Below are 144,179 nucleotides of genomic sequence, written 5' to 3'. Positions count from 1 at the left end.
CCAGAAGGTGAAACCTCACCTGGAGGCATGGCCAATGTATCTCCTAGAGAGCAGGAAAAGAGAACAAATTACAGGGGGAGAGATCTGTCTGGGCCATTTTTAAGACTTAAAAGGGGAAATGAATTTTAGTAGCTAATGTGCTCTACTGAAGGGTGGGATGCTTCCTGAGGACGGTGTTCTGTAATGAAGAGGTTTTCTGTAATGAATGTAACATGACACATAAAAACATGTACTAAGAAGAGGATTCAGAAAGTTATCAGGTAAGGAGCAAGCTAGCTTGTTCAAGGAGTGATTTAATATAAGTAGGTTTAAAGTGCAGGTTTTCTGTCATTTCTTACATCTTTTAGAAATATTTGTACTATGTTATATATTTTATGTTGCATTTATTGGCATTTCATCTCAACTGATATTAAGTTCAGTATAATTTTAAAGTTGCCAGATATTAACAAGCCATCGCTCATCCAGTTTTTGGATAGTCTATAAACTGGGGTAACTTAGCAAGTACCTTACTTACTCTTTCGACTGTCTGGAGGACGTGCTAACAATGCTGCAGAGGTCGCATGGAGGATTTTGTGGTAACAGTCAGGCACTCTGGCATACAGCAGGGTCCTATGGAAGATATTTCCATGTGGAAGTGTTGTAACAAGCTTTAAGATTCCTAGTGCAGCTTTAAGATTCTGTCTCGCAAAATATTAATCTGTTTGTTTAATTTAATTTACAAAATTTTAACAGGTTAACTTTATATTGGCAACTTTTTCTGCAAATAATGAGTATTTTGGGCTCTGGCAGAATGTGATAATGTTCCTGTATCTGGCTCAGGCCAGGTTTATTGCTGAGTGACCTGATAGTGCAAAAATCTGGTATCAGTTATGAAACTGAGATTTTTGTGGATATGTCTCATCCTGAGCATGGTAGTCATGATAGATGTCAAAGGAAAAAAAAAAGAAAATAGAGATTCTAAGACCTTGTCGTTCAAGAAATGCAAAATTTGTAACAGTGAGAAAGTCTAGAGTGAACTACATTGCTGAAATGTAGTTATGCCTACTGCTAGTTTAACGATCAGTAGCCAATGGTGTAAGAATATTCTTTTGCTATCTAGTCAAATAGAAGGAAAGTAGGTTTCAGAAGCAAAGTTAATAATTTCAGTACAGTGAATGGTATTTACAGTTCTTAGGACTAATAATGTAAAAAAAAATCAGTCACATTTTCAAGAAAAAACGTGAGAAGGCTTCTGATTGTAAAGTGAGATTCTTCACAGAATTTTGGTCAATTATTTTTGAATTACTATTTAAAATTTTAGCTTAGAATTGTGATTCAAAATGCATCTAAGCTGTGTATCTTCCTATATTGTAGATGTCTTTACGATTGGGATTTTTGCTTTTCAATTTTTGTCCTGTATCATATGTTTACAGAGCAGTAATTCATCTCTTCCATATAGCTCTGTTCAGGCCATGCTTTATTTCACTCACCTCAAAATGATCACAACAGGCCTTTTGTTTAGTTTAATTTTTTTATATGTTTGCCATCCTTTAATAGAAAACTTCAGTAAAGCTTGCTGAGACCCTTTTCTTCACACCGAAACCCATTATATATCTAGTGTAATTAGCACTGGAGATGTACCACTTTTTCTGATTACTTATTTTTTTGGTAATAATATATTTTCTTTTATACCACATTGTTTTAAAGTCTCTGAACCTTAACCTTTACTGCACTAAAACCGGAATGAATCTTTGATGATGTCAGTTTGCTATCTTTTACAGAGATCTTTTGCTGAAATCAAGGAATTGGGCCAATTTGAATTTTACATAGTACTTTGACATGAACTTCCTGAGTTACTTGTTGGACAAGTCATGTAACCTTTTATTGGTTTTACCTGCTATGTCCTTACCTATATGTTGTATTTGGATTAGTCTTTAGTAAAGAATGGAGAGGTGCTTAACATCATAAACCAAGAAGTACTAAGTATTGTTATACATTACTGTTGCTTACAGACCGTACTGTGTATGGTCTATTCCTTTTGCACATCGATGGCATCTGATGATGGTAATGAGTGTTGGACGTGGGACAAATTTAAAACTGTTTTCTGATCACTTTGTCTGAGCTCTGTGCCCAACTCTCCTCCCTTCCACTCCTGCAAATGACGACTAAGAGCAGTCACTGCAGTGTTGATGTAGCTGTGAAACAGCCAGACTTTTTTGCAGACTTACTGCTGTTAGTGTAGACTGGAAAAAGGGGAGTAAATTTTGAAGAGGAGAGAGCTTGGGCAGAGAGTGGGGTCACAAGAAACAAGCATGCCAGTAAGGCTAAGAAAGAATCCTCTGTAAGGGGGAGAGAGAAATTTAAAGGAGAGGGAGAAAAGAGACTGTGAGTATAAAGAGCAGAGACGTGACTGGAAGAAAAATGAGACATGAGGAGAGGGACCTTTTTAAAGAGGCCAGGCATTTTCGTTCCGTTTCAATGATACCTAATCCTCATACTGTATGTCAACCTTCCTCTCCTTTTACTCTCTCTACCATTAACGTGAATTTATCATGGTAATCTATTGTCTCTTTTTAATGTCATGCTCTATTAAAAATTCTCAACCTCAGCCGTTATCTTATCACTTTCCTTTCATTCATCTCCAAGAAATAAAGGTGAGTTGTTGTTGTTGTAGTTGTTATTATTATTATTAGACACCAAATAGCACCAATTCACATATGTACTAGGTATTAATTTATGTCAGAATTCTGATTGCCAGTAGAGAATGAGCTGTTCTGTTTTCTGTTTTGCATTACATCATTATTGGTAGTAGGTGCATCAGACAAAGTTAAGTAGATCTGGTGTACTACAGTGTTGTAAAAGATGTTGCCCTCCTCTGGAGCTTTTCAAAAAGCTTTTCCAGTTTTTGCTAATTGTGTGTGGTCAGGTTTCCATATACAAAGTCATTGCAGAATCTTTTTTCCACCTTCTGGTAGATACCATTGGAAGGCTGAGTTTTGCTACCAGGAAGGCAGAAATTTAAGATCACTGTTTTCATCCCATTTTTTCAGGTATCCAACTGCCAAAGGAAGATGAGATTTCAGTACCTGTGACTTCAAGCTCCCCCGTTAAGGACATTGGAGAGAATGTTGATCTTGCCATTGAACACGAAGAGAAGATGAAAGAGGAACCTTTAACCATCTCAGAACTGGTATACAATCCTAGTGCCAGCTTGCTGCCCACCCCTGTTGATGATGAGATTGACATGCTCTTTGATACCTGTCCAAGAGTAGAGAATGAGAAAGATGATACAGATTCATTTGAGGAACTGGAAGCAGATGAAAATGCATTTTTGATTGCAGAGGAGGAAGAACTAAAAGAAGCTCGGAGAGCACTTAGGTGGAGCTATGACTTTCTAATGGGCAACATAGAGGTGAATGCCTTTGTGAAGAGTTTCTCCAGACTTCTGCTTGTAGGCCTTGGACTGTTGTTGTTTGTGTTCCCTCTTCTCCTTGTTCTCTTGGAGTCGGACCTTCAAATCTCTTTTCTCCATGAAATCCGTCAAACACCGGAGTTTCAGCAGTTTCATATTGAATATTACTGCCCCCTTAGGCAGTGGGTGGCTTGCAAAATAAACTTCATTCGCGACATGCTGGGCAGCTTTTAATTTTTAAATAAATATGATACAACTAAGGGCTATATTCAAAATTTCAGTTAGTGCCAGCTTTCCATAATGCCCTGGGGCCATCAGTCAGTAGCTGTCTTCATAACCAGTTCATTACAGACTCTTCGGGTTGTTAAGTTCCCTTTACGTACTTAAATTGCCCCTTTAGTTACAGGCTGATACAGTCACCTTTCAATAACCAAAAAGAAGCTTTATTTTAATTGCATTTCAGACTTCCTGCTCATCTATTACATCATATAAGATGGGGTCACAATAAGTTTCATTGTCCTTAACCTTTCAATCCATGACACTAAATCCAATGACACTGGAAGAAAAACTTTTTTGAATATATTCCTTAGTGCAGCAATCTCTTCTAACCAATGCCTATACAAGCAATGTTTATGCTGGGTTTTTGTTTGTGGTTTGGTTTTCTGTTTGTTTGGTTTTTTACATTTTTATGTGTTTAAAATATTTTGGTAAATTTTTAGCAAAAGACAACTTCTGATGTTATTTAAATGTACAAAATGGTAAGAATAATGCACAAGGGCATGTAGGGTGTTTTTAGTGTTTTAGCAATGATTTGTTTTTAAACTACTGGCTGGAGAATGAATGAGTTTAATATAGCTCTATACAGAGGGACCGTGGTTTGGGAAATACATAGAAAGTTCACTCAGGTTCAGTAGGGGCTGCCTGGGGGAGGTGAAAGGACACGAAGTATGCAGAAGAATTTCTGAAAGACACAGTTGTAAAGCTTGGGGAGGTAAGCAGAACTGAACGTAATGATCCTTCCTCTAACCTGTCAGGTTGTCTTATACTTTATTAGTGCTGTAGAAAGTCCCTACAAGATAGTCCAAGTACGTTTGGGAAGAGAATGAGTCTTCAGTCTAAATGTAGATTATTGTACATAACATGGAAAAAGATAATAGTAAGTAGCAAAAAAAAAAAAAAAAAAAAAGGCAAAAAAAAAAGCTAAAACCCTAGCTAAATCAGTAGGTGAGTGACCTACTTTTAAAAATGATAGAGAAGAAAAATTTATTCCTTTTTAAAAGCAAAGCATTAGGCTGTACAGTTGACATAAAAGTATTCTACCGACTCACAGTTAAAGGCTTAAACACTTTAAGAGATGCATCTTCATCTTTGATGCCCGTTATTAATAATCTGTAAGACAACATATTTTTTGTGCATACTAATATGCTTCTTTTCACATGTAGCAGCATACTTACCCTTTTTCCCTGTTATTACAAGCCCAGTTACATGATCTAATGCTGTTTCATGTAACATGGATTTATATATCTAAAGTTATTCCAATATAGCTTAGACAATATGCTTAAGTAAAATCTTGTCTATGATGAGAACATTTGAAGTCCCTCAAATGTACCACAGAGGTTGTATTTGAGAGGAGAAAGTTTTTATTCTTCGCCCTGCCCCAATCTTAGTGCAGATGTGTTTTGTATTTAAACTAGGGTACTCTGATTTTGGCCTCAAGAGTCTTTCTCCTGCTTAGACATTTATGAATTGGAGTCATATTTGAGGCTGTTTTATTAGATGTGCATTTAACACATTGTAAACACATCTCTAATTCCTACTGAATAAATTTGTTTAGTTTCAATACCAGAGAATTGGTTTTGCTTGGTTTTCTCATGTAAGCCTTTGCAAATGTCTAGTTTGAAAACAGCAATTTCCTTAGAGGATTTCTCCTTCCCTTCTAATCTTCTCCAGTTTTTAAAGGAAAAAATAGTTACAGGGCTTAGGAGTTCCTTTTCTCAGTTGAAAACTTTTGGATTGCTATTCATTTCCCAACCAACAAATGCTAAATTAAACAACTACCTTTTTTCTCTTGTCTTTGTTTTTCATTGCCAATCTGTTCCTCAGAAGAATCATTACTGATTAGTTACTTGATGTGTATTTCTTCTTGTGCTACTTGCAGCTAAATGATCCTTTCCCATGAGGTAATAATCATTCAGCCTAATAGAAATGGAGAGTGAACTGAACTAGACATTTGGCCTTAACAGGAAATTATTCACTTGTATTGTTTCTTAACAAAGGTGTCAGAAAAGGTGTTTTGAGTGGTGAAGACTGTGAGACCTGGCATCCTGCTGGACTATGGAGACATGGTTCCGTACAGGCTCCTATATAAGTCTGATAATTATTTAAAAAAAAAAAGTTAGATCCCATGCTCTAAAATGTAGTCTTGTCCCTGTAAATTACAGCACTCCAGAACTAGGAGTATTGTTATGCTTGATTTAACTCTATTGGAAAATAGCTGAGTTGCATGAGAACATAATCTCAGAAAATGTGCAGTGCAGTGAGGTTTTATGTAGGGTTAAATGCAAGTGTGTGTGTGTGCACATGTGCCTGCCTTTACTAACCATGTGCATATATTCAGGCCTGGCCTTTTAAAATTCTTCCCTTCCTTCCTGATATTCTCTGGTCTATCAAAGTAATTTAACTGAAAGTCGTGAGAGTCCTGTAACTTAAAGGCCAGGGCCACATAATACACACAGAAGGATATGGTTGGGCATATTCAGAGAGAGTAGCAGTCTAGTATATTATTGGTGAGGATGACAGACTTGGATTATGAAGCATCTATAGGTACAATATTTTGTATTTCTGTCTGTGCTTGGATTATATTGTAAAATGTTATGTACTTGAAATCTATTTTGTGGTTTGTCTAACATTTATAAACACAACTCTGGGAAGAATTAAAAATGGTTTTATTTCATGGAGACTAAGGGGAAAATATACCTGTAACTCGAGCCTTATCTTTGTACAGTGAATTTCACATTTCTATATGTCAACATCCTGATTGTTTTGTATGTTGATATGATGGCAGGAATCCCTAATAAAAATACACTGGAGAAAAGCTTTCTGCAGTTATGACAGTTCTTATGGTGAAAGATGTTTTGTAAATAATAGTTTTTGTTGAGAATTAGTTGGTACATGATATAGTACAGATTACTTAGGATTCTTACAATTGTTTTTACATACTTTTTTTTTTTTATTCACCAGCTGGAGAGACACTAAGAAAGTGCTTTAAAATAAGATGTTATTAACATGGCTTCAGATGCACTAACCAAGGGCCTAATGGTTTGCCCAGTTACCATATAAGAATTAGTGACTTGAATTTGCCCCAAAATAAAACTACTACACACAATACAATTTGAGAAGTCTGATTTTAAAGTCAGGCCCTGGCTGTAGACATATGGCTGCAACTTTTTGGTAGGCAGATCTGGCTAGAGTGTTATGCAAGCAAAGCCGTGCAGCTTTTGGATGAAGCTTGCTTACATTAAGTTGGTTTAGAGCTCAGACAGTACAAAAGCATCTGGTAAGAAACATGCAGTCTGCAAAGAGGCAATCGAACATCATTTGGGGAAGTTAAGTCAGAGAAACTGAGGCTACTTCTTGAGCACATCATAAAACATTTAGATGCAGACATGTCTGTACTGTATAGAAAGTACCAAAATCTAAATGGACTCTGCCAATCTGAAATGTGAAGGGCCAGGATTATATAATAGAAGTAGACATATTTATTCAGTTAAAATCATATAGGTTATAATGCTGCCTTCTTGCATTCCTTCTTTAACATAAGAATACAGTATATCCTCCTCAACATTGTTTTCATTCTAAGTACTTACCACAACTTATGAAAATAGTATATGTACTTTTGGTAGAAATTCAACATTTGTCATAGACTCTTTCTGAACAATGGCACGTAAAAGTCTCTAAAATTACAGCTCACTGAAATGTATGCCAAATGTGCATTTGAAGAAATCATGCTGCATTAATCGGTGCTAATGGTTGTTGTAGGTAACTGTTAGAACTTGACAACAGCCATGTTGGCCAAACTGGAGATGACAAGCACTGGAAGGCAAGAAACTTCATCTGGTAATCAAAGTACGTCTCTCAACTTTTTGTTTTACTGTTTTTTGGCTTGTTTAAATCCCAAAGGAAGCAATTGTCTCTTCTGTTTGTATGGATTTGCTGTAGGTTTTCTTACAGCTGTGTTTTATGTGGAAAAATGTCTCTGAGACACCTTGTGAAGTTCTCTACCATTACAGCTGTTACATGCCATGCTACAAGACTTTGATCCCATAGTCTTATGTCTTTCATTCTGCCCCTCTACAAAGGTGAATCCTTCACCAGCCTTACTTTCAGAAATTTGTAGGAGCTGCTCTGATGTTTTGAAGCTGTCTTGCTTGCCGTTGCTTTCTTTTAAGGCAGGTTATTGTTGTTCATCTCAGCTAGATGAACTCCCTGGATTGATTCCATCTTACACTGTTACAAAGGTTCACAGCTTGCCGTTTACAAGTCTTGTAGCTCCCTCCTAGAAAACATGGGCACTATCTGTCCCTGTGAAGTGATGCTTAATGATGCAGTGGGAATTTAAAGCTGTGGCATAACTATTATCATAAAAGTTTTCCTGCTATAACCAACCACAGCTCAGTGCTTCTGCATTACAATGAAGAACAATAAGGCATTAATTTCTACTTTGCAAGCACATAGTGGAGGAGTGCAAAAAATGGTTATAAAAATGAAACATGAGCATGAAAAATTACCTGCTCTATTTATTTCATTCTGACTTTCCCCATGTTAGCTTGCTTTTAATTTCAATGCAGATATGATTGTTGAACTCATGAAATGGCAGATACTTCAGAGAAGCAAAGTGGCTCCTAGAATCTTCATCAGTGTCCTGAAGAATAAATACCACCTACGAGTTGCTAGCCACAGAAAAAGAAGAGATTAATTGGTTTAAATGGACTAGAAATTGAGGTGAAATATGTAACATTTCTTTGATTAAAGATTAATTAAATATATTGATTGAATAGGGCATGTATTACTGGAAAGAGTTGTAGACAGAAGAACATGGAAAGCTGCTCAGTTGCAGTTGTATATATCCTAATTAGAATCTGTAATAAAAACATCTCCTGCATGTAATGTCTTCTGAAACGTCTGTTTTTAAAACTACTTTAAAATATTTTCTGGTTTTCAGTATTAATGCACAGGAATAGTTTACTAGGGAGAAGTCTTGAAAGGGCTGCAGGTATTTTTAAATTAACTCCTAGTGCAATGAACCCAGCAATAAAAACTGAAGTGTCACCTAATGTGTCCCCTATTTTTCTCAGATCAAATCTTCAGATTCCTCTTCCCACAGATAGAGCTGGCTGGACATAATGAGATACACTTTAAGTGTGGGAAAAAATGACTTCCGCAAAGCCAAATCCCAAAAGCATCTTAGCACAAAGTTTGCTTAATTGTTGTTCTTGGAATCTAAGTCAACAGCCCTAATCCTCACTGGAAATGCCAAACTTAGTAGCACAGCTTCTCATGATCTCCTCATGAGCACCACCATTCCTTTATTGGTTTTGCCTAGCTGATGGCATGTGCCATTTCAGTCTGAGATTCTGGTACATTCACAGGGAACTGTAACAACAAAGGTGATGTAAGGAGATGTCGGTTCTGTGCTAAACTGGCATAAAAACAAAATAAATGTCAACTGCTGGTGAAAAATAGATTGAGACAGCTTTGCTTCATAGCTGCCTATCTGTTCTTGTTATTTCACCCTACTGTTTTTTTTTTAATAAACCTACTGTTAAGCCAGAATAGCTGAGCTGTATTTTCTTTGAACAGCCCACCAAAAATATTACTAACTCTACTACCTTTGACACTATTATTCTATCCCCACAATTTTCTCCATCTCAGATAAGTGGGAAGTCCTCTTCCTTTTTTCCCCCTTGCCCTCTCCTCCCCATTGCTTTCCCCAAGTTATTCTGGAACCTCAGAAACAAGATAAAACATCATGTCTCTAAAGAGCATGAGATGGTATGGGTACAGAGAGAAAGGACTGATCTCTTCTTTTAATATGTGAGCAGTGCCTTTGTCATTACAATAGCATAGCTGGCATGTTTGTGTGGGAAGGGAGCTCAGAGGCTGGAAACAAAGCATTTCTATTGCCAGCCATGGACTCATGACTTCCTCCTTCATTTTTATTGTCCTTCTGATTAAAGTCTCCTTTGCTGTTCTGATTTAGGCAACTATACTCCACAAAGCACGAAGTTCCTTCTGTTAAACTCCTCATTTCCTAAGCCCCTTTTCCTCCTTTGTCTCTCTTGGGCAAACTTAATACACACCACGGCCCTCCAAACCATTGCACTGAACTTCAGCATAGCCCACGGCTCTCTCCACCCTCTCTGTCCCCAATACACTCTCCATCCCCAGCTCCTTGCTGCTTCCCTTACACTGCACAGGACTGCACAGACCCCTGAACACTCAGTACCCAAAATACTTCGAGATCAGGTGGAGCCTGATCTGCCTCTGCAGCAATGGCTGCGCTTCCTAAAAGGCATGCGCTGGTGCACCGGGGAGCTGTGCAGATATGTGCTGGGGCCAGGCCAAGAGCAGGGGCTTGCCAGGAATGCGAGTCACTGGCTGCAACCTCACCCCGCAGCCCCTTGCATTGGCCGCATACACCAAGGGCTGCAATGGCCACCTTTAAGCTGCTTGCGAACTGTGGTGTGGGCCTCCTGGATTATAGGAAAATGCAGCTGTAGCAGTGTTTGTCAACAACCAGGCAGGCTAAATCTTTGGTGATGCACTAAAAAGGCTATTTCCTTTTCATTCATCTGGTTATTTACAAAAAGCGCAGGTAATAACATTATAGTGAGAAGCAGTTCTCAGTTTCTTTCCCATCCTTTTTAATTCAGTACTACTTTGACTTGTAGTTCTCCTGAGCTGTAAAACATGTACAACTGATTCCTGTTTATTGTGTGCTGAACAGTTATTTCTTGTGACTTGCACTACAGCACTCACTGTCCTTACGTATTTGATAAAAATCTACAATTGTAGCAAATTACGCTATGATCCAGCACTCTCATGATCTTTATAAAGGACAATAGCATCTGTTTCAAAGATTCTGTCTCTGTGGGTGTCTCTCCTCTCCTGCCTGTGAATAACACCTCTGAATTTATGGTTGTAAGTTGCATATTGACTTCTGGAGTTATCAGGACTCCCTTGGCAGGACACTGAGAAGAGCATTTAGCAAAAAGCAATCAGTGCAACTCTGAAATCAAAAGACATTTCCTCCCTCTAGAGGCTGGAGCTATTCATCACAAAATAACAACTTAGAAAAAGGAATACAGCAAATTTGAAATTTTGTAATAATTACTGAGCATTAATAAAGCAGACCTCACATCTAGCTAAACCATTTTACAACTGCAAATGTATGCCATGAAGCCTTGCTAATTATGAGGGTTTGACTCTCTCCAAAGATATACAAACCAAGGAGTGTAATTCTATCTGCAGCTGCATTTAGCTAAGTGTTCAGGTCCCATATAGATTATAAGAGAAAAAGAAGAAAAGAGAAAAACCGCAGTAGTTCATATTATTATCAGCTATAAACTGGGTATGCTTCAGAAGTGTAAGCACCTCTGGTTGTTTTATTATGAGTTTCTTCATGTTTTCTTTATCCAGATCCTTCCTGGAAATGGTGACCGTGTGGTAGATTTAGCCTGTTGGAAATGGTGAGGTGGATCAGATAGGACATAGTAATATGGGAAAAGGTGTTTGGATAGTACCACATCAGACTGAACAAAAATCAGCAAACAGATGTAAAAGACCTAAGTAAGACTTGTCAGAATATTCCAGAGCTGGCCACACTGGTCAAGACAAAGGTAATCATTGTCTCCTTCATCCACTTAATTGCTGCTATGATGAACGCCAAATCTTAAAGTGTAGTTCCTCTCCTCCCCGCCCCAAACAACTAACCATTGTAATAAAGCTGTTAAAGTCCTATTCAGCTTGGGTAACAGTATCATTTAACTCCATAACAACTTTAAAATGAAGCTATGTATGAAACACATATATCCCAAATATTACTAACATCACTGGCTATCTTAAATTCTGTTGTTCCTAATCAGTTTGTTTTTAAGCTGTATGTATAAAGAAACGAATTCATCATTTAGCTAACTTTTTGTTGTTGTTCTTCTTCTTCAGGCCACAGAACTTACTGCAAGTCATATAATAAGAAAAATGGAGGAAGATTCTACATCTGTTTGTTGTAAACACTTGTTCCACCAGAATGTACTATAAAGAAGCAAGGTATTTTTTGTATTTGTGTTCCTTTTGTTCCAAACTGATGACTGGGTTACATCAACTCAGGTGTTTTTAATGTATAATTCACATATTCTAATTACTTGCTTGTCTCTCTCTAGAAAACTTGCACCCAATGTCTCTACAATAATGATAAGGCAATGACATTGTAGTTACTTCAGTATTTTTAATACCACCACTAATTTTAAGAACCTAGTTTTATGTTTCTAGAAACATAATTCCTAAGTAATTTTTTAAAAATATTATACATGCCTAGTTGCTTTGAGCAATTAAAGACGAGGTACATGGGTACTGGTACACTACACCTTTACAGATATGGAAGTAGCGAGTTTGTAACAATGTTGTAACTAAAGTGTAAAATATGTTACATGCTTTCAGAGAAAAAGTACGAGCACAGTATTAGAATAAGCTGCAAGAACCAAAGTTTACGCAATTTGTATAAAGGACCACAGCTGGCAGTTGAGCTAAAATTTTTAAAGCAGATGTAATAACAAATTGTATTAGTTATTTACTACCTAAATTCTGAGCTTAAGCAAGATTTGGTGAATATGAAAAACTGTCCTTATCTTCTGTGTTGCTGGGGATCAGAAATCTGTATTTACCACTGAATACAGAATGACTTGTAAAGCGCTGGTCCTCATCTAAAAAAGTGATTTAAGAGTGTCCTCTTGTGGCACTACAGAATAATCCATCAGAAGTTGTCTTGCACAGAAACACTTTTTAAAGAATTGGATTCTGGTATTGGTTGCTTTTTTTTCTTTTGTTAGTTTTTTTGTTTTGTTTGGGTTTTGGGTTTTTTTTGGTGTGTGTGGGTGGTTTGGTTGGTTGGTTTTTTAAATGGCACTAAAGAAATATTTGCAAACAGGTTTGAATTAGGCATTTATAGTTTTAAGCATAAGTATTTCAAATTTTGTTGTTCCGGGAATAAGCTTTTCCATTGGTTCAGGAAAACACAGTGCCAAAGGTGTCCAGTGGCACCCCTCCTCGCCACTCCGAGGGGCTGGGGCATTGGTGCAGCTGTGAGTGTGCAGCCATCCTGCTCAGAACGCTGCCATTGCCGGCGGCACCCCTGCAGGTGCATAAACACGTATATCTCCCTACATATGCACTATATATATAGTATACCCATAGTGTTGTGTCTGTGAGGGTTAGTGAAAGCAAGCCCTGTTTGAGTCCTTGGCTGGGCTTCTGTGGCTGTAATGACCCTCTCACTGGCACTGTTCATCCCTCGGCACGCCAAGCTTGCCTCTCAACCCCGCTTGGAAATGACAAGCATTTATGATACGATTGTGTTTGGCTGATGGTACCATGAATACATGCGGCTAACCACAGCTTACACATTTCCAGTTTAGTCAAACAGGAGACCTTTAGTCACTTTCTCCCGGGCCCATCCTGTGCTTTTGAAATTACTTTGCACCAAACACAAAGTAATCACAGGAGATTTTCAATTTACTGGAGCATTGCTGTAGCTCAGGAGTCCCAGAAGTTAATGGAGACATTTGTGATGTTGTGCAGCATCGCAGAAGGGAAAGCTGTTCATGCAGGATTGATGGCCTTTGCTGTCCATTCACCTCCTTAATTCCTCTAAAAGGTCCTAATGACACACAGTGCTGCATTTCTGTGTAGGCAGCTGCTCCTGAGCAGCATGTAGTAAGAAGAGAGACCGCAAGTATTTGGCAATTTGACTGTAGGTTAAGATGGTGCCAGAGAGTAGACATGTGGAAAAAGGTAACAGAAATGAAGACAATACAGCTATGTAGGTGATGGGGAGTAATGCCAAGCTGAAACATTTAATTTATACAGGATTTTTTTTTTCCCTGAACAATCAATTATTTAAAAGAGAACAAGGTCTTGCAGTATTCTAGTGGAGCACTGTTTTCCACTGACAAGTTTGGTATGAAAAGTTCCTGTCAGTCCTGCTGATCTTCACATGGATGGTGCAAGTAATTTTCTCTGCTGCATTTTACCAAATGATCAAAACTGGAAATTATCACCTGCATCAATTTATGTGGCTGCTCTCTTGAATTTTATGGTAAAACTGTAGATGATAAAATTGTCTCGGTGTCCTGTTATTCTGTGAAAAACCTTTAGATGATACAAAAGAAACAGTTCACTGAGAGAAAGTTGCCCAAAGGGCAGATAAGAGCAGAATACTGTAGAAACTGTCCCTGGGAACAATAAAGGGTACTGTTCCATACAACCTATACATGTGTACTAACACACAGTTCACAGTTTTGAGCTCCAGATAGTCTCCAAGTCTAAAAGCACTGTATTGTTTGGATAACTGCTTTTCTCTCATTACCTATGTAGATCAGACTTGATTTTTTCCTTTTTCTTTTAAAGGAGAAAAGAACAGGGCAAGAATAGGATGCACTGGTAAAAAATAAGTGAGTTTGATCTGAGTCAGAGGGCTTTGGTTTTAAACTTCATTTTAGGAGGAAAAAAAAAGATCAAAAAATATTTGAGAATTATCCTTAGAGAAGGCAGGCAAGCAAAAGCATGTGGGAGAGTCTTGCTTTGAAAATTGCTGTGGGTTGATAACCTGAAAACCAGGTTTCTGAGAACAGTTATTATAAAACCATAGTATAATTTTCTTACCTGTTCAGATAGTGTTTGCAAGATGGTTAGCTTCCATGTTCCTGGGTTTTGTTTCTGTGCCTATATTATTTGTAAAATATTTGTGAATGCTAGTTATTTGTTTTATTTTGCTTTTTTTCAAACCTAGAAGAGTCTGGGTTGCATTTCTTGCTAGTGCCAGTTAAGATTTTGAGTTGTTTTTCTTACCTCTAGCAACTGAGAAAATGAGCCCGAAAGGTAATGTTTAAAAGGTAGAAATACACAAAGTTATTATTACCCTTGTGGTCTAAATTAGAAGTGAAGAGTAGTGAGCAGTTGAAGACTTTAGAAATAAAAAGAGTTAGAAATAAGCCCTTGATATGTACAGGTTATGTCAAGTTTTTGGGTCTTAAAAAGGCTATGTGGGAAGGAAACTTAGGCTGTGAAATAATAAGTATTTTCTTGGAAGGAACTTCAAGTAAGTTTTTGAACAAGAAGACTGGTTCTTCTGCACTGTCTTCCGTCTCTTATTTCATGCTGTATCTTACTTACATAGCTTACTTATGGCTAGAGGTATCAATCATCAACACTGCTGTGTTTTACAAAATCATATGACAACATTTATTTTATTAAGCAGTTCATTTGGTGCCTATTTTGTTATAGATGTCATTCACTCCACATCAGTATTAGAGGAATTTTGCATGTGTAACAGATGGGTGCCATTTTGATTTGACTGTCCTTCTGTCTTTCTTGTAGTGCCTCATGCTGCCTGCTCTGCTAGAATCAGATGGGCTGTGTAGACTGCTTGGATACACTCCAGCGGCTTTGCTGATGTGGATGTTGTTCCTGAGGCCAGCAGGTATGAAAGAACCCTTTGTTAGAGCAGAGACTGGATGGATTTATTTTTTTTTCTTGATTGCTTTGATACCTGAGCCCATGTGTCCTCTGCTCCATGAGCAGAGTAGCCAAAGGGGGAGGAGGTGGAAAATCTATGTCAGTAGTAAAGTCAATCTAAACTGTCCTGAAACTGAGGAATGATATCATACAATGACTGAGTTCTGACTTATTTGTTATTTGCTTAATATGAGTCAGCCTGCCTAGGTGAGTTACTTGAGCAAGGGACTAAGATCAGGGTGGGAACAGAAGTCCAAGAATATGCAGTGTTTCACTTAAATTCTTGATTGTCTGTATCAGTTCACCTTAGTGGCTTTAAGCCTAGTGGAATCTTCAGATTTTAAGGAACCTGTCCTGCCTTGAAAGTATCTGTTATCAGTTTTGCTTGGGACAATTTATCCTAACAGCAGCCTGTGAATGAATTTATTATATTAACTTGGAGAATTGATCTTTGGAAACACAAAGTCAGTCTTAGCTGTGGTCTCATTTCAATTACTTCACTGCTCCCTTTTTACTTATCATTAAAAGTGTGATTGATTATCTTGTAGTGTATTTTATTACCTTGTTTCCTAAAATAAAAGTAGCCATATGAATCTGAGGGCTCAAATACTGAAGGAAAATACTTAAAAATAGCCAGTGTCTACTCTCAAATGAATTCTTCAGCCTGAAAGAGACATTACTGAAGTTCCTTCATATTAATGGAAATTCATGACTATGGAGGTGACTCCTGAAAAAATGCTATTGAGAGTAAGCCTTACCCAGGTCTTATTAATATACTTAGTCACATGCAGGATCATGTGGTCAACATTTCCCTGTTTGCATGGTCACTCTGGAAGACAAATGTTGGTGTTAAGTTGTAAGAGAGAGAAAAGGACATTTTCATGTAAACTAGGATACCTATATGCTTGAAGTTAATGTCGTGGTTTAACCCCAGCCACTAACTAAGCACCACGCAACCGCTCACTCACTCCCCTCACCTCCCCCAATGGGATGGGGGACAAAATCGGGAAAAGAAGTAAAACTCGTGGGTTGAGATAAGAATGGTTTAATAGAACAGAAAAGAAGAAACTAATAATGATAATGATAACACTAATAAAATGACAACAGCAATAATGAAAGGATTGGAATGCCCAAATGATGCGCAGGGCAATTGCTCACCACCCGCCGACCGACCACCAGCTCACCACCAGCCAGTCCCCGAGCAGTGATTCCCCTCCCCCACTCCCCCCAGTTCCTATACTGGATGTGACGTCCCATGGTATGGAATACCCCATTGGCCAGTTTGGTCAGCTGCCCTGGCTGTGTCCTGTGCCAACTTCTTGTGCCCCTCCAGCTTTCTCGCTGGCTGGGCATGAGAAGCTGAAAAATCCTTGACTTTAGTCTAAACACTGCTGAGTAACAACTGAAAACATCAGTGTTATCAACATTCTTTGGGTACTGAACTCAAAACATAGCACGGTACCAGCTACTAGGAGGACAATTAACTCTATCCCAGCTGAAACCAGGACAGTTAAGCATGTAAAATGCTTCCTGTAAGGTTAAGGTCTATATCTGTAGCTGGATGGAGTAGATTTCCTGCTATTTAATCACTGCTTCTTTTCCTCCAGTAAGATCCAGACAGATCTAGATTAATTGGGGGGGGGGGGGGGGGGGGATGATAAAATTGTAATATCGACCTTATTGTGGCTTTTGAATTTAAAAGTAAAAATAAAATTCAAATATATTATAATCCTTTTTTGAATGACATTTTATTGCTAAATTTAATCCTAAATGGAATTGTGTATTCTATATGAATTGGGGGTATCTTGGGGCACTGCAGTGTTCATTCAGGGGAGTTTGCTTGTGTTCCCCAAATCTGAGCTAGTTTAATTTTTTCTGAGCCTTCAAGACTCAGCTGGACCTTGGAAACAAAGCTATGGACTTCACATTAATATCACTGGAAATATTTTCACTGATTTCAATGAAGTCAGGATTTCACCTTCAAGACAGTTGGGGTTTCATGTGACTTTAGCAGATCACAAATTAAAAAGAATTTTGCAGAGGCATATGTGCATATATCTCTGAGTTTGTCGACTATCTGACAGTATAAAAAACTTCCGTACTATAATTCTTGATAAGGAACTTCACTTGTCCTACCCTTCAAATAGTGAGCTATGATTTAGGACTTTATTTTAAAATTAGGTTTTATTGATTTTTATTAATCTTCACAGTTGCTTTGCTGGCTAAATATCAGTGTTATTTAATACCCTATATTATGCTTCTACTCCAGAATATTATTTTAGAAATAGTGTGTTTCATAGTTTTGTTTCTGTTATACCATCTAAATTTCTGATTGAGTTTCAATTCAATCAATATAATCCTGTTTGACAAGTGGAAAATATATGGGTTTGATAGCAAGGTGGAGTTCTGCTTGTCGTATCGAGATTAAAGGTAACTGTGAACATAGTTGTGGTTTGATTTGTAACATATCAAAGTAGCAATAGAATACCATGTAAAAGGCCTGTTGCCTTTTAACCTGTTAAATTAAGTATCACCTAGTTTTTAATTTTCATATATTCATACATCAAGAGCCTGTTTATCTGGATTAAAAGTAAATAAATAAAAATTGTTCCAGATGCTTATGAAAATAAAGGAACACTTGAAAGAGCTGTCTTACTTGCTATGAATAGTTCAAACTCTGAGAACTTTTAAAAGGCAGTGGAAAGATCCCAGTTGTGCATACAGCCAATTCTAATCACATTAAAGTTTTCACTGAAAACACTTCAATCTTCTCACCTATTTCATGTCAGGCAGATAGCAAAGCTTCAATAAAGGAATACTGCTCTTATGTCTTAATTTGGCATCCACTGAGCTATTAATCTTGAGGTTCTTCTTTATTATCAGTAAAGAATTTCCTTTATTGGGGTCAGGATCAAATCTATAGTCATTGTTATTACTAAATAGTAAGATATAATGGTATCTTCAGTTAAGCATAAATAATTTAAAATGGATTTGCAAGTTTGGAGATTTTTACCCCACTATCTTATTGTTTTCTGCCAATAAAATAATGCAGCTTTGAATGTATTAAGGGAAGATTTTAGTTTATTTTAGCATGCTTTCTTTTCCTTTCAGATGGAACACGTTTCTGAAAAGGCAACTGAACAGCTGCATGCCAAAATCCCTAGTGAAACAAACACACCTCATGCTCAAGATCTCAAGTTCATACAGGCCCAGCATGTATCTTACTATGAAAAGAGGAAGTTTACCCATCCTAATGCTAACAACAAACCAGAATTAGCAGTTTTAGGGGAAAACCTTTGCATTCCATAGCAAAGGCAGAAATGAATTTTCTGTGTCAAACAGCACTCAGCCATCCAATGACACAGTGAGAAATGACCTGGAATATCACATTCAGGAAAAGATCAGAACACAATTTTAGGTTCAGAAATATCTAGAAAATGTATAGGACAGATTCATAGTAAAACTCGCAAGGGAAATGATCTGTCAAGAAATCCACACTTGTATCAGGAATGTATCTTTTCTTAAGATGGTGAAAATAAGAAAGCATCAGTTAGGAAGATAGGGAAAGAGCTTTTGCTCTTGTGGGCAGACAGCGTCTGTTACATGCTGATGTGTGCAAGAGCTCTAGACTTTGTACCATTTCATTTATCAGCATGGAGTGCACAAAAGAATCCATTCATATTAATTTCTTAAGAGACAATTCATTACCTTCCCCAAACAAGTGCTTCTGTAAGTTTCAGTCTAATTCTAATCAACAAAGAACAGTAAATGGGAAGGAATGGATCTTGAGTTCTTCAAAGTTACCTTGGGCCAGCCTCCAGCTGCTGACCAACCACAAAACCTCAAGGAAAAATATTTTGAAAGCTTGGATGAGGGAGAAACAAGGGCATACATATCTCAAGTCCAACCTCATCCTTCTGTGTCTAATGAGGATGATTATTCAAATACAGTTATAAAGACACTGCATGAAAATTCTGATACCTATTTTTGGGCTCCCCTAATTGACAATTCTGATGAGAACTGTGCAGAAAGAATTGCTCTGACAGACATTAAAAGTAGATCTGACAGGGAGACCATACCAAAAAACTCTCCAGAAAAGGTCTCTTCATTCAAAAGAGAAAATATAAAACATTTTTATTCTACTTGGTTGGAAGACAATGTTTTCTTCAGAAAAAAAGACTGGCAGCAGTGGTGAAGGCAGCATGGGAGAAAGCACATGCTAGATAATAAATATGATGAAATGAAAAATTCCACTTTTACCATGAAGACTGACATTTCCTGTTGTTACAGATAGCATCAAGAGACAGGCTTCTGCCTCTAAGGCAAAGGAAAAAGTAGATGATTTGACGATTTGATCTTAAATTTTGAAGTTTTTAAAGTACAGACAGGTCAGAGAAACAAAGAAATAAAGAAAGATTTGAAGATACAGAAGAGGAGGACAATATGTCAGAAGTGAGAAAGCAGATAGCACAATGCAAATGGATAGTGCCGTTACTGAATCAAGTACTGGCAAAATTTTTGGTAGTAAAATAGTGCTACAATCACCTGCAGAAGGTTCTGCTGTGGAAAGCAGTGGTTCGATGCTGAACTGAGGAGACAGTCCTTCAGGAAGCTGCCTGTCCTTTAAAGTTTTTTTCTGATTATAAATCTCAACTCTCCTAACAAATTCAGGCCTCTCTCTCTGAAGAGAATACATTTGCCAGATATCTTGAAAATAAAGTTGTTGAACAAGTCAAGATAGAAGAAACTGGCAATGATTATAGATCATCCAGACTAAGTTTTATTAGTAATTGAAAGACTGGTGTTGTGGAACAAAAGACCACCTGTTGAAGATGAGAGCTCTTATGTAGAATCTGCTGTAGAATGTGTTTTTTCAGAGCCTTTGGATAGTCCTGAGTCAAATAATAAAATAAACCAGAACAAATGTCAAGTTCAGATAGGTAAAGAATTTCTAGCATATGCTTAGCTGTTGATATTGTGTAAATAATCATTGTTAATGACTCTGTTAAATACAAGTCATGCTTTTGATATGACTATGATTAATTTTGTTATAAATAGACTTTGTTATTGTCTTTAATGTTGTAGCAGGACTAATTGCATTACCCTGAAAAGTAGTACCCTTATTCATTGAAATACATAATAGATTGATCCATTCCAGGATGGTCAATTTCTCCATTAGAAAAATGTTGTCAAACCGCACCTAAAAGTTGCTTGTATAACTAATTGCTAATATTAGTGATTTTCTGTAGCCTGGCTGTACACAAAAAATCCCAAATAAAGCTGTTCTTGGGTGTTGTTCACAAGAGATGACACCAAAAACCGGTTTTAATGCAGCACAACGTAGTGGAGAACTGAAACTATGCTTAAACAATGCAGGTGTCTTACAGTGGAAGAGGTTTTGCTCTCTCCTTGTTAAAAGCAACACCCATCATGTTTTGCATTAAATAAATGTGTTTGGTAACATTCAGTTGTGATGTAGTTTAGACAAGAAACTGTCTGAAACAGAAATCCTTAGAACAAAAGTGACTGGTGCAGGGAGGCAGTGGGAGAAGTCCAGACTTGCATAGTCATCTTACATACATGGGTAGCTGAAGCCAAGGTTTGCTTACTTTTTTAGTTTATATTTCTTATATGGTATTTCTTATCTTTAGTGAATATTCTAGTGAGGGCTTTAATACTGATTTTTAACACTGCAGTGTTCTTAATTCTTATCTTCAGCTTTAATATTTTTCTCAATTTTTAGTGTATTGACTTAAGGTTCTAATTGTCCTGAGACTGATTTAATTTAACTCAAAGAAATCAAATTATCATTGTCAGAGCTTTGTTTTAATACACTGTCCAGTAAGGTCGCAAATTACAATGAATACATTCTTTTAATTAATGTTTCTGCCTCTTTGACAAGTCCTGTACTGTTAATGTCCTGTAAGGCCTCCCTAGTGTCTGTAGTAAATTTTTATTCAAAGGCCTCAGAACTTCATTACTTTTGTTTAGTAGGCAGCCGAATATTTAAGATAGGGAATAGAAAAAAATAACTATTAGAAATAGAAAGCTTGTAGACTTAAATAGAAGAAATTATTTAGCATCGATCAGATAAGCATTTACACTAGATGTAAATCTAATACAAAATGAGTTTAAAATGAGAAAAAATTTGTAATAGCTGACCTAGTGAGGAACGAAAATCAAGCCCACTGGAGAAAAACAGTGGGATAAAAAATTTGGAAAACAGGTGAGGAAAAGGGCATTGAAAAAACTATTTACATAACAACTACTTTTTTAAAATTTTATTTCTGCCTTCATTATACACCTTCTTCTAAGGTTACTTACAGCACCAGGAAACTGAATGCAAGTAAACTGGCAGAACCCTTCTGGGCTGGTGTGTTTTGAATGTTCCTGTTTTCAGAGTGCATGGGAATTGTTGGAGTAGGTCTTGTCCTGTCCTGTCATTGTGATGTGCTTGTCAGCATCCTCAACAAATTATTGCCCATGGAGTCCCACAAAGGAGGCAGGTCTCTGGACCAAGTTCAAATGGGAAAATGGTTTCCCTGCAGTCTCCCATTCCAGTTGTGCATCTGCATACTTGATGAATCTCCCAGCCTGAAACTGGGAACAACAATGTGGTGGATGACTGAAGTACTGCAAATAGTCCTTTTCAATCTTATTTTATTCTCAAGCAGTATTTGGTCTTAGTGGGAAATCTGTCCCATTCACTGATTTGCAGGGGCTACTGTCCCAGTTTCTTGCCATAGGCAAGACATGCCACCTTTATTTTTCTTCAGAATCTTTTCCTGCCTTTTGTCCTAGTTTTACATGAGATTTAGCTGAAAAATCTTTGGTTTTCCATAAAAGAGAAATAAAGAATTCCGTGTTATTGTTAGAAACTTATGACAATATTATGTTTTGAAAAGAAAACTTCAATGTAAAATTATATAGGGAGATAATAAAAAAAGTGATGTAACAAAATAAATTTGAAAGACAAATATATTTTATTTTTGAGACACTTAGAATTTTTTCCTTGAGAGTTTTGTCAAAATGGTGCATTTCTGCAAAAGCTTATGTTTGCAGTTAAGTAACAGCTTCCAGTGGAAAACTCCTTCACCAAATTAACTACTTCCTCTAAACTTACTTAGATCATCTGTGCAGTGTCTGCACTCAGATTGTTCTCAAACTATTATGTGCATATATTGCTAGAACATAAGCATACATGCATCTTTTTTCAACTACCATGTTGGAGACTTTCATAAAGAAAGAAAAAGGAAAATGAAAGGTTATTCTGTGTGCTGAGACTATTTTTTGATGCTCTTTTCTTTGACAAGAGTCCTTAGGCTAAATGTTTGGCTAAGGCAATGTTACTTTCTTGCCACACAGAATTTGGAGCGTATGGGTCTGTCTTGATTACTACCCTTCCCGCATCTCCAGTTACCTCTGCCATCTGGTAGACAAGGTTACTGAAAACTTGACACTGAGCCACGAAATGCACAATACTCACGTTTGAAAACTAATTCAGAAGGTTATTAATTCAAATGTACCTGATTTCAACACATCATCTATGAGATAATTTTGTTCTTCTTTTGCACATGCTCCTACTTTTTCATTCTCCTTCCTTTTGGAGAGGCATCCCTCTACTACCTACATAACCCTGATGAACAACTTTCACAAAGAGTTGTTCTTTGTGTTTTGCTTCCTGGTTTGAACACACAAAGCAGTGTCATTCCATTTGTTACAAGATTACTTAGAGTAAGCATTTTATTGTTCACATTGCTAAGATAAGCCTTAATAAAGAGTGAAAATCAGAGCACTTTTTGAAAAACTGGGAGAGTAAATAGTCCTCTGGCTGAATGTAGAATAGCAGTTATTGAAGTACAGGGTAACATCTCAGACTGCCTCATGCAGTGTCCCTGATGAAAGAAGGGCCAACTAGGGCAGATTGCTCAGGGCTGTCTCCAGTTGTGTATTGAATATCTCTGAGGGCAGAGACTCCACAGTCGGTCTCCTTCTTGGCTGTTTGCTAGGCATGGTCCAGTATGACTGTGTCTTTCTTATAGTGGGGAACCCAGAACTGGAGCCAGTTTTCCAGGTGTGTCTCACCAGTGCTGAGTAGAGAGGAAGGATCACTTCCCTCAACCTGTTGGTGATAGTCTTCCTCATGTAGCCCAGGTGGTTCTTGGCCTTCTTTGCAGGAAGCGTGCAGTGCTGGTTCATGTTCAACTTCTTGTCTGTAGGACCCCCCAAGTCTTTTTCTGCCAAACTCGTTCCCAGCTGGTTGGCTCCTAGCTTGTTCTGGTGCATCTGGTTATTCCTCCCCAGATACAGGACTTTGCCTTCCCTTTTGTTGAACTCTGTGAGATTCCTATTTACCCATTTCTCCAGCCTTCTGAGACAGCACAACCAACTGGAGTATCAACCAGATAGATCAGGATTATTTGTGTAGCGTTGTGGTATATAAGTTAACTATGTATCCTGTGTAAAATGCAATGTAATACTGTCCCTGCAAAAGTTTTGTTGATATTTCATATAGGAAGAGTAACTGATTTTTACTGAGCCTATGCTGAATTATTTGCCTAAGCAAGCAGCTTTTAGTCTTATCTTATAAAATATTCCAGTTTTGGTTTGTGTTCTGTATTTTCAGCTTCTGGTTCATGCTTACACTTAAGCTTGCTGTGTTTCTTCCATTTCCCTTTTACATTAGTGTCCTGCACAAATTATACAGTGACAATGACAATTATTTACACTTTCTATAACAGGAAAATGCTTATTTAGCTGAATTTTTATCATACTGTGCCAATAGCTACTAGCTAAGAATTTGACAATTCTTAAATGGTATAGCAGTATTAGAGGGTTTTACGTGCATTCTAAAGCATGCTGCTTTATATCTCCTGTGTCTGATCAATTAGATGGAATTTTTCAGTGGCAAATAGTTCTGATTTCTATAGATTACAGAACTTGCTTTTGACCTTTTTTTTATACCTTTTTTAATGTTACAAGGCAGCTAATTTATAATGAGTTCCAGTAAATAATTTCATGCATGAACATTTCCACAGTATACAGAAAATGTACTCTTATACTAAATGAAGAAATTGCATTTCAGTCTTTCAGATCTCAAGTTCACAATGTCAGAACACTGCAAGAGATCTTGAAAAGGCCTTAACATCTCATTGCTTAATAGGCTTTTGTGCTAATACTACATGCATTCTTACTGGCAGTAATGAGGGGTCATTCAAAGATGGAAGGCCCCAAATCAGCAATCATGTGTCAGATAATTTTATTTAACTCTGCATGACTCAACCATAATGGTTACATAAAGGCAGCCTTGTTCACCAGCAATGCAACTAGAATCCATATTATTCTTTTGCCATTGATCTAGTCATACATTCAAGCACAGCACAACTGAAAACTTCAGGCAAGAAAATAAAAATAGCTGGTTTTTTTTTCTTCCTTTCTGTTCTTCTCTTATTGGTTTCTATCCCTGAGATCATCAAGCTGATGGATCCCAAGCCACATATCATGAGAAGCAGCCCATGACTTCTGAGATATTATGTGTTTAAAATGATTAAAATTCTTAACATAAGGCTTGCAGTGTTTAAAGAGATTAAAAAACTTGGGAACCAAAGTGTTAGGATAGAATGTTTGGTCCACAAAATGCCTCCCAGGTAAATTTAAGACTGAGTGAAGAGGTTTTTTGTGAAGACCAAATCATTATAGTTCAGCACCACAGAACTACTGAATTACTACAGGTAGGTTATGAATAAAGACTGAGTTGAGTTGTGACATGGATTCTTTCCAACCTTTGAAATAATTTTGTTCTGTGTTCCATTACTTATCACATCCTGAGAAACTGAGAATACTGAAAAATCATGGATTTGCTGATTAAGTAATTAGCTGCTTTTATTATGTTATGAAAACATTTTTCCATAGTTTTTGTCAATTCCAGACAAGGGAAAACACTTTCTTCCTGGAAATTTGCCATGTCTGAGAATGTAAAACAGAAAATGCCTGATGAAGACAGAGTAGTAGCTCTTCAGAAGACTGTAAATGCACATAAATAAAAATCTTTATATACGTGTCACCTAATTTCTGTGCTTGCTACATTCACTGCTTTCCCTTGCTTGTTTTAAATTCTGCTCAGAACTGGTGTCATGAATTCATTCAGTGATGTGCTGAGCAGCTGAACATTGAGCAGTTGAAGCTGCTCCATCTTTTACAGTCAAGTTTAAGAAGCTTACAGGAGGTGACATAAAAGCATAACCAAATAATTGCTCTTAGAAACAGTTTGAAGTTATTCTTAGATTAGTGGCTGAAGTGTTATTAACAGGACTTTAAGATCTGAATGGGATACTATTGATAAGCCCAGTTCTTTGAAGAGATAATCAAGTAATCTCTAGCTTTCGTATCGTAAGTTCTAATACGAACTAGTGCTGGCAATAAGTAGTGTATTAAGTTTTAGAATCTGTAAACTACAGGGAAATTATATATATTTATATAATGTAAACATAAATATATATATATGTTATTTTAATAGCTGATTGTAGTTACTTACGTAGTTTGTGTCTGTAATTGGAAATAGTGTAGACATTTGCACTTTTTTTTAATTTGCATTGTTTTGCAATGAATGCTAGCAATTATGGTCCGTCTGAGTTTATGACACTGTTCTCTTCCATCCACAAAGATAGTCAGTGACTCTACTTCAGTAGGCACATGATAATGTCAGCATGGATAGCTCAGCATGCTAACTATTTTGCTTTCCAAAAGAGACTCTGTGAATGCACATGGGATCACATATGGCTTTGCATCATTGCAAAAGCTATCTGGATAAGATATGGTTGCCCTGTAATCACAGGTGCAGACTCAGCGTGTTAATTTAATTTTTTTTTAAAGTTTACGAGTCATTCAGTTTTTGTTGGAAATGCACTTCTGGTGTTCTGCAAAGAATCACATCAATAGAAGCAGTAGGATGATTTTCACGCATAGCAATCCTGTTAGCAAGTCAGCTGTCAACTGAAGTACGGAAGCTGCAGTGAAGGGCACATAGCATGGCACTCCATGTTCTCACTTGCCATGTTCACAGCCTTTTAAGTACCAGTTTTCTATGTCCAAAATTACTGGACCCTCAATTCTCTACTCTGCCCAGCCATTTAGCTTCATGTGTAAGTGTAGCAATGGAGTGGAACTTGTCAGGCCAATGGTGAACCAGTGGTCTTCTCCAACCCACCATGCTGCTGAACTTGAGCAGTGTTGTGTTCAGTCTAGAAAGCAGTGTCAGTTTTTTATGATTGTGTGTAAAAGTCTGATTTGCTTCATGCTGGAGTAATGCATTGGCTATTAACTGTTGACCATGTAGCAATTGCAGTGACAGAAATGAATATGTAATCACATAATACCAGTGAGACAGATAAAATACTAATTGAATGAAAGACTGGCAAATACGTGGTTCATCTGGTGAGGTCTGATTTCTTAGAAATGCAGAAAACATATTAAAACCATGTAATCCATCTGCCTCATACTGTGAGAGACTGAAAGAGTTAATGTCTCAAACATTGTGGTGGGGCAAGTTCTGCTTAAAGACAAACCCTGCACAGCAAGGAACCCAGGTGAAAAGCCCATCAGCTCAGACATCAGCAACAGGAGGGGGAGGGCGTGCTGGAGGGTGCGCAGCTCCCTGTTCTGAGACAAAGATCAAACAATGGCCGTGTCTGCAGGGAAGGAGAAGTTACTCCACAAATGACCCCCAAGCCCAAAGGCTCACAAACTGCTCATTAACCTGAGGAGTTTGGGTGCCCGCCCGAAGGAGGGTCAAGGATGATGAAAGGACACAAACTGAAGCCCCGGGCGCGCAAGCCCACCAGAACTGGACCTGTCGGCTGACCAGACGCCCTGGCTGACTGAACCAATGCTGGACCCAGGACCGGTGAAATCTTTCTCTCTTCCTTTGTCTCTCTCCGTCGTCTTCTCTCTTTCCTTTTCCACAATCCCTACCCCTCATCCGTTTCAAGATATAAACCGTTGACCAAGTCTGAGACTAACAGTAGATCCAGCCAGCCCTGGGCCCTTCTCTGAGGAGGAATCTGGAAATCAAGGGGGTCTGCTCTGAACCTCGTGACTCAACGGGAGGGAGCTCCTTATTCCCTGAATTGATGTATATGGTTACACAGTTTACAGAAGTAGTCTTATGCCAATTCCTGGTGTGAGAAACCCTGCCACCTACTACCACACCTCCCCAGTTCAGTTTGCTTCTGTCATGAATAAAATCTTTAACTGATCGTTTGGTGTCATTTCACCTTAATTTAGCCCGAGGGAATTTCAAATTAAACATGACTTTCTGGTCTGTCCAGTCTGGGTCATGACACATACTCTAGGATAATTCCCTACAACGGAGTGTCTTACTAGTTGTTAGAGCTGGATTGTAGAAAATGGTCCTCTGCATGCTCAGACATCTATAAGCCAGCAATTGTGCCCAAGTAAGTACAAACACAAGGTACTGGGTAAATACATACATCTATGCTTATCTATGTGTTCAAAATACTACATATGACCTTAATTTTTGCAAGGCCACAAATTAGCCTTCAGATTTATGGGTTTTTTTTGGATCTATCCTAAAGATTCTCACTTTGGGATTGCAGATGCATGAGTATCAGACTTGACTTGAAAATGACAGCAGCATGGTCTTTATTTGCAAAGCTGTTCTCTAGCTTATTTTTACAAAATGGCTATCTTCCAGGGTGTGGCACTAGCGATCTTACTTCCAGGAGTGTCTGGTTCATGCTTTAGACCATGTTTCTTATTCAGGAAAGTCAGATGTCATTAAAATAGACCTGAAGAACAACTGAAGATCTACTCCCCTCTTCAGTATCTGACTTTGCATGCTTATTTGCTTGGACAAGAATTGATTGTCAGAGACTGTACTGTCTTTGTTTGTCATCCCTTGCAATTACATGTAGCTTTAATCTATTTCAAGAGCAATAAAGTCAAAAGTGACTTCTCAGTGTGGCTTCTTCTCCCTGATGAGGTGTGGCTATGCATCTTCTCACTACTGACACATAAAGAACTTTCGCAGGTTGCTCAAGTCTGCCGCTGATTACATGGGCTTGCAACGGATGAATTGTTTTGTAAGTACATTACAGTATCTGGATTAAGATCAGTAAGCAGAAGGGGAAGAAGTCCCCTCTGGTGGGATACAACAGATGAAGACTCTAAGAAACACCCTAGTAACCACTGATAGATATGGAAAAATTCTAATGACATTTCTATGTTTCAATCAAGTAGTTATTTAGGATCTAAATAACTTAGTGTCCACAAATGTTCAGACCTAAATTCTAATTTGGCAATGCAGGCCCAATTCTAATTGAGTTATAAGCTTTTGTAGAATAAAAGTCTGTGAATATTGTATTTGCTTAAACAGTAACTCCTGTTAATGTTATACAGTCATTGTTGTAAATAACAGTTATCCAATTAGGACTGGTGCAAATATTTTCATTTTAGGAAATTTCTGAAGAGGAAGAATCGGCTTAGTTTTGGAGCAAATAAATGTAATCTTTTATAGGCTATTAAACCCATCTCTGAAGTTATAAACTGTAGATTTCCTTTGTGTCTAAAGAGTTATGTGATAGAAAGGTGATATTTGGAAAAAAATTTCTCTGTATTGATAATTATGCAGATCATGGTTACAAAGAAATGTACATCTGTCTGGAGGGGAGACGGAAAAGAACTTAATTTCCATGGTCTTGAAATTTGTCATGTGCACTGTGATATGTAATGTACCCCTTTTTGCTCCAGTATGTTATTTAAGTCTTTTTAGATATGCCCTATCTTTCTTTAAATGTGAATCTCAATATTATTGACAATTGAATTCAGTCTAGGCTTGTCCATGTGTTCAGCTTCTGCATTAAGGAGGATAATATTCCATAGTGTTCAATTTTTCCTGGAACATAAAAAGACTGTTTTAACTTACTAAACCGCTTGCACTACAAAAAGGACTTGGGAAGTCTTTTATTTTTGTTATAGATTGTAAATCAAGACAATGATAACATGTAATGGCTAAGTAACTGCATTATATGAAGCAACAACAGATATTACTATACTTGTTCCATGTAATGTATTTACTAAAAAAAAACCAAAAAAACCTCCTGAACATATTTATATTTAAGTTCTTTAAATATTACATAAAATCACAGCCATTATAAATTTAGGAGTATTGCAAATTATAGTTAATAATCCTTGATAAAATGTGACTTATAAATTACTTAAACTGGACTTTTTTCAGTAAATGAAGTATTTCCACTAAGGAAATTCTCACTCACTAATCTCTTGTAAGTGATTTCATTCCAAGGTGCCCTCTCCCTTTTTTTATTTTTGTTTTTATTTTTAAGTTCACCTTGATATGGCAGCTGTGGATTTTCTCCAGGTACTTTAAGTACTCCTACATTCGGTACCCAGCTAAATGTATACATGAGTATAAACCAAGAATGAAAAAAAAAAAAAGTTTTTATTGTTTACAATAGAACACATAGGTATGTGCCATCTTATTAGGTCTGAGCTACATACTAAATTTGACAGATGCTACTTGAACAAGTTTTCTGTAATGAAAAAGTCTTCCTGCTCTCCTCCTTCAACAGAGATTTTGACCACCTGGGCTCACATGCACAGGTAGGTAGCAAAGTTGTAGGTTTTTGATCAGTGGCATCTGGATTCAGATCTTCGACACAAATTTTTGTTCATGACTGAGACATGTCACTGAACCGAAGTTTCCTCAGTTTGTTTGTAAAGTTTTCCAGAATCTTTCACCCATGGGAAAGTTTAACTTATTGCAGAGAAATAAAAAAAAAAAAAAAGAAGATTTTCTGTTGTCAAACAGTGTTTCTTTTTCATTGTTCTCAGGAATTTATGTCAAAATTTAATCAAATAAAAGCACAAGCAAACTTTTATGCAAAGGCCAGAGAGGAACAGTTCAGAAACAAAGCAAAAGAAAACTAACATGCACTGAATGACATGAATGGTTAGTAGGGGAGGTGGCTTCTAAAAAAAGGAGAAACTCAAGGCTGTGACTAAGGAAGCAAACAAAACTGTAGGTCATCTGCTGCAGGTAGCTCTGTCATGGCTTATGTCACGTTCTCACGGTGAATTCCTGAGCAAACACTTACACCTTGCCCAAACAAGTGTCAGGTGTTGCATTTCAGTGCTGCTGAACAAGTGTTCTAGCAACAAGGTAAGCTATTCCTTTGGAGAGACAGTGGCGGCAGTAGGAGAAAGAGGAAGAAAAAAAGGGAGGAGGAGGTGGTGGCCACAGTGGTGGTGGTGCCAGGGGCCCTGCAGGTGGGCATGAAGGTCCTGGCCTACCCCAGGCGTATGCTTTGAGGAGCTTGCGACAGAGAAAGCCAGCAGGCCTCTGTGCAGGATCTTTACAATGTGTTGTAGACTATTATATGTGAAGTAAAGCAAACTCATCAGGCAGGCACGGAAAAACCCAGGCCAGAGTCTGGGATTTTTCCTTTGGTGCTTTCATTTTATTTGGCTTTGGTCATTGTGCATGTTGCAAAGAATCAAAGCTTCAAAATTCAGTGAGTTTTTTCAGTTGTATGTGGTCAGTTAAATAAGAAAATGGCTGTCAACTTCTGTGTAGTGAGGATAGGTATGTAGTACTTCCAAAGACAGCATGTATATTCATTTTACAAGATTGATTAAGGCATACTATTATGATTGACAGAAGATACTTCTGTATGTATATTTCTATGCTATCAGTATTCTGCTACTAACAATGCACAAAGCTTGCGAAAATGAAGGTAATGCTGTTCTTTGTTAGCCTGCTAGGAAGCCTCTAACAACTGAAGCTAGCTTTTTTCTGAGCTGAAAGCACTTTGTTTAAAGGGTTAGACTGTCTTTACCTTGCCCTAACATTTCAGACTAACATAATAAAATGATCAGCCCATGATGTCGATATAATTATGTGCTTTATATGTGTATTTTTAAAATTTTCATAAATTCCTGTATTCATAGGTTCAATAACGGTAGCTACTTTCCACTTTAACAGTTCCAGTTTCTTAACTGGCGTAATTAAGAGTAGGGAAATACAAGGGTGAAGCCAATCCAGAGACAGCTTTTTAAAGATCTGCCTACTAGTGTCAAGCTGGTGTTGACAGAAAGATTCATAGCAGCATAAAAAGTGATCTTAACAAAACTCCCATCCAGCTGCTGGAACAGAAAGTACAGCAGGATAGGAGAGATAGTATTCTGAATCTACTAAGGTATGAAGATCCTGGGCTTCTCCTGTAACCAGCTGCTGTAAGCTATTCCAGCCATTAGGGTTATTAACGTGTATTTTATGTTAAGAATATCTTATTTTTAAGCAAAAATACAGCTCTGTATTAGCCTATCATATGTATTCTATAAGCAGCCAAACATATTACCTCATCAGGCTCAATTAGAAATAATTAAATCATTTAGCTCCACTGTAGTCATAAGTGCAGACAGCTGCTTTGGGCTCACTGGTAGTCTGTCAGCTGGTTGTGCAATACTCACACAGCGAGTGGAGTGGGAGGTATCTCTGTAATTTCTGCTCTTTGGTGTTTAGAGTTTATGTCCCTGAAAATCATGTCTTGTTCTGCTTCTAATGCTCAGATCATATTCTTAATTTCTGTTCTCAACCAGTTATTTAGATATATGTTTTATTAGTCTGTAGTAATGGTCAATGTTGTTTTCCAGAGTGATTGTCAGGCAAGGATTTGGGGACTGAGCATGGGGCAATCTCATGTAGCCAGGCAGTTGTCTTTAGGAAATGGTTTCACTCTGATAGGCTGAATTATATTTGACTATTTAAAACAGCAGGCTTGTTTAACTCACCTATATTGTTCCCTGTCTTCTCTTTGAGTAAACAGCTGAAAATGGGTCTTAACCAAAGTTATGGATTTTTTCTTAAGTTTTACATGAAGCTCTCCTAAATACAACCCACAGAGGCATGAGTATACATGTATATATGTAACTGCCATAGAGGCAGTGATTTTAAAAGAAACAAATCTTTGACTTCCAAGCTCTGGAAAACAAAGTGCTTTTTAATATATACACTATTTACATAAAAGAGGCTGTGTGTTTCCTAGACTTATTAAGTCATAGTTACTTAAGTCTTTCAGTAGATGTTAGGTTGGCTACCACAGCAAATTATACACACGACAACCTTAGAAAGAGCATTCCATATTTTTCTGTCTATAAAGCTACCTTTCATCATTAATATTACATTTGTAAAATATTTGAATTATTATTAAATTTGCTTCTTGCATTTTGAGGTGCTCTGGGCCCAGTCTTGGAGTACCAGCAGTTTCTGTACACATGACTGCAGCCTGGGAGAGTTTACGATCGTCTCCAAACAAAGCCCTAGCTTGACAATATACTACATATGACTAGGTCATTTCTATGTACAGTTTGAACTGGTGTACATTGTGTACAAAAGGGAAGAAAGATATTAAAGCAGTGTATTGAAAAGGCTAATGTTTGCCAAGGCACCTAGCATAGAATCTGTTTTATACTTTCCTTTCTTCTTTTTGGAACTACAATTTAAGTTAATGGAGGTAAGTACTGTGATTGCTTTAAGTTTTGCTGTCAAATCCTACAGTGAATTCGGCACACAGAAAAAGACACTAAGGTGAGTAACTTAAAGTAAGATAGCACACATGGTGAGAACTAGCAGATTTTAGGTCTTTTGTGAATTAAGTTTGTTACTACTATTGTGATCATAGCTATTTATACAGCACCTGATGTGCACATGGTACCCTTTGGACAAGTAAGCAAAGCATTTTAGCTTTGTTTTAGATTAAACTTAATGGTACTTGAAGCAAAGGGCAGTGAATAAATGGAAATAAGTGATAATAGGATCTTAATATAGTTTTGTGACATTATGAAATCCTCAGCTGTAGGTGCTTAAAAAAGGGAAAATGGAGACTTGTAAATGGCTGCAACCAGGTGTTTAAACAGCGCCCTCTAACATTTCTAATTAGTAGAACAGGCTGTAGAAGATTTTGGATGAGAGAATGCTGTACATTGAAGATCTATTCAGTAATGAGGATATGAAAAGCCATATGAAATATGGTAACGGCTATTATCCTGTATTGCTTCAGTCTGGGTGCAGAATACAGGTTGGTGTACATTAGCAGAGCTGTCCTACCTTCTTGTTGAAGAATTAAGTAACTTCTTTAAAATAATTTTAACAACTGTTAGGGATTTTTTATGGTACTCCTTGAGGTGAATTAAACACGTTTGTCCTTAAAATACAAAAGAAAAGTTTAATGAACAACGTATTGGGCAGACTCCCACTGGAATACATGGTTGTACATGGAGTCTACAAAGGCACAAGCCGATTCCTCACACGCACTTGCACCAGCACCAATCCCTTGAGTGGTTACGTGGGACACCTCAGCCTGGCGGTGGGTCCATGCCCCAGCCCAACTCTGCTGCCCAAAACTGCCCCCTGAGCTTGGGCCCATGAGAGCTCCCATTCCAGGATGGTCTACAAGGCAGTGCTGAGGCTGTTTCTTATCTCATCACCAAGGGAAACTTCACTCCCTTGCAAGGACTCTTTGGCATTCCTGCTTCCAGACAGTTTAACCCCTTCTTGCAGTCGGGCCTCCTTGCTCTCCATGCCAGATCACTCCTTCATCACAAATTACTACCGCTGAGCTGTTACAATTAGCATTTCCCTTTGCAACTGAAATATGACTTCTTCTTGGTATCCTCGATCTGTTTTCTTCTGCATACTCTTGTGCACTGAGCCTAGCAAAGTGCAATTATTTAATCTTTTATTTGTCTCTCCGGAAGATTTGGTTTTCTTTTCTTTCTTGCTATGCATTTTACATATCTCTTGATATTAAGCAGCTAATTCAAAGGCTGTTTCAGGTATTTACCTGCTGTTGGATCATAAACCAAAATAACACATTTACAACAAAGAAGCAGCAGAGGTAATTGGGGTGACCTTTGTGAGTGTCTTGCCACACCCGCTGCTTTGGGCTAGGCTGTGTGAAAATTGACCTGGAGCAGGGTTTCATTATGAGGTTGCTATGGGCACTGGTATACAATGTGTTGCAAACACAGACAAGGACCGAACTTCCCAGGGGACCCTATTTTTAGAGATAAGTTTCAGTTGCTTGAGAAATGTTGAACCTTTAAGGTTATTTTTTTTCAGTGGTAACAGTCAAATTAACCTTTGCTATAACAAAGCATTAGCATCTGAACATGTATTACAAGTCTTTTGGTTACTTTGTTTAGATATACAGTAGAAGTAACTCAGGTTGCTTTCTGCTCAGATTTTGCCTTGGTGATGTCCCATGCATTTGTCCTAAGTCAGTTAGCTGCAGAGTCAGACAGGGTAGTGTGCTTTCACACAGTGAGCAACTCGAAGTAAAGAGTCACAGCTGGAAAGAAATAAAGTAATACCCTGGGAGTTAAGATCATTTAAAGATCAAAATTAAGAAAAGATTTTTCAAGCCAAGAAAGGCCCTGCCTAGGTGAACACCTTTGACAGATCAAGACCATGTTGAGGGAGTAATTCAGAACATAAATTTGGAATTTGGAATCCATTCTCAAATACGACCCAAGAAGTGTGCTTTAGATCATGAGTTTACTTGAAAGGTTTTATTATACTTCTTGCATTAGCCCAGATACACAGAGCCTTGTTCAACAGGCTCAAGCAGTGCAGAACTAATTAGCTGACATCAAAGACATTACTTATTTGGAAGTGGATGAAGTTGACATGAACTAGTTGAGCAGCATGATTGTTTTCTGGGAAGTAAGCAGAGCGTGACTGAGATTGAGCTGTTCTTTACGCAAAGCCTGACATATATCCTAGAGGAAATTGCTAACGTACCTTCAGCTTTTAGCAAGCACAAGGTAGTCTAAGATTTATCATAACATTTTGAAACAAATAATCTACCAAATACCAGAAAGTTGTTTTTTTTTTTTTTTTCCCTCATGCAGCTAAAAATTAGGAGTAACTCTTTTAAGAAAGTGATGTATAAAACCAGATAAACAAGAAAAGTGTCTGGTGGTTTTATTCCAATGGTATTAAAAGAAACAGAGCTTTGTGAACACTCTATGTGAAGAAACAAAATTGCATCAGTGAAATTACTGCCTTTTCATAGATTCTTCTTCTAAGAGAAATAACCTGAGAAGAATCCAAGAGATGTTAAAATCTACTTTAGCAGCTAATAATCTTGCAGAATAACCAGTATTCAGCAGAAGTAAATTTTTAAAATTCTTGAAATATTTTTTGTAATAGCCTCAAATGTACCTCATACTAAAAATGTCTGTTTTAAAAAGCAAGAAAAAATGTTTTTCTAAAAGTTTTACACATACTTATAGAATGGGCAGAATTACAGGACTTTTCACCCCTAAATATTCTCAAGTGATACCTCTTGTTTGGTGTACACAGTGTAGTGTAGTGCTGTGATTAGTAGCTCAGGAGCTAGAATCAGTATAGCCACATCAGCATGGCTCTGCCCTGTGCTAATTAGGCTGATTGGCAGAGCTAATTAGCCTGGATGCAGCATTGTGCTGATGCAATTATACAGCTTTTTGGAACCTAAGCTAATATTGTTGCATGGTAATGTGGTGTTCCGGTTCATTAACAGCTAGATCAGCTGTTTCCCTAGCATGGTATTGCATTCCCTGGTGTATATGTGTTCACAAGGACTTTGCACAAGGGACAATTTCTGAAAATTTTCCATAAAACATGAGGCTGGAAACACTTGGAGACTTAAGATAAATCAGGTTGCTTTTGCTGCAGCTGATCTTCAATCCTGCATTAGTTAAGACTTGCACTAAACAGGTAGATTTGTAAAAGACTTTAGTCATATTCATTGAGACTAAACTTTAAAGGGAGAGAGAAGAGTTTTTAGAAAGTGATTCCATAATAGACACAGCCTATCAATACCTTTGGGTTTCTTCATTTCACAGAGTCACAGAATGGCTGAGGTAGGAGACACCTCTGGAAATCCACTAGTCCAATGCCCCAGCTCAAAGTGGGTCAGCTAGAGCAGGTTGCTTAGGACTGTGTCCACTTGGGTGTTGAATATTTCCAAGGGTGGAGACTCCACAGCCTACAGGGGCAACATGTTCCAGTGTTCTATAATCCTTAGAGTTAAGAAGATTTTTCTATGTTTAAATGTAACTTCTTGCATTTCAGTTTGTAAATTGCCTCTTGTCCTATCACTGGATACCACTGAGAGAAGTCTGGCTCTGTCTTCTTTACACCCTCCCATCAGGTAATTATACACACTGATAAGATCTCCCTGAACCTTTCTTCTCCCAATTCTCTCAGCCTTTCCTTCTGTTAACAGATGCTTGAGTCCCTTTATCATGGGACATCAGTCTCCTTCATGGCTGCTTGCTAGAGTCGGTCCAGTATGACCATGTCTCTCTTGTACTGGGGACCCCAGAGCTGGACCCAGGTGTGTCTCATCAGTGCTGAGTAGAGAGGAATGATCACATCCCTTGACCTGCTGGTGATGCTTCTCCTAATGCAGTCCAGGCAGCTGTTGGCCACCTTCTGTTGGCAAGCTGCTGGCTCATGTTCAATTTTTCCACAGGACTCCCAGGTCTTTTTATGTCAAGCTGGTTGGCTCCCAACCTGTTCTGGTGCATGTGGCTATCCCTCTCCAGATGCAGGACTTTGCCTTCCCCTTTGTTGAACTCCACAAGATTCCCATTTGCTAATTTCTCCATCCTGCTGAGGTCCCTCTAGATGGCAGCACAACCATCTGGTGAATGAGCCATGCCTCCTACTTTTGTATCATCTGCAAACTTGCTGAGGGTTCACTCTGTCTCATCGTCTAGATTGTTAATGAAGATGTTAAATTACGTTGGCCCCTGGATCGACCCCTAGTACTGCATCAGTGACTAGGCTCCAACTGAACTTTGTGCCACTGATCCATAACCCTCCAAGACCATCATTTTTGCCTGATCCTCTTCCACCAAAGATAAGTCTTCCATGTTCCAGAATTTCCCCCGGGGGCTGAGATTCCTGGAGGCAAATCCTAACAGTAAAGACTTAGGTGAAGAACACATTGAGCATCTCAGCCTTTCCATGTCCATTGTCACCAGGTCTCCCACCCCATTCAGCTGTACACCTGTATTTTTGCTGCTGATGTACCTGTGGAAATTCTTGCCTGTCATATCCCTCACCACATTTAGCTCCAGGTGGGCTTTGGCTTTCCTAACCCCATCCCTGTATGCTTGGACAGTGTCCCTCTATTCCTGCTGGCCCTGCCTCCAGCTCTTGAATGCTTGCTTTTCATGTCTGACTTTGGTCATGAGTGTTTTGTTCATCCATGTAGGCCTCCTGCAGCCTTTACTTGATTTCCTGCTTGTTGGGGTGGATCATTCTTGAGTTTTGAGAATGTGAACCTTGAAAATCAACAACCTTTCCTTGACTTCTCTCTCTCCAGGGCTGTTACCCATAGGATTCTTCTAAGCAGGTCCCTGAAGAGGCCAAAGTCTGCTTTCCTGAAGTCCAGCATAGTGATCCCACTTTTTGCTGTGTTTTCTCCACTTGGGCTCCTAAAATCCACCATCTCATTGTCACCACAGCCAAGGCTGCTTCTGACCTGTACATCCCTGATAAGTCCTTCCTTATTTGTAAGTGTGAAGCCCAGCAGAGCATCTCCTCTCATTAGCTGCTCAATTGCCTGCCAGAAGGTTGTCATTGGTGCAGTCCAGAAACCTCCTGACTGCTTGTGCCATGCTGGATTGCACTGCTCCAGCAGGTATTGGAGTGGTTGAAGTCTACCCTGAGAATCAGGACCTGTAAATCTGAGGCTTTTGCCAGTTGTCTGAAGAACAGACAACTGCTGCAGGCTTTACTTTATTTCATTTCTTAAGTTTTAAACTTATTTGGGTTATGGGTACTAGTAATAGTCCTAGATGCTTCCACAATGTTGATTGGTTGGTTTGGCTTTTTACTAACAAATATTTTTCTCCCACTTTCCCTCTGAGGAGTTTGTTATGATTTGTTAGCTGTGATGATATTTTCCCTGTGATTTTGTTGTGGTGCTATTAATTCTGGCATTTACATACCTAAATTACCTTAACTTCTAATGGAAAAAATTAACATAGTTATGGCAAATTAACTGTAAATTTATGCTGTGCTTCCTGGAGTCCCCCTAAAGACTCGGTGTCTGTTGCAGATTCTGCTGTTGTTAGCTGTCTTCTGTATGCTGTTCTGCAGGTGGCAGAGTATGTCGGCCTTGAAATCCTAGTGGTAGTGTTTCAGGATTTACAGTGTCACACTTTAATAAAAGCAAGACCTGAAGGGATTTCTCCTGCAGTTTCTCCTTTATGACAGAGAATTTTCATCTCAAGTTAAAACAAGGGCAATAGGAGTAAATGGAAACTGAGTGACAAATTGTGTCTTGGTACAGACCTATAGAAGATGCAGTGAAGGGCAATGATTCAATAGTTTGCTTATTTTCCCTCGATAATTGTAGATTATTTCATTATTTCCTCTCATTTGTTTGCTGCACTGGCAGGCTGGTGAGAACTGCCTTGTTTTCAGCCATTTTGTCAGATAGAACAAGCCTCCATCATTTCCATGTACGCCTTAGCCTTACCTTCCCTTGCCATGTCTCCTGCGCAGACCCCTCAGAGTATGCTGTTTCCCAGTTTTGTGTTTGTAAATTAGGACTTATGTGGCAAAACCCAAGATGGAATCCAGAGTACTTCCTACAATATGGTATTGATTTGATTTCAAGATTTATAGCTTTTACTAACTTAATAATGAGGTACTTTTTGCCTTTATTTTGACTAGGACTGGTATCTGACTACCTGTTGTACCATTACCTGGTCTACCTGTATGACCTTTCTTACAACATTTTCTCAACAATTCAAGTTTTTTAAAAATTAGTTGTCTTCTGCCATATGATCTATGTAGCCAGCTCTTTTAGGATGGAAGTCTCAGGTTTGATTTTAAATGGGTTATATCCAGTGAATGTTTTCAAATATAATCCTCAGTTATTAATGACATGGAAATCTTCTGTTGTACAAGTAAACCATCTGGATTCTTTTCAAATACAGAACAGAAATATGTGTTGAACAATTCTGCCTTTCATGCAATATTACTAGTTTACCACCTCTCTCCAGGAGTGGGATTATACCATTGCCATTATTTCTTTTGTTGCTCATTTACATCAAACGTGTTTGTCTTGCTGGCGTTACGTCTGACAATACAGAATTATTTCACCAGTCTTTAGTTTCCCTTATCCTTTTCCTGCACTTCATAATTTCAGTTTTTTACCACCTATTTCCTCCTTTTAATATTAATTAAATTATTTTTGTTATTTCTAATTGTTGCTTCTCAATTCAGTTCTCCATTGTTTAGACAAAACATGAATGGAATTAAGGAGTTCTGCCAAATGCAACATTTGTTTTAATTTCTAATTTTAGTTATATAGTTTTCTCTGAACATTTTTCTTCCCAGTAATTCTTCTTATGACTTTTTGCATTGGGAAATTTAGCTCTTTTGAATAACAAATTATGTATAATTACTTGTTGGGATTGTGTTTTCTATTTCCACATTGAATACAAGCGTGTCACAATAATTTGTCTTTAAGCCACCACTAGTTTCCCATCCAGTAATTCATTAATTTTTATTCATTATAGTGAGACAAAAAGTAGAGGCATTTACTGTTTTGTGCTACACCTTTGCTTTAGTCAATGAACTTCTATAATATTAACAAAAGTCATGATTTGGTGCTCATTGCATGACAGGTCCTGTATGTCACCTAATTTGAAGTCTACTCAAAGTCCTCAATTTTAATTCTAACCCATTACAGAGAAAGTTTTGAAGAATGAGTTATTTTGTTGTCCAGTTTGATCCGGAGCTAATATGATCCCTGCCCCCCCCCCCCCCCCCAATGCATATTGTTGCATTCTGTAAAGGAGAATGTGGAGAATTCTGCACATTTAATACCAAATTTGAATAGGAGTTGCATTGCTTGCTGGTATTAGTATCCTGTGTTTCTAGTTTTGGCACATTAGAAATTCTTCAGTTTTAAGTGGAGTGAAATAAAGATTGAGAACCAAGACCAAATTGAAGCAATTTATGTATGCAGAGAAGAAAATGAATAGTCCTGCTAGAGGAATAAATCTTGCAATTGTAGGTCAACAGTTAGATCAGAACTATTGATCTTCACTAATTATTGTGTATTTTTTGACCTAAATCACCACAGTTCCTATATTTTGCGAGATGAACTCTTGAATGCCAAAAACAGCTGACCTGAAACTAGGATTCTGTTTTGACTAGCATGTTCTGATTTTCATTCTCGACAACAGGTAAAACCTATTGGTGTCCTTAGAAATTGCTCTTCTTTTTCTATTCACAGTAAACAGGTTATGACACTTTTAGGTAAAGTGATGTTTATACTTTGGCTTAAATGAGTGTCTGAAACTTTTGGGTGTGACAACACCAGTATTATGCCTGCTTTAAATAAATTATTTGTGTTTTCATAGGGAAAAGTGAGCATGAGAATGGAATAAATACGCAGAGGCAAAAAATATTCTTTCATCAATAATAGTTTATAAAGGTTATTTCCAAATGGCACTGTGTAGCTATGGAATAATGTTTTTTGTCAACTGATACTACTATACCAAGTAGTAATAAAATTTTAAAGGATTTTTTGCTAGTAGGAGACACACAGGAAATGTATGTGATTGAATTTTCCTCTTTGTTTGGGAAGCCACTGGCCTTTGCTTATGAAGTAATCAACGTTTATCTTTAGTTCATACTGTATGGTAATGATGCATTTATTAGTAGAAAAACACACTGTGCACATATAATCTGGATCTAATTCTTTAAATGAAGTATTTACATTTATTTTCAACCTATGATGTCATCCAAACAATGTAATAGAAATATGTGTTTGTACTTCTTTGTGTATCATGGTAACGTGAGTTTCTTTTTGCACTAAGGCAGATTCAGTTTGCAGATTATCATTACTTGAATGATGAGTGGCTGATCAGTTTAGGGCTCCATCATCCTTAGTGTTTCACTCTTTACCTTTGCCATGATGAAAAACAGCAGTTTACTGGTAAGGGGTTAGTTCTTTAATCATTGCAAAGGTTGTGTTAATGTAACGCAAGTTTTTGTGAGGCAAAAGTCTTCTTTTTTTCAGAAATGTAGTATGGCTTACGTGCTGATATATTTTGGATCTTTAAAAATGGCTATTTTTCCACTACAAATACATTCCAGGATGGATTTATTGCACATAAAGTTTTTCTTCTTTTTTTAATCCAAATTTTTAATATGTTTAAAAAATACATGTATAGCATGTGATGAGAATTTTCTCTTTGTTTCCTTGTGCTCCTCCATTTGTTGTATTTACTTGTTGCCTCACATCTTAGTACTTAAATTTATGCTGTTTATGGTAGGCATGTTCTTTTGTATTTTGTACATTATCTGAAAAATTGATGGTTAAGTCTAGGAATTAGTGATAGACATTGCAATGCAATAAAATGCTTGATGATAGTTATAAATACTACTCGGATACAAAAAAGATGTATTTTATTTTAAGTATGTTATATAATGATAATGAACAACTGTACAGCAGTTTATCTTTTCAAAGTAGTGTCCTAATGTCAATCAATTACTGCCACTCCTATTTTAGAGAAAATGAGAATACCAAAGTAAAGAAGCTCTAGCTTTGTCAGGCATATGTGAGTAAAAGTAAGGACTTATATTACACATTTGTTCTATTAATTTCTTGTACTTCACATCTAAATATTTTGCCAATATATGATACATTTTAACTTGCCTGGTCAAAAATGGCATATTGATATATACACACTTTCTAATTGTATTTTGATTTTGTCAGTAACTACACTTCCTAATTTATGTAGGCCTAAGGAGTGAATTTACTCTAGTTGTTCATACGAAGATCCATATATGTTTTAAAAGAAATAAAGTTTTTAAAACACTGATTATCTATGGCAAGAAGAGTTTTCATTAGACTAGTATCTCAAATCAGCCTTTCTTAGCAATAAAAGATGGCAGAAAGGACCTGTTGCTTTATTAAAGCTCTATTTTACTGAACTGAAGAGTGACATTTCCTTGTGTTTGTATCATAAATTAGGCTTTCAGAGAAAAATGCAGACATTGATTAACTAACTTTGCAGCACTCCTGTTAAGGTACATAATTCTTATCTTGGTTTCACAGCTGAGGCAAAGAACAATTAACTTAGATGCATGAAACTAACCACTGGGACAGCTTTTTCTCTTACTTGCACTTTTTTTATAGCAAAGTAACTGAGAGTGTTCCCGGTTCATACTCTTATAAATGTAAGGATATTCAGTTCCAAATAATTAACGATAACGCAGCAATTTTAATGCTTATAAAAACTACCTCCTCATCTGAAGAACATTCAGAAAGCCCAGAGTCAGGGAGTGGGACTGATAAATCTTTCTCACTAATGCAAGGGACAGTGCACTAAAGAACCTGTAATAAATCTTAGAGGTGTGGTTTTAAAAACCCATTATCCTTCCAGCAAATGCAACCAGTGTAAGTGCAATTAACTTTAGGTGCCTTTAACAGGGTGCAGATGTCTAGCTACATGCAGATGTCTAGCTCAATTAGCTATGCATCCTAAAAATAATTCTGCATAAGACTCTGTCAGTGCAGTAAGATGGACTCCTCTAAACTCCATTTTGCAACAGTTCTGTATTCATATGCCTGTGAACTCTTTTAAATGGCAGGGTTATTTGCATGTTATAATGCTGTGGCTTCAGTGTATAACATGTATTTGTGATTGATTACACTCACAAAGTGAGAGAAAGGATTAATGTTTCCTTTAAACTTGTACATTCAATTTTACAAATTTGGTTAAGAAGTATTGCCTATGTTGCTCTCCAACTGTCTGCTTGGCCATGTGTCGAAGACACATCCACTGAAGTTCCAATACTGTGAAAAGTTTGCCATACAATTAGTAAAATAAAAATCCCCACATCCTGCAGCTAAAGTTGGTGAGATAACTAGTAAGCAAAGTCCTACCTTATGCTGTGTTTTACTAGAATGATTGCATTTCACAGTGTGATAAAGCTTACAGAGTTTCTATTTGCTTTTGTTAGTCACTGGTTATTTATGTTAAAACTTCCTTTTTTTTTTTTTTTCCTTTCCTGCAAAATGAAGTACACTAATTTATATTTCATTCCCATTCACTTTCTAAATAAATTGGGACAATTCTGACAGTTTTCTTGCTTTTCTTTTACAGACAATCGTGATTACAAATCTAGGCCGTTTTAGTGAAAGCTGTGCAAAAGTGTGTTTACCTATATATGACATTGCACTCTGGAAGAAATCCTTAAGCCTGGACTAGGTGAACTAGGTGGTGGTCTCTGGAATGACTAATGCATGCCATTACAGGCAGGAAGATGCAGGCAACAGCCTTCACCATGACAAATCCAGTTTAACCCCGGGGAAATTCAAACTGGGTGGTATGCGGGTGCAACCTGTGCAGTAAGGGAAGGGACTGGGCATTGATTTGATATGAACTGTTATGCCTCTAGGATTACAAGTCTATATCACACATTTACCAGCAATAAAATTCATATAATTTGTCAGTCCCAGGCAAGTACTGTACATCTGTACCTAACAGGTGATGCAAGACACATTACTGCGCAGAGGGTGTTGCTGTTATTAACAGAATACTGGACATGGAGAGTGAACTGCAGGAGACCTTGCATCCACATTGTGAGTTAGGTACCTTAACTGATGTCCTTGCCCATGATTTCAGCCTTGGTTGCTCCACTTTGAAAACACCTGTGATGTGCATGAGTGCTTACTGCATAGCTACAAGTATAGAGACAAAGAAGATCTGCATCTATGAGGAACCTTTCCTGTGCACTAAATTGCTAAAGTACATTCACTCAGTCACGCAATAGTATGACACTGTAATTGCAGACTGTAAATTCTTACCAGATCCATACCTCAATTTCTCATATATAAAATGGGAATAATATCAACTGTTACCTGTCCTGTATGTTGAGGACAATTTCTCTTTGTGAGAGGTTCTGTGGCTGTAGTGAATGCCTCATCTTAGACCTGGCTTTGAATAGAGGGCAGTAGGTGGTACATGGAACCAGGCATTAAACAGTTCAGATAAAACAAACTGTTCTGCAGCTGCCCATTAGGTAAACACTGCTGTGCCAAGCAAAGCAATTTCTGTTGAAAAGAATACTATGTGATAATATAATTATATGTTAAGGCACTGGAATTAGATTTCCACAAACACACATTTCTGACATCTTATTAGAAACTCCTTTACCAAAGCTGTCTCCAACTTTTATTTAGTATACACAAATTATATTGGTATAAAATTCTTATAAGGTGTAAAATTTATACATGGAATTACTTGATTCTGGGTTGCTTTTGATCAGTATTAAATGGTGATTCAAGAACCCTTTGATTTTGATCCCTTACAGATGACTGAGAAAAATGTTTTTACACAGAATACATTTCATTTGAAAATATTCCCCTACTTGGATTTCTGTCTGTTATTAGTCCTAGCAAATTTAAGTTTTTTTTTTAATGTGGAAAATTAAAATATTTTATAACAAATAACCACGAGGGGGAGCCCATGTCACCACAGGTTTTTTTTTTAATATACTCAGTAGGCGATCCTGTGTTGTTTAAAGGGTTAAACATGAACATTTTTCTTTAGTAGTTAAAGATGTTCAGATTTCTGTTCAACAGGACCTAGTGAAAATTAACCTGATGCAGTATATTTATGAATGTTACCTTTATATCAGGGAAGGATGAAACAGCTAAGATTCTTATTTTGAATAAAAACAGAACCAGAGAAACTGCTGAAACTCATTTGACTCAGTTGGTCTCTACTGAATTCAGAAGTCTTCCTATCAGCTTTAATGAGAACAGAGTTTCGTCCTCAGCCTCTTAAGGATAACACACACAAACCTACACAATCTTTAGCTTCTTTTGCTTTTTTAAAATTCATTTAAGAATTTTCAAGGATTAACATAGAGAATGATGTCACTTCTGTTTGATTTTAAAATATTTAAAAGATTGGTGGGGGAAGTGAGCTGCTCCTGACAGGAAATTCTCAGACATATCCATCTGCTTTATGGTCTTGTGGCTACAGACAAGTATATACACTGAAGACAAAAATTTTATTTGAAATCCAAAAGAATAGTACTAATATATTTGACTGAGTAGTATGAGTTTACTTGCCAGAGTGAAAAACTCACTAGCAGAATGTCTAATTGTTTTTATCTTTCTTTTAATGCATGCAAGTGTAAGTAACAGGAGGGTAATCTTGCCTAGTGGCCTCTTGAGCTGTTGTTAATAATGGCCACAAACCTTACACTTTTATATCACCACAATTTTTAGAAAAAGCCTGAGATATCATGGTGAAGACAGAAAACAACATGAAAATACGGACTAGAAAATATGGGCTTCCATTCACACTATAGGTTTGGTTTACATTCTGTGCTGCCACACTGAAGAGGAAAATGTTCACAGGCAACAACTGTCATAGATATGCTTTTACAAGGTCAGTATCTTGCATATATGTTTGCAGGCAGGCAAGTGTTTTCAATATAACAGATGCCATATCATTAATAGAATTAGGTATACATTTAGGTCTGTAAACTGTTACAGATTTATTCCTCTCCTTTTATTAGGTGAAAGAGAAAGTTCTTCCTCACTAGAGGATATTACTCTAGCTGAGGGTATTGAATGAACTAGAGCTTTGCTTTTCTTAAAAAATTTCGCTAAGTTCCTGCTGTCCTTTAGGTTTCTGCTCAGAACAAGATTTTAACTTGGCAACAATTCTTGCCATCACATCTGGCTAGGCCCTAGACATCTCAGCTGTGAAAAGTCATGAATCTTTTCCCTCAAAAGCCATCATATCTGGCGCAGTATGTTTCTGAATATTACCTTTATACCGGGGAGGGGTTAAGTAGCTAAGATTCTTATTTTTGATAAAACCAGAACCAAACAAGGTACTGAAACTCATTTGACTCAGTTGGTCTCTCTACTGAATTCAGAACTTTAATGAAATCAGAGTTTCATCTTCAGCCCCTTAAGGATAACACTCACAAACCTGTACAATCCCTAGTTTCTGTTGGTTTTTTAAATTAATTTCAGAATTTTCAAGGATTAACATAGATTAACATGGTGGTCACAGCCTACCATATAGCTTTCATCAACCATTGATTAAAAAAACTCCTTGAAGCCCATTGTACAGTGATGAAATTGATATAGTGCTCATCAGTATGTCAAGATTTTTCAACAGGAAGATATAGAATAGTAAAAGAAATCTATTGCTAAGGCTTCATATTACTAAGAAAATACATTTCAGTGGCTGCTTTATTGAAATTAATTAAATAAACATGAGCATAATGTAAAACTGGGGGGCTTAGATCTGTAATGGCTTCCCAGAGAACTGTTGCAGATCTAGAAGACAGAGAATTTGGTATTTTGAAACATGTAGTATTAGGGGCTGTTTTGTGCAATTTGAGTATGTTTATTAAGAAGATAAGCACATACTTCCAGAGGAGATGTATCTAGAGAGTTTTATTAATAGTTACAGGAAGTCATTCTACATAAGCAGTAATAAAAGAAAGATTAAAGAAAAATGATGTTATATTATGGGACCAGGAAAGTGATTGACATACAGTGTGGGAGAAATATTTACATCAACTTTTGTATAAGGTAACTGCAGTCAATTGGATAAAATCATTGATAACAGAGATAAATGGGTAAGCGCTCAGCATCTTGTAGGGAAGAAACAGGTTAGATAATATTTGGATAACTTAGATGTTTGCAATTGATCGGGCCTTCTGTGCTTCCTCCTGGGCGCCTGCTCTTAAAGAGCAGGCAGATGTAACCTCAGCCATAAGCATGAGCATTTATCATTGCAGTATAAGAGGTACTGGAAGACTCTAAAAGCCCTTAAGTAGTGCTTATCTTTGAAAGGAGGAAAAATAAGGAAGCCAGGAATTTTAGGGTGCTAAGAATAACTTTCATTCCTGGAGAAATTTTCAGGTAGACAATCAAATTTCACTACTAATGGTGAAGAAAAAAATGAAAAAGGTAATAGCTACACATTTCCAATCAATCTAACCCCTTTCTGCAATATGCTAACAGGCCTTGCAGAGAAAGAGCAGTAGATACCAAATAGGCTTTTGGCACTGTATTACTGGTGTTCTCACAAGCGATGGAGGGAAACATGCTAGGTGTAAATATCTGCAAATGAATGAAAGAATGTTTGTAATCTGTTTCAAGAGTAGATGGAAGTGATTTGTTTTCAGTATAGAGAGAATGTTTTAAGACCTTTACCGTCTTTGTTCTTGGTCCTCCACTTTTGACAGTTTTCACTCATGACCCTTGTGATGCTGTAGGCCGTTTGCTCCTCACGATTACACTTGGCACTAAACTGAGGGGCTGTGCCAGGGCTTTGCCAGTCAGGATTAGATAACAAACCCAAGCATGTAACAGCAATGTCATCCTACTGCACAAAAGGTGAAGAGCAAAGAAACCAGATAGCTTCTGACTGTTGAAATATCAGAGCTGCTACTGTTTATCATTGTGGTGGAAGATGTCTCAAAAAACAGGATAAAAAGTAGTGCTATAGCCTGATACTTCATGTGCAAATGTGTAAATATGCAGTTGCACATACACAGGTGTAGATATGATTTATCATGCTTCGTATTATACCCCAAATAGGTACTCTGTCCTAGGTACTAGCCAAGGAAAGTAAACCAATCCTTTAGCAGCAAACCCAAAGTGTATGGTAAAGCAAGTATCTTGTAAATAGATTGTCAGTTATATAAATTAACTAGTTTTCATCAGGGCATTGGCTGTGGCTGAATACTCCCTAATGAGAGCCTTGGGCTGAATAGTAAAATTATTTTAAGACATAGAGGATTACTAGGAATAATTCAATTAATTTCTGCAGTAGTTCATCTTTTTTGCAATAACCATTTCATTATAAGCCCTTTTCTGTAAGTTTCAGATCAATGAATTGAAAAAAATCTATTCTGCTAAAGCAGTTATTGGATATATTTACTAGTATTTAGTAGGTTTTTATTTAACAGCAATATCAATTCTTAACTTTGGTGCTGGAAAATTGATGTTTTATGAAATTTGGACTACATACTCTTTCAGGTTTTTCTGTTCGTTGCCCATTTAATATAACTACATTTCAGACCAAACACAGCTCCCATTACCGGCAATAGAAAGGATCCTAGTGGCTTCTGTGGGAGACAAGTTCTTCCTTTCCTCTTCATTCGTAGACTTTGAGGCTCATCTTAAGTTTATATGCGGTCTTCTTCCTAGTGTTTTACAGCAAACCTGAAAAAATCTGACTGGTTGCACATGTGTAATGACTTGTGTAGGAACTGTGTGGTGAGCTGTTCCTGCACGTGCAGCAGAAACTGTGACCTGGCTGTGAGGCCCCTTTTGAAAGGACTCCAGGCCTGGGCTATTTGGATCTCTTTCTGTCAACATTGCTCTTTCAACATTGTATATTCAATGGCTTCTCATGTTCTTAGATGGCAGTGAAAAGAAGAGAGAACAAGAATATATATGGAAGAATAAGGAAAGTATTGATCAGCAGCACACAGTCCATTGTGCATGTCTTTAGCCTACTTTCAGTGGCAAAAGGTATCGATGGAGGAGAGAGGGCCTGCAGCTAAAACTAACCAGGAGATGACAGGAAACGCCGTAAGGCAGTATTTTTCAGTCAAGGCACTGAAACTGTGGTACAGGAATGGCTGAGTCTGTCACAGACTCCTTATGCTATCTTCATGAAACTTTCCAAGAAGAAGACTCAAGAATTCCCATATTCATCTCTTCAGATTCTATTTATTAACTGATGATGGGGCTGATAATGACACTTTTGCTCTCAGAGGTCACTAGGAAGATATGTTCCTTACCTGTCAAGTGTTCTGATAACATGGTCATAGAAAATACAAAATTATCTTGGTAGATGGGTACAGGAAGAACGATAATTAAAAATTATGTATCATTTTAGATCTTGTTAATATATCTATCATTTGATCTGTGGGAACAAGAGAAAGATGCCTAAAATATTTAACTGGAGTCCAACGAGCCAATTCATTAGAATTGTAGGACCTAGTGATTTGAAGATTGCATAGGTGAACCATTAATTGGTAATTGATTTTAAAATTATACAAAATGCAATGGAAATCTGTTTCAGCACTTTCTTCAATATGAGAATAACAGTAAATCTTTTATTGTTGAGCAGTTTCCTGCCAAAATGAAAGTTTCTTCTTCTCTTTGGAAATTCATGTTCATACCCTGTCTTAGAGAGATATGATATGTGGCACCACAGTAAAGTTCTTGGCATTTATAATGGCTTTTGTGCTATGGGAGTGAATAGGCTTCAGAGTGGGGGTAGAGATGAATGTCAAGTAGAAAAATACCACAGGGTATATCTGGGTGGGGCAGCCCATAATACCTGGCTGCAGTTCTCAGATGCTGGCATTCAGCAGGCTGTAACCAGGCAAAAAAAAATGGACTTATGAAGGACTTCAGGTTGCTTTGTGAGGAGCGATGAGGGGCAGCCTTGTTATATGATTGTCAGCTGTGACCCTACCATCTGTTCAGAGCACACAGTGCAGCTCAGGTCCCAAAAGCTTCACTGCGCCAAAGGCGGTTGGGATGGGGGGTTTAATGGGCTGAACAGGAGGCAAAGGAGGAGTCAAACCCAGCTGCTGGCTTTCTTCACACACTGTAAATACACACTGGTTGTCCATACGAGTGAGTGTGGTGAGGGCTGTCACCGTAAGAACTAACTAAAGATAACCTGCCAGTGGACTGGGAGAGTAATTGCTCACCATTGTTAGCCCATTGCTCACACCTGATAACTCCTGAGTATCAGGAGATAGCAGTGTAGGAGCTACACAGTTCAATCCACAGTCTGTAAACTGATGTTGGTAGCTGCTGTAATACCTACACCTCACCCCTGAAAACAGCAATTCTGCAGGCTCAGGAGAGGCAAATAAAAGGAATATAAAATTAATTACAATTAATTTATTTTAAGTTTAATTACAACTGCTTTAAACTTATCTCCAGATTTTTGAAGTCTTAGAAATTGGTAGAACCAAATATAGAATCCACAAGCTTCTTCCAGTTTATCATTTGATTTGTAGCAGTACACCAGGGAAACAAATATGATCTTTACTGTCCATTATTTTCTTGTCAACAACAGTGATTTAATTAATGAATGCTAACGGATGCCAGATTACCAATGATGCTTTAAATATCTTGGTTGAAAAGCATGGTAAAAGGTAACTGCCATTCAAAAGACCTTGTGCAGTGATATTATCAGTTTGTTGTGACAATGCAGTTCTTTTGGCTTAACGGCAGCTAAGTTTTATCATCTGTGTTGAGCTATCTCAGTAAAGGTGTACACAACTGTGTTTACATTGGAAGCTATGTATTAATATAAATTCCAAGGAAAAGTTTTCATAACTGTTCCCAAAATGGGGATGTAGCTGCTTCAACACTGTGCTTGCTTAGCAGAATGATAAAGCAGTATCCTATGTAGAATAACACCTGCTGATAACCTAGTTGTTTTGACAGCAGGGTTTTGTCTACCTGAGGGCCTTAATCATTGCAGTTGTTTGAAGGTATGTTTTTCAACTCCAGGCACACATGGCTATGCCAGAACTTTTAAGTGTAGATTGAGCCTTGAGATATGACTGAATGACTTTGCCTAGGGTTTGAGCTAAGTCAAAAGATAAGGCAAAAACCTATTAATTTCCCTACTCTCTGGTGCCTCTGGTAGCCCATGTACCTCCCTTGCCCTGTCCTTACATCCACTTCTGAGAGACCAGATTTTGTTCCAGCCGTGTGTATGAGTTACACATTCAAACTACATGAACGTAGTCATAACATGAATCAGTTCTGCTTGGGTATGTCACCATCAAGCTGTTCAGATTTAAGACTGCACACATTTTTCTCTAAGAGCATTCTGTGCTGTAACAGAGCTAATAAAAACTGGAAGAGTAGAACTGAATGTATGAATGGCTTATTTCCCGGCTCTATACAATTTCGATTGGTTGATATGCTGTGTAACATCCTCAGTACCAACCTAACTGAATTTTGTGTTTGTGAGTATATAACAGGTATTAGATTTGAATGACTAGCTAGAAAAAAAATAATCAAACCCCATGAAACATAAAGAGTTTCTTAACAGTAAGAGCTATGTTAACATGATATTTGGGGAAATAAAGCAAAAAGATGAATGAGAATGAGAGAAGACGAGCTAATTTTGACAATAATTTGTTTTTTATATATTTTTTATAATACACAAGTCTAGGAAGTGGAAGGAGTATACTATGAATATGTGTTACACATATATTGCTAATTAAAAAACAAAATTTTTTTTTACATAAGGTATTTTGGAAGTAAGGTATAAGAACATGTGTGTTACCCTGTGAAAAAAGGAAATCTTGGCTGTGTGGTAGCTAGACAATAAATGGAAAAATCAAGGGCATGAATTGTGACTTTTTTTAACTGCCCAGACAAAGGAGTACTCTGAAGCCATCTCACTGGCTTGTCATTGAATTTCCTTCTAATACATGGAATCAGAAAACATGTAAATCTGTTTTTGTGTGTGTGTCTGTGTGTTTCTGACATTCCATTTGTTATTGCTAACAAGTGTGACACAGAGGATGGAGAAGCTCAGCCAGATGAGACCCATTTTTCTTTCGTTTATAGTCAGTGGCCAGTTCTTCTCCTCAGTTGTTTACTTAGGATGGGGGGGGGGGGATAAAAAAATAATTGTGAATGAAGTTAAGGGTTATGTAGATGTTGATGTAGGTTTCTTCTAAAATGTAGTGGAGCTGAGTTTTAGGCAGAAACCTTGTTTGGCTGGACAGGAGGCAGACGTTCTAATAGCTCAGACAGTCACTTAATCATTTTTGTCCAGCAGCACATTTCTTACTGTGATTTGTTGGGAGGAATATCAGAAATGCTGCTCTCCAACCTTCTTCCTAATACGGAATTCGTTGACTACCTCAGAACGTCCTCAGCGTACAACAAGGAAGGATGAATTAGAATTTGGTCATGAAATCCAGCCTTGAATCCTGCACCTGCCTGACCTCCGGGGACAGGAAAGTTCTCTGATGGTGTTTGGGCAAGGTGTGAAAATACTGGTGAGGGTCAGACTTGTGAGTTGCCTGAATGCATACTTTGGACTGAGGACAGTCTAAACTGATCACTTCTGCTTATTTGCATGCTTGGGATCTGAACAGGAGCATGGGCTATATCAGTCCTCCTTCTTTAGACTGATTTTTCCACCTGAAGGGGTAAGCCAGCCTATTTGTGTTCAAACTGACTATAGCCATCCATTTTTAAACTCACACATTGGCCAAACAGCTGTCCTCTCTAGATTCACATTTTGCCCCATATGACTTAGACATGTAAGTCTTTTTGTTCATATGTTCTTAGCAGGATCTTTAAAATTTTGTTTGCTTTCCAGGATTGTGGGAAGCGCTTTATTTTTGGTTGCTTTTTGAGGTGTCTGTGTGGGTACATTAAATATAGAGCAGTTCTGTGCTTATTAACTACTCAAAAGATACTATTAACATACATATTTTTAAGCAAAGGAAATTTCTTTCTTACTTTTTCAAGCATGTGAACTCTTACACTTTTGTCAAGCTTAGGTGTAAAATTAATTTTTTTTAATTCAATGTATACAGATATATATGTATTTACATATAAATGAATGCACATTAAAAGATCTGCATTACCTTAAGTGGAAAAGGTAGCAAATAATGAAATTATTATTTTAAACTAATGCTAATAACTAGTACATTTTAATCACTCAGCTATGTTAATTAACATGGTGAGCCTGTGAGTTACCTGTATTTCAGTTAAGAAATACTAGATATGTGTGCATAGACACTCCATAGTGGTCAGCACATGGGTAGTAAGTGCAAAAAGGCTTGGACCTTCCATGTTAGGTCCGTTAGCTGTACCGATCGAGTATGACATGTGCAAAGGGTCCAGTGCATGCAAGATGCGCTGGTGCACTGTGTGTACCATCTCTATACTTGCAGAAACCTGAGATGTCCAGATGTCTGGTAGCCATACAGAGCAGTAGCTTTGATCAAGCTGCCAGGAATGTGGCAATCCTGTACAAATGGCCAAATTCTTTTTACATTTGTGCAAAGTTTCTGAGAAGGAAAGGTCTGTTGGGAGAACATGGTACATGTGGTTACATGTGGTAGTCCTCTACTATGCAGTGCATCATGTCCTTCTTCATTTTAAGACCTGATGCTTTGAATCACACAGTTTGGTTGTGCCTTATATGTCTTTGTCATGGCTTAACCCCAGCCAACAATGAAGCCCCACACCGCTGCTCGTTCACCTCCCACACAGTGGGATTCGAGAGAGAATCAGAAGAGTAAAAGTGAGAAAACTCATGGGTTGAGATAAAGACAGTTTAATAGGTAAAGCAAAAGCTGTGAGTACAAGCAAAGCAAAACAAGGAATTCATTCACCACTTCTCATGGGCAGGCAGGTGTTCAGCCATCTCCAGGAAATCAGGGCTCCATAACGTGTAATGGTAACTTGGGAAGACAAACACCATCACTCCTAATGTCCCGTCCCCCCCCCCCCCAGCTTCTTCCCCCAGCTTTATACACTGAGCATGATGTCATATGGTCTGGAATATCCCTGTGGTCAGTTGGGGTCAGCTGTCCCGGCTGTGTCCCCTCCCAACTTCTCGTGGGCCCCCAGCCTCCTCACTGGTGGGGTAAGAAGCAGAAAAGGCCTTGATGCTGTGTAAGCACTGCTCAGTGATAACAAAAACATCTCAGCATTATTATCAACGCTGTTTTCAGCACAAATCCAAAACATCACCCCATACCAGCTACTATGGAGAAAATTATCTCTAACCCCACCAAAAACCAGCACAGTCTTATATGTCTTATAAATTTGAAAAGCAGTTATCTGTGTAAAAAGGGGAAAAGATCTGATCTTTCCTAGGGGAAATTCATAGTTCCTGAAGGATGCCTTTTGCAAAATTTTATGGAAATTTTCATGGTAATGTCATTTGTCTTCAGTTAAACAAATTGCCAGAAGTTGAGCATTATGAATCAGTTTTCATCTGTTTGAAACACATTGTTAATTGTTAATAGTTGAGAAGTTAGCTTATGCATCATTTATTGATAAGGATAATATACTTCAGATATTGTAATAATATCATTCAATGAAAACTATTACCACTTGTGCTGCTTTTTCCAGAGACGAATATAATTTTTTTTTCCTAATTCAATACTTTTGTTGTGTGGTGCATTTATTCAAATAAACTATACAAGCAAGAAGAAAGGAAAGTAATAGTAGTCAGCTGCACTGTCTTCAGAGCAGTTCTTCAACATTCTGTGCAAAGAATGTGTGTTACGAATTAGGATGATGGAAACAAAACCTTGCCCATCTATCTGATTTTCTTCAGCAAATAAATCATGTGTGTTTCAAAGCTCTGAGGATGCTTAAATGTTTTCTGTTAGTTTAGCATCTGTCTGAATTTTTTATTTAGAATGACATAAAAATGTCTTTATATGATGAACTGCTGACCCTTCACCTGCCTTTCCTATTTCATATCATGCAGTACCATGTACTATCATAAATTAATGTATACCAAAGCTTAGGGCAGGATTTGTCTCCTCACAGTGAGTTGAAATTGTATGTGATGGGCTAGATCCCTGGCCAGTGTAAATGGAAATCGGTAGGATACTAACGGATGTTACAGGAGCATCTAACTCTCCAGACCGCCTCTCAGGAGTCAATCTGGTTTGTCTGTGTGTATGCTTTTACATTTCTTCTGTGGCAGGCAGGGAGGAAGGGTATTCTTCTTTGTTACAAAAGTCAGAGAGAAATGCAATCCAGGAGCAAAAACAAACTCTTCAGTATAGCTTCAAAATTAGGAAACAGTTATTGGTGAAATAACACCATTTTAATAATGGTTCTAACTATTAGCTAATTTAACTAAGAATAATAATTATTCTAACTCACATAATGGCAACAGTATCTTCTGTAGTAATTTTGACACAATCTTTAGTCTGTGTTTCCTCTTTCAAGGTTAGACATCTAAAACTAGTTAATTACACACCCACTTTAAGATTTGCCTGATTTTCACAGCTGGTAAACCCAATCTGTGTAGCCACTGCACATTTCACAGAGCAAACTGGATTTCACAGTTTAAAAAAACAAAGGCACTTAATTGATTTGGGAGATGTCGGTGCTGACGTTAGCAGGTGCATTAAAAGCATTAAAGCTCGCTTGAAATGGGAGAGCAGGGCCCCCGTCAGCAGCGTTGCAGAGCAGTGCTCTGCCTGCCTGGCAGCAGGTCAGCTCTTGGCTTTCCTGGCCCGGATAACTCAGTCGCAGTTATTCCACAGACCTCTTCACCACGATTGGTAGCATGACCTTTAGGCATATCTGTACTGGCTTTGAACTAGCTTGACTGAGCGCTGGGATCACTGTAGAGCTAGATGCAGCACTGACTAACTGCATAAGTGTATATTTAGCTGCTCTGGGTGTTTACAGTGACTGCAGTTACGCTCCATGGTACTGCAGCAATGCAGCTAGAGTCCATTCAGTGCTAGCTGAGGCATGGCACACACGGTGTGATCGCAGCAGCGGCTGCAGAGGCATTCCGAGTACTTGACTATTGAATTCTGCTTCTGTTTTCTATATGTCTGTGTATGGCTGCATGACAGAGCGCAAGCAGGTGGTTGCCAAGTGCAACAAAATTTGTAGTTATAAACAAGCCAGCCAGGATCCATATCCTGTACTTAAAGTTTCACTGCCATTCCTGACAGTTGTTCCCCAACTTCTCTCTTACCAGTTTCAAAAGAAACCTGTTCCTCTGCTTACATGTAAGTATTGTTATAAATATTAATCCCCTCTTACCTCTGTCCCTCACATTTTGTAATATAGGAGTGACCATAATGATCCGTAAAATGTGAAAACAGACTGAACAGGTTATGCAGTACATGGAGAGGGGAATTCCTCTCCTTCTTAGAAATAGTAGAAATGGCATCAGAGGCAGAGAATACAAAGTAACTGATTTTATCTCTTTCCTTCCTAAGATGGAATGAAAAGATTTGGAAGAGGCAGAAAAGAGTAATCATGATCATATGGGACAAATGGGTTTCTAAAAATAGATTTTAAAGTATTGGAGAGAAGGAAAGATGTCAAAGGACAATGTTAATAAAAACAAAGAATAAGCTTAAAAAACTATGAGAAGTATAAGAAAGATATGGTTCTGCTCAGCAGGAATGCTCTTCTCTTTCATATCCTACTAGGTTCAGGAAATGAGTACCTCATAAAGTTTCCAGTACGCTGCAGATTCAAACTTATAATGAGAAATTTAAACAGGGCCTTTCTTATCTGTGTGTATATTTGCCATGTGGAAGCAGCTATAAAACCTACCACCTTGTCCTGTGGGGCTGCTTTGGGATGACAAACAGTTTCAAGCTGCAGTCTAGTTTGTTGCAGTATACAGAAGGTGTCTACTGAATAATTCTAGTTAGTCACTAACCATACTCCGTATTTTCAAGGGACTTTGATCCATATGAGGATCGAGGTTCAAGTTCAGCTGGAAGTGAGATCTTTGGTAGCTGCTGTTGCTCAGCAATAGCTAGAGAAGCAATTAAAGAGTTGACACTGAAGCAATGTGTTTTGTCTTCAGTTTTATTATAGATACTCTGACCTTTGGCAAGTCACCTTTTCTTAAGTAAAAATAAACTAATACAAGATGATATTATTTACTTACCTCTCAGAGGAATTGTAAATACAGTTTAAGTTGCATTTCAGAGGATTCAAGTATTTTATTGATGTGATCCTCCAAAGTGTCTAAGGGGAAAAAAAAAGTGCTCAGTGCAATGCTATTTTATAACAGTACAGTGCAGAAACAGAGAAGGAATGTTTCCTTAGTCTCTGACTCAGAGCTGTGTTAAACCCTGATTAATGTCTATATTATCATATCACTATAGGCACCTTATAAGGCATTGAGGAAAGATGGTGAATTCAAGTTGCACATCTGCTCAAGACTGAAATTCTAAAGCTTCTGTAATTTTTATTTTGAAAACTAAATAGATTTTATTAAATAGATTTATGTTTACATGATATTAGCATGCTAATGGACTATGAAGTAGTCCTTAAATGAGCATATATGTCAACATCTGTTACTGCTTCCAAGGCTAACCATGTAACTTTCTCATTTAATATCTTTTTCATTTCTCCTACTGCATTCCTCTTTTCTAATGGATTGTGTGTTGCTGTACTGTAAGTCCTGGCAGAGGGCCTGAGTCCTTCCAGATTCTGACTTATGTTATACTGGACACTGTGGTTAAAGGCCTGTTCAGGCCTGTTCAGAGGGTGGAGGGTTGCTATGTAAGAAATTAAGTGGCATCCAGATAAATTTATGTTCACATTTTCATGCATCAAAATCTTCAGTTTGTATGTCTACAATTATGGTCCATCAGGATGAAAATTTTATATAATTAGATATCCTGAAGAGGTTTCCATCACTCTGGTCCCCAGAGAAGGAGATTCAGATACAGTGATTAATATTGTACTATCTGCTTCTTTCCCTGGGGTTGTTTTAGAACTTTCTGTTCTGCATGTTTCTTCCCACATTATACCTGAACTGGATAATAGGAAGCCAACAGTTCTTCTCTATCAGTGTTTGCAAACTTTTTGATGTGTCAAGTCCAGTCTATTTAGGAAAAAGAAAATTGAAACAATTTCAAACATGTTTTGGATTTTTTTTTTTCTTTTTGCATTAATAGTCTTGGATTTAATATTTCTGTAATTTCATTCTTTTCTCCCCAGACTCAGAAAACTAAAAGTATTTGGCTGTCATTCTCTAACTACCAAATGTGTAAGCTCCGTGGCTAGTGGCTGTCCAGATCTGCAGACACTGAACATTAGTAGAGTCCTGAGCATTACCCATGCATGTTCATCACATATTTTGAAATATCTGAGAAAACTAACTGCACTCAATGCAACTGGGCTCCATGTGGTAAGGAAGTTTTGATTTCTTCATTTTGCCTCAATTAGTTTTAAAACAACCAAGTGCAGTTTGATTTATATCTACATTATTTGCATTATATGCACATGCTGATATTTGTAATGTTATATCTTGATATTTGCTATGCACTTGCAGCTTTTTGTGTAATCCATAGGACTCATGATAGTGCCTGCACTTCTTGTTTCTCTATAGGCCTGTGAGCATGATATTATACAAATGGCATAATATATGGCATGAGAATGTCGCCTACGCATTTTACAACACAGAGAACCCTAAAAATATTGTGATGGTGTCCACCATTCATGAGCTAAAAACTACACTTTGTTGCAGAGTGTTTTCTGCAGACTGAATTTCTTATATAGAAAAGACAGTAAGTTAACCGGTCTCACTGAATATCAGTAGGAGTCATTACATACAGCTTTAAAAAAAACCACAATTGGGGTAGAAAGTGGAAAGACATCCTCAGTGAGAGAATGTGAATGCTTCCTGTGATAATGGACAAAACACAGACACTAATAAAATAAAATAAATTGTAAATGGAGAAAATTTTGCTAGTAAGAAAATAACCTGTTTCAATGAGGTCTTTTGTTGCAAATAACTATCCATTCCTTTACTTATTTTGGTAGCTTAAATCAATATACAGTTCTGCATTTTGCTTAACTGGTGAGGAAATAGTGATGGCTCTTGCTTTAGCAACAGAGAGTGCATTGTTAGAGGTCTTTGGTCAATGAAGATGTTGTGGTTTGGGAAGATCTGCCCTCTGAGTCAGGTTGGTCACCATGCCAAAGCTTGTGAGGGGAGGATCCAGCCATGTTATGTATGTGTGTTAATGGAATCAATATGTGTTGTAAACTCCAATCTTAACTGTTACTACTAAGTATTTTACTTTGTTATCATATCATTTGTTTTTTTGAAAAAAAAGGAAATTTTTCAAGGAGCAAGGACCATGTAACCTTAAGGGACTACAATGCCAAGCATGTTTTGATGTTAAAGTTGGGTATGATGATACCTGTACACTGTTTATCTACGGACAAGTTGTGCAAGCATGAATGGCCATTAGGTTTTATTGTTTTCAGTGGCCATTGAATATTCTGGCAGGGACATTTTAGGCAGGTACATTCAGGCCCATACCTAAAGAATATGTTTACATTTCATTTCCCCTTTATGTGCTGCATTTTAGGTGAGAGATATTGTTGTCCACTTTATTATGACTCAGTGTCCTAAACTGGAGTATTTAGTTTTCAGCTTCTTTTCACAAATGACAGATAAAAGCCTAGTGGACTTCAGCACCTATTTATGAGTGATCAGGTACAAATTTGAATGCTGAAAGAAAAATGTTTGTCCATATATATAAGTCTTGTAAATTTGAATATTTCAGCCATTTGAAAAATCATGTGGGTCTTGCTGGTATTCCAAAAGCAGAGACTGTGGTTTCTTTACCGTAGATGTCATTGTGGTGGTATGTGAGTCCTGAGCCAACAGTCTGCCTGGTTCTAGTGAATGAAAGCATGGATCTTTTGAATGATGTCCTATTGGCAGAAACCAGTTGCATCTGCATAAATGTCCAATATTTTCAGCAATTTTGATTTAGAGAAAGATGGAAACCAATTTTCCTTCAGAGTGTATCTCAGCTGGCTAAGATAGTGATCCTCTATGGAAATATTTATCTTGTTATGAACAATGAAAACATTGTGTTATTACTCTGTAAAGAAATTTCCGTGATGAAATCATGATGCTTTATGCATGTCATGTCCCAAAGTTGGAGCGACTCAGGTTCGTGGATTTCCTTTGTCAGAATTAAGGTGAAACGACACCAGGGGAGTTCAAACAACAATCAACACTTATTCAACCTAGCTAACTTTGTCCAAGTACACACGAACTTATTAATATGAACCTTGCAACATGTCATTAAGCCGCTGTTTGAGAAGAGGAGGGAAGTATAGGAAAATGAAATGGAAAAAGGAACATGAAACTGTGTCAGAAGGAGAGCCCTCCTGGTGAGTCACGAGGTTCAGAGCAGACCCCCTTGCTTTCTGGACTCCTCAAAGAGGAGCTCAGGGGCGGTTAGATCCACTCTTAGTCTCAGACTTGGTCAATGGTTGGTGTTTAAAAGGATGAGGTGTAGGGACTGTGGAAAAGAGAGAAGGAAAAGAGGGAGAGAGAGAATGAGAGGAAGAAAGAAAGAAAGAACGAAAGAAAGAATGAAAGAAAGAAAGAAAGAAAGAACAAAAGAGAGAAGAGAAGGGTTTCACCAGTCCTGGGTCCAGCGTTGGTCCAGCCAGTGTAGAGATCCAGTTCTGGAGGGCACGCACTTGAGGACTTGTTCTCCCTTCTTTTATAGTCTGTTGGCTGATGATCTCAACATGCGCAGTTCCCACACCTGGGGTTCACTGAAATCGGTCAGTGAGCTTTGGGGGGGTGTTCATTGTGGAGTTGCCTTTCTTTTCCTGCTGGCATGACCACTTAAGATAGATGCACAGTCCCAACTCCTGTGGGGCCTTCTTCCTCCAGGAAGGCATAAATTGTGTTCCTTCTCCTGGTCACTTAAGATAAGGAATTGGGGCTTTGGAGAAGCACGTTCCCACCCTCCGTGGGGCCCTCTCCTCTGGTCACTTCACAAAACTCCAGCATTTTTACAGAGACCGTTTTCTCCAGCAAAGTTCTTTAGCGGATGTTTGAGACATTGAATTTGTCAGACCATCACAATGCAAGAGTGCAACATTTTGAATTACTAAATTGCTAGAGAAGTAATTATTTATTTTCTATACAGATACTGATGAGCAGTTCACTGTTTATAACAGAATATTATTTTTTCTCACCTTTTAAATGTATGTAAATAAAAAAACAGTTACAGTTTTTATTTAAGGAGTGAGATACTGTGACAGCATCTATTTCAGTTAAGCTTTCTTTTTCTACTACGAGATCTGGAGTTCGCTGAAGCTGTAACTTCTTGTAATTCTGTTTATCTTTCTGCATGGTTCTATGTAATTGGAACCACAGAAAATGATGAGGTAGCAGAGGCTGCTTCTGTCCACCTGTCTTGGGTATTTTGATGGTGCCTGATGACAATAATCAAAGTTCTCCTTCTTCATGCTCATTAACCACGTCACTGACTGTTTTAGCTGAGCCTGCTAGTTACTCATGAAAATTGGTATCAAAGTGAGAATACAGCATTACTTTCCTAACAGCCCCCTAGCATGCTCACACTCATGAAATTCTTAGGCAAACAAATCCTGCTCGGGTTTATAGCCTCCAAATGGGAACATGATAGTAGACTCCAGCAGGAAGAAAATGTTCTTGCAGTCTCTTTAGAATAATAAGATTTTGTGGTGTTATTTGATATTCTAGCATATGAGATATATATATATATATATTAAAAAAAAATATATATATTCTGATGCAAAACATGCCTTAGTAACTATTCTGCCATTTTAGCTCTTAATTGGTCAATTAGTGTACTAAAATCCCATACTGTTTTGACATAGTTGTAAGGTTCCCAAGCTTATTATCCATCTTTGGTGACATAATTAATGAATGAACACTCAACACCGAGTTTTTGTCTTATAAGATCGACATTCATGAGCTGCTTAGGCATGAGAATTTCAAGCAAAGCTAGTGGATCTCACATTTAGAATTCAAATGAAGCAACTTGTTTATAGAACATTAACTGTAACTCTTGGTTGCATATAACTAATTTATATTCTCAAAATCATTACATTTTCCTTGTCAAAAGCTGTACATATAAAAGCCTGAGGACAAGATGGAGGAGGCATCTTAGTATAAGAAACTTTCCTTTCTACAGAGACCACCTTGTTGATCTAGTGAAAACCATTCTCATTAACAGTTTTTGTAGAAATTTCTTTTAAACTGAAGCCATAATATAAGAAGAAGAAGTGGGAATTAATATGTATTACTATAGTGTATATATTTTAGTGTAATCAACTTTACTTCTGTGATGGTCTTACTACTATATTTATTTAAAACATACAGTAATTCTATGTAGATCACTCTGAAAATATGACCGTTTCTTAATTTCATCACGTAGTGCTTGTAACAGACAAAACTTTGGAAGTAATCAGTTGTTTTGATATCTACAGGTATCTTGATATTTGTGGCTGTAAAGGGTGACTGATACAGGAATTTGGGCTTTGGCAGGCAGCTGTCACCAGCTTCATTATCTTGCTCTGAGCTCTACAGCAACAGGCAAAAGAGGGTAAGGCACTTGTCTGAGGTTTAATATGCTGAAAGTAACTAGTATTCTTTTTCATTTTCTATCTTTTTTTGTGGTAAGAAATATTTTACTATTTTGTTTCTTTCATAGAACTTTCCTTGCTAATTATGGGCATTCAAACATGGTCTATGTGGCATAAACTTCAGTGCAAAGAATACACAGTGTACTTCACTAAAGAATAGATATATACTAATCAGACACTGCGACTGACACCTTTCTCTAACTAAGAATTACATCAGAAATCCTTGGTTAAGGCAAATATTATATATCAGTGCTGTAATTATGAAGGTTGGAAAGGCACTTGCTATGCAGAGATCTGCAGATAATTGAATGGTTAATTCCCTTTTTTACCTTTCTTTGGAACAAACTATTGGCATAGCAAAACTGCACATACATGGGGTGATGCCTTAGGAATTAGACTTCTTGTTCCTCAAATGCACAGACTTATTCTTTGAGTGAAAAATTGTCAGTGAGTGAGATTTTCTCTGTGGTCTTCTTCCTCCTATCCCCCCCTGCCTGTAATATTTTTACATATGTATCTAGGTATGTAAAAGTTTTCTATATTTGTAAAGAGCGTTAGCAAATGTCCGTGACTTTTATCTGTGACAGCCTGCCATAAGGTGCAAATATCTCATCCCAGAAATGAAAGCAGAGGCTAATAAACTTTTCTTATAAGGGAGAAAAATACTTCTGACAGTTTAAACAAACTGTTACTCTTGGCTAAAATGACTGATATTTATTTCTTGTTAAGAAAATAGATGATTAGAGAGGAAAGGTTTTGTCCTTGCCAATCATTTGATCAAAGGAAAGGATGAACCCTGGCTGGTCACCAGATTCCCTGGAGGACTCACGTAGAGCACACAGCAATCTCTGGTCATTGATTCATTGGTTTTTTTCTTTAAGTATGAATCAGTAACAAACACACATTTTACACATTCAACAAACATCTCATTTCTTTTCCAGTGATTATAGGCAGTGATTCCAATAATCTTTTTCTCATTCCTCTGATCTATATGTATACTAGCAGGAAAATAGGAAGTTTTGTCTACCTGAAGTATTATCTTCCTGGAAATCTTAAAAGCATTGTGTCCTGTTTTATTTTCATATTAAAACTATTATATATTTAATTGTGGTGGTTTTTTTAATAGTGACATTTAAATCAATTTTTTTTCCAGAGAAATACTCAAAAGTATTGAAAAAACAAACATCTTATAATTTTCTTCTTGAACAAAATGACAAATCTTAATTGTTTAGTGAACATGAAACCAGAAGACAGTAACCAGTATATGATCCACATAACACGTTATCATTTTCTTTTAAAAATTGTCTTTCAGAACAACTGTCTATGCACGTGTTCATTTTATATTACCTAAATGTAGGTGGCATTTCAAATAGTCAGGTATGTGAGCATAACCTGTATTCTCATTCAGGCACAACATTCACAGTTTTCATCCAGAATTTATTGTCTACATGTACCTGTGATGACTGGAATACCATTAGTTCAAATTTCAATTAATATTAAGGTAGTGTTATATGGAAAGTATAATAATAATATTATTATTATATCCAGGAATGTGTCTTTTAATCCCTTCTTAAAACTCCTCAGTGGTGGAGCCTAAGCATGCTTAGGGCTCAAAATGCTTGCAAACTGGGAAAGTATTAAGGGGAAAACCTCATCTGTGTGTGACCTGTTCTTACACTCTTTCCTGCTCATCTGCTCTTGGCCAGTCAGAGGTAGGACACTGGTATAGATGGTCCCGATGTAGCTCATCCAACTTCCTTGTGTAATGTTCTAATGTCCAGGGCAATATATTCCTTACTGCTAGAAAGATTTTCCTTCTGATCAAGAGGTTATTCCCTACGTCTGTACAATAGCCTCTGATACCGAATATTATTATACCTAATATTGTTATACTGAATATTGTTATACCCTTGCTCCGTGTTCCCTTCTCCTCGACAAATTTAGTTTTTTCAGACCCTTAGAATAGGGTCATGTTTCCCAGGCTATGATCCATGTTATTCTCCTAAGAAATCTCTCCATCTAACCCATGTAGCAAAAACTGGGCATCGTTCTTCCATTGAGACCTTATTAGTGCCGAACACAGTGGAAGGTCACATCAGGTGTCTCTGAGGCTGTGTTCCTCTGTATAGATCTGGTATGATGTCTGTTTTTTTGCTGGCTGGTGCCCAGATGATGATTCACACGTCTCCAGATGCTTTCCTGAAAAATTTCTATCTAGCCACTTATTTCTCAACCACTTGGTGCAGTTAATCATACCTGCCTAAGTGTGGTATCTAATTAATGAAGATTTTGTCCTCACTAATTTATATCCTGTTTTTTCTCCAATTTTTCCAAGTATGTTTTTAACTCTAGGCCTGCTATTTCACTTGCTTGCATCTCTCTTCAACTAGGTTTCAGCTACAAGTTTAGTAAGAATATTCCTAACTCTAGCAGGGTTATCAGTGAAAATCTGAATGGTTATATACCTATGACAAATCTTGAGTTCCCCTGTATTTGGCACTGGTGAGGCCGCACCTCGAGTCCTGTGTTCAATTTTGGGCCCCTCACTACAGGAAAGACATTGAGGTGCTGGAGCGTGTCCAGGGAAGGGCAACCAAGTTGGTGAGGGGGCTGGAGCACAAGTCTTATGAGGAGCGGCTGAGGGAACTGGGGTTGTTTAGTCTGGAGAAAAGGAGGCTGAGGGGAGACCTTATCGCTCTCTACAACTACCTGAAAGGGGGGTGTAGTGAGGTGGGTACTGGTCTCTTCTATCAAGTAACTAGTGATAGGAGGAGAAGAAATGGCCTCAAGTTGTAGCAGGGGAGGTTTAGATTGGATATTAGGAAAAATTTCTTTACTGAGAGGCTTGTCAGACACGGGAATAGCCTGCCCAGGGAAGTGGTTAAGTCACCATCCCTGGAGGTATTCAGAAAGCGCATAGACAAGGCACTTCAGGACATGGTTTAGTGGGCATGGATGATGGTTGGACTCGATGATCTTGAAGGTCTTTTCCAACCCAAACAATTCTATGTTTCCATGATTCTGTGACTTTGAACCCTAGGAAAATAGTCTCCAGGTATGGCTTTTCAAGGTTTTTTTTTTCACCTACATAACAGTAGTTTCATGTTATCTATTACTTCATCACAGGCTGGTCCACAGCTAATTCCTTAGTCTTTTTGAGGCAAATGTCTTTCCCCGTGTGACTTTTGTCTTGCAACTGTATTCTGGTATAGAAAGTCTAGAAAAATAATTGTTTGCACATAATTATTTATACCATCAAGGCAGCTCCATTTTTTTTAACAACTGAAAACATGTATCTCACACTGGACTTTAGATTCCGATTTTTCAGTAGTAAAAAGCTGCTCTGTTTATGGATTTGAAGAGAAAGAGGGAGTGCCATACACTTATTATCAGTCCACCCATTTACAGTTGTGGATCTTAGTATTTTGACTGTAACAAGTTGAATTTATTTTTGATGAGAGAATTATTTACATTTTAAAAGCTCATCTTCTCTGATGGAGTTTATGTGTGTCACAGGTTTCAGAGCTTCATGCTGAGAGAATAGTTACTGGCTTGTATAATGAATATACTCTCTTTTCATCATGATTCCATCTTTTAAGAGGCTAAGTGCCTGCTAATTAAAATACAGAGAGCAAAATAGGTAAAAGAGCAGAAGGGCTTTTTAGTACATTTTCAATTTCCTATCCTGAATCACAATATATTAAGATGCCAGTCTTTGTTTCGTAGGTAGCTATAGTAACATATATTCTTGTTACCTTTTATGTTTCTTTAATAGAGTTCATTGCTATAAGTATAGCCATTTTACTTGTTTGTTGTTGTCCAGTTATATGCAACTTAACATGAACTTTTCAGTTGATCCTGAACTTAGTACTTTTTTTCTGTGCTGAAAATGAATTAAAGTACATTTGTGTTGGCTACATGTGGTTTGGTTTTTTTTTTTTTTGTTTGTTTGTTTGGTTGGTTGGTTTTTTTTTTTGTAATTACACCTAGCTTGCTGCGTGTAATAAATTGTCAGGATCATTTTAAGGGACCTTCATGCCTGTGACTGCCTTCTACTTTTGTGACTCTGAGGAAGGCTCTCTGCATTTGAAAGAATCAGACAAAAGGTGTTTCTGTTTATGCTGTATCACTTATAAAGTAGTTAGATTGCATCAATGCTCTAATCTAAAATAATTACATCAATTTCTTTTGCAAGGATAGGCAGCTCTAGTTTGACATTTAGAGAGAAGGAAAGAAAATGTTATTATGTATTTTAAATATAGCAGAAAAGTTATTTTCCTATATTTTATCAAGCAATAATTCTAACCATTCAAGAGATTTCAAAAAAAGAGATGCTTAGCTGTGATCTTCTCATGCAGATAGCATATAATTTTGGGAGCTGGATTTTGACGTGACCACATGCCTAGAACAGAAGGTAGAATGCACTGCATTTGACAAGGGCTCAAATACTGGAAAGCTGTAGCTTTCTCCTGGCTTTCCTCTCTGTTCCAGCTTTCTGTGCCATCACTTCATCAGGTACTGGAGAAAGCTGACTCTCTTCTTTCCCTACCCATGTGGGGGAGTTGGCCTTCCCTTCCACATTCACCTTCCCTGCAGCCCTCTTACTCTCCTGTGAAAGTCACAAAGGCAGAAGTTCCCAGCTTTAAACTGCTGTGATGTTTGGAGTACTTGGACATTTCAAAATATTTTTATTGCAGTTGGGCCTATGATAGTTCATATTTGGACTTAACGAAGTTCAATATAAATGTCTTCTGGGGGTTATCCTTAATATTGTTCAATTTTATTTTTTATAATTGTTTTATGTGGCCCTGCTTATTCAGCAATGCACTATAGGTTTTTTTTCATGGCCTCACTTTAGTTTCCAGGTTTGTAATTCTTACCTGTATCTCACTATCTGTTGTCATTTGTTCTTGTTCTCAGTTATATGAACAGTACTGCTGTGAACAAGTAGCTGGAATTTGTTTCTGTAAATCAGATTCTTAGATACATTGCACTTTTTGGTAAGATTTCTATCAGTTTTTAGTAAAAAATTACTTTTATTCCCTCTGAATGTAAAGAACAAATCACTAAGGAATGCTAAGTGTCACATGTTGCCAGCAGTATGCTTACAATTTGTTCTAAAGTTAACATTCATTAGAGTGAACTCAATGAAATACATACTTTTTTTTTTAAAGCTATAGTCCAAACACAAGGCAGAGACCTGCAGTTTTCCCTGTTAGTATTACTTCTCATGGATGATTGTGTTGAATTACAGTGGTGTTATCGTATCAGAAGTGGTAGTCCTGCAGATTTGAAAAATGTGTAGCTTTTTGACTGCAGATGACTGCCTTATGCTTTTGTATGATTCCTTTTTCATTTTAGATTTTTAGGCATAAAGAACAATGATTCCAAAGACCAAACATCCTTTCTGCCTTTTTTTTTATTAAATAGCAGGACGTAGAATGTATCCCAGTTCTCTGCAGCCTAACCGATACAGTCAAAGGCTTATGTCCCTCAGCAGAATAATACACAAGGTCTCTTTCAAAAATGTATACACTTAAATCTTCCTATTTTCCACAAACAAGAGAAAATAGGAACATGTAGCCTTGAGCTAGCTATCAGCAACTGTCATGTAGCCAGAGTCAAGTGTTGCCCCTGCTGCCCACTTTGGCAGCCAATGAAACCACCTTACCTGGATTTTGTCAGCTGAGTAAGACTTGTGGATTTTAAAGATTTAACACATAGGTGTCCTTATTGATCTGGAAACAACAATTTTTTCTTTATCAGATGCTGCTGCTGTCAGTGAGCTTCCTTCTGAGATAATTTATTCACAAGAGTATTTACATCAGCATTCACCCAATTAATATTCACATTCTGTCAATTGAAAGAATTCAAATGAATGTAGTCATCTGAATTGATTTTAATTTCTCAGTTGCTGTTAGTTACAATTTTACATTTATGTTTTCTGTGAAATTCTTTACATTATTACTTTCCAACCTGTTTACCGAAAAACAGAGATATTTTCTTTTAACTGTGTTATTAACTGATATATTGTCACTTTATAATCTTATTCCTTGAGTTGTGATAAATGAACAAAATTGAATACTTAGATATAATTATGTATTTTGAAAATGAGCACTAATTATAAAATTCTTAATTGAAAACAAGCTCTTACAGCTTACTGCATGATGCATAGGTTTTGTAGTACAGTATTTATTCATGTTAAAATAGCAATTAAAGTTACACCGCCATGCCCCCTGCCCCTGCAAATGAGAATGATGACTATACTCCAAGCTGCAGGTTACACCTGAGACAGACTAGTAAATTTCTTGCTGCCAGTTATGTTTCCTAAGTTCTTCGATGCTGTGTTTTGAATTACAGTAGTTGCTCTTATTTTTTAAATTATTGTATAAAATCCAAATCTCTTTCAAAAACCAAAATCATATTACAGTTCTGTTTCCATCCTTATTTAAATATAATGGAATAAATTTCATTTTTAAATTTACCAGATACAGCTGGTTCATTTTGCATTTAATTAGTTTGAAATAACATCTGGAAGAATAGCTTGTTCAAAGAATGGTCACATATGCCTCTTTATATTAATTAGTTTTGGTCTGTGCTTGTTGGTTGGTTGGTTTTGTTTTTTTTTTATTTCTTGCTGCTTAAGCTGTCTGCACAGAAACCTGACCCTGCTGAAGTATTAGCAAGGTTCTTGATGGACCTGCAAATCATCTTGCATTTATATGGACCGGTTCAAGTTCAGTTACTAAACCCATACAATTGCCACAGAGCGGTTGTTAGAAATATCACTGCTTGCCATTAAAGGAAATGGGAACTGTAAAGAAAGAGGGACTTCCTTTCCTTTACCCTAGTCTTTGATTTATTTATATATTTTTAAATCACTTTGCAGAAATCTGCCACTTGACAATTCTTCTTTACAATTAATTGACACCCCAGTGCCCTGTGAGAAAAGCAACAGCTCTTAGATCTGTACTAGTAAATAAATGAGTGTGCCTGAGAGTATTCCCGAATACTGAAACCAATCCACATAGCACAGCACGTGTCTGTGCAGTCTGACTGCATGCACGTCCTGTTTTGGGAACAGCATCTGAACCATCCTAGTTGCCTGGAAATTGTTTGGAAAGTGCTAGTTAGAACAGGCCAAATTTGTGCCAAGAAATGGTCTAATAACTTAATAGCAGAGGCAGCTGAATTATAGTGTCTAGGAAGTAGCAGTGACACAACAAAGAAGAGGAAAACTGGCTGTTTAAGTTGGACATATGGACAAAGTGCCTCTTCCTAACCTTGAAACTTACACATTAAGATTCCCCTTTAGTTAAAAATTTTTATGAATCTTGCTATTATTTCCAGAGGTTTTTCCTTTCCCAGCTTATACATAATTTCCCTTTCTTTCCTTTGATTTTTCTAAAGCATGGAAAATGAAATTCAAACTTCATCAACATTACTATTCTATATTTAATATTTATTTATGGTTTTCCAAAAGTAAAGCTAACTCAGCACTTACAATGATGTGATGTGTAGGTCTCTGTGCCTATAGAAGCCATGAAGGTATTCTTGAAGATATCCGGAAGAATATAGGGTGAACTTGGTTTTTGTCTGTGGGTCTCAGGATGTGCCTGTTGGCCAGCTTTTGCTGGGTCAGTCTGGAATGTGTGAAGCTCAATTTCTACAGAGATGTCAGTTTGGATGCAATTAAAAAGCTCTGTAGTGACTGCAGAAGGTAAGTGTCTGGCCTTCCAGAAGAAATATCATTCAGTCTTTGGCTACAGCTACAGCATTTCCTATCAGATCCTGATAATTTAATGCAAATATGAAAGCATTATTATTCTCATTAAACACAAAATATATTTTTAAAGCCATTCACAGCTAGCTTTTAAAATGCAACCAGTTTGTGTTACCCTTGCAGGAATTTGTCTGCCCTACAGTGTGTTATAATCATGTTATAGTAATTCATAATGTCTGTTGTTCAAGTATTTGCTTTTACAGGTTGTACATCACTTTTTCAAAATTAGAGCTCTCAAGGACAGGATATTTTACAGCATTATGATGTAGCTATTTTAAGTAGTATATTTAATACTATATAGTACAGAAATTAAGAAGAGTAAATTACAAAAGATTGTGTTTTATTTAAATGCCATGTTTTTAAAAAAATTTATCATGAAAGTAAGAATGCTTATACACATCTTTGACACTGTTGCAATGAATCATTTAACAAATCGTTAATTAAGAGCAAAACTTTTCCTATTGCTCTGGGTTGCTTGTGAACAGTTTCTCTTTTCTTGTTCTTTTTTTTTTTTTTCCTCAAATCCATTTATTCAAAATTATCCACTGCATCATCCTTACTTTTAGCCTGAAAGTTATCAGTTCATGATGACTATTTGAAACTAGAGCTGTCCTTGTTTCTGCTGAAGACGAAGTCACATGATATGCTTTTCCTCCCTGATCAGACGGGTGAACATGATAGCCCATTTCTCCTAAAAAAACACCCAGCAGTCAGCAGAGCACATTATGTTAACTGTCACATAGCTATGAAGTGGTATGAAATACAATATGACACAGTACAACAGTATAACAGCTTTTAACCCTGCAGTGTAGTCAACTAAAGCACTTAGACCTCATTATAACTAAAGCCTAACTTAATGCAGCTGAGTGAGAGGCAGTTGTTTTCTTTGAGTTTCAGAAATCAGGTGGTTTAGGTGGAGGATCAGCCTGCCACAGAAAGCACTTATTTTGCATACATAAAATTAACTTTCCATAGGTGTCCTTGAGTACGTACTTGAAGTTTACTAATAGATGAACATCAGTACACTCTGTAAAAGATTTGTGAGCAAAGGTTGTTACAATACAATTTGTGGAAGAAATTTCACCTGTAGAAATAAACACATTGGAAATGGTTGTCTTTGTAGTCTTCTCCAGTTGTGTAAATCTTGAAGATCTGCAAGATAATACATATATCTAAAGGACATAGTAAATCTGTTAATGGATTTGGTCTCATAAGTACATCATTTTTTTTCTTTATGCTTTGGAGGCAGATGAGAGGGAACCTAGTTTTAGTGACTTTTTAGAGGAGGAAACATCCAATAGAATTAATTTTATTTTCCTTTCTGATTTTATACTATGTTGCTGAGATGAATTGTCTTTTCTGTAATTTGTATGGTGAGAAAAGAGGATCTCTTAAACTGGTAGAAACTGTGGCAGATGTTTTTTCAGGTTTTCTTTCTAAGGCTATGACAAAATCTCACTCCTCTTCAAGATAATAAGCACAGTATTTTATCTTACATTCCAGAAGAATTAGTGTGGCTTTACAAGTTTGTGATTCTTTTATTGTTTGTTTTACTTTTCAGCTCTGAGTCACATAACACTTATTCTCCTTTGGTTTAAAAACCCCATGAATTTCCTTTAACACTTTCCTGTTCAGAAGATCCTTGAGGGATGCTTTACTACACCTTTCTTCTTGTCCAGGTGTCCATTCTTTTATTGCAATATTGTTTGGTTGTACATTGTAATAAATAATTATTTAATGTTTTTGAATGCATTTATTTTATTTTTCACATGATACAGAATTAACCTTGCTTAGGTGGAGAAAAGTCAAATTACTTGTGTTCACATTTATTCAGCATTCGAATTTGAACTATTTTCAAAGTACTATATATTCAGGAAGTAAATTCTATTAAGATCATCATCTCAAATGTTATTCTGACCTTTTATAAATAAAAAGGCTTACACAGGCTATTTTTCTACCCTTACACAGGCTATTTTTCTACTGTAATAAATTAAAAACACCAGAGCTGTTCTCTGCCACTGAGGCCAGTGGGCATGGCAGTGTCTACTTCATTATTATTAAACTGAACTTACCTACCAAAACAGGGTGGCCACATTAAAACTGGCTTATCCTAGCTCCCAAATGGTGTTCATTAGGACAAAGAAATCATTAGGGAGGTGCTAGTTGGCCTGCATCCAATGTCGGGGGATTGTTCTAAACAATTTAACTGTGTAGGTAGTTGAGTTTCAGTGCCTTTGCCTGAGATCTGGCACTTTTGAAATTATTAGTTGCAGTCAAGGGGACTGAGAGACACTATCCAAAACTGCCTTCAATGCGGCATTGACAAGTTCTGTTTTCCCCAGGAAAATTGCCCAGAAGCCAGGGCATGTCCTATAACCCTGTAGGCACTGAGCAGCTCAACAGCCAAAATTCTCTTGGGATCCAGAAATGAGACATTCTTCCCTTATTCTTTAACGGCCTGTGTCAATACACAAAGTTTGCCTAACAGGAACAGGAGAAGGTTTCACACAATGGAACAGCGGCAGCCACTTTTGCCCAAGATAAAGCAGAAAGAAGTACTGATTGTGTGTGTCTTTATAGAGCAACCTGAAGGTAAGAGCATTACACACCAGCTTGGGAGATGGATTCAGTCCTCCTCTCTGCCTCAACAGATTCAGATATTTCTTGCTCCATTTAAGAAACACTGTCCTTTAGGCTCTCTTACAGTTGCTCAAGTGATTGAATATGTACCACTTTGCCAGAATCTGTGAAAATGTAAGATTTTTTGGACTGGACAGAGAGAAGTGAAGGATGGATCGGTGATCCACTGCCATAGGGAAAACAGCATCCAGCATCTGCTCCAAAGACTTTTTTATCTAGTTACGATGAACTGAAAAACACAGACACTTGGAGCAGTGGCTTTGAGCAGCTGGGTGCTTCTCAATGCCATTGTTGTCCCCAGTAGCTTTGTGGTTAGGACACTGCTTCAGGCAGGGAAGTGAATTAAACTTGATTCTCCTGCTTCTGGGGGAACATTCCAACACATTGAGCAAGAAAGGAAGGTAGGAAGGGGGTGAAACAGCAAGCTTTCTGTTTGCAAGGAAAACCTGGACCTTGCTGTGTTTTTGAAAGAGCTTTGGCACCATTCTGTAGAAAAAGGTTGAAGCTAATCCTAACTGGAAGGAGATATGTCTGTTCGACCTAACATTGTTCATCTCTGTCCTGAAAATGACACATCTATCCTCTGTCTTCAGCACTGCTCATCGTTAACTAGATTTGCACCCGGGGAATTGCATTTTGAGGTGCCCATTTCCTTAAGAATAGAGAAGGTTCATCAGTAGATGTAATGTAGTTTTGACTATTGGAATTGTAGAAAGCATGTAGACTTTCAAACACAAGGAAGGCTTATGTACCTGATAGCTTGCATATCTTTCAGTCAAAAAAAGATACTATCTTAACCTAGAAAGCTTATTTTGCTTATCTCTTTAGGCTATTCTGTCCATTACAGCACTAACAGTGACTCTTCATGGCTTCTGTAGGAAACTTCTGAACTTAATCAATATGGATTGCACCATCTGTGACCATGCATGAAAGAATATTTAGTCCATGGTAAAATTAAAACTCTTAATGATGAGCAGCATATAATAATCTAATGCAATAAATTACTTTTCCATTGATGCGTTATTTCTCTGTGCTGTTTTTCTTTTCAGTTCTTTTCATGAATGGACTCAGAGAATTTTGCTTTAGATTAATTCTTTTACAGCTATGGAGAAAGAGATAGTAAAAAATTAAGCAGCGGTCAGGCTTTCTCTCCACAGAGCAATGTAATTACTGCTTGTAGCAATCTGGCCTTACCACAAGAAAATAATGACAGAATGGATCTAGCAGCTTTGATTTCTTTGGGCCTAGCAGGACTGAAAAGACAAGGGAAGAAAAGCCTCTATTTTCCAGGATGCTTGTGGATCTTTCCATGTCAAACAGTCTCATTTGCCCCTTTGTTTCTGAGGAAGTGTTACTTCCATACCTGAAGGTGGAATTTAAGATTTGGTGACTTCTTTTGCATTTTACTTAGCCAATTCTGCATTTCTATTCTTGTTCATTAAAAAGCAAGGTATTTGTCAGGTTTCCTAACACCTCGAAAATAGGACAGAATAAAAACCAAATCAAGATATCATGAAAATCATCATGAAAACCTTCCTGTAAAAGATGAAATTCCTAAGCATTTACTGTTAGCTGATTATGTTATTTAAAACCATTACAGATTTTGAGAACTGGCAACATGACAGCCTGTCAAGAGAAGTTTTTTTCTGTTATTCCTGAGGTTGGAGTACTCTTGATAGAGCAGCATGAGGATGACTGCTAACACCTCCAAACTAGGCCCAGCAGTCATTATTGGTCAGCTCAGCATCTCCCTGGCTATTCAATTGATCATACAGACAAGCTTTTAAAAAGGCTGTCAGATGTTCACACGTCCTTTGCTGCCAATACTTAATAATTTCTGTAAAAGCACTTTGGGTACTTCACTATTCTTTTATTAATGGTCTATTTTCTCTCTCGCAGGCTGAAGATGCTTCATCTGTATGGTTTCTGCTTCAGTCACGGTCTGGAGTCCATTAAAGAAATCAATGAAACTGTGAAAGTCTTTCTTAACCTCACTGTCCCAACTGCTAACATTTCAGCTGAATGAAAAATTCTGTGTATCCTGAGAGACATTTTTGGCTTTCAAATGTACCTCTGCTTTGACAAAGAACTTTTATGTAATTTTGTGCTTCATTTTTTTTATGAAGTAGAAGCATAAAATTGTGTTCTTTTGCAATATTATGCAAGTTTCTTAATTTCTTTGCCTTGGACTAAGTTTTTAAAGATATAGGTCATGCCTTTTCCCCTTCAGAGGTTATAAAGATGCAATATATCTGAGAAGTACAGTCTACATGACACCCATTACTAAATACATTACGCTTAGTTTTTGATTGAAGAGAATAGGAGTGAGTCACGTTCAGCACTACTAAAAATTATACAGCAGAGAATGAAAGTATGTAGCAATGGTCTATAATCTGCCCAGACCTGGTATTTAAGTATGTGCACCTATCCTACATGCTTCACCTGAGGTGCATACCTGGATATAATGGGGTAAGCAGCTGAAAATGCCATCAAAGTCATAACAAGGGCAAATGAAGGTGCAGCAGGAGAAAGGCAGAGAAGGGAAACAGCTGTGGCGAAGAACCACTACCACAGCCCATCTGCTGGAGAACTCCCAGAGTCACTCCACTCTGCACGTCACCCTCTCACCATGCCCTTCACCTGCCTGCACACGCTGTGCTTCCTTTCCGGATGGTAGGGAGAGGACTAGCTGCATGAGCAGGTACGGGTATAAAAGGAAGAGATGGAGCACCAAAATGGGATAGTGATGCTTTGAGGTGTATGGTGGCTTGCAGAGTTGGCAAAGTTTGTGTCAGCAAGTGGATAAATTGGAGCAGGTTTAATTAATTAGTGTTCACTGTGCTGTGGCTGGTATTGTGGGATAATTAGAAAAATAGACACATAGTGAACAAGAGACACGATGGGGCTGTTCAATCTGAGCCAGGGGCACCTGCAAGCAGCAGGCCTCAAGGACGCAGCGAAGGCTAACGGTTGCTACAAAGTTTGATGAAATAAGCACAAAAAGCTAAACAAGATGGGCCTACGTGACCGAAAGCAGGACACCTGGCAAGACAAAGACAGGAGGAATCGTTCGCGTGATCAGAAGACCTTATCCAATCGAACTATTGCTTTAGGGGCGTGAACAGCACATGTTAACCAATCAGTAGATGGCTTGCGCATGGCTATGGTATATAACCAAGTGTTACGCAGCAATTAAACAGAGAAATCGCTTGATCCACAGTATCTGTGTTGGTCCGTTTCTCCCCAGGGTGAGTCCCTGGCGATGTGTCGTTTCTCCTAGATTGTCGTGATGGGAAAGCGTGGCAAGTGGTGACCCCGACGTGATCGCAGGCGCGACGTGATTGTGGGAGCAGAGTGCACGACGTGATCGAGGGCGCGGAGTGCACGAGGAGCGCGGAGTGTTTGTTGTGCCTGGCCAGGCGGATAGAAGATAGCCTTCAGGGTGACCCTGCCGGTGACGATGGCATCCATTGGAACGATTATTCAGGTATTAAAGGCAGTAGGCAGGGAGGTGGACTGTGGAGTGCATATGGCTCCAGTCACCAATCTCACCCAATGGATGATGCAACGGGGCTTCATAGTAAAGCTGGGAGGAGGCAGAAGCAGTTGTGTTAGATGCTCTCACTCCAGGACACAATTTGGCAGGAGTCACTAAGGAGCAGTTAGTAGGCACCGGACGGCATGTGGCCCCTCAGACTCAGGCTGGATTGCGAGGTCGGTGATAGTGGCTTCTTCAACTTGTGCTAGGAATGCATTTGCAAAGATCGGGAAGTTTGAAAAGGAAAGAGTACCATATACAAAGGTTATGCAGAGAGTTAATGAACCATATCAGGATTTTTTAGAATGTTTGCAAAAGGCAGTTGAGGTAGCGGATATACCGGACGAGGTTAAACCGGTTCTTGCAAAAGAGCTAGCTCGCACTCAAGCAAATGACTAAACGAAGCAAATTTTAATGCAGTTACCAGCAAAAGCCTCAGTAGCAGATATGATTAAACGAGTATTGGAAGCAGAGACTCAAACTGCAGTGAAACCTGTGGCTGCAGCAGTTGCAGCTGTACTGCGCAGTCGAACAAATAACAGCTGGTGTGGGTGGACCAGTGGCCCCTTCCTCAAGAGAAATTGTTTCAGCTATGGTTATTAGTACAGCACGAAGTGGAAAAAAGACATTTAGTCCCAACCACCAGTCCATGGAACTGTCCTGTTTTTGTCATCCAAAAAGAAGTCAGGTGCCTGGCGTCTTTTGCATGACCTTAGGGCAGTCAATGCTGTTCTTGAAGACATGGGACCTTTGCAACCAGGCCTGCCTTGGCCGTCCATGTTACCCCAAGACTGGCCAGTCGCAGTAATTGACATAAAAGACTCTTTCCTTTCTATTCCACTCCATCCAGATGATCAACCCAGATTTGCAATGACGATCCCTACGATCAACAATCAAGAACCAGTACAATGCTATCATTGGACGGTGTTACCACAGGGGATGAAAAATTCCCCAATTCTGTGTCAGTGGTTTGTTTCTCGCGCGTTGCGTCAGTTTCGAGATACACATCAGAATTGGGTCCTGTACCATTATATGGATGATATTTTGTTATGTGGGGAGGGAGACATTAACATAACTTTAAAACACCTGATTCAAGTTCTTAAAGAACACGGTCTAGAAATAGCACATGAAAAGGTACAGAAAACTGTTCCAGTGAAATATTTGGGTACACTCATTCAGAGGCGTGTGGTCCAGCCTCAAAAACTGCAAATTGAACACCAAGTATCAACCCTACATGACCTACAAGTGCTGGTTGGTAATCTGCAATGGTTGAGACAGTTTATTCCTATTACACACACGGAATTACAACCCTTGTTAGCAGGTCTAGCAGGAACCCCAGATGTCGCAGCTCCTCGAACGTTAACAAGTACACAAAAAGCTGTGTTACAGCAAATAGCTACTAAACTAGCTCACAGGAGTCTCAACCATTATACCCCAGAGGTCCCACTAGAATTACATATAACCATGCAACGAGAAGGAGCAAACGGACTGACATATCAATTTATCAGTTCATGTGTATGCCCTCTGTTGTGGCTATACACCAGTTATCCAAAACAAGCCGCACCACAATTTTTAGTGGCATTAGTAGATGCGATCTCTCGAGGATGACAGCAAACGCAGCAGTTATCAGGGAGAGATCCTAAATTTATTTCAATCAGAAAAACCCCTCCAAGGCCTTACAGTGTTCACTGATGCCTCTGGAGCGACCCAACAGGCAGCTATGGCCTGGTTTTCTGACAACTGATGGCATACCAGAACTTGGACAAGTCAAGGATCGGTTCAAATTTTGGAACTACATGCAGTATTAACCGCTCTAACTACTTGGACTACCACCCCTTTAAACATTGTCACAGACAGTGAATATGTATATAGATTAACACAACGATGTAAACAAAGTTTGCCAGGAGGGACTGGGCCTGCTCAGGAACTCTTGTCAGTTTTAGAAAAAAGACAAAGCCTTGTATTTTTGCACACATTAATAGTCACACACAGCTACTGGGTGCCTTGATGGAAGGAAATGCTCATGCAGACAAAGCAGCAGGAACCCTCATTCAATCAGTAGGTATTCCCATTTTACAAGCAGCCAAACTTTCTCATGAATTTTTTCATCAAGGGGCAAGGGCACTAGCAAAGCAATTTCAGCTGCCCTTGTCTGATGCTCGAGCAGTGGTTGCTTCTTGTCCACACTGTCGTCAAACTAATTCCTGGACATGGGGAATTAACCCTCGAGGTCTACAACCAAATCAAATTTGGCAACAAGACATTACTATCTATGAACCTTTTAAACCCCAGAAGTATTTACATGTCACTGTAGATACCTGTAGCGGTTATATCTGTCCCACTGCCGAAACTAAGAGTAATGCGACAGCCACCATACGACATATTTGTCAAGCAATCAGTGTTTTGGGGATCCCTCAAGAGACGAAAACAGATAATGGCCCCAACTATGTCAGTTCTTGAGTTCGCGAATTTCTGAACAAATGGGACATCACACATACAACCGGAATATCCTACAATTCCACAGGTCAAGCAATAATTGAACGAGCCCATCAAACCCTGAAGACGCAGTTAGATCGTCTTAGGGAGGGGGAGAAAGTACCTGTAAGCTACCAAAATGAACTGTTAGCCAAGGCCTGCGTGGTATTAAACCATATGCCACGGGGTAATTCAGACCCATCTCAGCATCACACTGCAGCACAATGACATTTTTCCACTACGTCATTGTCCAACTGCGCACTAGGAGTGCCAGTTCAGTACCGAGATCCAGTCACAATGGAGTGACAAGGACCAGTACCCATTTTACAGTGGGGGCGAGGATACACCTGTGTCCAGGCAGACAGTGGACCCAGATGGGTGCCAGCCAAATGGATCCGTCCGGATGTACAAGGAACCAATAAGGACTAAGATATCTGCGTGTCATTGTGAGGAGGACTCTGTTCCATAGGGCGACTGAAAGCCTGGGTACCCACAGAAAAGGACTTAGTCAACGTGACACCTCAAGAAAGAAGTGTGCAGATGGCCAAGTTGGATGGTTCCTGTGATCCCACAGCTCGTCTACCCACCGATTTTCTATATTTGATGATTTCATCACTTACTCCAGTAGGACCTTGGGTAAACAGAATGAATATACAAGCTTTAGCCTGCCTGATTTTGAAACAAGGAAATGCCACTGCTCGAGCCATCGATGAATTAGCAAATCTTCAAGAAATGACTATGAATCAATTACAAGTATTACTTCCACCCATAGATTTCTTATTGGCCTAATTTGATGTAGGGTGTAAGCAGAACAGCACCATTTTTCCAGAATTTTGCTGTTTAGACTTTAAAAACAACACTGACATGCTGAGAACCATCAGATGACAAGCTGAGATCATTCGACAACTCCAAGACGCCATAAAGGTAGTAGGTCTTCCAGATGTTCCTGGGGATTGGTTTGGCTGGTTGAAAAAATGGGGTCTTTCCAAAATTGGGGGTCTGTGTGTTTTGGCTGTTGTCTGTATGATCATTCCCTGTGCTCTAGCGCTTTTGAAAAATATGCTAGATAGAATAGTTAAGCAAACTATGCAAGCCTACGTATTGTACTCACCTGTTGCAAATGAAGTTTAACTCAATTGTGCTTAGGGAGGGGGAATTGTGGGATAATTAGAAAAATAGACACATAGTGAACAAGAGACACGATGGGGCTGTTCAATCTGAGCCAGGGGCACCTGCAAGCAGCAGGCCTCAAGGACGCAGCGAAGGCTAACTGTTGCTACAAAGTTTGATGAAATAAGCACAAAAAGCTAAACAAGATGGGCCTACGTGACCGAAAGCAGGACACCTGGCAAGACAAAGACAGGAGGAATCGTTCGCGTGATCAGAAGACCTTATCCAATCGAACTATTGCTTTAGGGGCGTGAACAGCACATGTTAACCAATCAGTAGATGGCTTGCGCATGGCTATGGTATATAACCAAGTGTTACGCAGCAATTAAACAGAGAAATCGCTTGATCCACAGTATCTGTGTTGGTCCATTTCTCCCCAGGGCGAGTCCCTGGAGATGTGTCGTTTCTCCTAGATTGTCGCGACGGGAAAGTGCGGCAGGTATGATACCTCTGTGTAATACTAACTGTTTTCAGTGAGGTGTTTCTATATTACTGGTTGATTCTATTTTACTTATGCTCTATTTTCCAAGTAAACTGGACAGTTTGTGCTAAATTGCTTAAGCTGTCCAAATGTAAAACAGGCAAAGATGAATATACAAGTTATTGTAGCCACAGAGAGATCCATTCACTCTCTTAACCATCCATAATATTGGGAAGATTAGTTAATATATGCAAGAACTATAGAAAAGAAATACTCTGTCTTCAGAGTAAGGTCCGAATAGTGTGCATTAAATTGTAAATCATGCCCAAGTCCACATACAATACTGAGGAAAAGCAAATTGCTGAATAATTGTTCCAGTTTATGTTCCATTTCCTAACTTTTAAATGCTTGATATTCCAAGCAGAAGCCTTCCTTTAGCATGTGTGTAAGATTACTAAAACGATATATAGAGAAGGATGGGAAGAGGTCTGCTATTTCAGTTATAGGATCTGCCTGGTGCACGGCACAGCACTGCAGCTTTTCTGGGCTTCTGCATTGTTCTGCAAAGTTACTTTCAGAGACTACATGTATTCAAATCACATTTAAAAGTTCTGTAGCTTATCCCACCGGCCAGCTCGTCTCCTCTGCTCTTTTACTTCCTGGGGCAACACTAGGTCTTGATGTCATATGGTGCCGCACCTCCCGTTTCTGTTTTCCCTGTCTCTTCTAATCTGCTCCATTTAACTCTTCTAATCTGCTCCATTTAATCTCTGTGTCAAAACCCACCTTTTCCCACTCAGTACAACAGGACACTTTAGTAGTGATATGATGAAGCTCTTCTTGTTTTTGTGTTATCTTAGGCCTCCCTGAAGTTCCTGAGCATGATTTCATGTTCTGTTCTGCCTCTTCAGCCGAACAGGTGCTCTGAGTAGCTTGTGAAGTAAACCAGATAGACTGAAAATTGCATGTAGGGTATATCTCTATCTGTAGCTTTGGTATCTTCTGAATTTAAAACTTCTCCTGTACCATATCCATACTAGTAAACCACAGAAACAATGCTTTGGTTTTTCATATTTACTTAATTTAGAGCTGGATTTGAAGGGACATATCCTTCTAAGAACAGGCACATAATTTCAGAACAGAGCACTGTTTTGCCATTGCCTGCTGGGAATCCTGCCCTTACCACTCACTCTTAGGTCTTACCAAATAAATAATCTTTCGTTTTGTCTGTGCTGTTATGTTAGGACCATTTGACTGAACCATGGCCTGCCAAGCAAGCGCTCATTGCCTGGCACTGTGTAACACTGCAGGCATCGTCTCTTTTGCAGATATACCTATGCCGTGGCAGTGCTAAGTGACACACTGTACTTCATGCCAGTGCCTGAGATTTGTGTGACAAAACTGTAACAGTGGAAATAAGGGAGATGCCAAAGACAATGACATCCATCGAATATACAAGGAATTACCTGCACACGAAGGCAGAAATCTGGCCCATGTAGGCATTGCATTGGCAGATATTGTAAGACTTTTATATGGCTTGATTCAAAATTGAATGTTAATGTGAAGATTTCCATTTGTTTTCACTGTTACTAATTATTTACTTGTATCATATAGGTCGAAACATAAAACTTTCAAAGAAAACAAAGATGCAGACCTTTGCCACAGGAGGGTCAAATCCCAAGTCATCTAAGAAAACCAGGGTTAGACAGAAAAGTTTGGAAAAGATGATGTTAAATCTCAGAGGAAAAAAAAACCAAAACAACAAAAAACCAGATGGGGGCTATATGTCCAATGTCTATGCCCTTTACTTAGCAGTCCAATGTAGTCACCACCACAAGAGATACCCACAACAGAGTGAATAAGAGAGTGAGAAGGATAAGGATTACTGACAAACATCAACTCAGAAACCTGCAGCCACAAAAGCAAACAAGAAGGTAAGCACATCAATTTGAGTGGGAGCTCCCTGTCTGTCTAGTGAGACCACTTCAGCCCCGGCTGAGACTCTTGCTGTTCAGCTCAGGAGCTTATCCATGCTGAAAGGCAAACCTCCCGACTTCTATGAACAGGTAGCTGGTGTGTGTAAGCAAGACAAGTTTGTCTCTTGATGGCTGAACCACCCTTCATCAGCCCCATAACGGCTTCATGATACTCTTTGGGTACAAAAATTTGATGGGCGGATGAGAAACCATGAAACAGAAAGAACACTTTTGTTAAATTAATTCTGCTTTACTAAAACACTAGATCTTGCTAGACTCAGAATCCAAAGATGATATTGCTTTGCTACTCTTAGTAGTTCTACAACTGTGTAATGGAAATGTAGTAACAAAAATGTATAAAATCATAAATTTAAGTCCTTCAGTTATCTGATATTTGTAAGCTAAAATTTATTTTCCACATTACTTAACAGCTGTATTTCTCCGGAGTGCAGAGAACATTTCGCAGAGCATTTTATTGACTAGATTGTTGGCAGGATTTTAGGCTGAGTCTGTCTAAGCCTGTCAAAATAGTAATCAAAACCTGTAAATAATAATAATTTCCTTTGAGGGCATTCCTCATCTCTTGGGCAGAGGAGCACTTACAGTTCCCATTCACAGTACGTGATTTATTCTAATGAGAGGTCAGCTGGACTATTTGTACTTTGCTGGATGAGGTACTTAGCCTTGGGCTATGTTTTGGTCAATAAGGAAACACCGTTTTGGTAGTTGGATTTGTATTCTGTTTATCACAACCTTGGTATACAGAATTTACATTTGCAGGTAGATGTAAAGACGAGTGAGTGCAGGGAAATAATAATAATAATAATAAAATCTCAGTTAAAATGTATCTGTTTCCAATGAAATCTGAGTTTTGAGTCTGACTTCAAGAAAATGAGAAGTCTTGACTTCTGTGAAGAGAGACAGGCGCTAGTTCTCCTGTACAGAGCGCTGAAAATCCGGCTCCTTTGGCTGATTGACTTGAATGTAGCTTTTGCATTTTCCGTGTAATCTGGTATTTTAACAAGGTGCATGTCTAAACTAGGGGTGATGGGGTAGCAGCAAGCACGTGCTCGGCAACGTGTTAAGTCCAAGACCGCTGGCGGTCAGTGAGCAAGAATCCATCGAGTGGATCTTTGGGTCACCCCGGGTTCTTTGTCTTCCACGAACGCAAGGACTACTTTTTATTCGGCTAGCGAACAGAAAGGAGATTTCACGCCTTACGGTGACCGCGTAGTACCGGGGCCCACATTTGACGGCTGCAGGGTGGGTGGGACGTGGCTTTAACCTGTGCCGTTAGCGACGTGCGGGGCGGGGAGGTGGGCAGGGGGGACACCCTGCCCGTCCTCCTCCGGCCGCGGGCGGGAGCCCGGCGGGGGCAGAGGGGGCCGGCACCGGGCCGGCCCCGCCTTACCCCGGGGGCGCTGGCTGCCCGGCCCGGCCCGGCCCGGCAGGGCCGACAGCCGCCACCTGCGGCCCGCCCCCCGCCTCCCGGCCGCGCCCGGCCCCGCGGGTCGCCGGGGTGGAGCAGGGCCCGCCCCGCCCCGCCGACGGCAAAGTTGTGCCGCCAGCTCGGGACGCCGCCGCTCGCTCCGTCCGTCCCGTCCCGTCGGCGGGTAGAGTGTCCGCGGCGCCGGCCGATGGATCCCGAGGCGGCGGCGGGGGACGAGCTGTCCCGCCTGCGCGCCCTCTTCCTGGCCTGCGACGCCAGCGGCTCGGGCCGCATCGAGCGGGAGGACTTCGCGGCGCTCTGCGCCGAGCTGCGGGTGCGGCCGGCCGAGGCCGAGGCCATCTTCCAGCGCCTCGACAGCGACCGCGACGGGGCCATCACCTTCCCCGAGTTCGCCCGCGGCTTCCGCGGCGCCACCCGGCGGCGGCCCGGCGGCGGCGAGCCGGAGGGCGAGGGGGGGGAGGCGGCGGCGGCCGCCGCGGGGCTGGAGCAGCCCTGGAGGGACTTCGAGGTGCGGCTCGGGGACGAGGCCAGGTACATCCCCAGGTAAGGCCCGGGCCCGCCGGCGCCGCCGCTCGCCCTCCCGCACTCCCTGCTCCCCCTCGCCCCGGGGGGGCGGCGGCCGCCCCGGTGGGAGCGGGGCTGCGGCCACCGGGGCGCCGGGGCTGAGCCTGCCCGCGGGGAGCCTGGCGGCGGCAAGCCTCGCTCCGGCCGCCCTCCGGAGGGGGAACGGCCCTCCTGGCAGCGGCTTGCGCCGGTGCTGATGCAATACCCTGCCGGGGAGAGTGCAGCCCGCGGTACTCGCAGGTGCATAGAGCCCTCACCACGTCTTCTTCGCGGTTTTGAGGGTTTCCAGCTCTGTTTTTCCAGCCTGCAGCCGCTTTCTTGCTTCCTCTCCTCTGCTCTGCCGGGGAGCCGCGGGGGAAAATGAGGCCGGTGAAACGCAGGGGATGCAAAGTGCTGCCGGCCCCTCAAGTGAAACTTTGTCGTCCCGCCCCCCCCATCCCCTGACCAGCCGCCAGCATCTTTCTCTTGCACCCCTGTCTTCCTGGTAAAGGCAGACTAACACCACCTCTGCCTCCAGGTTAACGGTGCTCGTAAGTACGGCTCTCGGGCTGAGGAGCTCGCTGAAGTCCGTGGGAGCCTTTGCCCTCGATGACAGTGAAGTGAAGACAACCGATGGCAGCTTGGTTTGGGAACAAACCCGATGACCACGGCTCTGTCAGTACCGAGGTGGTTCCCGTTTACAGAGGCACGTTTTGGTGATTCGCAGTAATCTGCCTGGAACCTGATGTGCTCAAAATTAGTAGGAAAACGTTGGCCATCAAAAGTACAGAGTGATTCTGCTTCTTTTTAAAATCGTAATTTAAGATGGAAAACAAGCAATCTGAGTTGAAGGGCTTGGCAGCTGGTTAAGAGGCAGTTTAAAGATAATGCATACGTTAATATATCTGCAAAGACTGTGTCAAGTCACAGTGGGTCCTGGCTGTGAGGTACACAGAAGCCAGTAAAAGGCACGTTAGTTTCTGTGTAACTTTGGTAACAATCCAGTCGAATGTGCAGCTTGTTGTTTTACAAGACCATGTATTAAATAATTGGCAAATTTTTAGCATACCAGTCTCCATGTAGTGCACCTTAAGTTCTTATCTATCCCAATAATATGGTTCTAGCTGCTTTTAAAAACGTGTTTGGATTATGAAATGAAAAATTTCTTCACAGAAATTTTCAGTTACTTAACCTGCTACTCATGTGCGCAACTGGAGTTGATTGTTCTTTTATTTTTGGACTGGAAGGGTAAATAATATTGGTTAGTCTTACTGGACCGTTCCATTTCAGGCAGATCAGTAACTTCATACAGGTCTTACCTAGTTCCTGATGCCTTCCTTGCTACATACTTGCTTTCTGCAGAAAGAGGGGGAAAAAAAAAAAAAGGCCATTGGAAAATTTACAGAAGCAATTTGTAACTCAGCCTAAAGCCAGACAGAAACTCAATAGGAGATAGAAAAAATCTGACTCGTGAACAGTGGTGGCTTGTGAAAACTTCTATCTACTTTTGGTAATAAGCATATCTCAGTATCTTTGTTACTATGTTTGCAGCAGCAGGTTGAATGTAGTCCAGTTGTTTGTCTAAGCGGATAGTAGGAAGGAAGAGGAATAGCTTTCGTTGGCTTGGCTGTGCAGACACATCCTTTAGTTTTGTTAAATTTATCATGACACAATGTAATTTGTGTTATGATTCTTGTACATCTGAATTGCAAACAGAGCTAAATTTTCATAGTTAAATACATGTGTATCAGGTGGGCAGTAATTTGATGTAAATGCTTCCTATTCTTGTTCAGCTTTATAAATAGCTTTGAACATCCTTTGCAGTCAGCTGTATTTATTAGGTGGGTGTCAATGTCAGCTGAAGAACAGTGTGCCCTTTGTTTTCTTGTTCTCTCTCTTTTCTGTCCTGAAGTGCTAGAAGCAGATCTGTGTTACAGCTCAGCTTTTTTCCATTTGTGGCCCACATCATTTTTTGTTGAAATGTATGTGTAAGTTTTTTTTTCTCATGAGTAGTCCCACTAAAATCATTAGGACCGCTGGTGTAAGTAATGAATATATTGAAATTGATTGAGGAGTCTGGTCATAGGAGAGTTTTTAAGTAACAGAATATAACAAAACCATGTAAAGTACAAGCTGGTACTTCAAAAAAGTTATTTATCTTTTTATTTAAATGATTTTTTTTTTAGTTGTTTATCAGTTCAGGTTTTTTTAGGAAAAGGCAGTGCTTTGAAAAACAGACCTAGCTTGGAACATACCTGCATCTTAAATACTCTGATATCGTTGGTGTCCTCACATTGTGGTTTATTACTCTTCATATGTTTGTTGTAACATTGGTGTTGAAAACCATTGGAAAAGTAATTACAAAGAAGAAACTCCTCAAACCCAGATGAGTGGAGCTAGTTGTCCCTATTTTTTAACTAGAATGTGTGTTTTTTATCTCAATCATTTTGGGGTTCAGTACCCTCAAAATGCTGTGCCTTCTGGCCCCAGTGTAGCAAACCCCTGGCACATGTGCTTTGATGCTATTGTGGTTTATATAGACAGAAACAAGGTATAGCAGATGGAAGTAGTGAGAAAAAAGCAGGGCTGAAGTCAGGAGAAAATTATGTAGTAAACACCTGTGGTCTCTAGCATTCCTAAGCTTGATTAAGTGCCCATGGAAATCAAGGGGAAATTTTTCACTGATATCAAAACGTATGGTTCAGCCTCTGTTTCTGTGACTGAGCTTTTAAAAGCCATAAATAAGCCTCCATAATAAGGTGTGAAACCCAGTACAGAGATGAATATCCTGACCCACTCCTCAGTGTAGTAGCAGCCATTAGATGCGAGACTGTTTACTACCAGGTACTGCCTCATTTCAGGTACTAAAATAAGCATATGGTACAATAAGTGTATTTTGAATTTAGTTAATTTTAAAAAAGGATAGTTTTATTATGGGATGGATCCTGCCTCTTTGTAGTTTGGTGTATGATTTGCACAGTTCTGTTAGCTTATACTTTAAAGCATCCAAGTCTGTACGTACTGGAGTTGTGGTTGTATTTGTTGCAGTTAAACAAAAAAAAGAGTAACATCAAAGGGTTTGTTTTCAGCCTTGTTCCTTCCCTCCCCACCTGAACAGGTTTTTGGGACTAAATTCAGTTAGATTTCTTGGTAAGGTGGTCATTGTGAGTCAAAGTGGTTTTTGCCGTAGTCTTTACGCGTGCTCAGTGGGCAATTGTGCCTCTAGCACACAAAAAAAGTGGAAGGTCCTTCTAGGCTGATAGCCTAATATAATGTGTGAAGTCAGATTTTAGTGGAGTTGCGTAGAGGGTTGAGGGTTGTTTTTTTTGGCATTCGTTTAATTTGAAATGCAGCTACCCTTCTGTGTTGTTATATTCAATTGGGTATAATGAGTAATTAAACGCAAAGGATTGCAATGCCTTTGGTTTATACGTATTGAATTGCCAACTGGAGTATGACTCTGTGAGCCATAGGAGATCTGTTTTATTGAGAACTCGGGCATGTTCATTGGTTTGTTCCTCTAAGAAGTATTTGCAATGGTACAGGAGTAGACAAGGTTAAGAAACTTACCTATTTGGCGCTCCAGGCAGTGAATCCTCCAGTGCACTGCATCCACTGGAAGGTTTAGCCCTTGACTGTGTTACTAGGTGTTGTGTTCTTATTAATATGTGGCCAACCTCAGATCTGTTTGGATTTCAGTGGTAAGACTGAAAGGTTCCCTTCACACTCTTAATACGCTTGTGGTCCTTTAAGCATGTGGGAAAGTCTCCTCATGGCAATGCTTTTCCATTCCTCAGCTTGAACAAAGAATGATCCAACATCCACTGGCACTTCAAGGGAAAACCTGTACTTACAAGTGCTGTGACAGTTATTTGTGTCTGTAAATTGCAGGCAAAAAACTTCCCAGAAAACAGATTTTGAAATTTTAATGTCAGAGACCTTCAATCAGAAAGAACAAAGGCTTGGGACTGTGGGTGCTGTGTGCATTCTTGTGTATTGTGGAATCACTCTGGGATAAATTGAATCCCTTTAAGCCCTACCAGGCAATTTTTGTGAGATATTTGGCAAACTGGATAATCTGATCAGAAAATGAACTAAATTAATTTGAGCATGAATGGGTGGATGAATAGAAAGTTTGTATCCCTGTTTTGAGTTAAATTCTTCTGAGAGTCCTCATACTTCACTGCTTTGCATTTTAGTCTTGGGGTCTGTTTTACCTGTGTGCCTTGTACTTTGGGCCAAGCTGACTGTTCATTGGACTCTGATATCAGGGCTGCCACACTGCGAGATTTTGTGCATCGCATAATTCCAAAGTCTTCTAATTTGATTATGATAACTGTTTGCCCTCAATCATGTCATCTGAAGCTGTAGAGAAAATGTGGATCTGGGGGACGTGATAAAATGAGAAGAGTGCTGTTTTTAAGATGAGCTACTTAAACTGTGAAGACAGGTGATGTTTGTGGGATATACTGCTGTGCTACAGCAAACAAAAGGTGCTCTGCTGCATAAAAAAAAACATCCAAAACCTGTCATGCTCTTGCCTTCATGAGCCAGGATAGTTTTTTTGCCAAAGTCAATACAGAGCACAGCGTCAACTCTTGTCAGCAATTTGTGTTTACTTCCAAGAGATGATGAGCCATGATATCAGCACTGGAGAGATTTCCTTGGAAGTTGAAGTGCGTTCCCCAGAGAGGATAAAGGCAAATCCTGAGGAAAAACAAATGCTGGGTCCCCCTTTGTCGCAGTGCTGGAGAGGGGATGTCTGCTGTAAGAATGATATCTTGTCTTTTAATATGTCTCATGACAGGGTTTCAACAAATGTGCTCTGCTGGAAATGTGATGAATGCCTTTCTGTGAGCTAGAAGACTTTCTGAGCTACCTTAGGTTTTACTGCTTTTCTGTTTTTTTGCTTTAATCAGAACAGCATCTGTGCCAAGTAACTTAATCACTGTAGCACTTGTTTTCCTGGTATTTTCATGTCACACAATCATTTGTCATAACCATATCCTTTGGAGCGTTCTCCTTTTCCACAGACTTCATCTTTCCCTCCCTGTCCCACAGTCTTTTCCACTCCTGCTCCACTGGCTCCCAGTCACACCTCTGTCTTTAGGAAGAGAACAGTATTTATTCCTTGGAAACATTAAGCATCCCTTCCCTGGGAATCAGCCATTGGCCAGGCTCTCTCATCTCGGGGTTGCAGGTTGGTTTGTCTTCTTTTAATGCAGTCTGTTTCTGAAGGGAGAGATACAGAAAAAGAAAAGGTGGTATTAAAAAAACTCATAGTGCTTCAGGTTGAGAAGTACCTTTAATTTTACACAGTGTTAATGTTTTGTTTAATCTCTTTTTCCTCAAGGCACTTAATCTAGGAGAAAGTGTTATGCACTCAGCTGTCACAAAAGTAGATCCTTCCCAATTTAGAACAGATTTGGTTGATGATTTCTGGTAGCTGATATGATGGCAAGTCCAATGTGTCTGCTTTTCAGAAAAAGGTATTTCTCTATCTCTTAGTGGCACACATAGGCTATTAGTCTCCAGTGTAAGGACAATCATGAGATGTGTAATGAATGCCTGATCTTTCTCTTGCTCTGACCACCCAGCGCAGACCACTTTGTACTTCATCCCTTCATGCCCATACCAGAACAGAGCTGTGTAATTTTACAAGCTCACCTACACTGGGAAGAAACCATTAGAACAGTGTTCTAAAACTTAGGAGTGGGAGCATATTATCAGCATGAAAACAAGTTTAAGTGTATTGGTGATTATCTTTGCTTTTACCTGCACCTACAAAAAGAGAAATTACATTTTTCCAGTGCTTGAAAGATGTCTGGGCCAGGAAAACAAAGAGAAAGTGTTTGGAGAACCTGAAGTCTGCAGTAAGAACGTGGATAAGAAAGAAGATAGAAGTGTAGACGCAGATCAGTAATTGGCAAGGGATGGTGTTGAGAAAGATATGGATGTACACAGAAGGACCTACAGAAACAGTCCTGCTGGGGAACACTTTGGTCTAGTTATCTTACCTCTCAATACAACCCTCATCCAGCTAAGCCTGACAGCCCTTGTGCAGCTCCTGTCCAAGCGAGATTTTACCTTGTTTTGCTGCTTTGTGCTCCCCAGAGTGCTCTGCACAGGGAGGCCCTCAAATCATGCTGGTCACCTTGTCAGTCTCCACCTTTCTAAAGCAGACGCAGGTAAACATATGCAAAATGGCGACGGAAGAAACACTGAATCTTTACCATGTAAATGAGAGAAGGTGATATTACAACATCACTGGCACATCTTTGATTTTTCTCCTGTTTCCCACTAGCTTATTGCTTTTTGTATGTCTTCGGTGGAAAACTATACTGAAAATACTGCCCCTGGGGTCAGACTAAGGGGCCCGTGTAACAGTATCCTCTCTCTGGCAACTACATAGGGAACACATGTAAGATACTGAGCAACTGTAGACTTATTCTTATCATAGATTCATAGAATAGTTCGGTTTGGAAAGGACCTCTACAAATCAGTCCAACCCCCCTGCAATGAGCAGGGACATCTTCAACTAGGTCAAGTTGCACAGAGCCCCATCCAACCTGGCCTTGAACAATTCCAGGCATGGGGCATCCACAACCTCTCTGTGCAACCTGTTCCAGTGCCTCAACACCCTCACTGTAAACTTATCATTCTTTGATAAATTCCATCAGCTCCCACTGAGGTGCATTCAGAGTGTGGGTCATTAGGCAAATGCTCACTGTGCATTCAGCAAACCAAAATAATACTATGTGATATGAGTTAACGTAGCTTTATGGGTTAAATGAAATTATGCCACTTAATATAATCTAAATATCTGATATGTCTAATCCCAGTGTTGTTTTAATTCTTTTTTTTTTCCTTCTCTCTTCTGCTCCTCCTGTATTCTACCATGATATTTAAAATCTATCATATTATAAATTGCGTTATCATCATGGCAGTTTTATTTTCTTTCTGTAATTTGCTCAGGAACTCTCTGAAACCATGTGAATACAGTAACTTTGCTTAAGTTAACTCTTATGTGAAGTTGTGCACATATTGACTAATTATACTTACTAATTAGTAATTTTACAGACAGCTTACATTATAAAACCTTTGAGATGAGGCAAGGTAAAGCCAGAGCAATACTTGGCCAGAATACTATACTTTTTTGGGTAAAAGCGTTTTGTGTCTGTACTTTGTAGAAGCAGCAGAGAGGTAGTGCATGCGTGGTAGGTAGTGTAACCGTAGCGTCAGACAGGCCAAAGGGACAGTTTCTTTCATGCCTTATATCAAAAACTGCATTAGTATTTGTGAATGTCTGCAGTTGTGTTAGTGGGGAACTTAAAGGTGTGCAGTTAAATCCATTTAAAAGTGATTTTGGGATTTCAAGGAAGACCAGTTTTAAAGGGCAAACCTGAGCATTTCAGATGAATTTTGCTGAAACTGAAGTGAAAGCGTTCTGGTTGCCTTTTTGTCCAGCAAAAGGATAGACTATTCAGAGTTCAGAAGTCAGCTTGGCGAAATCCGTTTGTGAAGTCTTCCTTGATAAATGATTTTGAATAACTAATGAATCTGCAGAAAGAAATAGCATGTATTCAAGGGGAACTGGAGACAAACAAACAAATTGGGCAATATTCATTGCAACTAATATGTCCTGCTGCAGAGGTGTCACTGATATTTACCAAAGCATGTGAAAACAGAGGAGTGATTGAAAATACGGAAAGAGACAATTCAGAACAATTCCTCTCATAATCATCAAATACTTACTGCATGTTGATATAGAGTGTATATAACTACATCTTTCTAAAATTCTGTGTATCTATAAAATATTGCAGTGTGCGTGCTGCTAATTCATCACAGATACTTGGAGTGATTAAATCAATAGCAGTCTTGCCAGTTCATGAAAGTATATTACTTCTTGCTGAAGGCGTAAGTGATTAAGCAGAGTCCCATCAATTTTGTTGCATGACTTCAATTTCTCTTCTGTTTTTTTGTTGCTGCAGTAGTTGTTGAGTCATGTTTTTAACTAACACCTCCCATAAAGTTGCCACAGAAGCACTCAGGTGAGTGTCACAGAGAATATCTGTGGCCAATTTTAATCTAAAAAAGCCTTCCAGGCCCTTTCCAGGATCCTGCACAGTTGTGGTTGTATGGGTATTGTTTTGCTACTTAGGCCTAAGTACTGCTTCATAAAACTGGGTCACTGAGATATTTTGAAACCATCTGGATGGTAGCTGGTCACTGGGCTAAGGAGGAATAATAAAGAGGTTTTTGTATCACAAAGGGAGAATAAACTCTCACAATAACTATTTTGTGCTTCTGACTAGTGCATCTTAAAGCAGACTTAGCTGTATGGCAGGGGCTCAGCGGCATGGAGATACTGATTTCTATCTTTGGTTCTGGTATGTGTATTTGCATACACTTTGAAAAGAAGCTGCAAGAGGGAGTGGCTGTGGCATTCTTGCAGCTGCAGAAATGCGTTACAGTATTCCATTACAAATCTCTTCTGCTCCTGGCACGAAATACAGTAAGCAAAGGCCAGACTAATTGATTTTCTGCTCCCATCAGCATAAGACATTATACCTTTAATTTTGCTACTCCATTAATAATCTATATGGTAGGAGGCCTCTGCTATTAACATTATGCATGTGTTGTTTTTGAACACAGGATGTATAGCACAGTTAGAAGTACCGTGTGGTTTTATGGATGTAGCTTCATTTGATTTAAACACAGCAGCTGATTAATCCTGCACAAGGTGGGGTGAGAAAGATAGAGTACCAACATAACTCTATAATCTTGTGAAAAAAGTTATGTAGGTCCTGAAAGATCCAGCCATAGTTCAGTGACCTGTGATTTGGAAGATAATCAGGAAAACATTTGCTCAAGTAATGAATATTTTATGTTAGCATCAAGTAACAAGGAAATTTCTTACTGTTTGCTTGCCTTCTAGGAAACATGCTTATTGGTAAGCATCTTGTTGGTGAAATTTAAAGGAAAAAAGAAAATTTCAGAACACAGATTTCATGTTTGTATTTTGTATTTCTAAAACTCATATATGTTGAGCTAGATTGTGCTGAATTTATTTGCCTTGGAAGAGTGATAAACTCCGTCTATCTGCCATTTCTATTTTACATGCAGCTCATTTAAAGGACTGTGTGTATATATATTCACACTGTTTGAAGAAGTGACATTCTTCAGCAGCTAATTCTGGATATGCACAATCTCTACTTCTATCTAAAATTTGAAACTATTCTGGAATAGTTTATTGGCTGTTTTGGTGAGCAATTTGCAGCTTTGAAGGACAACTGCTGAAGTGCTAAGAATTTATGAAATGCAGCATACGTTACCAGCTCTCAGTCCAACTATCAAAAATAAATGGAATTTCAAATAGAGAGGCTACGAAGAAGCTACATATAGTAATGTTTGAAGTACAGCTAGGCTCCAGCTTCAAGCCTACCCAGTGTTAATGGAAGTGTGGTAGGAATTCTGTAAATGGTAACACCTTGAGATACTGAACTTATTGTTTGTCCAGCTGCATGTACTTGGAAACCGGTGTCTAAATGCTACATATCTGCTGTACGCTTGAAATTTAATTGAGATCTGATGAACCCAAACCTCAGACTTATTTTGTGATATGCATTGTTATCAAAACCATTTAAAAACTCTGTTGTGCAGTAAGCCCTTTAGTGCAGAAATTTCGCATTTGTCTGTATGTTGCAAAAGTACAGAGTGAAAGGAGGGCAGATTTTAACTCTATAGTTTTGTTTTCATTTTTTTGTTTTTCCTAGTTTTAATATTTCTGATGGTGCTGATAATGTCAGCATTGTTTTAGCACAAAGTTGTTGCTAAGGAAAACGTCCCTAACAGTTTTTTAAATGTGAATTATTGAGTAAACGTACATTTGGGGAGTTCTTTAATGATACATTATTTATACATAGTTTGTAGCATCTGTTGATCTGCTAAATCTGCGTGTTATTGTGACTACTTGTGAACCTTGACATCACTCTGTTTAAAAAATATTTTAAAAAAGAAATTGTGTGCATGCATTGGAAGATATTCAGAGCACTACATTAAGTTTAACTTAAATTCTGGAAATACTGAATACAGCTAAAGCATTAGGGTTTGGAAAGGAATCCCTTTGCAAGACAGAAACATGTATGTACACAGAAGTGCCCCTGGCATCAGTAAATCTGTATTTCTTTGTGCTGCTGTTATGTTTCTGTATATTGAAATGAATATCAGCACTTCAGCTGGAAGGACATTTTATGGTGTTCTGAAATACTTCAGTTGTTTAAGATGGGAATCTGAGCTATAGCAACAATTATGGTACTTTTGCAATAAAACAAGCTATACCTTCAGTGTGGAAATCACCTAGAAGAAGCAGAGTGCTGCAATGTTGATAATCTAAGCTGTGGAATTGCTTCAAGTGGGGAAAAAATGCAGATTGTTGATATCATGTGTATGTTGAAGGTATTAAATAGCACTACCTCCATAGAAGATAGGAAAATATCAGCTGTCTAACGAGAAGGATCATTAAATCAGAGTTTAAGCTTTCCTTTAACAACAACAAGACATCATGTATTTGTGATATGTTAGATATGGTGTTACACTAGAACTTGCAAAACATTGTTTTTGTTTGCATTTCTGCAACTGATATGCTGTATTTCCTCATTACTGGCCTGCTTTCCCTACCTTTCTAGACCTGATCTTCCCTTTTCCTTTTTTTCTGTTTAATTTTTAAGTTCTTTAATACCTGTTCATGTTCTGGCATATAGTTGATGTGGCAATCGGCTTGAATTTTCCTTGGGACTGCTAAATTCTGTTATAGGATTTTCTTTGGTAGATTGCCTTAGGGTAATCCAGATGTTGGAACCTAGCTACCATGTAACGCAAAGGGTTACATGGTGTTACTAGTGGTATGACCAGAAATCAGTGCTTTTTATGTAGTAACCTGTGTAATAATGTCTTGGTGCTTATGGTATTCTTTGGGTTTGTATCTTGTCAAGATTCTTTGCTTTGACAATTAAAACTGCATGCAATCTATGTAAATGAGTCTAGATCAAATGGAAGTCAGAATATACTATTCCTGCATTGGTCCAGCTTTTAAGCAGCACTATAAATTTCAGGAGGGCTTTTAATAACTAAAGGGTCTACAGAAACTTTTTGCTTTCTTCTGTACAAGATACATGTTATCTTTCACATGAGAATCATATACAGAATTAATTTCTTATAACAATGAATTTTTGCAGTATAAAACAGGGCTGGTGTTATGAGGAGTGCAGTAGTCTGGAGCAGAGTAATTTGTCTTAAACCAAAGAGCTGTATTCTCATTTCCCCTACAGCTCTGCCTCCGCCACACACTGATACAAGAGATGAAAATACTAGGAGTCCAACAGCTGGGGGAACATCAAAAATTTTACTTGAAGGAGGTATGATCACCTCCCTCTCACCCCTTTACACATCCATTTTGACTTAGGTGGTTGGCATTCATACCCATTTTCATTTCTTATGCAGCCTCCTAAAGTTGTAAACTTATTCACAGATTATGATTAACATTAGAGCCACCAACAAACTTGATACACATTATGGGTTATTCCAGTGGCGTGCTCTTCAATACACCATGAACAGAAGTACAAAATTTTACTTAAGCTAAAAAGTTTTTTCTACAGTAACTGTTAAAGTAAAGAAGCAGGAAGGGTAAACATGATTTAGAAGTATTCAGACATTATATGCTGAATGTTCAAAGTCCATATCTAACTTGCTAAATTTTAAAAATATGCAAAAAGGGGAATATCTTCATTTGTAATACATTTTTCAAACCTGTTATAGAACATTGTTCCAAGTTAGTGCGTTAAAATGGTATTTCTCTTTTAGACAAGAGCAGGTCAGTGTTCTGTATCAGAACATACACATAGCGGAACCAAGATTAATCCAACCGTACGAACATGTCATTAAGAACTTCATCCGAGAGATCAAACTTCAAAGCACAGAGATGGAAACTTTGGCCATCGCTGTAAAAAGGTATAGTAAGTTGTGTTTCTGGTTCAGTTATGCAGTTACTTTTTTCTCTATCACACTTTGTTGGGTTAAACTACTGGGAGCTAATGCCAAAATATGTTATGCTGAGTAGTTCCATAAATGGAGGTCAAAGGTTAGTTTATATTATATGCACATACATGTGCATAAGCACATACAGCAGCTTGCAAATGATTCCCTGTTCATATATTGAATAAGTCCTGGACCAAATTTTTGCAGCCTCTATTCTTGTGTTTAATGTCTTAAAACATTTTAACTACTCTTCCTTGGCTGTAACTTTGAGTTTTAGCATACATGTCCATTATATCTTCACTTTAGAAACCATATTTTTGCTTCTTCAGCTTCAAGGGGTGTATTTACCTATTGTAACTACTTGGCATCTGCAATCTCGCATCATTACTGCCAAAACCAAACAGATTAGCTCAGGACAAAGATCTTGTTTGTGTGGGTCATGCAAGTTGCTGTAGCTATCCTTTTGAAGTCTCTTCATAGGATAACCAGAGGAGCCTTTTATCTCTGTAACTTAATTTTCAAAATGCAGATGTGATGTATTTCATACTAATCATCATCTGTCAGCTATTATTTAAAATCTAATTTGCCCTTACCTTCAAATTAATTTGTGATTTTTTGTTTCCCAACCATATCGGATTCAAGGTCTGGGCAATGTTAAACTGTTGCCATGTCTCTCTGTCTAATTTGTTTCAGCTGAGGTAGGCAGGTGTGTTTCACATGTTTCTATCAACCCAGAGGGTAATCTCTAAGAGAGTATTCACTTTCAAATTTTAGAGCTCAGGATAAAGCAGCAGTTCAGCTCAGTGAGCTGGAGGAAGAGATGGAACAACGAATACAGGCTGTGGAGCATAAAGTTAAAAAGGAAGTGAGTATTTTATATTTACAAAATTTTATAATTGCCAAACTCTCAGTGGTCTTAAGCAGGATTGAAGGCTGGGTGTGTTTTTGATCCTGATGGGCTGACTAAAAGCCACTGAAGGCAGGGCCTGGATGAAAAGAAGCTATCCATGAGGTCAAAAATGTATTCTCTTAATGCTTTCCCAAAGAAGAATGGCTGCTCAGATGTAATAAACCAAGAAAAAAAAGTCTTTCTCTTTTGTGAGAATATGCTGGCCTGGAGGAACTTATTTCTGAGACCTGTATTGGAAACATATTGGAGAAATGACTTTTCACCATGAAAGAATGGAATCTAGTTCTCCTAGTAGATTAATTTATGTAGAAATTAATGCTTAGGTCATTTGTTTCTAATTTGTGTATCTGCCTGAAGCGGTCATCTTTCTTTCCCCCATTCTCATCCTGAAACTATATTTTAGAGACTTATAGACATGAGAGGGTAATTGTGATGACAGTCTGTGAGGGCCTGAATCTCTGAAAGTTGATGTGAAGTTCTGTTTCAATGTGCTCAAGTTTTAGCCATTGTTTCAACCGGCTTGCCATCTTGATGGAAAAGTACAAGAATCTTCTTCACCTTAGCCATTGAAAGATATATTAGAGCCACATACGGCTGTGTAATCCTAAGCAGAAAGCAGTATGGTAACACCACCCTACTGGTGTTGTCTGTTTCATGCTGTTACTAAATTCATGTAAGAGAAGCCTAAATTTATAGTGTGCATAAGAATAGCAGTTTGTGAAAGTGTTCTAATGTGGACATAAGAAATGCATTAATTAAAACATATACTATTGGCATAATTATTACTTTGTAGGACATACAAAATACTGAACGTCTATGTATTTGGTATGGGTTCTTTCACCAAAGCATTTGCAGAATCAGAAGCAGCAAAGTGCAGTCAGCCAACTTTCTGATTTTAAATAGTTCACGGTAATTGATCTGTGAAGGTAAACAGTGTTCTGATAGATTTACTTCAAACAGCATCTTTTTCTATATAAGATGCAATACTCCTACCAAACCATAAAAGTCAGTTGTTTTCCTAGAAACAAAATACAATGACATAAAAATGTTAAAGGTATCACTCCAGTAAAAAAAGTGTATCGTAATGTGTTAAACTAATGATAATGCAACTCTCAGGAGAGATAAACTTTCTATTTCCAGAGAGACTAATCGTTTATTTTTAGAAAACAAATACATTTGCACTGGAAAATTTTTGTTCTGCAAAAAGTGGTAAAAAAGCCCTCAAGACTTTTTAACTACTGTAAAAAGATGACAGATGTGTGTATTCCCTCACTCTGAGAACAACCTCCACAGCTACATACTAGCATTATGTAAAAACACATCTGCTATGTATTATCCACATCTAGTCTATGTTTCTCATTCTAAAAAGTCCTCAAATTGTCACCGAGTTGCATGGATTGCGATTTCACTGTTTCACACGTAGCTATAGATATGAAAGATGGGCTGTAACTTGTTTCTGGAGTGCTCTTTTCGTTTTCACTCCTAAATGTTCCCTTTCCCTCGTAGTTCCACATACTCCACCTACTAAAACGCCCTGAGAGTAAATGTAAGATATTTACTTTGTGGGATTGTACTAAGCCATTAATCTTAATGCCTGTACTCAAGGCTATTGTTCGTCAGAGTGATCTCACCCATGCGGCTGTGACACCTGCCTCTGCATGATACTATCTGCAGGTTGAGCCTATCCTGTTTCTTCAAGGGAAGCAAATAGTTACCAAACAATACCAACAGTAGGAGAGTCCAGCTTGAGCTGATTACTTTGATTATCGTTTTAACACACGGATTATCATTTAACACACGGATGTCAGCATCACCGACAGGAAAGCGCTGAATTCTGAGCAAAGTCCATGTCTGTCCTTTCCATGTGAAAACTCAACCTGTTTCAATGGGGCCCATATCACTGCTGCATTCTGGTTTCTTGTGTTGTGAAACTGTTCACTGAAGTCCCTGGGGAGTGACTGGAGTGAGTTAAACACATACTCATCTATAACATGCAGAACATACCATTCTTCTCATTGTTGAGAACTCATTGATGAACTTCCTTTCAAAATCTGTTTTGATTAAAATTAAACACAGAATAGTGTACTTAGTTTGATATTCAGACGAAGTACCATATGAAACTAAAGATGCTGTCATAAGCATGCCTTTTACTGAACGTGGGCTTGTAATGTTCCAACAGTTGAAAGTGAAAAAATTTAAAAGAAAAGCAGACCTAAATAAGTAACTGATGGTGGCACAGTGATGCTATTACTAGCACATTGTATGCTGAGCCATAGAAGGCTGGTTTGAAAAAAAGGATGTAATGCCCTCTTTTGTGTGCGGGTGTTTATGTATACATGAATATATGCAACACCTAAATTTATGTACAAATAAAATTTGAACCCTTCTCTTTCAGTTTTTTTTAAGACACCGAGAATGTTAAGTACCTATGATGTGAATAACAAACACTGAATTGATGCATATCTTTGCTTGCACCTTACCATTTCATTTCTATGAATGTTTTATAAATGGACCGCATTTACAGAATCAGCATCTGTGGATCTTAAGGAAGGGCCAGGTTCACATGATGGAAAGACAAAATTACGCACATTAATCGAAGGGGCAAGTGTGTGGTTTCCAAACTGATGAATGCATTTTTTTAATAAACAGTTGAAACCTGCCTCAACTCTTAATAAAATTAAAAATATTGCAGGAGAAGCGAAAAGCTGAAGAAGCACTAAATGAGCTGAAGCGCCAGTATGATACTGAAGTTGGGGATCTTCAGGTGACAATAAAAAAACTTAAAAAGGTGAGTTGAAGTCATGGTGAGAGTTTTTAAAGTGTTTTAAGAGATGCTGACACTATGAAGTGCCTTCCCCAAGATAGATAATCATAACGCCAGCTTTTTAATTTAATGTGTATTAGTAAATGGCAACTGCAAATAATTTTATAGGTTGTATTGTCATCCTGAGCTATTGTAGTCATTCTGTGTAATTTACTGAAACACATAGGAAAAGGAGCAACTGCTAGGCAAATTCTGTTGCTGAGTAATTTTCTAGGTCTGTCAAGATGTTAACAGTACAGTTACCTAGTCTTATATTTGATAAAATAGAAATAGTCTAATATATTGCCTCTAAGTATTTGTAATTTATAGGTTTAGATGAAATTGGTGACTCAAATATAGTAATTTACAGTAATATAGTGCTTTTAGCAGCTACTGCCTTTCTCTCAAATGTTAATGGTAGAGGTGGGTTTAAGCTGTAATTTTAAACTGAAATTATTAGTGGAACTAGTTAGTACTAATCTGAGCCTAACTCCAACCCGATCTTTTAATTTAATACCTAAGCATAAGGTAAACTGAAATCTCAGGTATGAATATTGATTTGGGTTATTTTGGAATTTGGGTTTAATTTTGACATTAGATTTTCTATAAGTTTTACCAGAATTATAGTGACCAATGAGGATATATTTTTGTTTCTTCATATTGAATTGCACTTAAAAGTGCATTGATAGAAAAGGGTATTTCTCAGAAGAAACATGAGAGCTTGAAAGCTTGTAGTACAAATACTACACAGATGAGGTAGTATATAATTTTTTTTTTTACATTAGTGGGCATACACCTGTTTATATCTTCTCAATATCTGGCTTCTGTGTCACTAGTTATGCATGTTCAACACCTACAGAATGCAAAATGGTCATTAAATATTTTAAGTATTGATTAAAAAAATTGTATAGAAAGCCAATGATTTTTGGAGTAATGCTCCCTACTCACACAGTTGGGAAAACTCTGGATTTTAAAAACTTTAATAGCTGTAAAACACTTTAGGGATAATTTAATATGATTTCCATTACTTTTTATGTTCTTTGAATCAGAACAATCAATAACGTACATTAATTGTGCAATTTTTATCCTTCTAGCTGGAGGAGCAATCAAAAAATGTAAATCACAGGGAAGATGTGGTTGAACTGAGAAAAAGAATACATGATATGTTGCTGGTAAGAGATGATTATTGTTAACTTATTAATTTAGCCTCGGTTTTAGCCTCTACAATACAGACTTTTCTTTTTTTACATTCAGTACTAGTAAGCTATGAAATAAACTTTTGAAGTTGGTAAGTGTATGAGCATCTGTAACTTGGGAAGAAAAAACCTGTTTGGTATAAATGCATACACATTCTAGGTATAACGTTTAGAAATGGTTTGAGATGATATAGTCCCCTTTTTGTGTAACTGAAATGGAAAAATAAAAATTTGGTAATTCTTGCATGTTGATTTCCTGACTTCTCTGTTGATTTAGAGTTCTTTAATTTTCTTTCCCCCTCTGTGCTCAGATTTTCTAGTGTTTCATTTTTATTTAATTTTGATGGGTTTTATTTTACCATTATAATATGTCAGCATTTTATGCAGGTGACTATGACAGCTAACATCTAATATCTTCCTTCTTTTAAGGAAAATCAGAAACTTAAGAAAGATCTTTTAGAAGCACAGACAAATATAGCTTTTCTACAGAGTGAATTAGACAGCTTGAAAAGCGAGTATGCAGATCAGACTCTGAACACTGAGAGGTAAGGTACTTCCCCGGTGAAAAAATTATCACGTAGAAAAAAATCTGTTGTCTGATGTCGTTGTTATGTATGCGGTTGGTTACTGTTATTTTCTAAATTTGCCATAAATGACAGGTACACATTTGACACCACGCAAAGTGTGCCATGGCTACTGTTCACTTCTCTTGTCAGGTTTCTGAAAAAGCAAGTTCTGGATATGATGAGAACTCTCATAATCTTGCAAGGAAACCCATTGATTTTACTGGGACTCTAGTTAGGAGGAGAAGTTATAGCATCAGGCAGTTTTTTCCTTCATGTCTTGCACTCAGGTGAATATCTGTATGAATATTAGGGAGAATAGTTTTGGAAGCCTCCCACATCAGTCTCACCCAGTTTTTTTCTAAAGTGAATGAAAGCTGCTTCTTGACATTTATTTAAAGGAGCGTAAATGACAGTTTCATTATTTGATTATCTTCAGATAACACAAATGATATTTCAGGGGGAAAGGAGTTAGTCCATATGGTTATTTTGTAGATCTTTTATTTTTCATTCACAGTCTTTGTTGAGATATAATGGCAGAAATCAATCAAGTTACCAAGTGATTTTCTTTGCATAAAACTGCTTTTAACATCTTTCAGCAGAAATGTAAACATAGAAAAACTGTATTGGAAATATTTTGAAATGCTATCTTTTCAGCACTATATATTTATTGCCTCTTACAAATCTTGACTGTTGAGTTTTGTCCTCTGCCAAAAGCAACATTATAAAAATAAAAAAGGATATCCTGTAGAGTATAACTTCTTGGGTTTTTTTTGCAGAGACCTAGAAATGATCCGAGAGTATACTGAAGACAGAGATAACCTGGAAAGACAAATTGAAATACTTCAGTAAGTACTTAGTAATTTAGGTTTTTATTAAACTTTGTCCTGTCATATTCGGGGCTAAATGTTTTTGTATGCAAAAGACTGGGGTGACATTTGGGAAAAAATACCAAGTAAAAATACTGAAACGGCCTCAATTCTCATGGAAAATACTGTGCTCAACTCTCATAGAAGGTACTGTGCTACTAACTCTACTGTGTAACTGAGCCACTAACTCTTCATTGTTTTTCCTTTCTTTTCTTAACCTCACTGACTTTCATTTCTTTATGATAAGCTGAATGAGATTTGAGTCTATCCAAGCTGTTATGAGAAATATTACTTGGCTCCTTTTTTTATTGACTTCACTTATCCAGTAACTCCCTGTCTTATCGTTATCTGGAAAGTACTAAGTGTGTGCAGTATTATACAAGGTGTGTACAGATTTCTACTTTCAAGGAGGATCACAATGAATATTTTTCTTATATCTTATGTTAATTTCCTTAGCTACTTGAAAGAAAGAATATGTTTAGGATGAGTCGCATCTATCCTTAGAGCCATCTCAACAATACTTAAAGGGTAGTCAATCACTTTGTATTTCAGAAATGGCTGTACAGTTTACTACCCCATAGCTGTGTTATTGCGGCCATTCCTACAGTGTCTTTTTTCCCCTCAGCTGACCACAGACAATGCTACAGAAGTGAAACAGGGTTTCCTAGGCTGCTACTGGAGGCTAAACTTCACAGTGCTTTTTTCATGTACAATCATTTGTTTGAGTATACAACAACACATTTCTAGTTCCACATTACTCTTCAGTGTTTATCTAAAGAAAAAAAAAGTGTATTTTTTCAATTCTTCTTTGTGGTAAGTTACATAGTTTTTAATGTTTTCTTTACTCCTGCAAGTTAAACTATGTTTCCTTGTTAGATCAGCTAACAGAAAGCTACATGACAGCAATGATGGTTTAAGAACAGCTCTTGAAAACAGTTTCAGCAAGTACAACAGATCATTGGTATGTATTTATAATTTTGTTATGTTGTATTAGAAAGTTTAAGAATTAACACAGGAAATGCAAATTCGTTTGTACTTCAGTGGGTACTCAGAAAATTGAGTTTTAATCAGTGGACTTATTCTGGGAATATACTTGTGTAGCTGAATTTTGTCAGATTTTACTTATCTTTTGTGAAATAATGGAGTTCTGTTAGACCACAACTACTTTCTGAGGTGCTTTGGAAAGTAGTGATTTTTTTAATAAGCTACAGCTAAATGTATCTGATGAAGTGAATAAATCAGCAGTTTCTCTTGCACTAAAGGGAATATATTTGTATTGCATATATGGGAGTGCCCTACCACTGAAAACACTTTTTCAGAAAACTGCTTTCTTTTAGTAGCAGGGGCTTAACCGAATTTGAACTTTTGTCCAGGCAAGTCACTGGGAAAATGAATAGCAGTGACTGTTGATAAAAGGGACCTCGGTCAGACCCTTTTGGACTATCACAACTGTACAGGGATGTGTTGTAACAGATGTAACGTGCCATCCTCCAAACCAGAGAAAGGAAGACTTGAAAGTTACAACAAATTTATTCTACACTGCCATTTTGCAATATTGGGAAACCTATTAAACTCCAAAACTAATGACTGGGCAAGGCCTTACATCACCAGGAAAGAGCTAACTTTTTAGAAGGATGGGGCCAGAATAAAGGGTCCATAGAGACAATACGGGTCAGGAAGCAGGAAAATAGGGGTCATTGCCTGTTTCCAGCATACCAGACCAATGAACACGAGTGCCTTTTGCTGATACAGGCTACCAAAGATTCACTGCAGATGCAACAAGTGGTAACATTTCCTTCTGCCATGCCCTGAAACGTAAGAGAGGCAGCTTACAGAGAAGGCAGAGGAAACTGTTCCCAGTGAATAAATGTGTAAAGGGACAGCAGAACTTACAAAATATTCTGTCATGTGCTATCAGTTGAGATCTCTCCTTCTCTCCACTATCTCATTCAAGAACCAGGAGGTATCTCTACTGAAACGCTCAGCCAGTGACATTTCCCTTTTGACTTTAGTAGTCAACATGCCATTTTTCTAAAATATTACTTTTCAGAGTTTAGCATTTCAGTCTTCACGTGTAGTCAATGAAATCATCCTCTTGGAATTTCCATTGTCTTTCGATAGCATGTGCCTAGCAGGTTCAGTATTAAGGCAACAGTGGAGCCTAAATGCTATGTGTAATGGGCCTTTTGACATCCAGTCCTATATAAAGCATGAGGTTTAATTAAAAATAAGTAGTTGAATATATATGAAAATACACAGCGGTAATTTTGATGATACACACTTTTTTCATTACAAATCTAGATGCTTACACTGTGTTCATCAAACTTATTATGCATTTGTTATGTATCTGTCGCAGCGGTTAGCAAACACATCACCAGGAAGTACCATCTCTAGAAGCAGTCCTAAATGTAATGGTGGACAGTCTCCTCTAAACACACGATATGACAGGTAAGCCAGGTTTACTTTTATTAAGTTTAAAAAGACTAGGGCTTCATACTTGTCTTAATAGAGCAAATATTGTCAAATAACAGAGCAAATAGGTCTGTCTGATTCAGAAGGAATGTGTGACCATAGCATATGATCCAAAGTATACTGAAGTCAATAGGAATATTTTCAATGACTTTGGAAATCTCAGGAAAACTCTTTTCATGCAATTCATGAACTTATGGAGAGTTCAGACAGCCTCTTGTTTGGTCTTGGATCGTTTTGATTCTAGTTTGATTCTCAATCTCCTCTCTTTGCCTCCAAGAAACTGTAAAAATCTACTGAGGACCTCTGTTAGCTAGCTTACTCAGTACTTAGGAAATAAAACATTTTTTGTTTTATCTTCAGCCTGTATGTCTGGTTTTCTCATGTAATAAGTATTACAAAGGTATGTGGGCCTAATTCTTCAAAAGAATGAACATCCTCATCTCACACTGACATGCAAGAGTAGTGAATGCCCTTGGATATTAATTGGCTAAGAACCACTGAGAACAGTTAAGTTATCTAAGTGCAAATATCAAATGGTCAGAGCTACTTTGGTTTCGTACTTACCAGATGCAGGTCATTACTCAGAGCTTCCTTAGATCATTGCAGAGAATTTCACTGAAGTCACTGGACATTGGATCCAACCTCCAGTGCTGGAGATGATGCTATGTTTTCACCTTTTTTTTTTTTTTTTTTCCAGACAGCTGGAACTGCCAGCAAAAATGTGTGTCCTTATTAAATTGATAGATTTTTTCTTATTTTAATTATTTTTCTTTCAGTGGTACTTCATACTCTAGAATGATCTCTGTTAGAGTTCTTGGTAGTCTGTGTTTTACATTTTGCCAGAGAGATTAATATCTTTGGTAGGGATTAAGTTGGCTTCTGCTTCACACTAATAATATCTCAATCTATTCTACAGTGTTACTCTTATTCTGCTGTCTCCATGTGAGATGTGTTTGCTGGCTGTAAAATTTTGCTTGTCACAGACTGATTCCCTCTGCTGAATGCAGATAAAAACCAATTCCCCTCTGTTGGACCCTCTGCAAATTTTGAGAGGCATCCACTACTAAGCTGCATATTACATTGAGTAATTTTCTGAAGGGGTAACTAAAACCTCTCTGGAGGCTTAGCGATGTCTTTCTGTCTGAATATTTATTAGTAACTGCCACATGGTGCAATCCTTGCATTCCTGCAAAAGCGAGAAGTGCAAGGTACTTAAGAGTAAGTTTTATTCCTACCACATAAACTTTCTTCTAAACAAGTGTGACTTAGTAGTGTTAAAAGACAGAAAGAGATATGAATGTCCCCAAACCTGTTCATTTTCAGTACTTTGTCTCCTGACATCAGATCAGCCCCTCTGGCAGCAAACTATCTTTACAAGGATTGATGCTGACCTTGTCTGTTCTAGCAGTTTAGTGCTTCGCATCCATATCCAACAGGACAGAGCCAAACTGGTTCTCTCTTCTCCACTGCGACTTGGAGACCTTTTCTATCTCACTTTAATTTGTGCCTGTCCCTGTCTTGCTGCAGGAGCAGGATAATGACTGTAGCCAAAGTAAACTTTTTTGATTCTTTTAAGATTCACTCTATTAATCTTTCTTTTCTGTAGTTTCATTTACACAAATAAAAACTAATTTTTTTTTCTGTAAGCCATACTGTCATTGCTGCGTCCATTTAAATATTTTTATATGTTATAGCATCCAGAGTAAAGAAAAAAAAAAGCTTTTGAAGGAAGGGTGAAAGAAAGGACTTTTATGTAAAACCTTAAGTTTTGCGTAGCCTACCAAACTGTAAGAAAACATATTTCAGTGACTTCTTCCACCATTACTGATCTCCTGAACCTGGTTACCCCCTTTTCTCTATTTATAGCTGTTACTTATTGGCCTGTGTGCATCTGTGAACAAATGCATTCATTTCAGTTAGATACAGTATTTCAAGGTCATTTTATGTGTCTTAGAATAGGCCAAAATTAGCTAAACTATCAGGTATCATCTTCTGCCTTTGATGTCTTCATAGTACATAATTTTCTGAATCTTTTTTAAACAATTATTTTTTCTGTGTATGAATAAATAGACATTCTTACTGAGACTTGGGAAGTAATCATCAATAACATTGTTCATATAATTTAATCTGAGCATCCTAAGAGATATGATTGAAAAAGAAATTATTTAGAAAGGCAAAATAGGCATTGGCATACATCTGAAACTGTATAGTTAGCATTTCTAAGTATTGACTGTTCCAGAATGGCTCCAATTCTGTTGGGAAAAATAATTGTGGAATAATTTTTTTTCTTCCCCCCTCCCAATATTTTCATATTAGATCATCTCATTCTTCTTGTGTGGATGAAGATTATGATTCTTTAGCGCTTTGTGATCCTATGCAAAGGATAAACTATGAAGTTGACAGCTTACCTGAGAGCTGTTTTGACAGTGGTTTGTCTACCCTGAGAGATTCAAATGAGTATGATTCAGAAGTGGAATACAGACATCAAAGGATTTTTCAAAGGTCACAGTGTATGCAAGAAAGCTTTGGTGGTGATGCTTCTGATACAGATGTGAGTGCCAGACTTACTCCTTCTCTGAGAAAGACCTTGGCTGGAGACAAAATTAGTTTCCTGTTTTTTAAAATGAAATAGATCTTTTCCTGTAGACCAGTTAAAACTAAGTATTTGGGTTATATGTGTTTAAATAAGATTAGTGACAATTATTTGGAGACTGCATAAACAGTTACTGCTCTTTGATACAAGATGTTTGTTTTGACATTTTTAATAGGTTTTTCAGGTAATAATTTCATTTTTTGAAGTAGATGTGGTTTTTGAAGGTTGTTAAACAGCATGCGGACAGGAGCCCATTTTTTAATGATTAAAAAGCAGATACTATAGAAGTAAAATAGGTTTCTGTTCACTTTCTCTTACTATGCTGTGACAGTGAATGAAAAAAATCACATATATGAGAAAAAGAATACTGTTAGTGCATACATTGACTTAAACAGTAAGTCTCAGAGAATTTAGAAATGTAGGAGGGTATTATTGTGTCCATTTTGTTGTTAGTAAAATGGAGAGCTTTACTGATCATAGAATCATAGAATGGTTTGAGTTGAAATGGACCTTAAAGATCATCTAATTCTACCCCTTCTGCCATGGGCAGGGACACCTTCCACTAGAGCAGGTTGCTCAAAGCCCCATCAGACCTGGCCCTCAACACTGCATAGCAAGGCTAGTATCAAGCACAGTAGAACACAGGGTTTTTTCTAGAGCAGATCCTTTACTGTGCATTCAGTAGAGACATTTAGTCTCTGTTTGCAGTTGAAAATGCTATGAATAGTGCTGATTACAGCTGTGCTGTAGTTAATTTAGCTTGAGTAGTAATAGTATAGAGACTAACATCTTGTAGGGAAATTCTTAATTTTTGTAAAATAAGCTTTGAAATAAAGTATTTGTTTATTGTAATTATTTCTTAAGCTGAAATTTTCCATTTGGAAATTAATTCGCTCTATCTGGAAACTGTACTGAAAGCATGTATGCCAAACAGCAAACATGTTTAAGGACCAAATGTAGGCTATAGTAAACAGCAAATGTGAATAAGAACAGAATAATCACAGTATTTTGACTAGAACTGCAGAGCTCTATTTGGTCATTTATCTCTGTTTGATCCAAACTGTTGAAACAAATGTTTTAGTTAATTTTAGCTGTGCCTTTCAAAAAAAGCATACATTTCTCACCAGAACTAACGCACTAGCTTGTACCTTCAGGTTCCAGAGATCAGGGATGAAGAAGCATACAGTCCTGATAACAGCCGTACACTATTAGACTGGAAGACCTCACAACCAGTAAGTCGAAGCAGCTCAGTTGCTTCAACAAGGAAATACATATCTGCTGTCACCCCTCAGGTAACCAGTTCTTTAGCAAAAAAGAAAAAACCCAGTGTTTGATACAGAGAATATTTTTTATATGAGTTGAAATAGAGGGGTTCTTTTTATTTTCAGTCAGATGCAACTGAATGTACTCCGAAATACCCCAGTTCAGAGAAAGCTTACAAGATTGTTCTTGCTGGAGACGCAGCAGTGGGAAAATCCAGTTTCCTTATGAGACTGTGCAAGAATGAATTTCGAGGCAATACCAGTGCAACCCTGGGTATAGTTGTTCTTCTTCTTAAAATATTAAAGTGAATTTCATTGCTGTTCTGCAGAAGTGGGTGAAAAGATCACTCTCTGTGATTGCTTGCCAGGGTTTCCTGAATATACACACGCAGTTTCTTAGGCTGTGAGATCTAATTGAGTACTAAAGCTTAGAAGTGCCTGACTGCTGTTTGGAGTGGATAATAGGGTACTACTCTAATTTAGTTTCTCTTTGCAAAGCACAAAGCCTGTTCCTGAGCAATACAAAGCACCAGAAGAGGGAGTTTCAGTGTAATGAACTTAGAATTCTGTTCGCACTTTTCATTGCTTTCTTGTCTTCTCAGCTCTTTCCTCTTTCCTTAGTATTTCATACTATCCTTTGATGTCTTTCATACTATTTTTTGTCTCCATTTCTTCAAAGTGTTATTGAAGCTTTGGTTTAAATGCAGCTGGAGGGATTTCTGACTAACTTGTTGTGTATATTATTATAGCTGTCAGCTAACAAACTTGTCTTACTGATTCCAAAGCCTGAATTTTTGTCTTCCAATCAGATCATCGTTATATATTTGTTTTATTGCCTCTGAATCAGGATTTTTGTTCTAATTTATCTTTTTCTTCCTTGGCATTTGAAATAAAGTCTGTTTTATAAAACACTTTCTCTTCTTCCATAAAACTGTTCAGCAAAATAAAGCAGAGAGAGATCTTCTTGCTTGCTGGTCATAATGCCAGATTTATATCCATGCTTCTGGAAAAATGTATGGGTAAAATATTTCTTTAAATGTTTTTCTAAAGACAAATTAAATATGTTCAGGCAATTATTGTGGTTCAAGGCTATGTGAATGACTGAAATTTCATAACCTATTAAGAGATGAATCTTGAAATAACTGTTGTATATGGCACATAATTTTTCATTTTCTGTGGGTTTTTTAAGGTTATTTATGTTTTTTATTAGACTATATGCATTATTCATTTCAGGTGTGGATTTTCAAATGAAAAGACTAATTGTTGATGGAGAACCTACAGTGCTACAACTGTGGGACACAGCTGGGCAGGAAAGGTTAGTGATTCTCTGCACTTATATAATTTCAATTGGTTTGTTTCTAAAAGACGTTTGCCTTTTTTCATCTAGGTGAAAAAATTCTGCTAAGTATTATATGGTTCTATAGTAAGTTGGTATGGCCATATGTAAATGTCTATAAACAGATGTGATTTTACTCTGCTGAGACCCCAGGACAAGTGGAATGTTTATTTGTTACCTTTGGTGATGCCTGAGGTAATCTTTTCTCTCTGTAGAGAGAAATAATTGAGGTTCACCATGGCGTTTATTAATTAAATCTGTATGTCCCTCTCTTGCAATACAAAAAGATGGAGTAGATGTACATTGTTTCTTCTGTTTTTAGTCTTTAGCTTTCTTTGTCCTTGCAGATCTGTATTTCTGAGCAGGCTTTATCTTAAAGACTCCCTTCCCTTCACCCTCTTCTCCTCTTCTTTCCTTTAAAGTCCTGATCCTCATTTGCATTGCATTTGCAGTGTATGAAAACTTCTTCCCAAAGACTTTAAAAAGACTTATGGCAAAATTGTACAGATTGCTGAATGTATATCCAAGGTCCTTCAAATTATTGTGTAGAGTTTCCTCAAAATCCTATGACCTCCTTACTTGAGAGCCGTTGCTTCTCTACTGGCAGCTTTTGGGGCTTAAGAGGTTAATCCAACACCTTGGAAGTCAGTTTAATCTGTTCATTGACCAAATCAGCAGTTTTCAAGAACCACTTTCGAAAGAAGCTGTGAGAAAACTCATCTTGTAATGTGGAGAGAATCTTATTCAGTAGTGCAATAAAGTAATGCTGTGTTCTTAATGATGTTAAATTGACTTCTTTTTTGATAATGTGAGCATATGCAAATCTGTTTTTTCTGAAAGATTCCGAAGTATTGCTAAATCATACTTCAGAAGAGCAGATGGTGTCTTACTGCTATATGATGTAACATGTGAAAAAAGCTTTCTTAATGTGCGAGAATGGGTGGATATGATCGAGGTAAGACCCTTGAGTATATACAGCTTACAAACTATGTTTCACTCCATTGTTAACCTTATTATTTATAAAATTTGAGTATCTGCATATTGGAATTAGCCAGACTGCAGTCTCTCATAGAAGTAAAAGCTACATGGAAGTCCTAAACGTATCCTGATGTATTCAGTTAGTTAGTGTTAAAACTGATACTTTTTTTTGTATAAAAGGGTATCATGTAATCACATTCTTCCCATTCACTTCCTTTTGAAATGAACATGAGAGCCCATCTCAGATACCCTCTTGTGGATGGCTTGAGTATTCCTTGGAGTCTTTGCATTTTAAACCAATATGTTAGATTCTGTAAATTAGCTATGATTCAAGTGAAATTTTCAGTATTTCTTCCTACTATTACTTCTTGTTTGTTTATTTGAATACAAATTTGCATTTGATGAAAAGGGTTTTTCTCTCAGACCAGAGGCATTTATTTAATAGGAGGGAAAGTGATAAGCAAAATCTTTAATCATCTTTTGAAAGCGATTTTTTAATCATAGTATAGGATTTGTCACTTTTCTCATAGTAATTCTGTCACATGGCATTTGGACACAGTAGCCGTTTCCATTAGATTAACTTGACGCATTAAATTCCTTGTTGGGAAACAGGGTTTATGGGATTGAAAGCATATCTTTGCAGGCTGATGTTTAAGCTGGCTGCTTAAATATCAACTACCTCATGAAAAGTTCTCAGCATGACTTTAATAATTTGTTATTTTTTGTCATTTTTGGTGCTAGTTACTTTTTTGTATTCTGAGTGTTCTAGCAGTAAGGAAATAAAATCCTCTTTACAGGATGCAACTCATGAGAATATTCCAATTATGATGGTGGGAAACAAAGCAGATCTCCGTCAAGCCGTTACAGAACAAGGGCAAAAATGTGTGCCTATAAAGTATGGAGAAAAGCTGGCTATGGTAAGGTCCAAGTCTACCTCTTTAGGATAAAATGGTCTTAAGAACTTTAATCTGAAAACCATGTGAGAAACTAGTAAACAAAAGTAATTTTCTGGTCATTTGTTCAAATCTATTAAATAGGATTCATGGATACTTTTCACGAAAACTGTCTTATTTTGATGGTGTTTGCTGGGCTAAATCGCATCTCGGTGTCTAGTAAGCTGAACTTCGTTATTGGCTGGGGTAGTCTTCTCAGTCTTTATGGTGAAAAAGTGAGTCGACTAGGAGACTGAGTGTTTCTGCTGCCAAAGAGAAATTGCCAGTGCAAACATGAAGCACACTGGTGAGCATATGAGGCTTTTCACCCGGCTTGTGTCTGTCCAGCTTTTGAGTGGAATATTTTCATCTTCAAGAGACTACCTTGTACTCCTGCCATGTCTGCAGAAAGAAAAAAAGAAACGCTCTGCTATAAATAGAAGTCTGGACAAGTTTTTTGTATGTATTTATATGGGGGATGAGGAATGCACATAGCCTGTGTTTTGCAGAAAAAAATGTAGAATCTAGAGTCTTGAGTTGCTGAGTGCTTATGCAATTGATTGATTATACCAGGACAGATATCTGATCTGTTACTTATGGAATGATATTTCTGGTTAACCTAGAATACCAGATGCTGTAGTTTATGAGTAGGTAACAAGCTGGATTCAGTAACCTGTCCTAGCAGCTCTCTTCCTATTTTACAATCTTGTGGAAAAGAAGATTCAGTTTGGACATTAAGCCTACGATGTGGTTTTCATTCAGTTTGTTAATTCAGAATATAGTGAATGTAAAAAAAGATACAATTAAGAAGCAATTACTGTTTTTTTCACAGTACTAAAGTGAATCTATTGGAGAATAAAGAGTACCAGAAGAAATCCTGTTCATTTAAATGTGTGTCATCTTTCTTTGTGTTATTGAGGAAACCATTTGTGATTGAATATACATATTCACATGGGAACCATTTCAGATTAGTTGGCTTAACATTTTATTTTTACTCACAGACTTACAGTGCACTGTTCTGTGAAACAAGTGCTAAAGACGGATCTAATATTGTAGAAGCAGTTCTTCATCTTGCTCGGTAAGTAGCCATGTTTTTATTTTTGAATGAACGCATCTGAGTATGTTTTGTAAAAAGGACATTATAAGTGAATATACATACAAAGACACACATATGCATTTAAAATTGTACCAGCATCAAATTCAACAAACAAGATTTAAAAAAGAATACCATGTTAAGTCTTTATAGATAAATGCAAGACAGGATTTATTCTCAGTTTAATCAAGTAACGTTTTTGCCTGCAAATGTTACAAAGCTGTCTCAAAAATTAATATTTAAATTAGAGCTCAGTTATGGAGCTCACAATTTTAAAACCTGTTTGGTGAATGAATTAAATTTTTCAATGATACATGGATTTACTTTCTTAATTCTTTCTTAAATTAATTTCAAATGTGTATAATTCTATGTATAATTAATTCTTAATTCTTTCACATATATTACTATATATGCAGTTTTATTACTGACCATTCTAATCCCACATACTTTCTTTGATGTCCCTTTCTCTAAATTATTTAAAATATAGAAATTCTGATTATATCCATTTAGCAACCTGGTATTTCTGTGATAATGTATGAGCCAAACATTACAATTCTATTAGCTTTACAAACCATTCTTGGTTACAATATATTTTTGAAAGGCTGGCAGTATGTAATGAATTCTCAGACTCTGTTTTTTCAGTTTAATATATGGAGCTCAAGGCCAGAATTACAAACCATATTCATGTGATTTTTGCAGCAGCCTAAAGTAATAATCAAACTTTTTCACATTTGGTCAGTATTTGATTATTTGTTACTAAAATACTACTGATTAACATGGCTTGAATACAAAATACTAGCTTTCTAGAGAGGATCATTTCTTCTTCACAAGGGACTTTCAAGTCCTTATTTCCAGGAAAATGCATCTGTCAGATGAAGCAAGAACATAGGCATTCCTTTGTCTGTCAGTGTCAATGTGAAGTTAATTGCTGATTTGTTAAATGACTCATTTCAAAGAACCTGGCCATGAATGCAGCAGTGGATTATGAAATTAGAGAACACAGATACACAGTTATATAACACTAATCACAGTTGGAAAATTATCTCTAATGTTTAAACGTGATAACTTTGTTTTAACTGTTTCAAAGATAAAAAAATGTTTTGGCAGTTGGAGCCTGTCGTTTCAGAATGTCAAAAAAAAAAAAAGTGGTATTTTTCTTCACAAGGTTCACTGATTCTGAAATGGTCTAGACATTACCCAGAACCTTGGTCTGGAATGGTTGGCTGCAATTTCTTTACCCAAGTCTTAGTAATTTGTATTCTTTGAAAGAAGCATTTCATTTTGAAATAAAAATTTCTAAATGAACATTTCATTACTGTTATGTTGAATGATACAGTGTTCTGAGAGGAACTTCATGAATTTATTCTACTAGTATGATGAGGACTTAAATTTGGCAAGAGATGAGGCAAGAAATTTTAGAGTTGGATTTTGACATTCTAGGGGGCCTGTAGTGAGAATACAGCTCAATAATCACTCCTACATACTCAACTTTTAAGTCTGCATTTATAATAAAACATCCAACAATGTGTGTTTTTCCTCTGAGGGTAAATTTGTACTTGAAATTGCAGTTATTTAATTTTATACTTTCAGCTATGAATGTGTTCTGTTTCTGTGGTAATATACTGAAGCAAGCAAATTAAAGAAAAATGATCAAAAGAAAAGGGAAAACAGAACATTGTGGAGTTATTACATATCAGAAATTATTATATTTCTGTCACTAACTGTGATTTGTATAGAAATATTGATAGATTCCCAAATTGGAAACTTATGAGACATGCTGATTCTGTGCACTTAAAACTGTAGTTTTAACCATGCAATAGATGATGGTAAGCTCTGTAGGATATACTGGGAGAAACAGAACAGTGAACATGAATAGAAATATATTAATTGAGTGCCTTATTTTGTTTGTTTGTGTGTTGTTTTTTTTTTTTACAGGGAAGTACGAAAACGAAGTGATAATCAAGATGATACGAGGTCAGTAACTAGCCTGGTTGGGACACCTGTCAAAAAATCAGCACTCACGAAAAACTGTTGCAATGTTTAAGTGACAGATACTTTTCCTGACCTAAATAACTTGTATATTTAAAAAAAAAAAAAAAAAAAGGATTTTAATACTGTGTTCTTTTTATCGTGGATTTATACATCTGTGTAATTAGAAATTGCACATCATGTTAAAAATCCAGACTCTACTTTCTACTCATTCACATTTGTGCACTTGCTTTGCCTCATAGACTCTGGTTTTGCTTTTCTTAAGTAATGTAAGTCAATGAAGTGAGCTCAGAGTCAATGCTAGAGTAGTCACTGCATACAATATTGTAATATATTTTATCTTCTTTACCTGCTTGTTTCTTTATGGGCTCAGTATTTTTTACATACAGAACATGATAATATCAAATATCACTCATAGGAAAAGAAAAATTTACAGCTTCAATTAATTTAATCTCTTTTTGCTCATGTCTGCTTATCCAGTTTTTTGAAGGCCTTAAATTAGATATTGATGAAACATTTCCCAAGAAAACTCCAAACCATTAAAGGTTTGCCTAGATCCAAGTAAACGCTAAGTTCAGGGCATGAAGCAGAATGGTCTGTATTGGGAGAAGACAGTGTGGGTGCATGTGGTTCTGGTATGATTTTGCAGAGGTTGGCAAGTTAGAATTTATTTAATTATGGGAGTTGGGGTCTGATTCAGAACTGAGAAGTAGACTTTACATCTGATCCTACACAGCTCAGAAGTGAAAGGAACATTGGCATGGACCATTACCATTCAAAATTCCAGAGCGACTATAATACCTGTGATATGTAGGATTACCGAGATGAGTTAATAATCCAATACCTGCCTGTTTATTTAGACTAGGTCGTTATTAGTACTACAAACAGATATGGGTTGTAATTTTCCCTTGTTTTTCAAATGTCTTCCATTCAGACACTAATTGAGGGATTGTAATAGTACAGAGGACTCTGTTTTAATGGATATTCATTATGCATATTTGAAGTTTTAAACCGGCAGGTGAAAGAATTGCTGCACATGCAGAAACACCTGTATGAATTGTTCATTACAAAAAGTCCCTGAAATGAACAGCAACTACTTACCTTAGTGAGAATTCCTTTGCCTAATTTTAGGAAAACTCTGAGAATCTCACCAGGTGGTAGCTTTAGGTGATGTCATCTCTAAAAACTGAGTTACCATTACTTATCATAAATAGTTCCCAGCAGTCCTATAGTGTAGTAAAAATTGTAGGTATTTCTACAGTTAACAATCATGATCCAATTCTTCTCAGCTTTCACTAATTTTGATCGGAATGGGGTAGGGCCCCTTCAGAGCCTGCAAACTGTTTCAATCTTTTCTGTGTGCATTTATGAAACAACTCCAGGCTGAAACCTAGCTCAGTAAATCAACCTTGTATAAAGTTTTATGGACTGATTGGAAACCCGTATGACTAGCAGCTGTTACTGCATTTTGTCAGCACTACATCTGAACACTATATAGGCTGTATTCTGTTATCAGTTTTAGAAAATGTGGAGTTCTCAGAAACAGGATGGTTCATCATTTAAAAATACATACAGTTTTAAAGTAGGAAGAAGCAGTGGTTTTAGGCATCCTTTGAAACCTCTAGATCAGAGCAGCTAATCCTCAGGTAACTATCTGAAAGCTTGTTCTTCTCAAGACAGAGAAATCTAGTGCCAGAAGGGATAAGTTTCATGGTTTAACCCCAGCCAGCAACTAAGCACTGCACAGCCACTCACTCACTTTCCCCTCCCTCCCAGTGGGATGGGGGAGGGAATCAGAAAAAAAAAAAAAAGTAAAACTCATGGGTTGAGATAAGAACAGTTTAATAGAACAGAAAAGAAGAAACTAATAATGATAACACTAATAAAATGACAACAGCAGTAATGAAAGGATTGGAATGCCCAAATGATGTGCAGTGCAATTGCTCACCACCTGCCGACCGACACCCAGTCAGTCCCCCAGTGGTGATTCCCCTCCCCCATTCCCCCCAGTTCCTATACTGGATGTGACGTCCCATGGTATGGAATACACCGTTGGCCAGTTTGGGTCAGCTGCCCTGGCTGTGTCCCCTGCCAACTTCTTGTGCCCTGGCTGGGGATGAGAAGCTGAAAAATCCTTGACTTTAGTCTAAACACTACTGAGCAACAACTGAAAATATCAGTGTTATCAACATTCTTCGCATACTGAACTGAAAACATAGCACTGTACCAGCTACTAGGAAGACAGTTAACTCTATCCCAGCGGAAACCAGGACAATAAGACACTTTATTTCAGTATATTGTACTTCAGCCTTAGAAGAGAAAACATGTTTGGTGTCCTTTTTGAAGTACTAAGGGAATCTTCACACACTACCTTATTCCACAGAGAGGGCTGTAATGTTGTAGCATATTCCCACCCAACAGTACAAGAGGCCTCACTGTCATCCTGAGACTTACCTGGAGCATGTGGCAGAGAATGAAGGAGGAGATGCAGGTGTACCAGAAATATGCCTGGTCACATATGTATTGTTTACCATTAACCCTGTATTATTTAAACAAGAAAATTACAGTTGTAATTAGCTTCTCTGAGGAGAAAACCATGCTTAACTGAGTGCATTGATGAGGGCCTCTTCTGTGTTTGTGTATAAAAGCTTCTCTCTCCAAAGGCGTGAAATGGAAATGGAATTAATGTGGGTTGTACTTGCAGATAGTTCTTCCTGCAGCAGTATGGAGGAGAGGGGGAGGTGGTCCAGTGCTTGCTTTTTAAAGTGTAAGCTTACAACATGTAGATGTTTGCGTTTTCTCAGGATGAGAAGGTCATTATAAGCTGTTACTTCCATTCCAAAATATTGCTCCTTCAGTGTTACTAACTTCTGCTAACTTGCAGGGCTTAGACTGAGGATCAGTGTTCTATGTGTCTCAACTGAGCCACAGTGTTTGACCAGCTCTGTGGTCTTGGCCTGCAGTAAATGAGGTGAAATATGTTTGCCTAAACCTTGTTGACACACCTGCATGAGTGAAACATTGGTTGGGTACAGAGAATCACATGAATTTATTTGCAAGAAGTATTTCTGGAAGTGGTTTTGTCTAACCTCCCAAGCACCCAAGCAGAGGTGGACTGTTGCCAGCCCTGGATCAGGTTAGCTGTGGGTTTGGCTAGCCAGGCTATGAAAATCCCCAAAGACAGAGATAGCACCACCTTTCTGGCAACCTGTTCCCCTGCTTGCACTCCTTCTGGATAAAAATTTCTCTCCATGTCCAACCTCAGTTTCCCAAGTGGCTACAAATTTGTAGCTGTTTCCCATCATTGTATCCTCTCCTGCTACCAAGAAGAGTTTGGCTGCGATCTTGGTAACTCCCCTTTCACTATCTGTAGGCTATTAGATCCCCTTTGGCCTTCTCTTCACCAGTATAATAACATCACGAGGTACCTCTTGCAAATGTGGGTTCCACGTCCCAGAGTTAGCAGCACGTGTGCATGTGCAGTAATTGCTTTCATATCTAAGATTCTTACCACACAGAGAGAGCCATGTGAATGTCCATGCCTGCAGAGAGCCTGGCTGAAGGATGTGAGTTCAGAGACATCCCTTCACACCTATTTTTTTTCTCTCTGCAGGACTGGGCCATTGGTATTTTGGGTACTGTTTTTCATTCATTTTAATGACCAAAATCTCCCTTGTGTTGTTTGGCCAGATTATATAAACTGAATCCCTTTTTTAAGCTCCGATTTTTGTGTGTCATGTAAAGCAACTTTCCTTTGAAACTGTGTTGTTTTTTAAATAAGATTCAGGGTTAGAAACTGTTAATAAAGTTTTACCTTGGAGTAAGTTTTATGTTCAATGTCTAAATTATTAAAAAAGCTCTACCAAATGGGGATATAGCTGTAGCTTAGTTGGAACTGGTTTTAGAAATCCTATGATAATCAGCTCCATCAAGTCTGAATATTCATATAATACCATGTAGAATTCATGTTATAAAGCAAAGAACTTGGAAAACAATTATTTAAATATCGAAATTAAAGCATGTATCTAACATGGAAATAATGAATATATAAAGTTTTCTGTTGTTCTGCTTTGAAAGGTTACCTTGCCTTCTACCTAAAATGTAAAATGGCAAACATCAGCTTTATGTTCTGACATGGTTGCACTATTATATTTCAGATGTTTTTATGGTTTAGTTTAGTACATAAGAACTATTCATTTAATCACACAATGTTATTTTTTTAGTTAGTGGATGTGTCCCTTAATACATGTATTTATTTGAAAAGGAAAGGCCTTTCGTGTTTTTCCTCATGATCTGTAAATAAATTATTTTTATTTAGTTGACATGGAAGTATTATTTTATCCTGTATTGGTTTTGACCCTTTTAAATTATGGTGTAGTACACATTTGTGAGGCAGTAATTTCTGTAAGTCACTCTGAAAATGTTTTGATTACATAAGTTCTTGTAACCACTTTGCACCTGTTTAACACACATCAGTGGCTTAATAAGACAAGCTGCAGCTTCTTTTAATTGTTCTTAGAAGTACAGTTATGGCCTAACATGGTTTAAGTATTTTTCTGTGTAACTATTTTTGTGTTGTCTACAAAATCCTCTGTTATTTTCGGAAAAATAAATTACAGTTTTAAATCTGTATAGCCTGTTAAAATGTATTTCATTCCAAGGAAAATGTCTACAGGCCACTCATGCAAGGAGCATCATGTAGATGTGCACCCATGCAGATCCCCAATTAAGCTAATAGGTTCTGTGCTAGTACAGACAATCTGTTCATATATAGATCCTTTTAAAGATATTTTCTTTTTTTCCCCAATCCACTGCTGTACAACAATGCTAGGTAACTTTTTAGGGAACAAGACTTTAGTGAAAGATCCCTAATTCATAAACCAAAGGGACATATTTATTCATATAGTCAAGGCACTTTATTACATTACAAAGAAACCTACTTCCATGATGTTTCTGACTATATTAAGTAATCCAATATCTCATATGCAGTTCAAATGCCCTTACCACTACCCCTGCCAGATTTCATACAGCATGTAATGCTATCTCTCTGACCCTGTCCAGGATACTTATGGATGGAGAAGCTTTTTACAGCCCTAGTTATTTTAGTATTTCTCTCCCACTGTTTTACTGTGAAGCCTAATCCTTTCTTATTGGTATCTTTAGGACTGGTAACATCAATATTAATCATTATTCATATTTTTTTTCACCTATCTTGCTTTGTGAGAAAATTCTTATGGTAAAAGAAAATTTGACTCAGATATGTGGAATGTAGGCTCAAATGCGTTAGTTTCTAAAAAGAAGTCCTTTTTCTACAATTTCTGCTCTTTGAGTTACAGCTATAGATAGCTGGGTTTATAGGAAATTAGTAATTAGGTGGCTGAGTAACAAATAAACCCAAGCTGTGAAGGTTTTCTACTGAATATAAAGTTAAGTATTTAAAATAGTAATGTATTTTCATACTAGTATGAGGAAGAAATTCAGTGCCAATTGCGTGTGCCAACTTCTAATAAAAGTCTGTGTATTAGATAATAAGGCTTTAAATTGTGAAAACTTTTGAAACTTTTAATTTATACTGTTTACAAGTAGAAGTGTGGTGTTCATGCAGTTTGTTCCTCCTCAAAACTACAGATCACTGCATTCACTGTAATTTTGTACATATATATGTTTAAAAAGAACTACACACTTTTGGTATTACAAATTGATGTATAATAAAATATGTTTCTATAGCCATACTTCTTCAGTGTATTTTCTTTTTGTAAGTGCTAGTGAGCAGCAGTCCGGCATAGGATCTGTGACCTGTCAGCTTAATGTCGTTAGGGTTCACCAGTTTCTATGGCCAACAGCATGAAACAGTGATGCAACCACTGGTATCTCTGACTGCCTCCAACTTCTAAGCTTCAATGAACAGTCATCAACTTACATCTGAGCTGAGAGCTGTCCTTCCTGTGAGTCCTGAATAAGTCTTGAAATTATGATGCTGTATCTGTTTACAGAGATGCTTTAGCCTCTCTGACTCTAACCACTAATATATGATATTGGTGAGGTAAGAAAGAAAAGAAAAAAGTAGCCAAAAGTAATAAGCCTATTGCAAATGTGCTCTATGTAAGGCTCTACACCTCAAACAGAAAATATTTAGGGGTCCATATGTCAAAGAAAAACTGCCGCAAAACCCGAATTAAAAGCTGCTTCAGGTTAAACTGGCAACTTTAAATGTTATCATAGAATTGTTTAGGTTGGAAAAGACTTTTAAGATCATTGAGTCTAACCATAAACCTAACACTGCCACCTCCACCACTAAACCATGTCCCTAAGCACCACATCTACACGTCTTTTAAATACCTCCAGGGATGGTGACTCAACCGCTTCCTTGGGCAGCCTGTTCTACTTCCCTTGTCCTGCTGGCCACGGTGTTTCTGATACAGACCAGGGTGCTACTAGCTGCCTTGGCCACCTGGGCACACTGCTGGCTCATGTTCAGCTGGCTGTCAACCAATACCCCTATGTCCTTTTCTGCCAGGCAGCTTTCCAGCCACTCCTCCCCAAGCCTGTAGCGCTGCATGGGGTTGTTGTGACCCAAGTGCAGGACCCGGCACTTGGCCTTGTTGAACCTCATACAATTGGCCTCAGCCCATCAATCCAGCCTGTCCAGGTCCCTCTGTAGAGCCTTCCTACCCTCGAGCAGATTAATACTCCCACCCAACTTGGTGTCGTCTGCAAACTTACTGAGGGTGCACTCAATCCCCTTGTCCAGATTGTTGCTAAAGAAACTAAACAGAACTGGCCCCAATACTGAGCCCTGGGGAACACCATTTGTCACTGGCCGCCAACTGGATTTAACTCCATTCACCACCACTCCTTGACTCCTACCATCCATGTTGATCCAATAGGAACTTAAAAACACTTTGTTGTCTGGTATCTTCTTGCAAATATATTCTTAATAAGTACAATACTCAGAATACTGAATATACTCAATTTTAATAAAAAGTAAGGTAGTTGAGAACAATCTAAGAGAGGTATCACAGATTTTTAAGTTAGTCCTTAGATCTACTGGCAGAACTGCTGGGTTATATGTTCCTAGGCTTCAGAATAGCTGCTGCTTTGCTGAGTACTGCTGACATGTGCCCTTGCAAAGTTTTGACACCTTGTTCTCTTTGATGAGATGAGTTTAGAGTGGCATTGGGTAGTAGTACTTTGTGTATCTCTTTTTGTTTCTAGGCTTGGAGTGAAACTTTGACCTTCTCCTTGGCAGTTCTCGAGGAATTTTAGATTTGCTTGAGTTGTTTTTTGTAGCTACTCTGAAGTCCATAAAGGCATTATGTTCTCATGCATATAAACCTCCGATTTAATTGGAGTTAAGGCAACAGAAAAAGTGTGGCTTGGGACAGCAGGCATAGTGTGAGAACAAGTCCTATTTTTCAAAGCTCATATGCAGCTTCACTAGTGATTGGATCTGGAGCTAAAGCATGAATGTGTGCTTCTTTCTGCCACAAAGCAATAAGCCCTGAAAGGATGAGCTGGGGTGTGTGTCACTACCAAAATGCTCTTTTCAAAGCCTGAATTCCTTTCTTTTAGATCACAAAGGTAATAAGTAAGACAGCATATTTAATTTTCATATTAATTTTCCTCTTTAGGTATTTTCCTCCCTTATTTCTGTAGCCTATTCTTCCCATGGCTATAAAAGTAGTAAGAATTAGTGTGTAGGTTTGCCTTTTTTATAATTTGCACAAATTAAAAATTATTGTTGAAACTGAAACATTTAGCCATATTTAATACCTGATACTATCAGCATATAATCAGAAACATTTTTTATAGTCCTACATTAAGGGTCTATATCTTCTTACTGGTATCATGGTCAGTGGGGAATTCTAGTTCATAAGCTAGTGTTGTAATCCAAGGAAAATGAGATGTGCAGCAATGAAAGTTGATCTTACTGCAACTAAAAATACTCACCTGTTAGTTTTCTATTTACACTATTCTATTACTTTGTGCAAATAATCACTTTGCTAAGAACTTGCTATTTTCCTTTTGGAAAAGGTCTTTTTTTGATCTTATTTAAAAATAGGGGGGAAAAAAAATCAAAGACAGAATCAAGGATAGAATCCTTAAAAGAATGGAGAAAATCCTCCTTGTGAGCTGCTTATTTCTTCTGCTCCCCACCTCCAACCATGAATTTCCATGAGGAAAAATGTTAAAAGTGTTAGCACCAGAATAAAAGAGCAATGGAAACATTTAAGATAGAGGGAAACAGAAAAAAAAGGCCAAAGCTACTATATTTAGAACAATACAGGTTGCCTCATGGCTTTTTTTTTCTGAAAGTAGCTTTCCGCTTTAGTCTGTATCCATTCATGTAGAGTGTTTCCTTTGTAGTTCTTAGGGAATTGTTCTATTCATGTCACAAACATATCTTTACAGAGGTAATTGTTATTGGAGTTGTCAGAGAAAATCTTCAGGCATTTTGCAGTAAATTTGTGACAAAAGTTCCCTTTATCAGTTGAGTAAGTCAAAGTGCCTGAGATTTGGATTGATTCCACTGAACAAACTTACTTAACCTCTATATACCGAATAGATGCACATTCTAAGATAAAATAATGGAGCAAATTAACTGTGTGAAAGATGTCAAACTAAAACTAGGCCTGTGAGAGCAGACGGTGCTGTATTTAAACTGTGTATAAGTGATGCAAATAAAAATCAAGTTATCTGTTTGGTAAAATATTTTAGATAAATCTAAATTAACCCCCAAACTGTGAATTACAGTAACACTTTGTGAAGCAGTTAGTTGCTATTTTCTAAAATATTCCTGCTAGACTTCATTTTACCCCAAACTGAAGACATTGTTCTGGCACTATCAGAGCTGTAACATTAAACTTGCCTGTAACCACAGTTGTGGGTCACAAGCACAACCTTTGTGAACGCTGTAACTCTTCCCATTCTTAACCATTATCCTTGGTCAAACTGGTGGAAATCTGAACAAAGCTGTATAGATGAAATAAATTCTACTCTAAGAGATTTTAGCAAATACACTAAAATGCATGTGCTTTTTGCACATTTATTTTCAAGTCATCTGAAGTGACCAAATGTGAGTGATAGTATAAGGCTAAGCAGTGACTAGTAACCCCTTTTTGTACAGCAATATTCCGATTATGGAAAATCAGGTTTAGGGAGGTATACACATATATATGCCTACATACACTTCAGAATATATATAGTCTTATTTTTCTTTTATACACACACATGCATGTATATATTTATGTATTATGCATGCATACACGTATATGAAACAATGACTACTCTCTTTACTTTAAAAAATTAAAATTCTAGATCACAGGAGCTTTCCCATAGTGTTTTTTATAAAAGGAATAGTGACATCAGTGTCCTTGTCATCTTTTCCTATTAGTGTAAGTCTGCTCTGAATCCAAGGTTGTATCTTACTAAGCACATACTGGCAACTACTTTTGCCTTTGAAACCCACAGAGTATTTTCAGTGTTTTATTGCAAAGTGCTTTGGGCTACCATGCGTCATGACCTGGACTAGACAGACCAGGGAGTTGTGTTGAATTTGGAATTCCCTTGGGCTGAATTAAAATAATGAGACACCAAATGATCAGTTAAACATTTTATTCATGGCAGAAGCAACCTGAACTTGTGAGGCATAACGGTAGGTGCGGGGGTTTCTCACAACAGGAATTGGCATGGAACTGCCTCAGTAACCCGTGTAACCCATGGTAACCGTACACATCAGTTCAGGGAAAAAGGAGCTCCCTCCCATTGGGTCACAAGGTTCAGAGTGGACCCCCTTGCTTTCTAGAATCCTTCTCAGAGAGGAGCCCAGGGGCAGCTGGATCCACTCTTAGTCCCAGAATTGGTCAACAGTTTTATGTCTTAAAGGGATGAGGTGTAGGGATTGTGGAAAAGGAAAGAGAAAGAGATAACAAGACAGAGAGAGAAAAAGGAAAACAGAAAGATTTCACCAGTCCTGGGTCCAGTGTTGATCCCACCAGCCAAGGGGTCCAGTTCTGGAAGGCACATGCATGGGGGCTTCAGTGTGTGTCCTTTTATCATCCTTGTCCCTCCCTCGGGCGGGCACTTGAACTGATTGTGCTAATTAGGTGTCATGAGTGGTTTGTGAACTTGCCCCACCACAACGTCTGAGACATTAACTCTTTCAGTCTCTCACACCATGTACATAGAATCATAGAATCACAGAATCATTTAGGTTGGAAAAGACCCTTAAGATCATTGAGTCCAACTGTAAACCTAGCACCGCCAAGTCCACCACTAAACCATGTCCCTAAGCACCACATCTACATGTCTTTTAAATACCTCCATGGATGGTGACTCAACCACTTCTCAGGGCCAAGGTACTACAACAGGTTTTACATTCTATTCTGTAACTACTTGGGAATATGCATCAACATTTGAGTATAGAAGTGCCTCAGAATGATCCTTTTTCAAGATTTGCATGAACGATTTAGCTTGCAAGGTGGTCCCAAGGAATAAATAGTGTCTTTGCTAAAGACTTCATGGACCATTTGAGCACTACGGTTCTCACAGAATAGCTGTGCTTTTTGAAGAGGAACGTGAATAATTGGAGCAGTGAAGTGCTGTGATGGGCATAAAATCTGTCCTTCTTAAATGGGGAACATACACGGATCATTTCATGTGTGTAATGGAGAGATAGTTTTTTCTGCCTGTTAAAGAAAGACTTGTCTCTTTTTTTTTTTTTTTTTTTTTAAGTGTATTTACAAGTAATGAAGTACAGGGAAGGATAGGAGTCATGAAGCCTGTCTGTAGTGGCTTTCCCCAAGTGCGATGACAAATCAAGCTTTTAAGTGAGTTCAAAATAGAACACAACACTTTCAGTGAATGGAACAAATTGGTGATGTGGAGTGTGAAATATCTTTGGTGATTAGCTACTGATAGGATTTTGTTGAATAAAAGTGGTAAAATTATACTTCCAAAGAATACATTTGAAGCTAGATGGGGAGCTTTAAAATCCAACCAGCAAAGCACACAAGTGCCTATATAGCTTTGAATGAAAGAGGTATAAGCAGGTTTAACCTGGGTCTTTTTCTTTAAAGACAAGTTCTGTAAACATTTTGTTAAGCCGTAATATTTTATTCAATCCCATCTTTTTCTTACTTTTATCTTAAATTTGAGATTTATGATTTAGGCAATTGAGTAATTCATATGTCAATATTTAAAATATTTTCTTCTTGAAGGAAAGTTGTATATCCAAAAAATGTGACCAAATATTTGAAAGCCAAAAATCAACCTGCATGGCACACCCAGAAAGGCTTACTGTTCTGCACCCAAGTCCTGGAGTTTTCTAGTTCTTGTTTTAGTCTTTTTATTTTTAACTTCTTCCTGTGTCTCTACCTGTTTATCCATCCCATACTCTCACTATCCTCCTTCCATGTTTTTTCATACCCCTCTCATTCATCCACTTCAAATTATTCATGTCTTTTCCAGGTTTTTTTTCACCCATAGCTATTCCTTTGCAAACTTCCATCCCTTCCTCTTCACTGTGATCCCAGTGCAAGCGCTGTGTCTTCTGACACTCCTGGGCCTGTGTCTGCTCTGTCTCAGGGAAAACTTTCTCAGATAATTATGTTATCATTTCATCACCAACTTACTAAAGAAGAGCCCAGGTGGTAGAACACTTTCTCTGAGAGTGGTTGGCATTGGTCTGATTTCAGATAGAAAAATGTGGGTAGCTGTTTTTGTCACTGATTCTTTTCAGATAAGGTCTTATGGGTGGAGTAGCATAGTCCAGTGCAGGTATCTAAAAGAGTGCACGTGTGTCCCAGGGGTTGATTATTAGTTAGATAGCTGTTTAGTGTTTAGTGCCCTCATTTCTGCCAGGTTCATTACAGAGATAAAAGGTTGCTAATAACAGAATTAATAGTTTTGCTGCATTTATCTGGGGCATTGTAGTCCTGGGTTTACCAAAACCTGGAACATGTTCTGCTAGTCAGAGCACAAGTGCATGAGAACCTGAAAGGTGTTGGCAAACTGAAAGACTGTAAAGGTGGCATGAACAAGTTGGGCTTTTTTCCCAGTGTTAGTCTGATTCAAGAGAGAATTTTACTGAAGCTAGTTACAGAAGACAAGTTTGCACCATCAAAAAAACATTATGAACTCAGGACTGACTTTGGTCTTTTAGGCCTGGGTACATGCTCTGGTTGTGTTCCCCGTTCACAACATGTTTGTTTCCATTCCTCCTCACTTTGCACATTCATCTTGTTTTTTAGCAGAAAGGAAATGGGAGCGAGGTCCAGAAGAAGCTTCCCTGGAGCATCCAAGGAGCATCTGTGGTGCATGCTGTTTAGATACAGCCTGAGAACTTGGAAAAGGCAATAGTCTGGCTTACATAAATGCACCATTTACTTAGTTTATGATCGCATTGGATCAGAGACTGACTGTCAATGTCCTGATAGTGCTAGACATAGGCCTAGGTAATGCCTTAATACAGACAACAACACTGTAACCTTTGAACAGACTATTCCTTTTCCCAATTTGTAACTGTACTTGAGTGGCAATAGCTTGCTTTATTAGGAAGAAATACCAGTTTAAGGAAGTTAAATTTGAGAAATCAGCATTAATTTCATAAAGCAACCATCTCATACTCCAGAACTTTTGAAAAATAATGGTTAATTTACTCAAGAATGGTTAACTAGCAAACATTGAGGGTGCATTAACCCTTTCCAAACCCTTTTCCACCACACCCGCTACACTAGTTGTATGATTATGTAGCTAGCTGCTGTAACTTGATTACATTGTTACAAATGACTGTGAAGTCTAACTGGAGGTTTAAGTCTGAAGGATTCAGACCATCTCCAACACCTTGCTGCATGTAAAGGTGAAAACAAGTGTTTTCACTGTGGACGTTTACTATGGTGTTTCAGTTTGTTATAATCTACTTCTGTTAACTGGTATTTATGTTGGTGAAACAAATAGTTTTAAGATTTTGCATCAAGAAACTGCATCAAAGGGTATGATTTTCAGCATTTGTAATATGGACAAGGTCCCATTAGAGTTAACATCTATAAGCTAAACAAAAAAACACAGTCACAAAATATTGGAAATTTGGAACTACAGTATGAAGGACTATGAAACAACTTGTCTACCATAAAATACAGATTTTGTAAAAAAACACCTTTGAATTTTTAACAAACCTTATAGTACTCATTTACTCCTACTGAAATGACGGACAATTGTGCATATGCGCAAGTTATGGAATGAAGACAATGATGCACATTTATGATTTACGTTTTTTTTTGTTGAAATGTCTGACACTGTTTATCGTGAAAATCCCCAGTAGTGTAAACAGTCACATACGTAAAACGTTTCCTGGATAAATTAGACTAATTTGTTCATTGAACTAGTTGTCACGTAATATAGATTTCTTGTTTGCAGCTGCAGCTTTTCTGAGTTACTTGTCATGCAGTATTTTAATGCAACACAAAAGTATCACTGATTAGAATGTGATCATTTATTGCACTACACATTCCATTTGCAGAAACGTTTGTTTATTTTTTTTTACATTCAAGTACTTTGTATATTCAAATGATAGTTTAAGGCTAAGATTAACACAGATTTCACTCTCAAAAAATTATGTCGTACTTCAGTGATACCGAACTGAACACTTCTATCTTGAGAGCAAAGAAACCTTTTGCAGCAAACTCTCTCTTCCAGTTGTTTGTTCTTTGTAGTCACTAGAGGGCAGCAATGTTCAATATAACACTCTTCATTATCACTATTAATCCCTCAGGTTAGGCTTCTGTTGCAAAAACAACCAAACACACAACCCCCCCACATTAGAAATACAAACAGCCAAAAAGTAGGTTAGTATAGCAGAACACTTGTACGATGTTAGCTAAATTCAGTACTGTTTTCAGTAAAACAATCCTTCTGAGTGGTTTATTACTTGGTTGTGAAAATTACCCCAAGGCTAAACTTCACATTCAAAAATTCTAACTCCCTCAAGCACATTTTTTTTGCCATGCATTGGTTTAGCTGTTCTCATGTTGCAGTTAGTGGTGCAGCAGATATGTCTGTGGCTATGGGTGCCAGCTGCTGTCTTGCAAAAATGCTTGGATCAGTTTCATTCTTTGATTGCTTTCATTTGTCTTTTAGGTTATTATTATTATGAAAACAAATTGCTTAGGGTAGTTTTCTGTAATGAAAAGCATTTCATTAAGGTCTTTGAATGAAGGAAAAAAACCCCATTCTAGCTCCTCTGGCTGACAATGTTGCACAGAGGAATGTGTGCCATGTTTTGTGTCCTGGATTATCTTGTGGGCTGAAGAGATTACTTCTTTTAAGAATCCCTTTACACGTGTATCTTGATAGTCTGAATTTGTTAATTTTGAGTAAGTAAATAATTAAACTATAAGAAATAGAAGGCCTTCACTTTGGGACTATCCTGATTAGAATTTTTGGTTGTGTAGTGGCATGCATTAATTGGCAATTAACTCAAGTTAACTAAAACAACTGTAAATGTTAACACTGGCTAGTCCCAAGGTATTTATTCATTGCCCCATTTCATCAATGCAGCAAATGTTTGTTCTTTACCCTGCTGATCAGGCTAGGGTAATGAACAAATGTTTGCTGTTGGAAACAAGTGAGCTCCATGCTAGCCTTACTGCGTGTGAAAAACACTTGCAAACGTGGAAAAAACTACTCATTAAGTGGCGAGCCTCTAACCCTGGATCAAAGATGCTGGCCTGGCTCTACTCCTTTGCCTTCACTGTGGAGGCTGTGGGCTGAGGTGAGACCTGTCCTGCCATCACCCCCAGAGCCCAGTGCCCCTGTCACTGAGGCCTGGGTTAGCTGTCTGTGGCTGTGGAGAGTTTGCTGCCCCCAGGATCACGGGAGGCTTGAACTGAAGATTTCCAGGTGCTGCACAAACACAAGAGAAAAGGGATCTGCCCCGACCAGCTGCCGCCAGTCTCCTGTGAGGTCCCAACCCTGCAAGGCCCCGGCCGGTGGGCGCTGGTGAGGGCACGGCGAAGGAGGCTGGGGCTCCCTGGCAGCTGCTGAGTGAGGGTGAAGCGGGACGCTGGCCCTGGGAGTTGGCCTGCGGGTTTCCCCCTGTAGCAGTGGGGCTGCTGAGTGGGAGTGGGAGGGCGTGAGGGTGGAGCTGTGGGGCTGTCCCCTCTGCCAGAGATGGTGGTGTGAAATGGCATCCCTCAGGGTGCATGGTGTGGTGAGGTGGTGGGTGCTGACGTCTACTGTTGTGGGTAGGCCCCAGGGTGGTTTTTTTTGAGCCAAACTCCTACCACATTGTGTGTGGAGTCCCTGTGTGGGGGAGGAGAGAGAGCAAACATTGTCCTGCTGCAGGCTAGCAAGGCTGCGGTGAGGGTGGTGAGGAAATTAGTGTTTATGAAGGGGAATAAACTCAGAGGGATGGGGAGAGTTGGGGACAGAAAGCACAAAGCGGGTAAATGGAGGCCTTAGGAGAGTGCTATTTATATGGGCAGCCTGTAACAGCACCTATTTTTGGGAGGATGTCATGGCAGCAAGCTGCTAAGCATGCTCTTTTGCATCGCCGGGTGAATTGCATAAAGAAGAGCAAAATTTCATGCTCAGCCAGCCATCTCTGTGAGGGTCGGCCTTGCCCCGCTCTGGGTGCTGGTGCTGCCTCGTGCTCCCACGCGCCATGCTGGGAGCAGGGCACAGCCCTCCATGGGACTTGGCTGTACTTGGCTTTATTTATAACTTACATTGTTTTACATAAGGTTTTTTCTTTCTGTTTTTTTTTTTTTTTAAACAGAGAATTTCAAGATCAGTCAGTCACATCCACTACCTGGAAAAGCCCCATCCCTGGCATCATCTACCTCCCTGATGGACTTATTGGTGGCTGCGGCTGCTGAGGGTTTGGGAGCCCAGGCCTCTGGGCCTATGTACCTAATAGCCCTCTCCAGTCACCCTGGGGAGCAAATGCCCTAACACCCTACATGTGTACATGGATATAAGTTTGACTGTCTAAAAGGTAGGCCAGGAGGTAGGGTCTAATGGCAACTGAGTGTAAGTTGTATTAGAGCCCAAGCAGAGCCCTCTTGGAGCCCTGGAGGAGTTTGTAAGATGGTGGGTGCTGAAGCTACTGTGAGTTGATGGTGTTTCCTGAGACAAAATGGGTTGGGAACTGTTATTTCCCCTTTGTCTGAACATGTGAAGAAGATTAATAAGAAATAAGGAAATAAGGATTCTTTCCTTTTTTTTATTTTCTTTTTCTTTTTTTTTTTTTTAAGTCTCATAGATAGCTTTGATTTCTGGCTTGTTTTCTGTTGTTTTGGGGAGAAGATGAGTGGGAAGTAATAAATTTTTTTTTAATCAAAGCCACGTATATCTGTCCTGGAATTTTGATGTCAAATGGCTTATATTCATGTGTGTATGTGTATATTCACATATATACACACAAAAACTTTCTTCCAAAACGAGTTGCTTATGAGGTTTCAAAAGCCATGTTTCTATGATTGTTTTTGTGTTGCTTCGGTAACTCTGGAGCATTTATCCATGTAATAGCATGGTCTTCTGCTTCACTGGTTATATAGACCTCATGCTTCAATAGCTTTGTTTGATAGGATTCAGATGAAATGCTGCTTAGTGTATTTTTGTGTTTAAAAGCTTACTTACAGCAAATAAGAAAAGCAGAAATTTAAAAGGACATAATCAGGTTGACTTAAGAGGCTAATTAAGTTTCAACATATATATTAAAATATGTGAATAAACAACTGCCTTATTAATTGGTGTAAATGTTGCTGTGTGTTGTGGTAGAACTGAAATGTGAATTATTGGCAAATATAGTTCTCATAAATGAAGAGATCTTAATTCCTTGTGTAAATAAGAAATCCTAATTGGCAGTGTATTTTAGGCATTGATTATGAAAGTTGTTTCAGGCAGGCAAATATCTATGTGACCTCAACAGAGTCTTCACATGTGATAGTGGAACAATCATTACAGGGCACATGTGATGCTAATCTAGATTAGCCTACAAGAGCAGGCTTAACCATTATATTACTGGTATTCCAAATTAATTAATCTCACTGAGTTAAATTGGCTGTCCTAGCAGATGAGTGAAACTCAATCAGATAAAAACTAATGCAGGAGTGGTAGATACAGAAGATAGATATGGTCTTCACATCTCAACTAAGTCAGTAGTCTTATGCATCTCCAGCCACTTTCTTGCAGCTCCAGTTCAGCAGTTACTTTCAGTGTGCCCCAGAGACAGATAAGGGTTGCTCTGGAACAAGTAAGAAAGTAGCTTTTTGAAGCTGAAAGTCTTACCAGCTGTGCCTTCTCAGATGTCACTGAAGTTCCAGCTCAGACTCTGGTATTAGTAATTCTACAAGTATGACAAAGGAGAATGGTTGCCTTTCAAGTGAGTTCCGTACATATGAAGCCTAATAGCTTAAACCCCAAACCTGAAATTCAACTGAGGCTTGAAAGCAACTGATTGCACCTAGGGAAGCAAGGATGTGACAGGTATTTTGGCAACTCACTACTCATGGACTATTTGTGACTGCTGAAGTTAGTAGTATCTATTAGATAACGTCTACAGGCTTGTTATGTTCACTCAGTTTACCCCCTCAAAATTTAGCAAATAAGACACTAGTAGTGTCTAAGAGGGCTTCTCCCTAGCAAGTAAATGACTACCAGTTAGAGAGGCTATCAGGAGAAACAGGACAAATAGGGGTTATCATAATGTCTCCAGAGTACTCTCCAGAGTCCAGCCTATAAGATGTAGCTGTCTGCCAAAAATGGCTGGAAATCTAGATTGAAGATTTGCTTCATCCTTTTTTAAGTAGCAGGAAATGTTGATGTCAGATGCTTACTATTCCTTCTTTAGTGGTTATCTTGGGACCACAGTTTCAAGGACTCTTCTCTTCATGGTTCAGGAAATTCTCCACAAGAAGTGCATGCAGAATCGACTTGAGCTATGGATATGAATCTGTTGCCTTTTTACCATGAGAAGGTAAACCACCTCTGACCTCAGAGCAAGAACTTTAAACAGTTGGAAAAGAGAACTTCCTGTTCTGTCACAACTCTGGAGACAAAATATTTTTCTTCATTTGGTGTTGCGGATTTTCTTTTTAAACATGTGCAACAAGGTAAAGCTATACTAGCCCATCAAAAGTTGCTGCAAGACAGCTTTAACTGGAATGTTGAAAGTCTAAACTCCATGTATAACTTACTTTTATCTGATCATTTTTTCAGTTCCCCCCCCCAAGTCCTTTACAGATTCAGCATAAGACTACATTGCTGAGTGTAGGATAGAGTACGATCACTGTCTGTATTATAAAGTTCAAGTTTATTCTGAGAAAACACTAGGCTATGAACTTGTGGTAATCTTTGTCCAAGCTGTTTTTCCTGTTGTCTGGGTAAGCCAGGTGTTGGTCAGGCCGAGTTCACAACAAGCAAGCTCATCGAACGGCTGCCCCAACTAGGGGTTTCTTAATTATAGCATGATTACCTTCAGTGAGAGACAGCTGTATCCCCAGCAGTGAGGAGGGAAAGGATGTGGGTTGTGGAGCTGGTCTCTACTATCTACTGAAAATATGTAAAATGTAAAATAGAGAAGCATGAGGCCTAAAATAATTTGCCTAAAATAAATTATTCTGAATGGTAACCTCTCCTCCATGGTGAACACCATCTGTCTGGAAAAAAAAAAATTGGTTAAATCTTGTCAGAGTGCAAGTATATGTTGTGAGCCATTTAGATTACTGGAGCAGTGGTCCGGGTTTTGTAGTTTGAATGATTTGGCTAATCATTTCTCTTCCCTTGTTTCAGGGGAACAAGGGAACTCAAAAGGGACAAAGCCATTGTAATACTCACTGTTTGCATCTCAGCCTTGGATTTGCCTTATCCAAGAAGATATTCCTACATTTAATTGCTTGTGTTTTTAACAAAAGTGACTAGAGATACAGTGTTACTTGAATTGCTAGTGTGTGTAAGCTGGAAACCATAGGCATGCTGATACCTGAAGTTCCTGTGATTGACCCTTGACTCTGGCATAAGAGTATAACATTTCCGGGAAAACTCCCACAGCAGATAGAACAATCAAGCGTAAACTTGGTCTGCTTATCCTAGATGGTATAGCTCGGTGTGGCAGAACACTTACTTCTGTTCTGGTTGTACCAGAAGATATTGCAAAACAGATAGTATTATTCCTGGGAAATAAAAGTGTGCTTTTCATAAGACTCCCATACCGGTAAGTAACAGACTGCCAAGGTGCCTGCCTGAAGTGATTTGGGAATGTGAAGGAAAGCTAGACCTTTCAAAGAATTAAGATACAAATCTCACTTAAAGCTTGGACAAAAGAAGATTTCACTGTTTTCCAAATGCTTTTTCAACTCTGCATATGTTTATCAAGATAGCACATGTAACTTTTTGATTGTTTGCTCATCATCTGCAGAATGCAAGTCATGAAGTGGCTAGTAGTATTAAACAAACCATCTGACTTAAACAGGTAGTTTCACCAATTTTCTTTGTTTTCCACTGACCTCATTCTGGGAAATGGTTGAGCTGTTTCTGCTGATACATTCAAATAAATTTAATATAGCCTTAAGCAGAGAGAAGCATGAAAATTTCCCTCTTACGTAGTAAAATTTGCTGAAGTTATAAGCAAGGGATAGAATTATAACAAGCGTAACGCAACCTTCATTTTTCTTGCAACACAAATGAAAGTAAATGTCAGTAGAACTGAAGTGCAAGTTGTTGTAGAGGGAGTGAAGAAAAATATATATCAAAATCATTGCTTCTATAAATGGTGAAAGATATGTAAAATCACACTCTCATGTGATCTTTTATTGCATCAATATCTGACATGGGATATACAAAATGGCTTTTATGGAATGATTTGAGAGTATTCTGTGAACTTTTCCATTCAAATTGCTGTGAACACAGATCTTAGAGTGTGATTGGGGGGATTGATCTGTGCATTGATTTTTTGAGGGGTACCTAAAGTCGTGTTGGCACTGATGATATGACTGTGCGCTTTCATGCTGAGTGTGCAAGAGGCAGAATACACAGGCTTTGCTAAACTGGTAGGATGCATGAGGACAGAGAAAACAGTAAGACATATGATAGAACAAATCAATGCAGAAAAGATGACTTTCCCAGATTATGATAAAAGATCAAATGGAAAAGAAATAAGTAGTCACACAAGTATTTAATGGGGAGATAGAAGCATGTGGCCAGAAAAGACCTAAGGACAGTGGTTCTGATTGCCAAGTATTTAGGAAAATCTGGATGCTTGGTCAGGTTTGTGGGGTTTGTGTATTTATTTTTCTGAGTCCTCCTTGAACTCTTTTTTGTAGAATATGAGGCTTCCGACCACCCCTCCAAGATTTCCAAAGGTCTGATAAGGTCTGATAACCTGGGGTGTGATAACCTACTTCGATGACCTGACCTAGTGGCACACGTACAGACTGTCTGTGCAGTGCAAATATTTTTTTTTTTTTTCCTAGGCATGCACTATGTGGCACATGTTTCCATGTGTAATTCCCTGGTGTCGTGGTTTAACCCCAGCCAGCAGCTAAGCACCATGCAGCTGCTCACTCACTTTCCCCCTCCCCTCAGTGGGATGGGGGAGAAAATCGGGAAAAAAGAAGTAAAACTTGTGGGTTGAGATAAAAACAGAAATGGATTTAATAGAACAGAAAAGAAGAAACTAATAATGATAATGATAACACTAATAAATTGACAACAGTAATAATGAAAGGATTGGAATATACAAATTATGCATAATGCAATTGCTCACCACCTGCTGACTGATGCCCCGTTAGTCCCCGAGCGGCGATCGCCCCAGCCCCACTCCCCCCAGTTTCTATACTAGCTACGATGTCAAATGGTATGGAATACCCTGTTGGCCACTTTGGGTCAGGTGCCCTGGCTGTGTCCTGTGCCAACTTCTTGTGTCCCTCCAGCCTTCCTGCTGACTGGGCACAAGAAGCTGAAAAATCCTTGACTTTAATCTAAACACTACTTAGCAACAACTGAAAACATCAGTGTTATCAACATTCTTCGCATACTGAACTCAAAACATAGCACTGTACCAGCTACTAGGAAGACAGTTAACTCTATCCCAGCTGAAACCAGGATACCTGGACAGAACCATTCCTGTAGAGATGAAACATGTTTTTCACTTGTGAATTGGAGTTAGAGTAACACTGTCTGTCATACAGAATTTGTATGCCAGTACTCTACATATACTGAAAAGAGATTAGTATGTTTTTATTTGGTGAGTTTTCTAAATTCTAGCTAAAAATCCAGCAGTAGCACAAGATATCCAATCAAATGCTCAATGCCACCACCTCAGGAAGACCCTAAGCTGCAGACTACTGAAAGTTAAGAAAGTTCACCAGAGAAGTATAACTATCCTTAATTCATCAGTCTTTTCTTCCCTACTGTACTCATCTATTTGAGACAGAGTAAATTATTTTTTTTAATAGCAGGCTGTATGGTGCTATGTTTTGAATTCATAACTGAAACAGTGTTGACAACACACCAGTGTTTTGGCTATTGCTAACTAGTGCTTGCCCAGCATCAAGGTTTTCTTTTTTTCTCACTCTCCTCCCTCTCCTTCCCCTGTCAGCGACTAGGGTTGTGATGGGCCAGAAGCTGGGGAGGGACACAGCCAGGACAGCTGACCCAAATTGACCAAATGGATATTGTATGCTGTATAACAACAGGGTCAGCAATAAAAGCTGAAGGAAAGGAGGAGAGAGTAGGGACATTTGTGGTTAAGGTTTGTGTCTTCCCAAGTAACCATTACGCATGCTAAGGCCCTGCTTTTCAGGAAGTGTCTAAACATCTGCTGGCCCGTGGGAAACAGTGAATAAATTCCTCCTTTGTTTTGCCTGCACATGCAGCTTTTGCTTCACTTGTTAAACTGTCTGTTTCGATCCATGAGTCTTCTTGCCTCCCTTCTCTTTTCTCTCCTTCCCGAGGGATAGGGGGGTGATGGAGTGGCTGTGCATGTAATTGACTATTGGCTTGGGTCAAGCCACCACAGGCCTTTTTGTTGCACGTCATGGGGCTTAAGGGGTTTGTCATAACATCAGATTTGATTGTAGTGTGCTAGACTGAATTTATAGCTGTTATAACTGCTTAACTCTTAATTGCCAGGCTCCCATGCTTGCCACGGGGCTCATTTACTTTGTTGTATATTAAAATCTATGGTTTGTTAGTGGCTGTTTTTGGTTTTTGCTGTTTGCTATACTGCTTATCATCTTACTTAGTCATGCCTGGTAACTTTTTGATAACAGTATGTGCCCATGTGGCTGGTCATATGACCCTGGTATTGCTGCCACACTTGTACTGCTGTACCAGACATGCACGAAGTCAAATATGAACTGGAGCAGGAACATCCCTGAAGGGCCTCTGGCCCATGAAAAAGCCCATACTGGAGCACGTACACCCTCAGAAGGACTGCAGCCCATGGAGAATCCATGCAGGTACAGGTGCAATGGGTGGATGTTTTTGCAGTAGTAACGCTATAGCCTGGTCCAAAAGGACAAGGGGTGGACATTGTAATGGATGTACATTTAACCTGTTGTTACCCATGGTCTGAGTTGTATAAGAAGTGCTATAGAAGGAACCACTGAAACAAATGGAGGATGAACCTCATAAGAAACTGGGCAACTGCAGTGGTGACTCAGCCTGAGCTGGCTTTGCTTCTTGACAACACAACAAAACATTCTTCTGTTCTCAGCAACCATTGTAACAGATGGAGCCCAAGCTGTGGACTGAACAAACTCAATGGACTTTCATGGTCTTCTCGCCTTTCTCCTATTTTCTCCCTATCCTACAGGAGAGGTGAGTGAGCAAGAAGTTGTCTGTGTGTTTGGCTGTTGGCTGGGTTCAATCCACCACACTTACTCATCTGTTACAAGATACATTTAAAAAAAATTCTTCTCCCTGGATATGGATATCACCTCTCCCTTTCAAAACCTTAGAGTTCTCCCTGATCAGCAGAGACTAAAGAAAAGGAAGCTGGGAAGAAACTAACTACTAGATGTTATTTGAGACAGGAACTTAGCCCAGAAGGACTTTCATGTGATCCACTAGGGTTTTTTCTGTTATTGATAATGAAACATCCTTCTCAATCTCCCTCACCCTGATTCAGTCATATTACTTGGTTCTGGTATCCTCTTAGCAGGAAGACAAGTTGAGTTAAAACTTAAATTAATACTTGAGATTTATAGTATCAGATTTATAGTATAGATTGAGGAATCACTCAAACTTATAAATGGGTGGTGTATGCTTATGTGAAGACTGCAATTTTGTCTTGATATGCATTAATTTGCAATTAATCAAAGGGTAAAAACACTGTCAAAAAGAAATAGCTTATGTTTGTAAATGGGCTTTGCTATGATTGTGGAATGAGAACTTGAAAAGAATTGTTGAGAACACTGCAGTCAGAGTTGTATCATTTTATGGAACATCTGATTAGAACTATGCATCTTTTCCTATCTTATAGATTAGAAAGGACCAAAATGGAACAAGATAACTAACACATTTAAAATTAAGCTAGGTATAATACTAAGGAATGTACAGAAAGGGATGAGGAGTCAATGAAAGTTAAATCATGTTATCTTTCTTTTCCCCTTTGGTTCAGAGTAAATAATTCTTCAGTTTACTCTGCATATGGTAAGGACTTTAGCCACTCTTGAAGTATGCTTATAACTGACACATACAGAGTATCCTTCAGACCAGAGAAGGCTATGATGCATATGGTGGTAAGTAATTTTTTTCCTGGGAAGAATATGGCTTTGTCATTTAATCCCAGTGTCTGATTCTACATCTATTCTTATTTTTTTTTTCCCCAAAAAGAGATATACAAGGGTCTAGCCAAACAGTTATGTAACCACTGACTTGCGATCAAATTTTATTTCATTTCTCTGCCTCTTTTTCTTTTGTTTTCATGACAAAAGATTATTTTGTGGCATAGGTTGAAATGTGTCTGGCACCTAAGTTCTTTGACAGACAAAGCTTAGGCTGATGTGTGCAACTCTTTTCTACTAAGGTATGAAAATTGTGGGTCTGAGTTGAATTTTCAGGGGTTTTTTTTGAAAAGGAAGTTGCTAACTGGCAGGGCTTTTAAGTAGTTGTGTTCTACTACAGCAGCTAAAAGAATAACCTTTATGTACTCTTGTCAAGATAATCCTTCTTTGTGGCTTTTTTTCTCAAATCTGTTGGCTGAAGAGAGGGGATTTAGCCTTTTGGATGAAGTTTAAGCATGTCTGTTGACCTGGATTTACAAATATCTGATAACTAAGGCCTAGAGTATCATACCTTAAAATCACACAGACAATGGTGTGAGTATAAAGCAGTCCAGATTTGTGTTAAAAGACAAACCCCAATAAATAAATAAATGAATGAAAGAGGAAAGGTCCTATAATATCAGCTGAGCATGAAGTAAATCTTCTGATTCATGTTTTAGCAAATAGGGCACTGTTGCTATCAGTGGCAGCAGAATAGGTGCTGGGGCAGTCACTGGAGCAGAAATTCCATATTGGTGGATTCTCTCCTGCAAATGTGAAAGGAGGAATTAAGCAGTGTTTGAAAATAGTAATTTTTGCTTCTTGAGAAACTGACTGCATGTCAAAGCATTGATTTGCTTACAAGTATGAACTGTATCTTTGGTGTGCTAAATAATGCTAGACTGTAGCCTCTGTTGCATTGATGCACATTTAATTGAGACTAGCTCATTACTGCCTCTCTCTTTACTCTCATTTCTTCCATTACAGAGAAGAGTAATCTTTCAGAGAATGTGTAATGTGATGATAGCTGATGACAACTACAGGAAAATAACGGAATATGTAACAGTCAGATCTTAACAGATCAGCAAATGATTTGTGGTCATAATTTGGGAAACGTGGGTTGTTTGCAACACCATTCTCCTTGTCAGATTGTAAGTTGTATGTACAAATACTTGCATGGCCAAAACCTTGACTGCTGCCCCTCCATAGCCTCTATGTCTTTTCATATTTGACACAACAGTAGAGACCAGTAATTACTGTTCTTCTATTTGATCTAGCAGTTAGACTTGTACTCGTACACTTTGAGACTCCTTTGTATAGGATTTTTTTGTGCATGTATGCACAAGCGTGCACAAAAATCCATTCATCTCTCACTAGACTGCCTTCTTTTTCATAATGGCTTTGCTGTGACCTTCTTGTTTCAATGTCAGAGCTATTACAGAACTTCTGCATTTGAACTTCATGTCCCTGATAGTCAATAATTTGACAAGACCTTCAGCTCAAAGAAATGCTGAAGATATTACATCCTTCCAGAATATGTAGGGGAATCTTTCACTATAACAGGCTGTTTGAAAAAAAACCCCAACAAACACTTAAATTGATTAATGATGGTACTTACCAATTATAAAGTAGTTTTCCACTTCAAGATGCTTCAATCATTAATTAATTTTTCAACACCTTGCTATCCTCCCCGTCTGTTCCACCATTCGCCTCTCCACCCATTACTGTTATTTTCTACCATACTCTAATTTTCTATTTTAGGTAATACTGCCTCACTCTCTTTTTCATACTTTCATTTGGTGGTTATGTATAAGCATCACGTGATTCTTCAGTGTATGTTTTAATGCACACTCATCACTGAGCATAAACCATAAACCTATAGAACATTTAGTTTACTGCATTTGACTGTGCATCAGATGCTAGTAAACTGACCATAAATTTATCTGAAACATTTTCGGTGGGTACTAGATTTAGCACTGCTGATTCATTGAGAGGTTGTTGTATACAAAAATTAGTACTAAATAAACAAATAGATGACGATAGCTTCAGCAATGTAAATAAATACATACAATTAATTCCCCCTTCAACTTTACAACTTCAGAGTGTGGAAATATTAATAAAAGTATTATGAAGTTTACAGTTTGCATCATAAATATGACTTCTAATTACCTAGTATATTAGCGAGAAATAAAAGTAACTTGTTTTAAAATTCAGTAAGTCAAGTGTCATATATCTATTGCAGGCCCAAATGATGGGACATGGCAAGACCATGTTTTCCCTTAGGATTTTGTGGCTGGCTCCAGAGAAGGGCATTGCTTGCGCCATCCCGCTGGCAAAAGGGATGGAGCTGAAATGCAGATACACATGCCTTGCATTTGGATTTCTTGGGGATCCACAAAGTATAGCAATGGGCTTTTTTTGCCTTTTCTGTAGGGACTGTTTGGTGTCCTTCAGAACAAGAATTCCTTTCATATGATTGACAGCTGTCTCAACTCATAAGCATTTATTAGTGTTTTAAATCTACATGAGAATCACTATCTCTGGTCAGTTATAATATTATGAATACTGTTAAAAGTGAACAGGTGTTTTTCATCCTCCAGAGACTTAACTTCTTATAGAGGCTGTGTGATTTCCAAGACTAGAAGGAGTCTGGTCGCTGTTTGCCTTCACTCCAATTAGTTTATTACAGAAAGATGCATCTGTGCTTGGTGCGTACTTGGTATTCTCCCCGTTCCCAACATATGCACAGTTACAGCAGTGCTGTCTAAAGCACGAATTTGTACTTAAGGTAACAGACAAGGTATGAGTAAATGACACTCCACTAACTCATTGCATTAATATGGGGAAAACTAATGGCTGTGCTGGATGTTTGCATAAACATCTCTGACATTGTCTTGCAGGCGCATTTGTTACACACTGCATGTAGAGAACTCATGTTGCTTTAAGTTTTCTGAGGCTGTTCCACATGGGTATATTGACACTGAATTCTCAAAGACTATGCAAGTTGATTGCTTAACTTTGGTCTTGAGTTCAAAGAGTTTTGCAATTCCTATCTAGCTGTATTTACCTAATCTAGATTAAATTAGATCCATTATTTTTCATCTGCTTTGCAAGGTGTTCGTCTATAAAATATTGTTTACACTGATGATGAGAAATGATAATTGACTGGTCTTTTTGTCTTTGGGTTTTTTTCTATCTTCCCCAGCGGTGTGGGAAGAGTTGATTTTTTTTTTTCCCTGTTTTATTTTTTTTCACATGTTTTGTTACTTTGTAGCAGTTAGCTTGCTTTAATGAACCTGTAGACTTGAAGTCTGTAAAGATAAGGCACCGGCTCTTTTGCATTTTTAAAAAACATAGGAACTTTTGTTTATTGGTTACACATAACTGAGAGGTTTTTTAAAGTGAAAACCAGTGCTTTATAGCTCTGCCTCATCATCAGAACTGAAACAGTTGTTACTCCTTGTGGAGATTTCTGGAACTGAATTTTTTATTATTCTATCAAACAATAAAACACCTATGAGGTGTTTCCTTAGATTGCAATGAGAAGCTAACCCAAATCTTCTGAAGTAAAAGGTTATCTTTCTTTCATTTCAGCTATAAAACTGTCATTTCTTGAAGTTCTTTTACAGCATTGATACTGATGATTCTCCTGGAAGTTTTGCCTACTGAGCTGAATGAGCAACTTTCGTTTACCTGAGGCCTTTATATTAAGGACCACTTGTTCTGGGTCACCAACTAGATGTTGTCTTAAATGCTTGTTGCTACCTTGCTTTGTGCTTCATATTGTCTTTTCTATGAAAATAAATATTCAGCTTCCAAATTCTGGTATTACTTATCACCATGTCCAGCTTTATGTTAATATTTAGCTGTTTCTGAATTTATGCACTCAGAAATTCTTAGGCTACAAAAAAGCTTACTGGAGAGGCGGTAGGCATGTTTTTGGAGAATTGTTGGCCTGGTCTAAATAGGGCGATTTTTAAACAACAAAATATAAGGAATGGATATTCCTCATACATTGATAGTGTGAACAATCAAGGCTGTTCTTCATTGCTCTTTCAATAAAAAAAGGAAAGGTAGTGCTCTACCATTTTATTTCCTGGACCCTGGAATGCTGTCCAATGTGCATCATAATTATTTTTTAATTGTTCTACCTGAAGAAAACTATGATTAACCTATAATTAAGAAGCCTTTAATTATAAAACTTTCTGGGAAAATTATGCAAGAAGGTAATACACTGAATAATGGTGATCTAAAGTTAAGTGATGAATGAGGTGGGATATGACATACATGGAAACCAGAAAAGATGATTATAGCAGAATCATTGTCCCAGAATTTATGGGGTAAAATACAGATAAGATGGTTTTCTGCTTGAACCCTGTTTAACTGGGGCGAACAGACTGAAAGGAACTGATGGATGCAATTTTAGTAAACAGATAAGGCAAGTACTCACAGGGCTATGCTGTTCTGATAGACTCAGTGATAAGCAATATTCTTATTAAATCAAGTGTAATGGAGGACTGTTTTGGGCTTTATATTTATAAAGAAATTGCTAATTAACATAAACATTTTGCTTTTACCGTACAAGTTTAGGATTGAATAACTTGGGGGCTAATTAGCCTATTTATATTCTGTGGTGATTTTAAGAAAGATGCACCATGCCTGAAATCTGGCTTATGCTGTGTAATTAAGTGAAGTCGCTCTTTGGGATAGTGACTGTAGACTCCTCAGTGTCATAATTTCACTGGTTTGTAGCTCTGTCAAGCCTGTGGGTAATGTCTGAATGGTCAGGTTTACTGAGCTTCTTTGTAGGAAAGTGGCTTAAACAGAAGGTGAACATGGGTCCCAGAAAAACAGACAGTAGCTTAGCTGGTTAGGTAGTGGGGCAGCACTCCTGAAAATCTC

At 38.2% G+C, this 144,179-nt stretch overlaps 2 protein-coding genes and 1 long non-coding RNA gene across 8 annotated transcripts in view; all 3 read left to right on the top strand.

Annotated features, from left to right (window-relative positions):
- FRMD3 (FERM domain containing 3) overlaps nucleotides 1–4,599 on the top strand; it is a 148,062-nt gene extending 143,463 nt beyond the window's left edge. For both annotated transcript variants that reach the window (XM_075020326.1, XM_075020327.1), the window contains one exon: nucleotides 3,030–4,599. In XM_075020326.1, the coding sequence (XP_074876427.1) occupies nucleotides 3,030–3,625 (596 nt within the window). In that variant the 3' untranslated portion in view covers nucleotides 3,626–4,599. The remainder of the gene's footprint in view (nucleotides 1–3,029) is intronic.
- Nucleotides 4,600–58,185: 53,586 nt separating this feature from the next.
- LOC142027339 (uncharacterized) lies at nucleotides 58,186–70,161 on the top strand. The gene is made up of 3 exons (XR_012649093.1): nucleotides 58,186–58,219; nucleotides 62,326–62,441; nucleotides 70,091–70,161. It is a non-coding gene; the product is annotated as an uncharacterized LOC142027339 (long non-coding RNA).
- Nucleotides 70,162–83,937: 13,776 nt separating this feature from the next.
- Nucleotides 83,938–132,142, top strand: RASEF (RAS and EF-hand domain containing). Of its 5 annotated transcripts, none has more exons than XM_075020253.1 (18): nucleotides 83,938–84,477; nucleotides 96,340–96,486; nucleotides 97,288–97,378; nucleotides 100,116–100,211; nucleotides 101,321–101,398; nucleotides 101,852–101,967; nucleotides 102,765–102,833; nucleotides 103,731–103,815; nucleotides 105,211–105,302; nucleotides 107,643–107,877; nucleotides 109,074–109,211; nucleotides 109,287–109,455; nucleotides 110,415–110,496; nucleotides 111,358–111,472; nucleotides 112,293–112,412; nucleotides 113,429–113,505; nucleotides 115,456–115,494; nucleotides 131,285–132,142. In XM_075020253.1, the coding sequence occupies exons 1-18, from the start codon at nucleotides 84,122–84,124 to the stop codon at nucleotides 131,382–131,384; spliced, it is 2,205 nt and encodes a 734-aa protein (XP_074876354.1). In that variant the 5' UTR covers nucleotides 83,938–84,121; the 3' UTR covers nucleotides 131,385–132,142. The 5 variants fall into 5 exon arrangements, with proteins under 5 accessions (XP_074876354.1, XP_074876355.1, XP_074876357.1 ...); XM_075020254.1 differs by having other exon boundaries at nucleotides 109,308–109,455; nucleotides 131,285–132,140; XM_075020257.1 differs by lacking the exon at nucleotides 83,938–84,477 and adding an exon at nucleotides 95,878–95,894 and having other exon boundaries at nucleotides 131,285–132,139.
- Nucleotides 132,143–144,179: the final 12,037 nt, after the last annotated feature.

The sequence above is a fragment of the Buteo buteo genome, chromosome Z (assembly GCF_964188355.1).
Source record: "Buteo buteo chromosome Z, bButBut1.hap1.1, whole genome shotgun sequence".
NCBI classification, from domain to species: domain Eukaryota; kingdom Metazoa; phylum Chordata; class Aves; order Accipitriformes; family Accipitridae; genus Buteo; species Buteo buteo.
The sequence above is the reverse complement of the archived record's forward strand: the minus strand, read 5'-3'. Positions and strand labels throughout refer to the sequence as shown.

Excerpts from the sequence above, each read along its gene's own strand:
- RASEF (XM_075020253.1), top strand. The coding sequence starts at position 84,122 with ATGGATCCCGAGGCGGCGGCGGGGGACGAGCTGTCCCGCCTGCGCGCC. Across the intron at positions 107,878-109,073 it reads GTGATGCTTCTGATACAGAT|GTTCCAGAGATCAGGGATGA; the intron begins GTGAGTGCCAGA and ends TTGTACCTTCAG. Across the intron at positions 113,506-115,455 it reads GCAGTTCTTCATCTTGCTCG|GGAAGTACGAAAACGAAGTG; the intron begins GTAAGTAGCCAT and ends TTTTTTTTACAG.